This window comes from Asterias amurensis, chromosome 21 (genome assembly GCF_032118995.1).
Source record: "Asterias amurensis chromosome 21, ASM3211899v1".
In the NCBI taxonomy this organism is placed as follows: domain Eukaryota; kingdom Metazoa; phylum Echinodermata; class Asteroidea; order Forcipulatida; family Asteriidae; genus Asterias; species Asterias amurensis.
Window position 1 is genome coordinate 1,023,125 of NC_092668.1, and position 117,652 is coordinate 1,140,776.

The 117,652-nt window shown below is 39.5% G+C and overlaps 2 protein-coding genes and 7 non-coding genes across 9 annotated transcripts; 1 reads left to right on the forward strand and 8 right to left on the reverse strand.

The window, feature by feature from the left end:
- The first annotated feature begins 7,940 nt into the window (after positions 1–7,940).
- Positions 7,941–80,494, forward strand: LOC139953348 (neuronal acetylcholine receptor subunit alpha-10-like). Its single transcript, XM_071952856.1, has 6 exons — positions 7,941–7,953; positions 8,540–8,673; positions 53,737–53,781; positions 54,100–54,209; positions 64,930–65,471; positions 79,866–80,494. Exons 1-6 carry the CDS (start codon positions 7,941–7,943, stop codon positions 80,492–80,494), a joined length of 1,473 nt encoding a protein of 490 aa, XP_071808957.1.
- Trnas-aga (transfer RNA serine (anticodon AGA)) lies at positions 17,388–17,461 on the reverse strand. Its single transcript has one exon. It is a non-coding gene; the product is annotated as a tRNA-Ser (tRNA).
- Positions 70,391–70,462, reverse strand: Trnap-agg (transfer RNA proline (anticodon AGG)). The gene has a single exon. It is a non-coding gene; the product is annotated as a tRNA-Pro (tRNA).
- Positions 70,570–70,641, reverse strand: Trnap-cgg (transfer RNA proline (anticodon CGG)). Its single transcript has one exon. It is a non-coding gene; the product is annotated as a tRNA-Pro (tRNA).
- Positions 70,745–70,816, reverse strand: Trnap-cgg (transfer RNA proline (anticodon CGG)). The gene has a single exon. It is a non-coding gene; the product is annotated as a tRNA-Pro (tRNA).
- On the reverse strand, positions 70,896–70,967 carry Trnap-agg (transfer RNA proline (anticodon AGG)). Its single transcript has one exon. It is a non-coding gene; the product is annotated as a tRNA-Pro (tRNA).
- Trnap-agg (transfer RNA proline (anticodon AGG)) lies at positions 71,073–71,144 on the reverse strand. Its single transcript has one exon. It is a non-coding gene; the product is annotated as a tRNA-Pro (tRNA).
- On the reverse strand, positions 71,567–71,638 carry Trnap-cgg (transfer RNA proline (anticodon CGG)). Its single transcript has one exon. It is a non-coding gene; the product is annotated as a tRNA-Pro (tRNA).
- Positions 80,495–91,992: 11,498 nt separating the features above from the next.
- Positions 91,993–102,591, reverse strand: LOC139953136 (leucine-rich melanocyte differentiation-associated protein-like). Its single transcript, XM_071952556.1, has 7 exons — positions 102,341–102,591; positions 97,690–97,790; positions 96,543–96,671; positions 95,998–96,135; positions 95,220–95,346; positions 94,563–94,650; positions 91,993–94,025 (listed from the first exon to the last, which is right to left on the reverse strand). The coding sequence occupies exons 1-7, from the start codon at positions 102,461–102,463 to the stop codon at positions 93,946–93,948; spliced, it is 786 nt and encodes a 261-aa protein (XP_071808657.1). The 5' UTR covers positions 102,464–102,591; the 3' UTR covers positions 91,993–93,945.
- Positions 102,592–117,652: the final 15,061 nt, after the last annotated feature.

Sequence of the window (117,652 nt, forward strand, 5' to 3'; positions counted from 1 at the left end):
CAATTATGAACATTGGTCCACTTGACTCGACGGGTATATATTGTGTACAGTTCCTACGGGTAAGTTGCTACACTCCATAGCTGTTTTTTTTAAGTGTTTCCTAACGTGCTTTGGGTTCAATGGTCGCCTAGATTAAAGCCATGACTGCTGAGTTGAGTGGGTATTTGATACCACTACGAAGTCATAATCTCATCAGGCGTGTAATACTGATGTTAATCTCTTGAGACTTGGCAGTTTGTAACCATTTAATTTGCACGCTAGTTGAGTATTCGTTCGTCTGCTTAATTTTTTTTTTTTTAATTCAAAAGATTGATTCTTCTGCTGTGCTTGTAACTTTCTTCCAGTTCCTGTCCCAATTAGTCGATGATAGATAACGGTACAGACACAGAGATATCAAAGCCTGCTTGAAATTACTATGGTAATAATAACAGCAAAGATGTGCAAACACGGTAAATAGACCGTTTTGAATATGACGTCACCGTTCAAATGACAAGATGGCGTCTGCGAGCGTGTGCGTGTGCGTGAGGCGTGCATGTGCCGTAGAAATCAAACCTGAAATACTGTGTGCTGTGTGCTTCATTGATGTACCATAGATATAGAATAGAATAACTAGATCGGCCGCGCGTACATACGCAGGTTCTGGCATGGGGGCTGCCATTGCCTATCTCCCGTGTACATTTTCTGTGCGTTGCCGTCAGCACGTGACTTTTTGCCGTCAGCACGTGACATTTAGCGCGTCAAAGGCCTATCTCCCGTGTTCATTTTTGCGCGTCGCCTTTCGAACATGAAATTTTTACCGCGTCCATGGCGAACAATTTTATTATGGCAAAAATTAGGTAATGGCGCGTATGTACGCGCGGCCGATCTAGTTATTTAATTATATATCTATGTGATGTACGCGTTTGGACGCGCATACGGTTTGCCATACAAGATGGCGACTTTCATCATAGCAAAAAGGGGTCATTGAATACGGTTAATTGTGTGAAAAATAAAGGCGCTAGAGGGTGTGAACAATAATTGCATATAAAACTAAAATCTGGTACTAAAAAAAATACGATGACGACTTAGCCTTTGACTCATAGGTTTGGCTTGGGCTTTGTTCCGGCTTAGATTTAGGCTCAGGTCGATGCTCCGGTTCACGTTGGGCTCGTTATGTGTTTGAGCTCAACCTTTCCCCTCCAAGATTATTGAAAAGAAATGAGGAAATGCAGAAATGAGACAAGTTAGTAACTGTAGCCAAGCAGGGCAAGAACATACTCTGCTACAACGTTTTTTCTTTCTTTAACTTTCGTATGGGGTCTAAATAAAAAGACTTGTTTATGTTTTGTGGAGGCAAGAGGAAGACGAAGGGGAAGGTGTTCGCTGCATCGAGAGGGGAGGCAACGAAGTGGAAAGACATTGCTTCGAGTTGTTGATCACCTCAAGTAGAAACTGCAATTCCGAGTCGCATGAGTACAGATAACTGTACGGTTAATGGCCGGCGAGTCGTAGTTGTTAAGGAGAAAGAAATAAAGGAGAGTGAAAGATGAATGTCCCTTCTTCTGCTTCTTCTTCGTCTTTCCTCAGGCGTTTCTATGGTGACAAAATTTATCTAATCATTCTCTAAATAGCCGGTCAACGATTTCTATCTATTCGTATTTTGTTAGCATTTTTTTCTTTCGTCTTTTTTTCCTTTTCATTTAATTTAAAAGTCGTATGTGGCTTGCAGCAGCGTTTGCATTCTAAAAAGTTCTTAGTACGGCGATGGATGGAAATTCTTTCTGAAATAATTGCATGCATTGATTCTACGACTGTTTATTTAATTACACTTGGAAGTATTTGTTTATTTATTTGGCACTGGCAAATCAACAATAAGGACAGTTTTTACACAAAAGAAACGTACTTCTGAGAGAAACAATTGAACCATTGCACTCACATTAATGGATACTTGCATTTCTCTCTTATGTCTCTCTTTCGTTTTGCAACTTTTGTTGACAATCTTTGGGATTGGTTTTGCGTACATCTTGAAACATGGGGACCATCGAACGTTAATATAAGTCGCTTTTTTAATGTGTGAACCTACACACGCACACACGGTCCGAATCAAATGAGTAAGAACCTCGACACATCTTTGACGTCATTGGAACAAGAGATCGTATCTATCAACACGGTTTCAAGATGACCTCCAGGCCCCCTTTCACTACGACACGCTGATACTCTTAGATAGCTATCCAGGCCACGCCCTTATTTCCATTATCACCCACGACCTAAATATGATACACCTTTTCTCCCGGGATAGGAGCAACAACACATTGAGTGTGAAGTTACAAAATGTTTTCACATAGGTCCACAAAATTGAATGTAAAAGAGGTACCTCAAGATTGGAGCGCAAATTTGATTTCGCTCAATCTTTTCGACGCGCCATATCAACATTATGTTCGTCTTGTAAGGTTGTATGAAAGATAGTAAACATGTTGGTTGACTGTAGGATTCTTCTTCTGCGCAACATGATTTATCCACTTCTGCTTGGCCCTTAAGAGCCATTCGTCATCCGTAAGCATGCATCCATCAGCACAGGATGAGTTTCGTGCGTAAGAATTTGTTACAATGATAGAATAGCTGTTGGTTCATACCTACAGTGTCAGGGTATGTGTTTGTCCACAACTTAGCTGATTAAAGGGCGCCCAGCTCATGAGTTTCCAGTTTATGGTGTATCATCAGTGTGTCTTAAATTAACATTCATCCTTAATTAGCTATTGGTTAACCTGTGTCTTCAGTATTAAGTCTTGTTCAAAATTACGTCTTTACTATTATAAGTCTCTAACTAACGTTGATCTTTAAACAGCCGTTTTTGGTTCTGCGGTGAACCGTCATCCTCAGCAAGTCTAAACTGTAATGTCTATCTCAAGTTAAAATAATCTATATTTCCTAATTGAGTGTCAGGACGACATTTTATTCTAATCGAGTATTCGATCAAACTTCACAATATTTTAATGTCGTTGAATTTTATTAATAATAAAACTGTTTAATAGATGTTAATAGATGTTAAATTTGCATCGGGGATAAAGATAATAAAACTGTTTTTCCTCTTCACATTTGAGGCAGTTAATCTGCCATTACTCCTCATAACAGCGAGTAAATTACCTCTGACATTTTTCCCGCTCACATAATGTCAATTCGTAATTTTACATGTAAATAAGAGCGTCTGGTTAGGATATGAAATAATGTTTTGTTTTTGGTTTCTCTAGAATGAGCTATCACATTTTACGGACACCGGAAAACATATTTCATTGGTTTCGTCGGGTGCACAAATACACGTGCGAAAAATTGCCGCTATATTGTATATAAATTACATCAATGAACTTTATCGAATTAAACTAGTGCACGTGTGGTAGAGTGCATAATGCTCATTCGAGGTACATGCACTTTCCCTCTGAATCTATTCAATTTGTTTGATTGTTCTCGAGATGATTAAGTTGCCCTTTTAGAAAGTTGTTTTCTTCCCTGCTTTCTTGAAGCGTCATCGAGGCACTAAAAGGCCTTGAGAGACCCCCAACGGTGAGAATGTAACAGACCCCCGTCGCCACTTATAATCAGACGAGTCCAAGTCCAAACGGTTAATGGAATATGTTTATCGTGACTCTTGGTCTCCGTCAAATAATGCATTGCTGCGCTCAATGTTTCCGTAACCTCCAAGTTAGAATCCCCCCCTCCCCACATCATCCGCCCCTTCTTCCCGGGCGATGTAAACAAAAACAATCCTAACGCTTTCTTTATTGAGGAAATATGCGAAACCACTTTCTGCGTATTATTTGTTGATTAAAGTACACCACTTTAAATAATTATTTACACGTTCACTTTGAATACTCCCAGGTCATAAATTGACCCAGATTCCATTGCCCATGTGGCTTGACCCTAATATGCTGACCCAGAAAATGCCCTTACGTTGGGATTCTAACTCAGATTCAGCGCCAGTTGGATCCTTTTAGGGTTCATTTTGACACTGATTTTTAAAAGGTTAATTGTTATAACTACATTGTGGGTACTACTTATAATTATTCGAAAATAATGATGTAGTTTCCTATTGAATGTTTACAGTACGGTACTTTCTAGGTCAAAAGCGTCAGTTGTTGCCACTCAAAAAGTAAATTAATTATGCACCCCAGTTCCCTATTCAGATGTAGTGCGCGATTATGGGATCTAATGCACCCCCAGGCTCCTAGCTCCTTATTCACAGTGTAGGCTTTTGCACCGAATCTTCCCTGCTAATTATTGATTCAGTACAGTTTCTTGAAGAATAAGAGACTCGGCAGACTCTACATTTGGCGCCTTTTTCTGTAAATGTCAGCGACATCTCGTCTGCCGTATTTCATCTTTGCATTCATGATAATAACCAATTAGAGGCATGTGAAAATAAAAATTACCATCATGTTCCTTTTTCAGTATGTGCCGTTGGGAATCACATACTCGAAACAGTTTTCAAAGTGCATGGTAAACCTGTGTTAAAATAACTGGAGCATCCACAGTTAAGGGAACTTTTCTATTTTATTTCATTTGGCAGTGAAAGGCGCGGAAAAAGGGAAAGGGAAATATTCAATATCAAAAGCACTTTTGATATAAATGAGTACATCGAGTAAGGGTAGTCTCAAGTTCCAACATAACAACCTCGGACCCACGCAGTGTTTCAAAACACAGGGGAACAATCCCTATTCCATATAGCTAACAACCATTTCTGGGTTCGTTTATTAAGATAGTGGGAGTACTTGTTCTCATTTATACAGATTTTGTTGGAAACTAGCTGGAAACAACCCCTTATATGCGATCAGCGTGGGATGGGGCGGGCGGCCCTGATGTGGCACGAAAGGGGATCGTCTGTTCTTCCGAAAGGGTTTCATTTCATTTTAGCTGAGACAAAGATTAGAAGAGATCAGGCAGACCCCTAAAATCGTTCCTCCTTTTCACCTCTTCCTGGATGGGCAGCTGCAGTCCATATCAAAGTAATCGGTCTTCAAATGAGTCGTTTATCGTCCACATTTTATTGTGTCTCGGTTTTGTTTGTTTTTCAGATGATATTGTGGGGATTTAGATTTGACTTTCTCAAGTTCGCAAAACTGCATTTGGGACGCTTTAATAAAACCCTGTCATTTGACTGTCAATGATTATCTCATTATACATGTCATAAACCGAGAGATAAACCAACCGATAGCAATCCAGCCGTCCTCAAGATGGCCATTAGATTGTGTTTCACAACTCCAGGGGGATTCCATGATTCCATGAAACAATATTGATACTACTCGACATGCTCGTTTGCTCACGACTCAATGAGAGTTCCATTGAGACAGCGGACCGGTCTATGTTGTAAAACATCAAGCGGATAAACTACCTTGCCCTGGCCACTCAAACTAAAATGCACCGATCTGATGATTGAAACACAGACACTGTTTGATGAATTAATTTGAACAGAGAAACTAAACTAAATAACAGCACAAAAAATCACTAATCTAGTTTTGCTAAGTCACAATTTTCAAAACGAAGCAACTTCGTTTGATTAACCATGGATCAACAGCTGAATGTTTCATGCTAAGCAGTGTAAGCACTCTGGTTTAAGACACTCGTTTGGAGCGCGTGGCCCAATGAGGCTACAAAAACAAAACGATCAGTTTCTGACCTTAGTTAAAATGACGTTCAATACAGTGTTAAGCCTTCGGACACGATGGTCATTTTGACCCGCCTAACGAAACATTGGCTAACAGGCTGAGACAATACCATGGGTACCCTGCAGGCAGGTATTTTCCTTTAATGAACACACTGAGTATTCTGACCTTACACCGATCTCAGACCCCACTTTACAGAGCTGCTCAACACCCCCTGCAGTGATGGCTGCTGTCAACACATGCTGATCAATTTAATGATTTCATTGTCTTAACCACACCGGTCAGCTCATAAAACCATGATATCCGAAAGCTTGGGAAAACAGTAATAACAAAAAAAACGTTCACGCTATTTTTACAAGAGTAACCCTTCCACGCTTAGCAAGGTATCAACCGCCTGCCCTGAGATATCTGAGAAGCGATTAGCACAAGAACCGTCTCTCAGAGTCAAATGTTTTGGGTGAAAAATTATCCAAACCATTACACTTCGAAGGAATCGTTTTCAAACAATTAATTTTATAGTATTAACAGCTTCACTGCTTCGCACCGAGTAAGTTTTATTTGGGTTAAAGGGAAGGTACACGTTTGGTAATTACTCAAAACAAGTATTAGCTTAAAAACTGACTTGGTAACGAGCATTGGAGAGCTGTTGATAGTTTAAAACACTGTGAGAAACTGTTTCCTCTGAAGTAGCGTAGATTTTGAAATAGAGGTAATTTCTCACTAAAATAATAAAAGACTTCTAGCTAGAAGTCTGATATCCTATCTGAAAGCACACAAATTCGTCCAACAAGGGTGTTTTTTCTTTCATCACTTTCTCACAACTCCGATGAACAATTGAGCTCAAATTTTCACAGGTTTGTTTTTGTATGCATATGTTGAGATACACCAAGTGAAAACACTGGTCTTTGACAATTACCAATAGTGTACTTCCTCTTAATACCTTTGGCAGTATTAACAAATCTCAGAATCTGTGACCCTCCCGTATGGTACTGCACTGACACACAAACAAATTTCAAATTCAAATTACAGTGACATTTAACTCCAGATGTCTTAAGCAAAAAAAAAGGTGGGTGACCACAATTTGCACTTCAACACACAACAGTAAATCCCCAGCACATTTTTAATTTATCAATTTATATGCCAGGCTGCCGGATTGAACATTAATCAAATTGCATCTGATTCTCCGGGTCTTGTTTTTTTCTCCTTCTACAATCACTTCGCCTTGCGGTTGGAATCAATTTTGAGGAACTCAGCTCGGAGCAATTTTTCGTTTTCTTTGAATCCGTAAAGCTAACATTGCCTTTTGGTGGAATATCTGTCGTGGTTACCGCCTAGTAAGCGTGTTTATGCAAGCAAATGTTGTTAAAGGTGTACGTGTCGACTAAACTAGCCACTGTCCTGACGGAGGAACTTCATGCTCAAATTCAAATGTCATCCACTCGTTTACCAACAAATAAATGTCCTTATGAACAAGGTCCTTAAAGATTGAGTCCAAGCTCAATTTCAAATGCCATATAATTACTTTCCATATTCTTCATAGAAGAAATTATCCCAAGTATCTAACCCAACGTTAAAATGTAAGCATTTTGTTTGATACCATTCCAGTGCAATGATTTAGGTTTTTGGACGAATAGGTAAATAAGGCTTTCATTACCAATTATAAAGATCGGGCAATTAGGGACTGTTTCAGCAGCACTATGAAATAATATCTTTCTTTTTATAAATTAAGTAATTGTTTTGTTTGTGGATTGCTATGTTTACCTGAATGTCAATTAATCTTATAAGAAAAACGGTTTCAATTGGGAAAATACAAAGGTACTATAAGGTATCAAAGGTACTAAATTGATAGGTCAGAGGCGCCCCATCCCGCCAGAATGACATTATGTCTTTGTGCCACCCATTCCTCCAAAAATAAGAATACTAAGCTTAATAATTAACTTTATTTTTCCCGCGAGGCGAGGCGAGGCGAGAGTTAATACCAACTCACAGATCGAGACCCTAAAGTCATTTTCCTTGTAACAAAATACACACACTAAGCTTTTTGATAGAAAACCTGTCAGTGTCTGACCGAAGACATAGTTAATATTTCAAACCTGTGGCACTTGCTAAACACGCCTCGAGACGGATATGAATTAAATTTGCATTTTTGACAAAGTATCAAAATGATGGATTTGCTAGAATGAATTACGACACACTCAATAGGGAGGTTTAGCTGCGCGTTACGCGAACAAAAACCTGAACGTAAACGTCAAAAATGGTACTGTTCCTAGATGACGTCACCACTTTGGGCTTATTTCATGCTCACGTATGGCGTGTGCATGTACGTGACTTGACGTAAAAATGGTTACTTCACACATGCCAAAAAAAAAACGTGAGAATTTAACAACACAATTTCTGACGTTTATATTCATGTATTTGCTCGCGAATTTGCAGCTTAACGTGCAGCTAAACCTCCCTAATAACGTTTAACTTTTGTCTAGAACCATTTGTGTTTTTCCTTTTTTTATGTATCGATAAATGATAACGGGGTCATAGGACCCACCTGTATATTCAATAAACTAATTTTAGCTTTTTGATTCTTTCGTAAATATTTATTTTGTATTCGTATGCATTTTCACACAAAGTAAATCGTTAAGTTTATCTTTTGGCTAACTTATCTTTTTCTAGTGCTATTGGAATATTGTAAGAATGGTATTGTAAATTTCTAAGATCATTGTATTTCCAACTTGGTATTTATAACAACTTGGTACATTGTTAACGCAATGAGCACAGGAAATGTGTAGAGCTGTTTAACGTTTATTATAATGACCGTTGAAAACTCGACGTTTCAATCAGTTTGTTCTGATGGTCTTCAACAGACAGTTTGTATTTACGTTTATTACCCTATTCTCTCATTTTGTTCACAGTGTGTTCGGCGGATACCAGACCTCTTATACGTGATTTACTGAATGGTTATAACAAACTAGTGCGTCCAGTTTTCAACGAGTCTGTCTCCGTGACTGTCAACCATGAAATAGTACCAGTAAACGTCATATCATTCGTGAGTACAACTTTTTTTCTCGTTCTGTTTTATTGATTGCATGTGACCCAATGGCTGAGGCGTACATCATTTACATCCATATATAAATGACTCTCGCTGCAGCATGCTGACATCAAACCCATGGCTAGAATTGATAGTGCAGTTAATTATTCCCTTCAGAAGACCTGCTTCATTTCAATGCGCATTAATTTTGCAATCAAAATGGCCGAAGAGCGATGGCAGAAAGTAGCCGCGTGTGTTGTTGTTGTTGTTGTTACAAAGCTTCATTATCTTTAAAATGTTACAGATTAAATCTAAATATCGAGAATATAAGGGGAATGGTAATGTCGTGTTGTTAAAATAAGGGGAACAACTTCACACTTTGCATTGCGCGGATTGCACATTACTTCGCACAGTGCGCGCGTCTACCATTTCCACCATTTGGGAAGTCAATTTCCTTTTGCAACCTCGTTCCCAAGGGGTGATCAATCGCAACGCGCCATTGAAAACTGATTGCTTTGATGGGTATCGCAAATCTGAGTATTTATAAGGAAAAACAACTCCGTGCCGTGTTGCAATGCTCACCCTTGTCATGAAAACGCCCTTATTTAACGAGAACATAGAGTAGCACCTCTTTAAAGATCTCGCTGTGATATTCAGACAGAAATGAGGGCGTCGAGAATTACCCACACTTATCCAAACTAAATTAGGTCTTCCAGCCAGACTTATTTATTGTCCTATCCGCCCTCGCACTAAAACCAGTCGACAATATTTAGATATGAGCGGTAATAGCATTAATAAGCCTGCGTGTGTTATTTTTCCCCGTAACCGAGCTGTTGGGGGACAGCCATCTGTGCATCGGGGCAGAGAAATCTCGCCACAACGTTAAAAAGGAATCGAAGTCGTTTTTTATTTGGGATTTGTTCCCTCACATAGTTGTGACTGCAACCACTAGTCCGTTACTTTGCAGAAAACAAATAACTACTGTGGTACAGTTGTCCTAAAGTGTTGCAAATGTTGAATCACACACCGTACAACGCAAAGAGAGATGGTGAATTGTAGCCTTAAATTTTATTATAAAGCATCAAAATAACGACTAAATTTGTCAAATTTATGTCCCATAAATACATTTATAGTTGAAAGTGCCCATTAACTGAAACAAAAACCTGTTTTCGATGAAACAAGATCATCATACATATGAACTTGAACAAGTTCTTCATTGTCGACCTTATACTATTCATGTACTAATTTGTTGAGTCATGGAATGTCGACTGATTGAATTTAGCGATGTTGTCCAACTAAAATGCCCAAGTTATAACTTTGTCTATAGTATAATATACTGATGACAAACCTTTGTCGTACAGTAATTACAAATTTAATTTGCCGAAAAATACTGCAAAACTAAAACATTTGTTTGAAAGAAAACAATTAAATTTGATTAGCCTCAGGTGATGTTTAAACAGGTGATGTTCATGATAGCGTTCAAACTATAAGGTATTTTAACTTCTATTATCAGAGGTTAAGCAATCGTCATAATTATACCCGGTTCCCCGCGTGAAAATAAAAGAAAGGGGAGAGTGAGATCTATTTATAAAAATTCATCGGACCTTTCCTGTTAAAAAAAAGTATAGATAAAAACAAAACAAAAAACACTCTGCATCCTTTGGTGACAATTTGACGATGGATAATTTAATTTAGGGAAAAGAAATAATATATTAGGGCGTCGACCGTTGAGAGAAAAATAACACAAAATACATATCCCAGCTCCATTCATGTTTAGTTGCCAAACCCTCCAGGCAAGAAAGTCAAATTGTTGACTTGACTCGATCTCTGGAGGAAGACTGGCGAAACATTTGTCATAATTACGATTCAAGGATAAGATTGGCGAAGAAACCTTCAATAAAATTTCAAAACGCCAGAAAGAGCTGGATCTTTTAAATCTGGAAATAAGTAGAAGGTGATAAGGGGGGAGTCCCTCGGCTTTGTAAAATATTGATCTCTATTTTCCATAATTTGATTACAGATTCAGATCAATAAACTCCCTTCTCGGTGGAAATTAAAGATTTAAGGAAAACAACAATTTTCTAAGAAAAGTCTAGGTAAAGTTCAACAATTTATGGATCTCATGAAAGATAACGCATGTAATTGTCTCTTTAAATAGAGTATTAAATCCCTGAAAGTTGAATGAGAAATTTCATTTGTTACATTTTTAAATTTGATGTTTTGTAAAGCATCTTTTTCCCCGAGCCGCTTGCGAGGTAAAGTAATTTTAGATGGTAGTAATTAATAAAATAAAGTTGTTTACATTAATTGAGTAGCGGATAGCAGGTGCAACTATACATTCAAGAAACATGGTATCTCATTCGCCACGGCAGTTCTACAGTAGCAGGTGCTACCACATTAAAGAAATATTGCACTTCATTTGACTCCTGAAGACGAGCAGAGTATCTGTTCGAAACGTCGAAAGGAGACCACACCGGCTCTTTTAAGAGCCAACACTCCCACAAATAAGATTTGTACCCGCAAGTTTACTTTTTATTTATAGTTTCTTACTACCCAATTGCCACATTCATTCTTCAGTAGCAGGTGCAACTACAAACAAGAAACATATTGCACCTCATTTGCCACAGTCATTAGAAACCAAACAGGTTAAAATGTGTTACATTACTTAATTATTTAGCATATTATGTCTCGAGTAACACTGGAGACTATGGGATGTTAAGCGTGTCTCGCTCTCTTGACAACTTCGGCGCGTTGTTAGATCTTCAAGAAAAACGAGGACAGGTTGTTGCTCGCTTAAAGACACTTCACACTATTGGTAATTACTCAAATTAATTGTTAGCATAAAAAAATACCCGATAACAAGCAATGAAGAGCTGTTGATAATGTAAAACATTGTTAGAAACGGCTCCCCTCTGAAGTGACGTTGTCTTTGAGAAAGATGTATTTTCTTTCACTTGCAACTTCGGCCACCAATCGATTCAAAATGTTCACAGATTTGTCGTTTTATGCATAGGCATAGGCTGGGATCACGAAGTGAGAATATTGGTCTTGGACAATACCCAATGTGTTCTGTGCCTGGTAAGTGTCTCCCGGAGGCTCGACAACATCGGCGCGTCGCGAGATCTTTAAGAAAAAAGGAACAGGTGACCAGCACCTCTACAAAGCCGTCCTGCCACAAAGCCATCTTGGGTAGTTTGCTTTCAGCACGCCATGGCTATTTCAAAATATACTGGAATCTGGGAGTACATTCAAACTTATTATTGTGAAGCCGAGGGCCATTTCTTTACGTGTCATTTCAGAGCCAGCCCCTTTTCCAGCACTAATTTTATTTTAAGTCAGTGTCCCCGAAGCACGCAAGCTGTCTCCTTCTACACTTGATAAAATTATGTTAAGAGGGCTGAAGTTTTGCCAGTTGTCATAACACGTTCTTGAATGCACACGGTTGGCAATTGAATTTTCCAAATTAAGAAAATTGTGTTTGGTTTTGGTTTTGTATTCGTTGTTTCAGCTGGGGTTGTTTTTTGGTCAGTCAGGTCAGGGGTCAAGCAGTCAGTGTGCTGTGCACGCCACGTTGATTTGAGAAGGGCCCAATTTCATAAAGCTTCAACTATAATCTGCAGACTGTTTTTCGACGGTTCATCCTTGAATTACTATATTTGGCAATTTCTAAGTTCGTTTCAGCAAGAACGAACATCTATATATATCATCTGAACATAAAATCTTAAGACCTTCAGCGACAGAAACCTCCTCACTCAGATGTAAATGTATGATTATAATAAGAAATATACAAGTCGAAATTCACATTTAAAGACACTGGACACTTTGGGTAGTTGTCAAAGACAAGTCTTCTCACTTGGTATATCTCAGAATATGCATTAAAATAACAAGCCCGTAAAAATTTGAGCCCAATTGGTCATCGAAGTTGCGAGATAATATTGAAAGAAAAAACACCCTTGTCACACGAAGTTGTGTGCTTTCAGATACTTGATTTCGAGACCTCAAAGTCTAAAACTGAGGTCTTGAAATCAAATTCATGGAAAATAACTTCTTTCTTGAAAACTACGTCACGTCATAGGGAGCTGTTTCTAACAATGTTTTTTTAATTTTATTATCAACCTCTCCCATTACTCATTACCAAGTAAGGTTTTATGCTAACAATTATTTTGAGTCATTACCAATAGTGTCAACTGCCTTGAATGAGATAAAGAACACATTATTTGTAAAAAAAGAAATGAAACAATCATTACTGGTTCCAATGTTGCAAAGGCAAGATGTACTAAGCGCGGGTTGAGTGCATTGACGATGGAGACTTCATCTACATGGATATTCAATTGTATTTGTGAGGTCGTAGTAATAGGGAAATGTCTTTCAGTGGCATGCATGGGATTTGTAATTTTATATCTTTATTTTCGAGCACAAATCTTAAGTGCGAACTGTTTATGGCCATTTTATATATTATTTATGTTTTTATATATTTTATTTGTTTTTTACCGCCGGCGTTTTAATGCCTTGTAATCCAAAAGGGTATTAACAATTATCTAGACCCCAACTTTCATATCATCTAATTGGATCAATCATGTACGAACAAAAAACAAAAAAACATTTGCCATCTAATGACATTAATGTGTGTCAACATTAAATAATCAAACCCAAGACATTGTTTGGTCCGCGGCTTGGACAGCATGCTTCACAAAATGCCCCCACAAAATGTGGCTTCGTACAAATGCCACCATCTGCGGACACACAGTCCTCAGACAAATCAACACAGGTACTTGATACTGTCAGTTATTGGGAACTTTAATCAGTAGCCTCGTGTATTTATTTTGCAAATATTGTAATACTACGCAGCGGCCCGGACTGATTTTAACAGGAGGTCGGTGTGCTCGGGTGTTATTAATATGAAAATGATCATTTTTATCTTATTTTTGTGAGATATGGTTCATTAGATAAACCTACACCAGGCATCGGGAGTGGTCTGCTGTCAGCACATTCTGACATATTTTAATAGCTCCATTCTCTTAAACACATTATACACACTGGTCAGCTCATATGCCATGATACCCTAAGGTGGACCATACCATAATTCCAAGAGGGAGTCGCCATCAACAGGGGTTGGTGATTTGGTTTAGGGGGGGGGGGGGCACAAAACAAAATTCTGCCAGCATCCTTTGTGTAAAACCTTGGTAGGCAATTGTCACCTTTAAATAGTTCCATTGTCTTAACCCTACGTAACGGTCAGCTCATATGCCATGATAGCATAATCTGGACCATACCACACGTTCTAGAAGGGGAAGAGGGGGTGGGGGGGGGGGGTGTCGAGCAAGAGCGGTCAGTGACATATTAAAGCAACACAAAACTCTCCCGGCATCCCTTGTGGATAAAGTGTGTTTAATAATTCCAGTTGAAGATCAAAATTATTTAAATTAGTTACTTTTTTAAACATCTGAGCAGGAAACTGCCGTTTGTCCAAACCACATCGCAGCCAGTCATTGTGGCTTGTCCTTAAAACTCAATTCATCAATTCCAAAAGAGAAACCAAGTTATCAACTCCAGTCTGAACCCAAGTTATCAATAAACCCTGACTCCCCGTAACCCGAGTCTGCATCCGTGTTTTTCTTAAAATCCCCTGACACAAAATCAATGCAGCAATTGCCTCCATTCAGAAACAGAACCATTTTCACACTACTCTTATAAAAACAGTTTCTCCTGGATAAAGTGGTCGCCTTCAACAACAGGGACAGGGACGTAGGGTGATTTTCAAGCCCCACCGAGGGTGAAGTCGGATAGTATTTCACCCATGCTTCGTCTGCCACCATTTGTAACTGTTCATTATGTTACAGCCTCAGCCACCGCCCGAACAATGGAACGCAAACTGTTGCGAAGCCTGACACCTTTCAATTTCTGATATCAAATCTTCGCATTTCCCTTTCAAGAAATAACTATTGTTGTATTTTTATAATATGGGATTTGAGGCATGGAATGGTGAGGTATCAATATATGTTTGGTTTGTGGTAACACCATGTGTACATATCCATGCTGTGTAGATTATGTTCTGTTTAGAACTTATATTGCTTTATATTCCACAACAGCGGAGTAGACTATTCGGAATTCTTTGTTCTTCTTCTTTCTCATTGGCTTTTTTTTTACCGGTGTGAATTGATTGCTTGCTATTATCAGATTATTTACCCGACGGTTTCTTCTTTTTCTCCCACGAGTCATTCGACTCTAGAGGGTATTAATTCCAGTCTCTCAGTCGAGCTGTATAAAAGTAAATTAAGGGATAACAGTGTATTACCAAGACTGTAAAATAGTTTCAAGAATAGTTTCAATAATAGTAGAACCTTTTGGACTGAAGTAGGTATCAAAATTACCCTCATATCACAATTAGCTGAAAGTATAACTTTAAAATATTATATAGTAAGATTTGCGATAACACCATGCAATGATACTTTAACTGAAAAGAAACGTTGGTTTCGACTCGACGTTTCGATCAGTATGATCTGATCTATTTCTGGGAAAAGCTGGACTCAGATTTCAAATATTCGCACATGGCAAAGAGTACCATGGAGAAAAGAATGAAAACCCAAACCACATAGTGCCCCTGGTGTGATTCGAACCGGGATCCTAGAGGTGGAAGGCGAGGAAAGATACTACTACACGCCAGTTGTGAAAGCTCATTGCTGAACAATGAAATGGGTGAGGTTTTGGTAAAATTACACACAAACATGTTTGGATATTTTGCAGAAGAAGAGACACTTTTGGGTATGATGTCCTCGGATGTAAATGAAAGAACACCCAAAAGTTCCATACTGTTCTTCCAAACCATTCCACGACATTTAAACATACCTTGTGTATTTTAAAAAAGAGGTGGCGCAGCCAGCAAACACGCACATTGTTGACTCTATGCAAGGCCTCGTGACGGCAGACAATATTAATTGATTTTGGACTGTCTGGCCATTCGTATAAAAAAGAACACCGGGGCGACTCTGATGGTGGTATGGGTTCCTTATGTTCCGGAATGCGCTCCAATGCTAATTGCACAGGATTACTTTGCCGTCCGTTCCATGTATCAATTTCAAATGAAACGCGGGAAAAGACCGTATCGATGTCGTCCAGAGTTTTTTCCCTTCTTTTTCTTCTTCGATTTTCCTGCGGTCTGAGACCCTCCAGATGTCAGTAAGAATCGTTGAAAGTGAAGTTTGACATGTTCAGATTAGTTGCAATAGAGAGACATGGGAGAGGGCTTGGTACTATTTACAAAGTATGGATAAAGTGGACGAAAGTTCTAAATAAATACAGGGTCTTTTAAAGGGAAGCAAAGGGGAATTTGGCATAATTCATGATAAAATGCAAACATATTAAGAAAAATTGATCTGTGTTTTGAATTTTTAGTTTAAATTGTCATTATTCAATTAATTAACTTTCTTTCTTGGCAATTCTTAGTACTCTCGTTCATCGGTTCATCGGTTATCATACTGAATACATTATTTAGAGCAGTGTTTTTCGACGAAATTGGTCTCTGGATTGTAATGACGTACCCATGAAATATCCTTACTGTGTGCAAAATTGATCAAAAAGTATGTCCGTTCACACATTAACAAAATTACCCCGTCGGAAGAAGCTTCAGATTATTAACTTAAACGTGGAAAGGAAAAACTAAGCACAAGATGATCCGTGTAAATTTCAAGTACAGTGGGTTATTAAAAACCGCGGCAACGAAAGGTCGCAGTCTGTGCCCTCCTTGAAATATCAGTGTCTAAAGCACAGCGGCGCGTATGGGGTACTAGACAAAACACAAAATGGCTGCTGGGAAAATTAATTTAAACACGATCATCGTGCCAGTTTCAAGGGTTGTGTTTTTAGAACCCATGCAACACAGGCTGCCGCACTTGTCATGCTTTTTGTGATACCAGCGTGTTAAAGGCACACAAGCGCATAAGGGTACCAGACAAAACACAATAGCGGTTGGGTGTAACCGATGGAGTGTACATAAATGTACCCCGGCAACGTCACCTGTTTTTCACTCTTTCATTTGTCTTTTCCAATGAATATTGCATCTGCGATTGTAAAACAGTGATTTCGACGAGAATGATGGTAATATGCTTTGACTCGAATAACTCAAAACTTTATATTGAGAATAGAACGTTCGGATAAATTCAACCAATGGTGGATCACACAACTGGCTGTTACTGCGCTCTGTGAGTTTACCGTTAAACAGAGAATTCGTTAAATACTGTATTCAAACTGGTGGAATATAAAGTAACAACGAATGAAGTGTATTAATTACAAATATTTCGACCATCCTTGTGATGAACACACAAGGATGTTCGTAATAACGCCATAATGTCACCGACGCTGAACCGACAGGCTGCTGAAATACGTCTCTAAAAGTTACAGAGATTATTGTCCATCATACCAGAATCTCTCAACTAACGAGTTTATAAAAACTCTTGATAATGATAAATATTGATAAACTTCACAGCAGCGTCTCTTAGTTAATAATTTGAGGCTTAATTTGATATTAATGGCTTAATGTACAGCGCTTTGAGGCTAAACGTAAGGCGCTTATTATATCCATTTATTATTAAACGAACAAGTAAGAGGCATTTAATAAATGTTACATTTGCATCGGGGATAAAGAATATTAATTTTTGGTTTTTACCCATACACCGATGTGTGTAGCACTGTATACTCAGTACTTTCCCGAGTCCTGTGAAAAAAATCACAGGCATTTTTACTCGGGTGGGATTCGAACCCACGACCTTTGCAATTCTAGAGCAGTGTCATACCAACTAGACCACCGAGATTGCCCGGTAGCTAGAGGCAGTTCGAATCCTATGTTTTAGCAGCGGGTACTGCAAACGATTTAATAGATGTTAAATTTGCATCGGGGATAAAGAATATTGATTTTTGGTTAAGTAAGAGGCAGTCGTACATCGACCTACATTTGGTGTCACGATACCAATTTTGTTTTGATATTAATCAGTAGAATTTGAAACTTTGCTGAAGAGCATGCTGGTCGAAATGTCGAGTTGAAACCATTGGTTCTTTTCAGACCCGCCCCAACTCATTTAGAGATTATCCTTACACGGTATAACCGCATACCTTACTATAAAATTCAATTACAATCAATTAACATACTTAAATACATATCAATCTTTCTGAAAACAATTACAATTGTATTATTAAAACGAAAAAGATCCGATTAAAACGTTAAACGTACCATTTATCTTGAACGTACACAAAATGCCCAAGGGCATTCAATAGTCTTTTACGATGTTGAAGAATTCATGTGACAGTGCGCTCCATTTGTCGTGTAATTTCCGACGAGGGTTATTTGTTTTGAAATTTGAAATGGCGCCAAGCCGCAGAACTGGCCTTGTCTAAACAATGATAGGCACGTGGAACAGCACGCAAATGAAGCATATACATTCGAAGGCACAGAGTTGTCATTTTAAAGGAGTAATTTGTACAACTAGCAATAATTGTACAGCAAGCACGGCAGGTAAACAATGGAACTGTGCCTTTGATGATGCAAGTATGAAATTGGGATCATTGTCAGAGTACGTCATGAATTACGTCATATTTGGCTACTTGGTCCGCGCGTTCGTCCACGGGGGTGGGGGGGGGGGCTTGGCATCAACAAGATTTTGCAGCCATTTTGAAAAGTTTGAAAATTGCTTGTTTTAAGAAGGTGTACTTTAGGTACATTTTTTTTGTATATAGTTCGTGTATTGTGTATTCTTTTCCTTTCCATATTATAATTTTGGTGTTTTTAACTGCATGTTTTTTAAGTATTTTTTTAATAGTTTTTTGCTTGTTGTTTATTGTTCTCAACCATGATGTTAAAAAGCCTCTCAGCTGATTTCATATCCTGTATAAATATGGTTTTTTTCAAAGAACAAATTTGCGTCTTCTCTCATATGGTCGACCTGCAGTACACTTTACACGCACTTATCCCGTCCACTGTTTCAGCAGACCAAGTACTCAACATTTGAGTACATTTTGACTCATTTAATGATTTGACATCCAGTGGAGGTGCTTTTAGTGGAGATGCATTTTACGTCTGCAAGAGGTGAATGGACAAATATATTTTTGAACTACTCTGGCTGAGCGCCAAGTTTAAAGCTTCACAAATCAAAGGGACAATGCTTCAAAATGTTCACCCTAATCCCCACCCAATGCAACTTTAAAATCGTTCAAAACACATGGCTGTACCCATCAAGTAAACACATACATAGTTTTACCGCAAACCAAATACATATTGATACCTCACCATGAAATGCCTCAAATCCCATATAAATTTAAGCTATACGCTAATATACTAAATAATAATACTAATTAATGACTAGGGGGTCTTTTCTGATTTTAAGTGTGATAATGGGTTTACTTAACATGCAATATTACATCGTCCAGAAAGATTATGGAAGATAATTAACTTTTCTCAAACTTAAAGGCTGTAGAGAAGATTTAATTATTGATAAATAGTTAAGAATGACGTAGAGAATTCCAAATAAATCCAATAAAAGAAACAAATATAAAATAGTTATGTACATTACATTACCTTAATTCATTACCACATCTAGTATGGTCCAGTTATCCACAATTTCATTAACCATCGTTTTGTCCTCACCACTTTACTCGTATTGGTTCTAAAAGGCAGTGGACACTATTGGTAATTACTCAAAATAATTATTAGCATAAAATGTTACTTAGTGACGAGTAATGGGGAAAGGTTGATGATGGTATAAAACATTGTGAGAAACGGCTCCCTCTGAAGTGACATAGTTTTCTAGAAAGAAGTAATTTTCCTCAAATTTGATTTCGAGACCTCAGATTAATTTGAGGTCTCGAAATTAAGCATCTGAAAGCACACAACTTCATGTGACAAGGGTGTTTTTTCTTTCATTATTACCTCGCAACTTCGGCGACCAATTGAGCTGAAATTTTCACAGGTTTGTTATTTTGGGCATATGTTGAGAAGACTGGTATTTGACAATTACCAATAGTGTTCAGTTAATAACTTGTACCACATTTTTTTGGATGCCTCACCATTCTTTGCTCCTCCTTTGTTTTTGTTTATGTTTGTTTTTGCCTCTGACGAAGTTCCTGTTAAATCGAAATTAGCTTTCGATCCAAAACCGGACGTTCGTCAGAGAGGCATTTCCCCTACTATGGTTTAATATGTATCGGTAGTTATTTTACAAATGTATTTCATTTTAAAGCAAATTAAAATTAACTCTTGTTCAATATTACACGTTGCGGCCTTTTGTCACTAACATTCTTCCAGTTGTAATCTCATTTCCTGACAAATTTTCCCCCAACAAATTGGGCCAAAATCCTCACGGTATTTCAACCCTCTACACGCAAGGGCACACCATTACACAGCCCACCGTGACTAAGTTTCACAACTGAATTTGGTTCCAGCCATCCAGCTGTCAATGTTATTGCCACCTTTACGGTACACTGGGTGTTGACGTCCGGGTTAATTCCGTTCTAGTTCAATCCTGACACTATTGGTCGTGATAAGAAATCGATTCACTATATTTCTCCCTCCTGCGATTTTGTTCTCCTTAACGGTCAGTCAGATATCCTCAATCTGTATTGCTGTATTAATTAACACAGCCTGTGGATACATGACGTATGTTGAGAGGAACGGCATTTTTGAACCGTCATTTTTTTTATGTTCACAAAAAAAACAGTACATGGCTATAAAGCATTACTTATGAATTCGTCAGGCAATGATGTTTGGTTTAAATTTCGCCTAAGTGTTGCACAGAACCTATTGGCAAAGCAAAAGAGAAGTATTATGTGGTATGGAAATACAATACAAATGCAATTATGTCAGGCTTAGGAATGCGGCTGAGGCGTTAATGTTCAATACCAAAACAAACTAAGATTTGTACCCCGGCACCGACTCCGGCGAGGTGAAGGGATAGCAAGTCCGACCAAACGACCAAACAACAACATCAAATTTCACAATTTTGAATATTCAACCGTTTACACTATCACCAACTAATCCATGTACCCCCCTCCCACCCCAACAAAAAAATACAATAAAAATAGACAAACCAACAAACCTCTTATTTCGTACTGAATATACAATGCTAACACACAACGGTGTATGGGTAAAGACCAAAATTAATATTCTTTATCCCGATGCAAATTTAACATCTCTTATTAAACATGTTATTGCTTCACTTTTCCATGTTTATTTTGTTGCACAATTATTGTTTTGTCATAACAACACACTTTTATTATTAACGTCCGTGCGAGATAGTGAAATTTTCGACATAAAATTTCCATAAAGGAAAATAAGAGAACTCTGACATCATAATTACATTGTTATGGATTCTTCCGTAGACTCATAGTGATGAAATTAAAATGCCAAGAATCAAGTGCTGGCACGTTGTATGTTTATTATTATCTTTCTACATATAAAACGAACTGACCTATATATAGCACACCCCGGGGAACTATCAAGGACTTCTGATCATGTAGGTCTGCACGAACAGGTACCTTCGTTTATTACTACAAACATTTCCCATCGAAAAAATATTTTGTTTCGAAATTGGCTTCCGAACGCTTCAATTCCAGAGGGGCAGTTATTAAGATCGTGTAATTTATTCATAGTTCGTTTTAGATTATTTCGTTAAAAAGGAGTATTATTCTGTCTAAACAAGTCTTAATCCGTCAAGAATTGAATAATACTCGGTCCAAAAAAGGGTATTGTTCCGTAAATTGTTTTATATATATTTAGTACCGTCATGGTTCTGATCTGGATAAGAAACATTATCGCGCACACGTAAAATCATGGTTGGGATACGCCCTATCCCCTAGACTTGCACAGTCTGTTGATTATAATGTGTCACCAAAAGACACCCATTGTATTGAACGTGTTCTGCATTTCTGCTGCTATAATTAAGGCACATGATTCATGTATGGTTATAGAATGATTGTCTGCATATGGCACCACAGAACCTGTCGCTAAAGTAATTTATTTAATCTTCAATGTTTGCTTTAATTTTCTTTCCATAAGATTTTTCTATTTTAATTGTTTACTTTGTACCAACAATAAAGGCTATGTGGATATTTTTAATTGTGTATTCATGTAATTGGTGGCTCGTTCGCTGTTGGTTTGATCAATAAATATAAGGTAGACTAAAGTAAGTCCGTTTCTTCAAAACGTAGCTTCGCATATCTTGCAGGAAAACATACTTAGCAATTTGATACGTCCATTGCTTGGTATAAGGTGCTGTATAAGAACTCATTAATATCATTTTTATCCTTACAAGAATAATTACAAGAAACATCCAAAACCAACGTATGCCTATTCATTATCCTATGCTTTAAAACCTGATAGACCCCCTCCTCTCTAGCGAGACAAGTCTGTTGAACGCTTCTTACAAATACGATACGCTGAGGGTCCGTAAGTTTCCCAAGTATAACCACGGGTTTCAAAATCCACTGAAACCTAATATTGTTTGGTAAATCACATTCATTGCTGTAGGGTCATCTCCAACATCCAAGTATCATGATTTAATGAATGAGATTTTTAATAACGTGTTTGGCGCTTAGTGTTACCGAGGAGCGAGGAAAAAGTCATTGTGAAGTTAAACAGTATCTTAGATACAGTAGGTTGCTGAATGCGGGCACGGTGGTAAATGGCAGCAATACTTACAGTTGATTTGATTCGTGGCTGAAGTTATATTAAAACCGTTGGCGGATAAAATCCCAGGTGCAAACCAGATGTCATTCTATACACAGTCTTAAATGCCGACTTATTGAGTCAACAGTCGCTACTGGATTAACACCGGTTTAATAGTGGCGTCATTGCACCCCACTTTTTGGCTCCTCCCACCTCAAGGGTAAAGTGAAGAAACGAGTACATTGAAGAATCAACCGATTTAAAGACATTAGACACTATTGGTAATTGTCAAAGATAAGTCTATAAACAGCTTCCCATTGCTCGTTACCAAGCCAGTTTATATGCTAACAACTATTTTGAGTAAATACCAATAATGTCAAGTGCCTTTAAAGCTACCCACTCAACACAACTCTATGTCTATTTTCTGTCATCTGGCATCACATTCGTAAGATAACTAAAATCATTGCCTTTTATTAAAATTACTGGGTCAAAACAAACAAAGTTGGCCTACCTCCTTTCTGCCCAACAGCTTGAGTCCACACTGTCTGTTTGCTCCAATAAACCACACCTCTGTTTAGAAATAATAAATAGCATTTGTGTTATTAAATGCAACATCAGTACAAATAGTAAACCACATGGGAAACTGTCTGGGTATCTAACGGGCACCTCTAAATAAAGATATTGATAAAATAGAGAGACCGCCAACATTTGGATATAGCTCACTTAGTAGCACCGGCACACGTTAAACCTGAGGTCGCTGGTTCATTCCCAGCTCTAGTAAATTTTTGTTTGCCCAGCCCAAAATTGTCGGTCATTTAAAGGACACACACTATTATTTATACTACATTGTACCTTCTTAAAAAACTTCAAGAGGTCCGGAAGTACACTCAGACATGTTGAGATACCGAGAAAATTGAAGAGCAAGTTGATGACATCATATAAAGCGTAAGATGACGTCATCGCTAGTAAACTCATCTCTGGATGAGGACATCAACAATTAAGACGTCATCTTCCTGTTATGTTTTGCTTCTTAGGATTGCATCATCTCGAAAGTAAGATGTCGACTTCCCGAGAAAATTCTGAGCGTATGAAAACGTCCTCAGAATGTCAGGAACCCCATACAAATTATCTTGCGGGACAACATAACACCTTCAAGATGCGGTCATCCGATTTCAAAAGTAATCACATCTTAACCTTTTAAAATTACAGTATGTCATTGGCATGTCTTTTTAATTTTCGTTCTTCTTTCATGAGATAAAAGTCAACCCATTGGTTATGACAGACTGTATTAAGTTTATAAATTAATATTACCTATTTGATGTTTCTTCAGACAATCAATATTAAAAGTTAAAAAAAAAAGGGTATACTATTGTAATTTTTTAGATGTGCAATGCAATATGAAATGGTACAACTGTTTAATCTATTTGTTTGTTCGATTGTTTCTGTTTTTGTTTTGCTTCCTTTTGTTTGTTTGTGTGTTTGCTTGTTGGTTTGTTTGTTTGTTTATTTGTTTTAATGACACCTGGGTAGCCTCTGTAGGGAAGAGATCCAACAATAACAACTGGACAAAACTTGACATTCACATAATAAAAACCAACTTCGCGGATACAGACTCGTGTTTACAAATACGCAACAATACCACGTGCTGTAAAGCTCATGTTTGAAAATAACGGCTCGCAGAAAACCAATATGGGAGGTACTTAAATTGTTTGCGTATGGAACACTCTACTGCAGACATGCTGCGTCGACTCCAATCCTCCTCGCTGCCCGTCATGCACATGGAAATCATTGCCCCGTGTGTATTAATGGTAACTTAATACTCCCCCATAGGTCGGTAGAGACTGCAACAGCTAGGGATGTTTTCCCAGCCTTGGCGACCTCTTATTTCCGTCTTCTTCATCTATAAAAGACACAGCTCTACTCCCCCTTCGGGACCTGCAAAGAGAGCGCGACTGGCAAACTGACATCTCAACTTGCTTTTTTCTCCTCGAGCGTGCTTGTATATTGGTGTATATTTTATGTAATAAGTGCTCGGTTTTGTATACCTTACCTTGAAACATTGGTATTGAGTTTCTGTGTGTTCGTTTGATTTCAATCACTGTTCTAGTTTATATGATCTCGTACTTCTTTTATGAGGCAGGTGTTTTGTAGGAAGCAAACGCTAATTGCGTTCGTGCAACCTACTTGTTGTTTTAATGCTCATCTAGATCAAAAGTCCAAAAGAAATAGGTGGCCTGTGTCCAACCTTGCCATAAAAGTCGACGTTTTTGTGGAAATGTATTTGTAATTCATTTAAAAACAAACCGGAAGATGGTTTGGCAGTTGGGAGCAGGATGGTTCGCTTCCCGCATTGTGCAATTACATGGGGATGTTTGTTTTGCGCAAACGGATCGCACAAAAGTTGCCTTCGTTGTTGTGTTGTGTTGTGTTATTATGAACTAGTTAAAGGTCGAGACAAAACGGGACGACCCAATCAGTTTGCTGCACGAACTAAAGCTTATACTTGAGTAGTTAATACATTAAAACATTATATTGGTCCACTTCTAGATTCGTGGCATCAGAAATCATACATGAATTGTTATAAATTTTGGTGTCCTAATTCCAAGGCTGAAATCGTGTCGACATATACATATTCAATATTGCCTCTAAAATTGAGGCTAAGTATGTTAGTTTCCTAATTCTAAGCCGATGGTCAACTTGTTTTCAGTTCATAATAATTGACAATACACCGTGTAATTGTTATTACCACCCTTTTTAGAGGTGTTCCAATCCAAGACATCGGTCTTTTTTTTCTCTGGATTTACAAAGTCCAATAAATCATCTCTTGACATGTCCAATTCGTCCTCACTCCTATAAATGCACCATTGGCGTGACCGATCATCGAATCACACGCTAAACATTAACCCAAAAGATCGTGGAATTACTCTCGTTATAAAAGCTAGTGGAGACCGGGTGCCATTTATCACTAGCCGTTGCCTCTTTCCTCCCGTTGATAGAACAATTAATTTCACTTTAATGACAGTGCCGGGTGAACCCCTTTTGTTATTAAAGGGACTTGATACCATTTGCACAGTCTGTCAATGGGCATCTGCTCTTGGTGTTGTTGCCCTGCGGGGCCGCTGCCGCAGACCGCTTCTTGTCTTATTAGTTGTTTTTTTGACGTATGAGGTGGATTGTTTGGTTAACAACATTTAAAAGGTATTTTGTTTGTCTTTAACACGAGCCAAAAGAAACTTCTTAATTTTGTTCATTCGCTGCCGTGATGGCTTGCTGGATGTGTCCTATCGGTCTCTACCAGGCAGGGCACCTGGTAACTTATAAATACTGATAATTATCTAGTTCGATAACCACATTATGTTGCTCAAAATACTTTATACTATCGTGAAACTAATAGGCTTCTAAACCAAAAGGGTGTATTGCCCTATATTGTAAGAGTAATTACCCAACATATCTTCGCCCTTTAAACCACTTCAAGAAAGGATGGTTCTTGAAGTTTCCAAATGGCTTTCTAAGTTTATATTACCTCTAATTGTAAGAGTAATTACCAAACGTATACCTTCGCCCTCAAAACCACTTCAAGAAAGGATGATTCTTGAAATCTGCCAAATGGCTTTCTCAGTTCGTATTGCCAGTAATTTTAAGAGTAATTACTAAGCGACCTTCGCCCCCTGTAAGCCACTTCAAGACATGATGATTCTTGAAGCTTGCCAATGGCTTCCCATCCTAAGGTAATAGTTGAAGGAGAGTCACAATGATCAATAGTGTACCATCCCGTCAAGGGTTGTCCCGGTCAACCTGTCCGTAGAGAACGAGGTTGTCCCCGGTCAACCTGTCCGGAGAGTAGAGAGATCGAGGTGCTATAAATCCTCGCCACTCACCTTTCAGCAAGTTTGTTTCACGAGGGGGGGGGGGGGGGGGGGGGGTCTGTGGGTTAAATTATTCAACGTTTTGGACGACGGGTCATGAAGCAACACATCATCGTGGGATCAAATGCTGGTCACGTTCCTTTCGTTTATCCAATTTCCATCTCAAATGGTGTGTAGGATGAGACTGGACATTAGTTTTTGTTGTAACAGTATTTATGAGAGGCCCTCAAATACCGTTGCAGCCTTTACAAGAAAACGTATACACTATTGGTCAGTATTTCCCTGGTCAGAATTCACCGTGATTCCGGGCCCGATGTGACCTGACCAATTTTGGAATGTTGCAAAGATGGGTTTTCACTCTGATTCTGCATCATGTTGCCAGAAACAACAGGCCTAAGTTCAAGTAACCATACAATAAATAACGTGAATATTTTATTTCTGTGTTCAACCATGGAGGAAGGGAAATGTCTTCCTCCATGATTGAACGTTCAGCATGAGCTGCTTAGGGTACCAACTCTCCAACTCAGAATATACAGGACAAGGTTGTTCGCACCTCGTAATTATTAACCAAAACACAAGGCATGAAGTCTACACCTCTAGCTGCGATAGCCTAATGGGGGTAACACTTTTACAAGCCGGTACTCCCACATGCCTCTGACCTACCCATTAAATAAGCATGTAATTGCTTCACACTAATGGTGTTCGGGAGCTTTTACCTTCACCGACAAGGTGATGTTCAGTTTGTGAAGGTCGGGGCGGTGTATTTAGCCACACCTACACCTCATGAGACACACATGGGACGTAGGCCTGCTAAGTTTGCATAATTTTGGCCAGGTTGTTAGAGATTGATGGATTCAAATAACTTATTTTGTGTTTACTTTCTCAAGTAAACAGTGATTTAGCTGAACTTTACAGTTTTGAAATTTGAATGTTCTTTATGTATTTAATTGATTACATGTGTAACAGCACGATTAATGCCAATACCACGACGAATAGGAAACGATCATAAAATTGGAAAATTGGAAAGATGGAAAACCACACAGGGGGAGAACCCGCATGCAATCAGGTAGGGACTGAAAACCCAGTCCACGTAAAGGCGCCAAAACAGCGGTGGGAATCGAACCAGGGTCCACATAGGTGATTGACAGGTGCAGAAACTACTGAGCCAACCTAATACCCCCAAATCTCTTAACAGGAGGCCATGCAAATTGGCTTGAATTTACCAAGAAATACACCCGTCATGATATTATCGATCTAAACCTTTTTACATTTTACCGACACCCCATGCAGAAAACTCCATGAAGTATTGTTCATTCTTTCGCACTATCAACCCTGCTTCAGTTAAAATAACCGCAAGATATTATGCAAACTGCGGGCGATCCTTGCTTTTGGGTTTGAATATAGAACAGTAAACAATCGCCAGTTGTGTGCGAGTAAACAAAATGGCAGACGAAAAGCACAACATCTGGATTTGAATGAAATTAACCCCCTTTTTAACACCAGGGCCACGTGATGAAGTTGTCCGTGTCATTATTTACCCGGTTCGTAAACCCGTTCCCCGGGGGAATATTTACATTCGTCGCCTCAATGTGGTGTCGACGGAAAACACCAATTATTATGTCTATAGAGTCTGTGAACGAAGGTGTAGGGAGGGAGAAAAGAAGGGGGGATTTGGGGACTTGAAGTTAACCTAGAAACGATCGTTTAGAACGTATCCGAGTATAGATACAATCTTGTCGGTGTACACGGATGGGCAGCAGGGAGTGTTTAGTCCCTGAGGGATCAATGGTGATGGTGGCAGGTACGCCAGAGTGATCGGCCTAGAGGGCTTATTTGCCAACTGTTGTGTGTGGTTTGAAACATTATAAGGAGCAACTTGGGATACTCCTAGCAGGACATTAGACGAGGCAACCTCAATGTGGTTATAACATTCCGGTTCCAGCCTTAAGAGGTTTGTAAAAAAAGGTTCAGTGGATCGTAGAAAGAGGTTCAGAGGTGTTCGTAAAAAGACCTTCCGATTGTCATAATAAAGTGATTCAGTGGTTCATTAAAAAAGTACAGACGTTCGTGAAAATCACGTACCCTAGAGGTTCGTAAAAAGAGGTTCAGGGGATCTTCGTAAAAAGCGGTTCAGGAGATGATCGTAAAAAGAAGTTTCGAGGTTCAGAATAAAAGAAGATGGGAGGCTCGTATAAACAGGTTAAGATCGGCTTGTAATAAGAGGTTCAGAGATTCAGAGATTCGTGGTTCAGAGGTGAAGAAAAGAGGTTCAGAGGTTCCTTAAAAGGTAATGAGGTTAGTAAAAAGAGGCTTTGATGAAGAAAAGAGGTTCAGAGGTTCGTTAAAAGGTAATGAGGTTAGTAAAAAGAGGTTTTGATGAAGAAAAGAGGTTAAGAGGTTCCTTAAAAGGTAATGAGGTTAGTAAAAAGAGGCTTTGATGAAGAAAAGAGGTTAAGAGGTTCCTTAAAAGGTAGTGAGGTTAGTAAAAAGAGGCTTTGATGAAGAAAAGAGGTTCAGAGGTTCCTTAAAAGGTAATGAGGTTAGTAAAAAGAGGCTTTGATGAAGAAAAGAGGTTCAGAGGTTCCTTAAAAGGTAATGAGGTTAGTAAAAAGAGGCTTCGATGAAGAAAAGAGGTTCAGAGGTTCCTTAAAAGGTAATGAGGTTAGTAAAAAGAGGCTTTGATGAAGAAAAGAGGTTCAGAGGTTCGAAGTTTTTTTTACTTCGGTTTAAAATGCCAATTTTGATCTTCCCACACTGCCGTCCTTATAGACTTCCTCCAATGCTGGTTTTGGGCAACTTAGAAGGATAATTTAATATTCAGCATTAAGGGGGCTTGTTCACACACACTAACGAACGATCAATCAACTTGTATTGCCGTGTCTGACAGATTGGACACTGTGCGTTCACACCACTCGCTCTCAACAAACAAGTTCTTTAATATTTATTTAAAACACACTACCCAAACACAAGTTTGTCGTGTTAACAGCAGAGTAGTAGAGACTGACCAATTTTGTCGGTGATTTTTTTTCTTTATTTTAGACCAATTTAGTTTCAGCTATTACTCCATAACCTGTTTTTTTTCTCTTCAGGTTACCATTAATATAAAATAATTTAATAAGCTTTGATGTCCTCATCCTTTCTACCATTATTTTCTTTCTTGGATTAGAACAATTTTATTACTTAATTAACCTGCAAGGACTTCTAAATCGAATATTTCTGCAAATATTCATAATATAACAAAAGAATTATCGTAAATAGGTTTGTTTGCGATGAAGCAAACCATTATCACATCTATATCAAACCTTTGCAAATATAATGTGTGGTAATATTAGCGAAATCTCAAATTATTTTCAAAGATATTTGCGATATTTGATGCCACTTTATGGCCACCGTACGCACAGAAGGGTCTGATAGGCTAACTATTGTGGACTTAACTGCAAATCATATACGTCAGTGAGACCTTTGATATTTCAGTGAAAACTGCATCTTGTTATCGAACTACGCGCAATGCTTTTAAAGATTAATAAATTGGGCTTTCTGAAGCTTCCGTTTCAAACCGAGTTGTACAGCCCCCTTGATCCTACAAGTCCAAGATTGATGCATAAAAGCCAAGCACTTCTAACTCAAAAGACACAAACTGACATTCCCCATGAAGTTAGCAATTCATAAATTTTCCTTCTGCCGCGTCGACTTTTTGTTTCCCTATAATTGAAAAATGCACTCCTTTGCTTTCCTAAGTGTTTGATTAATTGTGGTTTTTGTTGTGGTTCGTGTAGCTTCAGCAATTTCTGTGCTGTAACCGGTTATTTGTTTACATATTTAAACGTTTTAGAGAAATCGCTGGTAACTTGCTTTTGGATATGTATCAAGTATGCCTGGTATTCCGATTCTTCGGTTTTACAGCTCTCTTAATACTGAATTAATGATCATTTTTAATTCACGTAAAAATAAAAACATTTAAAAATGGCCAGACGTTTCGACACATAGCAGATTGTTTCTCGAAGGCTAAATGACATCAGAGCAGGTTTGTGACATAAGAACTCAAATGGAAATGCATGAATAGAAAGGGGCAGAAAGAGCAAGAAGGGGGTGGGGTGGGTGGAGAAGAAGCAATAGGCGAATGAACCTGTTGTATCAAACACCCATTGAATTTGATTGAACTTTACCAAAAGTTCCCGAGCCATTATCCCATTCTGTTATAGTGTTAGCATCACGTGCATGCAATATTTAGCAACAATCATCATTTATTAACAACGACTGTCATTTCCTTGTCATCTTTATTGAGCATTATGCTCCATCATGGTCCTGAGATGATGTTTGGCCATCTGGGGGGGAGCAGGTAACAGGGGGACTTGAAATCATTATGATTAGTGATGGGTTAGCAGACGTCTTGGGGCACGACTTGTGTTTGAGATATATTTGGATGAGGTCTTAAAAGGATGAGTCTGGCTTTCAAGATATTCAGATCTTGCCCAATATTCAGAGTTACTGGTAGTTTGTTTATGTCTCTAACACTTCTACCGGATCATTATGCCAAATATTGGTATCTTGTTATATACTGTTTTTTAATATTTATTAAAAGTCTACTTAACAGTTACTCAACAAATCGATTTCATATTTCTGAATTTATTTCAATTTGTCGTTTATTATACATTGACTTTGATTTATTCACATTTTCTTGGAACATGATTCTTAGTGTTTGAGAAATATGAATAAACATAGTTACTTACAAAGCCTTAAACTATCAAAAACGATGAACACACATACTTCATAATGTGGGGGTGGTTTGTTTAAGACTTTACAATGAAAACAACTGTTTTGGCGACTCTTGTTCAATTCTAAAAATGTTCGAGTGTAAAATGCGGGCACGGCACATCTACCACAGAACAAACTATAGCTTAGCGTTCGCTGACCAGCACTTTTAATAATAAATCGCATATAATGATAATATTGACGGCTGTGCACATGACCATTACAAGTATTTACACGCCCTGTGAAAAGTAATCAACGAATTAATTTGCCCCATCCCTATGGTCGGTTTCTCTTTGTTTAAATATTTATCCGGCCATATTTACTCCAAAGTCAAAACTAACATTCGATAAGGCGTTGTACGTAGGCCATACGTAGGAGTTTATCACTTTCGCTTTAAGGGAAATTTTGTGTTCTCCATGAAGGAATACGATTGTCGTCCTTTGCTTTTGAAGCAAGACCACATTCAATCGGTCCGTGGAAACTCAATTATCAAAATAGCAATGTATTATAAATGTTGCAGGGACTGAAAAGTGTATAACTAAAGAACAGTATGATATGCCCGGTTAAAGGACTCCAAGCCCTTTAGTTTACAATAACAAACTAAAACTAGTTGTGTCCAAGCCATGAAGAATCTAACATTAAAATGGTTCATAAATGTCAGAAATCCAATCAAACTTTCACACTCACTTTTCCTGAAATAAATGTTTGCGCATTTAATGCTTCCGGACAGAGGAAGATTTCATTAAAAAAAAAAAAAAAAACTGTTCCTAGATAAGACAGACACGAGTTTCACAGATTTAAACGACGGCAACATCAGAAGCTTTAAGGGGCTTGAAGAACTATGAAACTTCACCATTTTGAAAAGGAATTTAGTCTTCTCGAGTGCGTTTGACACAATAACGAGAGTCTGTTTTTTAACCAAGTACCCCGCTAGTTTTAAGCATCGACGTGTGAAATTGTTAGAAATCCAATTTGTGCACCAAAACCAATCATGCTGCCGCACCTGCTCCGTGTACACGCTAACATAGTTTTCCTTAAAACTGTTTCAAAGTTTTTGAAAATATCAGCAGACGTTCACATATTGTGGTTTGGCGAGTCACACGCCTAAAACATAAAATGGCGCCAGACTGCATGGAATTTCATGACGTCATACTACCTGCACATCTGATGTACGTCTGTTTGTGTATTCGAATAAAAAGAAATCACCTGTTTAATAATTTAAAAGCATTTCATTTATTGTATTCTAAGGGATCCTTGCTGTAACTTTGTAAAACATGGATGGAAACCAAGTCCCCCCCCCCCCCAAAGAGGGCTAGCCCATTTTATATTATTTGCTCATGGCCAAAGTACAAATTACTTAGCGTTTCATGTAGTAACGTGATTATGACGCCCAAAGTTTCAATGGCGACGTCACTAATACCAAAATGACAACCAATCATTGGCTGAAAGTTGTGTAAGGTTTGTACATGGTTGATCTCGTCATGGCAGCCGTCAGCAATGGTTCTAAGCTATTAAGTTTTAGCGGCACAACACATGTCGTGTTCGTTTGAAAGAGATATCTGCAATGCTGTGGTTTGGTATCTCTGACCTGTTTTGCAAGTTGTGTTTTAGCCGAATTTAGTCTCAGTTCAACCTCAATACATCTCCGATCGTCTAAATTCACAAAGCCTCTATTTCCTCCTAATTGTTATAGTTAGTTTTAAGGACACTTCATTAAAAAAAGAAGCGAGACTATAGGCACATCATTCTAAAAACAAAAGTTGTTACCAGAACTTGATAACTGAACAACTGATGACGTATAACAACACGGTATGATATTGTCCCCATTTCCTACTTTAATGTTGTATTTTACCCTAATGTGTTCTGACATGTTTTTATGTGGGCTCATATGGCAGAAATTTAATACTGTCTGCAGGATTGGAAACACGGCACTCTCGAGTTGAACTGCCTCTAGAAAAAAAATGACTGTATCAAACAAATATTAAAGTATCTATCCATTATATCCACTTATGTGTGGGGAAACAAAAACAGTATCATATTTGCTATAATCGAATTCATTTTTATGTTCTTTATTGGATCGTATAAAATATCAGGGAGATTGGTGCATTATGCTTTAAAAGAATCACTATCTACAAAAAGGGTATAATATAACGAGTTGTATAAAGGGCGATACCATTCAAGGAGATTAGAAGTCTGTATACGCTCCTGGATGGATGTCACAATGAGTTAAGACCAGTCTAATCTAGAGTTAGGACGAATATAGGACTTGCCTTAAAGGCAGTGGACACTTTTGGTAATTACTAATAATTTTTAGCCCAACAACTTACTTGGTCACAAGTAATGGAGAGCTGTTGATAGTACAAAACATTGTGAGAAACGCCTCCCTCTGAAGTAACGAAGTTTTTGAGAAAGAAGTATTTTGCCACGACTTTGATTTCGAGACCTCAGATTTTGAATTTGAGGTCTCGAAATCAAGCATCTGAAAGCACACGACTTCATGAAACAAGGGTGTTTTTTCTTTCATTATTATCTCGCAACTTCAACCACCAATTGAGCTCAAATTTTCACAGGTTTGTTTTTTTGTGCATATATTGACATCCACCAAGTGAAAAGACTGGTCTTTGACAATTACCAATAGTAAAGAGTTTTAGGAGTAGTCCTAAGTTAAGTCTATCTTAAAATCGACCCCTAACCACTCAGCCTCTGTGTGGACGAACTTCTTCTTCGACTGCCACAGAGCTGCAAAACGTAATGTGGTGTGTTTTACGTGTGACGCATTTCCATCACTATGTTTGCCCAGCAAATGTCATGCACTTGGTTTTGACCTTTACTTGTTTCGACCTTTCCTTATTTCTATAATAATAAAAACTAGTTTGCTGAAAGTGTTTCACGACCTTGGAGCAGTCGACACAAGTGCTCTCGATGCTGATAAGGATCAGACGTGCGACGCGTCCAAGTCTCAACAAGGCTAGATGGTGGTTTTTTCTTAGTGGCAAACATTTCCCCTGTGATCCATAGAGAGAAATAGGCAGTGTTGAAGTACGCGTGCTCAGAATTCTAAATCCCTCTTAAAACACATGATGCAAAAAAGGATGGATAGGGCAATGGGGGACACTTGAGACGCAAAGGGGCTAGGTGTGTCTTCACATTCATGCCATCTTGTTCTCTTTGGTCCTTAATTGGTACATATACAGCCTACTGGTGAGCAGCTTGAAGAGTGCATGCAACGAGACAACCCATATACAGGGACTGCATTAGGGGCTCTTAGTGGTTTACCTTGCGTGATGTGAATGCGATCTGGACACTTTTGTGAGAGTTTTATTTTTCTTAAATGCGATGAATAATAAACAGGCTTTGAAAAAAAATAGGGTTCTGAAAGACTTTTTCTAAAACGATGATGTAAACACTGAGAAAGGATAAAAATAAAATCACTAAACGTTTCGACATGAATACGTAACTTGTTGGAACGTGCGCATGACTTCCCTTCCGGTGGAAACTTGCACAAGTCATCCTCTAATTTGTCAGTACTGTTATTACAATTATTCACATATATTTATGGTATTGAAACCAGGGATGTCCCAATTTAGCTGGCAAGCATGAGGAAACCTGTTTGCTATGTGAACCAGAAACACTATGGTCAACCCCCTCTTCCGAGAAAGGGTTCTAGGTTCTGTATACACTATACCGATCATGTACGAGGGACATGTTATATACGGCTGTTTATCCAATCTAAGCGTGAGATAAAATACTCGCTTTACTAATTCACAATAATGGTTGTTCGCTGTTTAGTCATAATCTGCATAATTAGCATCCAGTTAATTGTTAAGACAATTCATAAGCCTCGATCATGTCATGTCGTGGTCATTGTCGTAATGTCATTTCAAGTCGTACACGAAAACCATAATGATTCAAAAAGCCTTTTCTCAATTTTGTATGCAGTATAAACATAAGTTCAAAACAGTTGCATCAAAGTGCGATCGCAATGAAACAATACACACCGTCCCCTGAAGATTTTGACCTTTCGCAATATAAGAAGTAGCACTTAACGCTCAAACCTGCCTCACTCTATCGTGGATGCAACACGTATAATGGCTCGGCAAATATTCAACTACAAGTACCTCCAGGTTACTTAGACAAGGTTTCCATCATTGAGCAATTTCTTGTGATCTGCATTTTTGGCAATAGCTGCACTTTGTTTTGAGTGCGTTTTGTGTCTTATGGTTGCGGGTTGTGTTTACAGTTTAAATTAAGTTGACTCCGGGAAAACACCCAGAGAGATAACGACAAGTTATTGTGGTTATGCCCTTCGCTAATGCAATTGTAAATGTTTAATATGATTCTCGTGATGTGGATGGCTACATCAAGCGATTGTCAGTTTCTAGCGTGTCCTGACGCTGGGTGCAGAACTATAGCTTGTCGCTGTATGGTATAGTGATGCATCGATCTGCAGGTATAATGCATGATTTGATTTCTGGTTTTATTTCAAAAGGAACATACCCCATCACCCTGGGGTCGGGACAAATTGCAGTTTACACTGTGACGGAGGAGTTAGCACAAGTCTTATAGGTAAACCAAAAACTTATCAATTTGAACCTTGAATTGTTTCTACTTGAACAGACGTTCCATACTACAGTATGATTTCATGACATTTATCCTGCGTGGTCATTTGTGTGTAAAATTGTAGCATAATTATAAGTTCAAAAAACAATACTTGTTTTATTGTTGATGTTTCATTTAAGGTTTATGCTTTACTCCATCTTGGGAAACTATACGCTTACAAAATACTTCGGAAGGTGTAAACATAATATGTACAAGCTTGGAAGAAGGTTATTTTGACGCAAAGTTTGAATCGTATGTGACTACAGATTAAAAAAAATCCTCATATGCCATTACGATGACTGCTTCGAGTGGTCTGTCTGCACTTTCGGGATCTGCACTAAGAATTGTCAACACCTCATTGGTTTCAGGGGACTGAGTCCTGCATTTATGTTTGGATATTAAGAGGGCAATATAGAGCATTGTCACATCAGGCCAACACATGCGAATATAAATAAACTGCGCCAATAAAGTATCTAAACACTTGCAAATTGTCAGATATATCGGAACCTGAAATAGTATGCCAAAAAATAATTATTCATTTCAAGTCACCGTTAATTTCTGCACATTTTGACACATCTTGTGTTGCGCTACGATGTTGTTTAGTGGATTTATGGACACTTGAGTGGCTTAAGGTCGAATTTCAAAAGTTGTAAAAGCCCCTATTCAAGCTAAATCGTTGTATTGTGACGAGTAAGATCAGCGTTTCTTTTGCCCACCTTTTATAAACGATTTTTTTGGTCGCTTGTTTGATAAATCGGTTGTGATGAACATCAGCAATAATTGTCAGTAACCAAGCAAAGGGGTCAAAGATGGGAGGCTTACAACAATATGGGTTAAGAGCCAGAATCCCTGATTATGATGAGATAGGGAAAGGTGGTTCAAGATAACAGGAAAGATGGCTGAAATGACCAAACAGGAAAGAGGACGGATCGTTGGTTTGATAGAAGCCGGTACGTCGATGCGAGCTGCAGCTCATGGTTACAACGTCACCAGCGCTGGTCAGTAAATGATGAAATGGCTACAGTGTACCAAGCTCAGGGAAATGGGGACGACCTGTCAAGGAGTGGCCGTCCGAGGGTGACTTCTGCAGCAGAAGAAAGTGAACAAGTCCATAAAGCCTGACACCACTCTCGAGGGATTGCGACGCATCCTGATCAGGAAATGGCAGGGGATTGACCAGGTACAGATCAGAGGTCTCATTGGGAGTATGAGAAGACGACTCCTTGGCGTTCAGGACAGTGATAGAGGACACACTAAGAACTGAGGACAGGATATCAGCAGTTTTAAAGTTAAAGATACGGCAATAAATTTCATGGTCAAGTAAACGAAACGAGTTTGTGTCTTTTGATTTTGTCTGTGTGTGGTGCTTGTGCGAGTTCCCTTCTGGAATTGGGGTGAATAGGGGCTTTTGCAACTTTTGAAATTCGACCTTAAGCCACTCAAGTGCCCATAAATCCACCCAACAACATCGTAGCGCAACACAAGATGTGTCAAAATGTGCAGAAGTTAACGGTGAATAGAAATGAATAATTATTTTTTGTATACTATTTCAGGTTCCGATAAATCTGACCATTTGTAAGTGTTTAGATACTTTATTGGCGCAGTTTAGGTTCTGCCATTGAATGATTCGCAAATTTAGGGCCTTTTAGGGCGGCAGTGACTTTGTCGGCCATTTTGAGTGTTGCGAATGCTATAAACCTATGCACGTGACGTCATTAGAGTAAGGCGCCCTCGGCTTGAAATCAAAATAAAGTAGCAACTTTGACCTCGTTTGCGCGCGTACACACCGAACATTTCAAATTGCCACATCATTTTGCCTTAAGATTGCGTTATGGTGACGTCAATGCATAGCACAGCACATGTTTCAAAAAGACGGGCGAATTCAAGGACGCTGACGTCATGGTTTCAGGCAAGGCCCATGTTTGTGCTTCTTATGACATAAACAAACAACAGAGTGTACCTTTTGCATTTACATAGCCACGAGGATTAAAATAGAGTGCAGGATTATCCAAGAACTGTTGCTGTATCACAGGGAATAGTCTTAGTAGAGGTGTCCCCCCCTACCCCCCAACTTACCAAATGGGATTACAAGTGCAGTGAACTGCGTGGTACTCGCAGACAGTTTGTTTTGCTGACCTGTAGAGAGGACATGTTCAACTTGATCTTTATGACCGCGCGAGAACTATTATGGAGAGCTATGGGTGCTCCCGGCCGACACGGTGGTCAACGTGCAAACTGCACGTATAAACGTGCATCTGCATAATGGGTTAGTCAACCGTCAACTATTATTTGTCTTCTAAACAGGAGGGACCGGTGAAGAAAGTGCACTTTTAAATGATCTATTTATCGGTTAATCGTGAGAGCCTGCTAGGGTTGTCACAGAAACTTCGGGGTGAATCTTGACATGCTGTGTTCCTCTATTGTTTTATGGAGGAGAGAACACGTGCCACATCCTCTATTGTTTAATGGCGGGGAGAACACGTGCCCCATTATGCCAATTCTCCCGTAATGTAATCGATAATCAACTTTTGTCAACCCGCCAACATTTGTGTTAATAGTATGTAAACAAGTTGTGCTATTGTCATTCACAGAACTAAAATCCTAAGTCAGTACTTCATTGAAATCGATGTAAGGGTACAAACAATTAACATAACATTATTGTTTGTGTTGTTGTGCACCTTTTGTACAGAGTATCAAGCTGTCATTATATGCACATGAGCAAACCGAGGACCACCTTGCTCGCTTTGCAACAAGTGCTATGATTATTTCTGAACCCTCTTGGGGAGATCCTTGGAATGGGCTGGTAGCTTTAATGTCATGTTTCCATTGAAAGACAACAAGCCCGCACCCGTTTTGCCAACATGTTGTGCCACGTCTTCCCCATGGCCAGCGAGTTTTATCTTCGTGATATATCTCCGCCATCAGGCAGCATGTGACAATACGTGACTTGCCTCAAATAGCTCCGAGCCCCCCCCCCCCCCCCCATCCCGCTCCATGAGTCTTCAATAATGGAAGCCGATGGTTTATGAAAACGTTTCTGAAGAGGCAAGTGCGAGTCCATTAGTGGGTTTGGCTTCGGGCTTAGTGACTTCTCGAATCATTCCCCCCCCCCCTATTCATGTTGTTTCCTTAAGAAAGCTTTATGGTGGCGACGGTTTTCATTATATGATACTGAAATATTTTAGCTCTCACAAATTTAGCATGATATTTCTCGCCTGTAGTAGAGATTTTGTGTATAACCTAATTGTCGCATGATGCATAAGTTGCGGGAAAATGGATTTCACTTAAATATTGTCCACACCATGTGTGTATCTACTTGCCAGGTTGGTTATAGTTTATTTTCTTTTGAAAACCTTGTCTAGCTATATATTCTACTGTACCGCGGAGTACATTTTTCGGAATTTCACTTCTGTGAAATAGTCTTCAATCAACACCACCCGCAACCGAGAGCTGCAATAATATTCTGGGGTTCTGTTTATGAATTGTATTGTTTTCCTTGCACCCTGAGCACGTTCGGAACAAGAACCGGTAAAAAGACTGTTCATGCAACACATTTCGGTATTAGTATACATTTATATGCAGTAAATACTTTCAAATTGGGAATCTGTTGCTGGATTCCTGACCAGCTATCACATCTGAAAGCGGGGACAAATAAAATAAAACACAAGCACGTTGGTGCAAAGTGGAAATGTATTTCATACTTAAAGGCACCGAACACCTTTGGTATTTGTCAAAGACCTCATCGTATTCCAACATTATGCCTAAAATAAATGACAAATCTATGGAATTTGGGACCTAATCGATCGTCAAAGTTGCAAGAGCATAACGAACGAAAAAAAACACAAAAAACACACAATGATTCTACCCAAAGCAGTCATGCCAAGATTTGTTTAGTAAAATGAACCTGCTAAAAATTACCGCCGCTTAGCAATTTTAACTATTGGTTCTCTTACATCGGCACCACATCTTGTGTGAGGTGTCAACGGTGTTTTAGTAGTGTCAAATGGTAATCATCCACCAGAATTTTTTGAATTCGAACTTTAAAATATTCATAAAGGAAAAACTAATTTCACGGGAATGGCTCAAATTAATCATAGTGTGCATGAAAACACGCCTCGCGTTTCTCATTTTACACAGCAGAATGCCCATTGCAGGTGATGGCAATTATATGCGATGAATTGTTTAGTCCTTCGGGAAGGAACTTTATATATATTTTTTTCTGATGAGGAGGGACGAAAATCTCTTGGGAGTTAGAAGCAATTTAAGGAATTGATACCCATTAGTGTATTACATTGGGCCAATTACATGCCCAATCCAAAATGAATTACTCACTCTCGATGCCTCGCCGTGTTGTTTGTGTGTGTGACGGGGCAAGTTCATGACCACTCCCGGTACCTTGTGAGAATAAATGACATGTCTGATCTCCGCCTCCTGGGAGGACAGTCTTGTTTTCATTGCATTTTTCGTGTTTTCTTTCTGGAGTGGTTTAATATTCACTTAATTACATGCGAAGTCGTGGGCTTGATCCCTCAAACATGGCACAGAATGAAAACAAAAAACGTTCATAAGGTTGACGCTTATATCAGATGAAATGTTTGCTGTAATTAGTGTACTCTTACTATTTCTATGAGCACGAATCCTTATAAATATGTAGGAAACAACAATTGAACCATTATTGCTTGATTGTTCTGTAAGCTTGTTCATAAGGTTGCAAGTCTGATCATCTTTTAGTGGGATATCCCAGTTCCTTGTGCCCAGATAATCTTTCAGAAGAAACAAATTCGGCTTGAATTCTAACATTTAGCTTTGGTAGCTTTCACGGTATGACTTTTTGGTCCGGGGTAGGGAGGAGTGGGGGGGGGGGGAGTGATTGGGTATTGTTTGGACAACGGCCGAACAGTTACTAGTATTGTTCGGTTTCGTTTTACCTTTTCTTCCTTAGTAATTTTATATACATTCAGGCACAAACTGCGTCCGTAATCTGGGCATGTGAAATACTAATTTGAACAATATAAATTAAAAAACCCATACCTTGAGTTTTAGAAAGGGCCTACTCAAAATGAATACTCATGACGTCATCTCGTGAATATTCATCAAAAGGCGGCAGAGGCGTAAACAATCGTGAACAAATTCAATATTACGAGACGACCAATAGCCGCGGCCGCCCGTTTTCTATATATCAAAATTCACCACTGTCGTAGTGCTTTTCAATGGGGACTTTTTTCCTAAATCGATTCAAAAAAGGTAATCCTAAAAAATATCAGGATCTCTATACTGCAATTACGAACCGCGATCGGCGCAACCCCTCAGCTTGGGGGCGGGGGAGGTGAGAGATGGCCTTCACATGGCCTTCGAGTGACCTTGGCTGTCGTGCCTTCATTTCCGACATGTGTAAAACAAGAATTTCAAATCGATTCCGTCGCAAGAAATGTCAACATCTCGGAAAGGTACCAAACATAAAATGAAGGGAAACCACATCGGAACAGTACACTTCGTTGGTATTGTCACGGTAATATCTTTTTAATATTTCACACATCTTTCCATTTATATTATATAAGTGGATGCGTTTGTAAGTGCTCGTTTGACGAACAGTTTCACTAACAGGTTTACTCAAGGTAAAACAAAAAATCTTTTATTTAGTATTTTTAGCTCTGATGGATATATATCGCATAAATATTTATTTCTTAGCTTGATCGGCTTCGGCTACATAATTCACAACGTTGTCATCATAATGGTTGTCACTTTAACGTCATACCTTCAAAACTTTAGTTTGCTGCTTTAAGTCACTGCGTATATTATTTCTCATAATGCTTAGCAGAGCCGCAAACAAGCTAATGTCATTCACTGGACGGTTTAGCAGCGTTTAAAAATACTCTTCTAATGTCATCTCCGTTAGCAGGAAACATTTGCTTACAGGCTTTTGCGCAATGTGATCCACACTGCCCAATCACAATAGACCTCCCTCTCCACGACATCTCACTATCATCTTGATCCCTGCGTCCTCGCCCTATTCAATTCTTACCCAAGACTCTATACGCCTTATGAAATAACCGGTCCCGATAATTGCAAGATGGGAAATTAGATTTGAGACTTTAAAATGTCTCTTTTTTCCACCCATGTTGTTTCATTATTATTCATTTTTTGCAGTTTGACATTCAATTGGAATTAGTTCCGCCGGGAAAGCCACTCGAGTATTTCCTCTTTAAATTTCCAAGTCATACGAAAAATACATTGGGTGATGGCTGCATTAATTCCGAGTCAGTTATTATTCTGTGTGCGTTTTCTTATGTATCTATCTTCTTCATCTTTTTATGTTCTCCCTCTCTGCACCATTGTTTCCCTGTCTCAATTGCACAAAGGATGGTGATCATAAAATACGCTAAAATTTATTGGCAGAAACACTTAGGCAAGCACATAATGTCTTTAAAATTGTAAATTTCAATTTGCGATTCCATCGTTGAAATGCAAATGTTTAATTTTTTTTAAACAAGTCACCACAAACTGTACCTTGGGCATGAATAACACACAGCAAGATGGAACTTCACAATTCATGTTTCTCAAGTACATATAATGGGAAAAGGTGATTAAAAGGAGGGAAATAAAACAACCCAAAGCAAGACTGTTTTATATGTCATTATTTTCACTATTGAATGTGTTGATAACATTCTTGTAAAACACATCATTATGCGCATAAGAGATCGCATGATCAGAAAAAGGAACATTTGGGGAACGACATGTACATGTGTTTTGTATGGTTATATAAGAGAAATAATTACCTTTTCATTTTTGATTGTGTTTGTGGGGGCGTTGGAATGTTCGTTTGTTTGCTTCTTTGTTTGGGCGATTGTATGTTTTGGTTTTTTGCGTTTCGAATGTAGTTCTTTGTGACCTTAAGTAAATACATTTTAAAAGTACATTTAATAATTTTATTCGTATGTTTGAATTCTAAATAGTAAAACCTCACGTTTGCCTGCAACCTAGTTAGTCAGAATTGAAACAATTTTTCTGCTGTTATTTTAAGCGCCATGTGCTTAAATTAACTTCTTTGTCAAGCTGTTGGTGTTGTTTTTATAAGACTCACCGTCACACAAAGCCCTCTACCACAATAGTTCAGCGACTCGACTGAATAGGTATTTTCAAATACCATTAATGGTTTATTCAGACGTAAAACTTTTATTTGTTTTGCAATAAAAAAACCAATACAAAATATTATTCACCACATGGCAGTCAATTAACTCAATAACCTACATCCTTCAGTCCAAGCAAGACTTTGTTATGCAAATTTGCATTTGACTTTTTATGCACTGTTTGTTCCTTGTAGTTGTTGTTCGCGTTCTATATTTAAGTTCTCAGAACTATGCCACTCGAAAAGTACAACGACATAAAACACTTTTTCTTCAAACAAAACACACAATTTGGAATTACCACATGCGCCCATTCGGCCGAATAATCATGATTAACGAAATCTCATCACATCTTTTGTAAACAGCCATGTTTTTAATTTCCCCTCACAAATCAGTGTTTATGGTTCCGAATTAATATAATAATTCCGTGCGTGTCAGAATTCAGTTCCACTGGCAGCGCATGCAACCACAGCTGCTACACTCGTTTCACACAGTGACAAAGTTGCAGCTAATTTAATAATAGAAGTATTTCTGTAACTCCTCGAACGCTTCAGCAGTTCCAATCTTAGGCGTCAAGAAGAAAGTAAAACATAAGAAATAGAAGAAGATCCATAAGTTCATTTTAACTTTGCCATTGTGTGTTTGTTTCATGTTTTTTTGTTATTGTAAGTGTTTGGTTTTGTTGTTGTTTGTTTATGTTTTGGTGTTTTCTTGTGCACGTTTTTTTCTTTCTTTTTTTCTTTTTTTCTTTTTTTTCTTCGGCGTTTTGTTTTTTTTTGTGTTTTTTTAGGGGGGGGGGTGGGGGCTGGGCGGTACAGTTTTTGTTTGTTTTGAGCACCACACCATTCGGAGACATGCATCGATGAATAGACGTTCACATGGCTTTAATCAAATATTTAGACTTGAAGTGGGAAAAAAAACGAAAGAAGAAAGCGTTGCGAATCAGTTCATTAATTTTTCTCCTTTTAATTTGTTACATGAATTCTATTCATCTTATTTTGTACAATCGTGAAATGCAATTCTTGTTCATCTTATAAACGGACACTACTGGACCCCCAAACTTATCGTATTGATTCATTTGTGACCACTGGATGCAATTCAATTCATTCCAATGAAGTATTGATGGGTGACACTTCACCACATATTGACCGTTCCTCTAGGCTAAAGACCAAAGCACAGACATATAGTTACGTCTTCACACTCCAAGATTGACCAGTACGTTTTAACATTGATAGTATTTGAACTGCCTCTAGCAACCGGCAAATCATGACACCTATACTCTAGATTACCAAAGGTCGTTGGCTCGAATCCCATCGGAGTAAAACTCTTTCTGTCACATGGCACGAGGAAGTACTGAGCATAACTTTACAAATATCGGTTTGTGGGTAAAACAAGACAATATGACCATAATTATGATTTGGTTTTGCCATACCGAGTTCTTTTATCAGCTGAATGTACGAATAAAATATCGGGCCACGGGGGTGAGGGCCGAACTCACGACCCTGTTATACACTGCTGATGATGCAAATATGTGTGACGGTCATGAACTATTACATATGCCCACAGTCTATTTTCTAAGATCCTTAGACGAAGACCTCATCACATCGTATTTATCTTCGTCAACAGATTCATGTGTAAATAAAATACTGGAAAGCTAGCAACTGAACAGCCGTGCCACGTCAATCTTGAATACAGTTAGAGGGGTCACATATGGATTTCGAAACAAGTTACTGCTACCTAATAGCATCTGCAATAAATCCTTTATCTCGAAAAAAAAGAAGAAAACAAAGTACGTTCACTACCGACCAACATGATCAAACAAGGTCTCATAATCTCGGTTGAACTATTTCTACAACACTTTTCAGTTACAATAACACAAGTTATGGAAACAGTCAAGCACAGTTACCATACTGGGAATTGTTTTATCAATCACACAAATATGTTTAAAATTACAAGTCAACAGAAACAACCAAAGGGGCGGATCACGGATTTGCCAAACGAGGGGGGCGTGATTTATACGTGGCGACTTTGTATAAGGTAGCGACTTTGTAAGGGGGTGACTTTATTATGTCGCCCCTTAGCAAAATCGCATCTTCACAAAGTCGCCCCCAGACTCCCATCAAGTTATCCTTTTCCATCCACCACTCCCACGTTTCCAGTGAAATCGTTTCACCAGGTGTTGTTATTTTTTATGTGACAAAGTAATGTAATGTTGTATTACTGAAGCAATTGTCATCGTTTGCACAAGATCTGTCTGACGGTTTAAAAATCTTCACAATTATTGATCTAGTTTCTCAGCAATCAGAGACGCACATTTTTGAACTGAATGGTGGAACGATCTTTCATTATGAATTCTTTCCCACAAATCAATATTTCTCGAATCGCAGTTTCCGTTATTTCTCTATTAAAATGTACTTCTAATGCAGTTTTCAACGAATCTATAACAGAAATTAAACATGGTGTGTTTATTTAAGATTCGTATCTACAGTGATCGGGAAACATAACTCAATTGTAATGTTTCTATATGGACGAAGTAAAACAAATCCTGATACTTTGGTATCTTGACCTGCAAAAGTGCCCATTTATTATTATCTCAGTGCTTTCCCCGGCGGACCTCACACTACAGAAACACACTGTCAACCAAAACGGGGAGCGTTTTGTAAAAAAAAAACCTAAAATAAAACAGCTTCACCCCTTGGGCGCAGTGTGGTGAATGAGGGGTGGAAAAGTGCGGTAGAATTGCTTTACCGTGCGGAAAATTAAATACATTTTGGCAGCAGCGGTAGAAGGGGTTGGAATCCCAGCACGTAATAACGCAGGCTTCTTGCACTCATTGGTGCTTGGTGCGGTAGAAGCGAGAGGGAGTAAGGGGGGGGGGGGGTGTCGACTGGCAATAACTATAGTTATATATAAACTAGATAACTATTTGCTGAAGAGAGTAATGTCGTTTTTGATGAATCAGGGACAAACGGCTCTTCCCTTCTCTAGTCTTCGATTATTATTTCATTCGCTCGATGCAGCTAGCTTTATTAGAGCAAGGGACGTTTTTTAAAGGGGTGTTATCCAACGTTGGTTTTGTGCTGAGACCACACACACTTAAGATTAATTTGAGTTTTAGTTTTCCCTGTCCTGTAATTGGTGGTTCGTCCGCTATTGGTTTGGACAATAAATAAAACATTCATTACAACTACAAAACAATTTATAATTGCAATTTAATCACAGGGTCAGACAATAACGTAATTAATCGGTTGTTTAATATAGGTTTTTCCAGGTCAACTTAAGCAGAAATTGATTAAGTTTTAATAACATGCGTTCAATGCACGCACGTTTCCCTAAACTCATTTCAAACTAAGTTTTTTTTTTTTTGTATAGCTACTACTGCATTTATTTCCGTGTTCATGCACACATTATTGAGTTCTCGTTCAATCTCCTTTCAGTCATCTAAAGGTATTCAAGAATACACAGTTTCACTTATTTCGAATGTCCTTGCAATTTCACGATTGTCATATTCTGCAGGCTCCACGGTGTTTTAGCCATTAATATAACAGATTTATTTCCACGCATTGTTTCAGTTGAATTTATATTGTACCTAAGTGATGAATTTGGATGGTTGGCCAGACTAATGCTGCTGGCTATTACGAAATTGAATGATCTTTGCAACCTAATGAAGATTTAATGATCTGACCAGAAAATGCTTATTTTGAATTCTGAAAGGCTAATTCATTGGACTGTTGAATGCTGATGCATAAGGAGAAGTCATTCTCAAACGAAAATAATTGATTTGGTGTTAAAGTGAATGAATGTTTTGTTAGAATAGGCTGGGAAAACCTGTACTTAAATTGCATACGCTTTTGAATCCTCTCTTTTTTGTAGCAATTTTGACAACATAAATTTTAATTTCGAAGACATCTCGCCGTTTCACCTAGCGCTAAGACCGCTTGCGTACAGATATCGGTTGGACATTTTTCTGTTAAGGCATCGTTCGCGTGATCTTCCCCCTTTGACAAAAGCCGATGGATTACAGTGACACAAAGAACCGACCGTTGGTTGATAATTAAATTTGACGGGCTCACCTTGGACTTGGCTGAAATTGTTTTCTCGTATGGTGGTTTCGTGTGGGAGACAGTGGGGAGGAGCGATAAGTTTCCGCATGGTCGCACATTATCTGCAAATGAAGGAGGTGGTACATCATTGTATTTTTGTTGGGGGGTAAATTCGTGGCTATAATGTGAATCCAATTAATGTGTGAACATATTGGATAATTATGCGCTCACATTTTACAGGAAAGTGCATGTAACAATCAAGTCGTGTTTAGTGTCACAAGTAGCTCATAGAGTGCACGGTGCCTGTGTCCCTTCTGTTGAAACATAAGCTACTTGTTTTACTTGTGAGAATAAATTTATTCTTCTCTAATTTATTCCTCTCTTAATGTGGAGTTTACTACTTCATTAATACTTTTATGTATTTTAACATCGAGAACACAAATAAAGTAATCAAAGAGTCCGCATCAATAAAGTTCCGTAATAAATACTGTTACACCTCACAGCACATTACAAAGACTCACGTGAATCAATGCAATACATTCGAAGGGTTCTTTATATAATGTCGTATATATCGATGTATTTACTTTGCTATAGTGTTCATGCACATTTATTTATTAATCAATTGATTTATAATATTGTGTGTTTTGGGGGGAGGGGGTGGCAACATTTATTGTCATGATGTATACTTTAAAATTATTTAATAATAGCATTGTATAATGAATTGTTATTCAGAATCATGACTATGACTACGGTGGTCGTGGGTTTGCACATATCCAGAAGTATTTCCCAACCTTGCGTCCTTCACCCTTAGAGTACTCTAAAGCCCCAACCTCGCACCCAGTGTATTCTAGACATTAAGAAAAATCCATACGACTCACAGGGGCAGTTGATTGGCCCCGTGTTACCCTAAGGCACGCACGTCGTCTTAGGTACCATACGGGGGTCTAAAACGGGAGGGAGAAAACCATGAAGAGCTGCCAACGGCAAAGCTTGTCACGGAGAGAGGGGGGCACAGTTATTTAAGATCTGGTTAAACCAGAATGATTGATTTTTCAAATCGTATTGGTATTAATTTATTTGCCCTTGGCCTAGCGGTTAGACCAGACCGACTGAAGGAGAGACTATGGGGAGAAATATTCGGAATGGATTCGGACACTTTGATTATTTTAGGAGCTGATTTATGAAATGACAGGGGGAAAGCGATGGTCGGATTAAGCGCGATTTATAAGGATTGTGGTGGTATATTAAAATCTCAAACTATGCACACACAAGTACGTCTCTTCACTTGAAACACTATTCGAATTCACTTTGACCCATGCGAATAGGAATATCAATATAACAATCAATTTATAACGCGAAATCGGCATTCAGTTTTGGCAGAGCAGGCGCAACTAGTTTTAATGTGAAAAGTTCAATGTCTGAAAACAATATTTCCTTGTCTTTGTTTTTACTAACGCCATTATTATCTTATAATTGAGAAACTTTAAAGGAAACTATAGTTTTGATTGGCCAGAAGTGCTCCCTAAGTAAAAACAAAAATGGGTGCACTCTTTGTGCCCAAGTTTCGGCACTGATGTTCTCGCAGTTGGTTTGTCATTAACAGTCGTTCAAAGTATAATATGTAGGTACCAGTGTAGCAAGAGATTTTGCCCCTGGAGTTTCTGTACCCCATACGGTGAACTGTGCACAAACTTCTTCAAAAATCACCCTCTTTTGAATCAGCCTTATCCAGCCCATGTTAATTTCCCATGTGGGGGACTGAGTCTCCAGGAGACAGTTTTCCCACATTAAGACACCAGCATCAACCCCTACATAGTGTACGCACACTCTTCAAACGTACCTAAGAAAACCAAGGACCAATTTGTTGGAACATCGTCGACAAACCAATGATACAATCACGGGCAGTCTCATACAAAATAAAGTGTATAAGATTCTTCCATGTTTTCCCTCCACTCCGCAATCGGTCTAGATTGGCCGAACTATTTCCGCTCCTCCGGCCCTAGCTTGACTCATCGGATACACATCGGCAGACGCAATTATCTCGTGCCGACCACTTCTACAGTCGGACCCACTACTGCAGTGTCCAACCAATCGCCAACAGAATGGTCATTAAACAGCCGTCGGTGTGTAATGAAAACAGGTACCGCAGCCGCTCGAAGCCTTCTTTCAAGTGTCCGATAGAGCTGGACTAATTCGCCCTCACGACAAGGAGATTGAGTGAGAAAAAAAAGTTCCATCTATAAAAAAAAATGTACTGTTTCTTTAGCCATTGACAGCGCCGATTTCGACCACCTAAGAATACAACCAAGCCGTCGAAAAATGTACGAACTTCGTTTAAATGAAGCACTCTCCTATTAAAATTCCGCAGCCATCCGAATATTCAATCAAATTCACATCTGAGTTTCTTCCTTCCGACGCCTTTTCTTATAAGTAATATATGTTTTTTGGAGCTGCAAGCCACTTAATCAAAGCTTAAGTGCCGGCATTTAAGACGAAGGTAAGAAGAAAAATGCTCACTGTCTAATTAGACCTTAGTTCAGTCGTTGATCAAATATTGAAAACTAATTACTACGTACCTTAAGGGTTTAGAACGCTTCGGTTCCAAATGAACACACACGCGAGGAACGTATAACTATCGCACTGATGGAACGTGCTTCAGAAATATCTCATTTGAAATTTTGAAAGCTTCACGTTGGAAGCCATTACACCTCAAGCTGTTTTCATGGGTTTTAGATCTCCATACAGTTACATGTTCACCGCATAGGATCGTTGGTGTTGGGGTTTTTAGGTGTTTGTTTTCAAGATGTCATCCAACTTAATTAGAGCTAAATCATGCTCTATTGGGGACGATGGGACGCGTGAAAAAAAACCTCTTGCTTGGTGAATGTACTCGGTGTTTTTCCTGTAATGGGAGAAGGAATAGAGGTTAATGAACCTGGTCTGGGTACTGTGGATTATTATGCTAGGTTTGGTGTCCGGAAAAGATAAACTTGAAGGGTGTTTGAGAAGACAAGCTCACACCACTCCTTCGGTTCTCATAACATCAGCAAAGGGGCCACATTTCATTCATGTCACTGCTTTAGTGAAATCTGTGCTTAAAAAGCACCTATTCGCCTCTCTTTGGTTTGTCATACCTATACCAAAAGCTTTCACTGTACCTTTTTGGATTGTGCCAACAAATCAGCATTATTTTGACAAAAATAAACCCCAAGTTTTTGACTAAACACAAATGGCAGTAAAATATTTTCTTCATTATGCTCATTTTACATCCCTACGTTTCGAAAAGACAGCTTCAGCTTCCAGTAGCCATAATATCTTTAACACGAGAATTCAGAATCGCCCTCGACGCACAAGCCCAAAAATCATGTTTTCGAAAAGACTCACACCTCATTGAACCCTCAGCCTTGATTCTAACGGCCCTTCACCCTCCCATAGTTCTGCTGATTGTCTGGGTAATTTCTTCTTCTTCCTTCAAGACCCTCCTGGCGATCGTGGTTGATATTTTTGTTCACCCCTCTCCCTATCAGAATGACGTCACCTCCCGAATCTAAAGTCATGGAACTACAGTAATAACATCAGCCTGAAGTGTAAAATGCGCATGATAACCTTCCACCACAAGTTCACATGAGGACGCCCTCAGACAAAAAAACAACGTACAATTTGCAACGAAGCTTGAGATAGGATGGGGTGGAGTGGTTTGAAAAAAAAAATTCCTGCTCGCGGGGTTGAAAGCCCCCGTGTTTCTAAAGAGACGTATTAAAGGCATTGGACACGTTTGGTAATTGTCAAAGACTAGTGTTCTCACTCGGTGTATCCATACATAAAGGAACAAACCTGTAAAAATTGGGGCTCAATTGGTCATTGAATGTGCAAAAGAAAACACTATTGTTGTATTACTTTGTGTGCTCTTTTAGATTTATTATACACTAACAATTATTTTGAGTAATTACCAATAGTAACCAGTGTCTTTAAGTATTAAACCGAGGCGAGAAGCTTCCATGAGCGTATTGCACAACCCCTGTCTGAGAATATATTGAAGAAGAAAAAAACATATTCCCGGCGGATGGCTACATTTTCCTATTATTAAGAACGTGTAGTTGGTGTTAGACTACGACACGCCGATCGTTGTGTTGACACGCACGGGATGATTACCGCCTAGGATTGCAAATCGATCTGTACGTTCAACCCAATAACAATGGATGATGTATAAATATTGTTGGACTGGACTAGATAAATCAAGAGATAGACGCACGTCTAATTTATCCCCCACCTCTCTCTCGTTCTCCTCCGTCTCTTGCGATTTTTTCCCCTCAAAATAATCACCAGCGACCCATCTGAATCTAGTTCCTCAATAGGTTTAAGTCAACATTGGTTTTGCGTTCACACGTAAGGTAAATTATCAGAGGTTTGATTAAGTTCCAATTCAATTCGTGGTCATCAGGTCGTGCTCACTGCTGCGTGGGGTGATGATATAGGACGTTAGTCATTAAAAGGGCTGTCAGAATGGTCAGACACTTATTACTGGTCAAAAGAAGGTGTCCAGGGTACGAAGTGTCTTGTAAGAAGGTACGAAGTGTCTTGAAAAAAGGTCCAAACATAAAGCAAGGAACTGTTCGGCTTGCTCTATGGTCTGAAGTGTCAAGGGTATACGAAGTGTCTTGTAATAAGGTACGAAGTGCCTTGTAAGAAGGTATGGTGTGTCTTGTAAGAAGGTACGACGTGTCAAAAGAAGGTATGAAATGTCTTGTAAGAAAGTACGAAGTGCCTTAAATGAAGGTCCGAACATAAAGCAATGAACTGTTCCTTGCTCTATGGCCGGAAGTGTCCAGTGTACGGAGTGTCTTGTAAAGAACGAAGTGTCCAGGGTACCTTCGTAAGGTATGAAGTGTATTGTATTCAGAATGATAGAAGTGTCCAAAGTCACTTCGAACCTTGCAAAAGGTAAGAAGCGGTAAGGGCACGAAGTGGTAAGGGTATATATGAGAGACACCAATTACAGCGGCCAGACTTTAACTTCCACCTCACTGGCTTATATTTGCACAGTATGGTAACAAAATACATTATTGTTGTTTACATTCGATAAAGATTTACATTTGTTTTGTTAGTGGGAAGCTACGAAATGGGACCCATCTAATGAGAAGGGACATCGCGGGAAAACACATACACACCAGTTCTAACCGGTTTTGAAATAAAAATTTCTTAATGCCCTTAAAGTGTCAATTATGGGGCTCTGCTCAGACGCTGTTATACCTATCTGATGTCACATTTATTGCATTCTATCTTGACATTCAATATCACATTTTAGAGATGTCACCATTAATAAAGGATAAGACAGGTATTTATTAGATTTTTCGGTACAGGTTTGTCTCTATTTAGACTTTGCAAGTCTCTCGCGTATTCGAACCCTTATTTTGAACACTTTGGTCACACGTACAATTACATTAATACGGGAGATATACAGTTATTTATACTAGATTTTAACATTACAGTTTTATCTTTACAGACTGTGTAAATCTCGCACAATTTGAACAATTTTGGAACCACTTTGGTCCCACACAAACAATAGCTTTGGGTGGATAACTCTAAATTGCAACTCAATTAGTACGCTACTCCAAAGTTATAATTGAACCGGATCCAAAGGAACATGCAGCCGTCGATTTTACCAAACCCTTCTTAACTTAGGATTAATTTTAGGACTTAGGATGAGTTAAGTTCCATATCCAAAGGCGTAGGACGCAATGAACCCATTCGAAGTTAGAACGGGTTACTCGTCCTAACTCGAGATAGGATTAATCCTAGCGTTTCTTGAAATCGGCTGTAGACCCATTTTTTAGTCGGAGATTCCATCGCATTAACCACGGAATTCACTATTGCTTTCCAATCTTGCAATTCATTCATTAGTTTTTACCACACGCAACAGTCGTTGATTAAGGAGGATGCCCCATCGTCCATGATCATCGATACAATCTACGCGGCACCTGGCGCTTAGAGACCCCATCATCGATGTTTAGGGCGTCCGACTCTTGATCTTTCATGTAACCTTAACACAAGCCGTTCGTTATTTCTTTTTCCTCTTTCCTCTTTTCTCTTCTTTACGTCCATGTCTCGCCAACAAACAAAACAAAATGTATCTTCGTCCCCTCTTCCTTTTCTCATGTGGCGACAAATGGCTTCGTCAATAAATGACGATGGATGTCGAGAAGTACATGGCGTACTCAGTCTTACGTCTCGTCTCTTTCGTATGTATTCTTGAAAATGTGGCGAGGATTGTTTCCCTTTGGATGAAAAAAGGGCTGTGAAGATTGGATCTAAAGAACGTAACACACTGTTCAAACCGTTGATATGGTTTGCGTATGTCCCTACAGTGGAGTAAAACATAATATCCTTACACTGCACTAGTCTGTCTTGTGTGTGGTATCTTTGTTTCTTCACATACGATTGTTATTATTATTATCAATAATTATCATCAATAATATAAAAAAGTTTCATTATAATTCGCCTCTTCCAGCTTTTAGTTTGCATTTTATTATTACTGTCTACATCTGGCCTTTCAAGAAACCATCTCAACTCCCATTGCGGCACCGGCAGCCGAATGGTACATGTTCTCAACTACTATGCCCGTTCATTAACTATATGATATAAAGCTGAATATATTGTGGGGGTGTAATGTGCAGGGAGGCGGTACCGTGACACAACCTCAGACATTCTGAACGGTGTTGTAAAGATCTTATAAACAGTTATTGTTTTAGGAATGCTCGAGTCCTGATAAGGTTGGCAAAGTGGTGTCCCCCGACTTTCTCCTTTGTGGACCCTTGTTCGTATCCCACCTCAGACCGAAGCCTTACGTGTGGATTGGGTTCTTTTACGATGTTTCTTTCCCCATTGAGGATTTAAATAAAATCTCAAATCTAAAACTGAACATTTATTCTCACTTCCTACTCTTCTTGTTATCGGCGCTAGTTGAGCTGGATGTGTAGACATAAAAACAATTCCTCATCAAACAATTTTTCAACATCGATAAACATTATGTCCTCTTTCTTTTCTTACAGGATGAAGTGAAGCAACAACTAGCGGTAAACGTATGGTTAAGAATGGTAAGAAAACATACTCATTGTATTCATTTTGGTTTTAATTTATATGAGCTTGGTTTAATAATGATCTCTCATTTTAAACAACAAAATATGTGTTTACTAATTTGAATTATATGCACTGCACTTAAGGAAAATCCTTTTCTTCACAGTAAAAAAAAAAACGGTGTGGATGTCTGTAAGTCCGAATAGTGTTTCAAGTCCCTACATTAAGTTAATATTCCTTTGTTCTCAGGTACCCACTTCGTACGTCACCCAATCTAAACATTGTCTCAAAGTTCAAACCTCATATGAATTATCGTCACATGTTTTTAAACCATTTAGAGGTGGCCAGATGAGTTTCTGACGTGGAATCCTGCGAACTACAACGGAACAGCAGTTATTAGAATACCGGTCAACATGCTGTGGAAACCAGATATAGTACTCTATCAAAGGTAAGGTCCAATGGTTAATGGCAGTGGACACTAAGGTGAATTACTCAAAAATAGTTATTAGCATAAAACCTTACTTGGTTACTAGTATTAGTATGAAGTGATGCAGTTTTCGAGAAAGAAGTAATTTTCTGCAAACTTGATTTCGAGACCTCAGATTTTAGGTCTCAAAATCAAGCATCTGAAAGCACACAACTTCGTGTGACAAGATTTTTTTTTCTTTCTTTATTATCTCGCAACTTCGACAACCAAATGAGCTCAAATTTTCACAGGTTTATTATTTTATGCATAATGTTGAGATACACCAAGTGAGAAGACTGGTCTTTGACATTTACCAATAGTGTCCAGTGTCTTTATAGTAGTAATGCATTGAATTATTTCCTCGCTTGTCACCCACCTCTAGGACCCTGGTTTGAATCCAACTGGGTGTACAGCATGGATTAGCTTCTCATTCGCTTCCTGGTTGAATGGGTTTACCCTTTACTAAATACTTGAGATTCCCCCTCCACATCTGGGATAAAAACTGAAACCTCGGTCCATGATTTCTCTTTGTTTGGTTATCGGCTAGTTTGCTTTTACTGAAAGTACTGTGATTCACAAGCAAAATAAATCAAACTAAATTCTTCATCTGAGATTTGAGTTAACATTGCTTCGGGTATTAGAGAAGAATTCAATTCATACCCAATTGATTTGACACGATGAATATTACTTCCCAGCACCGAGGCGGCACATTTCTGCTTTTAAAGTATGTTTGCCAATTTGAAAACTGTATGTAGAAAGTGCAATTTTTAAGTCTTCGATTATGTTTGTTCTCGCATGTTTGTTGGTCTGTATTTCCCCCTCTTCTTTTGTGCTGTCATTTTTTTTCGGAATCAGTCAACCTCGCAAGCAGCAACAGCTTCTTCAAAATAAACATCCTATTAAATTTTTTAATTTGTTATATCTTAAGCCAAACACGTCATGTATCATTTTGCCAATTATTTCATTCACGGGAGTATGTTGTAACAAATATACATTTTAATGTGCACAAACCTTATAATAAACGTAGAATTCGATCAGTAAAGAGCAAGTCTATTTTTAGGCCTTTTCTGTTGTCTGATTACGTAGCAACCACAAAGAAAACACGATACACATCTTTCAGCATGTAGCACAAAGTGAAAACCAACCTACCCCTCCCGTAACCCCACCCACAGTGCACACTGTATCGACAGTTTTACCGCACCTGGGCTGATTTAACAAAGAGCTTAAGTTGACCTCAACTAACTGCAAAAAGTTCTAGTTGCTAGGTACAGTGTGATGTTACAATACAATACAAATCACCAATGGTAATTGTGACAACTTGTCTTTACGATGAAGTGTATTGCTTTGTGACATTAGCCTCTGGTTTCCTATTGGTAAATTTCATTCTCACAAATATATAGTCACGATCAAAGGTGGTAGTCCTATAGGTGTAGCAGTGCCATTAGTATAGCATTTGAACGCAAAATCGCTAACAACATAATTGAATAAACACACTGCATAAAATCAATGAAGTTTGTTTCAAGATGAAAATGTGAAGAGATTTCCCATTGTTTGCCTGACAGCCTGTGAAATTTATCATAGTTTGCATTCCGTGGTGCGGATAAACTCTGACATCAATCGATTTTGATTCCATGTTATTTTCCAAACTATACGGATGTCCTTTGTTTCGTATCTATTCGAAAAATCTTCAGTTGTCCCCTTGGTTGTATTTTTTTATTTATTTATTTATTTATTTTTTTGGGGGAGAGTATGTTTCCTATAACTCTTGTCATTTGGTTTGCATCGACTGATCCATTCAGTGAAAAATGAAAAAGGTGGAATTAAGAGAGGATTCCAAAGTCCGTATGACATAATCAAGTTACATCATGTCAGGCGATCATGTCGAAATCAAATTACGTTGTATTTGTGTTTGCGTGTGAATCGTTGCTACTGATAGACCGGCAGGAGATATCGTCGCTGCCGTTATCTCCCCGACAATCTGCGAATTCTTTTTAGAATCAAGACCATAATTTCTTTCCCCGGAAGTCCATAATCTGAAGGTAATTTTATCAGGAGGATTTTTCTGAATCACAAAGGTTGTGGAAACTTGGAGATATTTTCATTTATTTGTGAACTGTTATTTTCCTTTCGCTTGTTATGTTATTATTACGAAATGCAATCGGGGACCCCATGTAATGTCCATCTTGGTTCGTGTTGTTTATCCCAATTGACCATGACCAAACCGGGACCGTATTGCCATCTTCTGTCTACATGTACCCAGTTTGAATATGCATAACCTTCGACAACCACAAACCTGGCGTGAAGATAAAATGTACTTAAAGTGATCACGTTTTCGGCAAAACAGCTATATAATATTTGAATACTGAGCAATCTCGGTTGCCTATGTATAGTTAGAATGAAAAATGTAATAGGTCCGAATCCCAACGGAGTAATCATATTCTTGAGGGGGTTGGAGGGTTGTGTATGATTCTCTCTTTATTAACATGACTCGCGTGCAGTGTTTTTTTTCTTTCTTCACCCACCGTGTAAAACTTCACCACTGCGTAAAACAACAAATCAAAACAACAAATTAAAACTTCGGAATAAAATCTCAGCAACTTAATTTAGTCACTTTTCTGAGAAGTGACAAGTTTCGTCTGGAATGTTTGACGTCCATGTTGTTTCCAACGCAGTGTGAGTGAAGGTTATATGATGCTGTAATGCTTGAGCCGTAAACACAAGATGGGGACAACAAGACAAACATAGTTTACTACATGACATCCGTAATTCAGTTATAGAATTCAGTCAGAATAAACTACCGCGCTGCCATGAGGGGTACGTCAATTACTCACAGTGTGAGCTCAGTCACTTTGTTGAGGGCGACGTAATTTTACCCCCTATCTATAAAGCTTCAAAGTGCTTAAGTACTTTATAGCTAAGACAGCGACCCATCCCTATGCATTTATTTTAAATAGATTCATCACAAATGTCCCCCCTCCCCAACCTGTCTGACACCCTGATACGAACCCATTACCATCGCTTCGGGACCTTGTCAGAGTTTTTGAAGCGGGGACCGGGTAAGTTATTCGGTCACCAATACGCAACGCAAGACAATACAATCCGTCACTGTAGTGTGGGTTGTCGAGAAAACACTGGAAATCGGGAAATTTACTGGGTTTAATACAAGGTTGTCGGACTCTGAAGGGTGGATCTAAATCAGAATCCCCCGATGTTGATGTTGCCTGACCTGATTTAAAGGGACTTGGCACCTTTTGGTCTTGGTCAATCCTGTGTATCCTACCTCTGGCGGACTTTTACTTCCGTATTACAGAGACGAAGAGTCATATATATAGGGCTATAGGTGTATCCCAACCTATAAATGCATCAAATAACATTTCTTAAAACTGCGGCCCCATTTTTTTAAGACAAAATTACCGTCCCTTTTATGTTTACATTTAGAAAAAAATGAACTCCGAATTCATTTTTTATTTCATTAGTGAAAAACAAAACAATGCCTGAACGAACATTTTAAAAAGCAATTTCTCTCTCAAAAAAGGTACAGGTCTATTTTGAGATTGACAATACTAAACACGTACGTCAAGTGTTGTGTTTATTAGTCTGATTGAAGGCCAACCATTACATAAAACTAAATAAGTTTGCTGTGCTCTTGTTGTATGTTTGTATGAATTGGACCATATTATTTTATTTCTTTTAAGCATGTGTGGATGCGTACAATCCTTCGCCACAGGCTGGCTTGGTTCAATGCAAATATTGTCCAATCACGGGCCAACATCTTTCTCATTAGGCGCAAAATGTAATATGTAAAAACACGTAGCGACAGCAATACCGATACAAGACCCATGCTACATTGCCGTCAGCACTCATTTTCTTAACACGGTTAAAAGTCTATATTTAACCCCAAAATTGTCTCCAACAAAACGGAAAGGTTTTATAATTTTGTGGAAATTTAGCGTAAATTTCTAATTGAGTTCACTTTAAAAAAGACCTTGGAATTGTCATCGAGATTTCTGTATGCTATGTATAATTATAGTTCCAGACCTAAAAGCACTACATGCATGCCAACAAAGGGAGTCCGCACACTATACTTGACTGTATATTGATTTGCCTGTTAAAGACAGTGGACACTCTAGGTAATTGTCAAAGGGCAGTATTCTCCCTTGGTGTATCCCAACATATGCATAACCTGTGAAAATGTTAGCTTATTGGTTTAGAAGTTATGAGAAAAAACACCCTTGCACTATTGTTTGCTTTCAGATGCATGAGAAAGACCTCTGTCCACACTGACACAGGTGCAAGGAAGTTATAATACTTAAAGCTAGCATTTCTTTGAGGAGGGTATAAAAATAATCGTCAATTATTTAAGATTTTATTGGCCAGATTTCTGATAACATGATTGTCAAAAAGATGAGCACATCTGGGTTGACATTCCAGCGAGTCATGTGGTGTCCCATACCGCATGTTTCCCCTAAGGGCCGACACGTATCACATGCACACTCTGTCACCAAAAACAAACATTGGGAAAGCCATCCTCCTTTCTTCATGAAAACCTACTCTTAATATTGCAGTCATTCTGGAGAAAATGTTGACAAATCGGCAACGCCTGGGGAGTTGTTTAAATAGCTTCTTTCCCTTATTTCCGTGTTGCCTTATAACTCACTTGGGTTTGTTTCAGTGTGGACATGGGCTGGATGGCAAATACACTGAATGTATTTTGTCATGATTGTATTATTCTAGGACACTGTTTGTCAAACATCTGTAGTTATCTGATAACAACTATTGGCGAATACTTATTCAAGAACTTAAATTGGACAAGAAGTCCGTCTACAGTAAAACAACATTATTTTGTTTTAAATTTTCTCATATAAATGCACTGAACACCTTTGGTTATTGTCAAAGACCAGTATTCTAGCTTGGGTTATTGTCAAAGACCAGTATTCTAGCATGGTGCTGCAGCATTGCACACAAAAAACAAATCCATGAAAGCTCATGACTCAAAAGGTCGTTGGTCGTTTCACAAGAATAATTAGAAATGCGAGAAGACAAAAAAACATTAATACAAAAGTGATGTGTGCTTACAGATGCATAGAAAGGGCTTCAGACCTGAAGTATTTAAATATTAGAGTGAGAATTTACCTCTTTCTCAAAAACCGACGTAACTCAGGAAGCCGTTTCTTACAAAGTGTTATTCTACTAGCTCTTCATTTCTCGTAACCAAGTACGGTCTTATGCTAATAATTATTTTGAGTAGTTGCCAATAGTGTCCAGTGACTTTAATAGCCCTAACTCTAAAGGTAACTACATAGTCAAGCCCTTAACGAAGTGCAATTGAATACATAATATCAGACCTAATACCGTATCACATATTTTGTTATTCTTTCACTTCGCGATTAAGTTTTTTGTGAAAATAACCGGCGGCCATTTGCTTTTTTTTCTTCCTCATCGCATATCACATTTTACGGATGGCCCAGATAGAAACTGAAAAGGTGTCCATACACTTGGATGGCGTGTATACACAACGCTACGACTGCTGTTCACCAACTTAAAATCTCATAAATTAATGATGAGCTAGTGTTAAATAACAGCTCGCCTAGAGTGTAGCCCTATGAACCTTTCGGGATTGGAATAAAAATGTTTCCACGATTCTGGCACGTGCAGTACATTGTGTAACACTCCAAGTTGAGTGTTGCGTGAACATTTCATTGTCTGAGTTTAAATCGAAGGAAGTGTGTATGAGCCAATGGCCTCTTCTGTGTTAATTTTTAGCGAAAAGGAGAGAGCTCGGAAGCTCAAGTTTCAGGAAATCTTAACCCATCTTGGTTGAGTCGGGGAAAGTACGTGATCGATTTGTGGGGGCATCGATCTATGCCGAATGACCTCCTTTTTTATTTTATGATCAACTAAGATAACATACTCTCATTATATTTGGCAAAATTCGAATAAGGCAACTGAAAGTAAAGTAAAGTCTGTCCCGACCCAATATGGCTCATCAGGCCAGTGTTTATATCCAGTTTCCTTGGCATTAAACGACTGAGAATATTTATATACCACGGACAGTATGCCAGTCCATCGCATGTTACTCCCCTGCTCTCCCCGGTACCCACCTGTACTCTTGTGTGGAGAGAAGCAATTATGATAAATTGCCTTGCTCAAGGACACAAGTGTCGCAACTGACCAGGCCAGGATTCGAACCCTTATTATGTAAACTACACATCCCAATTCCACCGCTCTAAGCCGCTCGGCCACGAGACACCTTCAATTGAAATACGTAGTATTGATTTATGGGATATTTGAAAATGGTATATCTTCGTCCTTTCATGAAGTATGTCTCTGAAGGATTTGGACCAGTGTGAACTACAATATAATAAATCAGTTATCATATATATTCTTCAAATTGACCAATCTAGTATACATGCCTGTTCCTCGTGTCTTTCTGATTTGGTATTTGCTTTCCATCTACAGTCCTCCTCTTAATTGTATTACCTACCTTTTAACAACCAAAACTTCCTGCTTTCTGCTCTGGGTTTGTATGCTCACTGGTGTTTGTACAAGTTGTACGTCAAACAGAATGACTAATTTACAAAATCAGTAACGACTTATTCTCAGAACTGAAGTGGCTCTCAAACTCTGTACTGTTTTTCAGAGGGGTGCCAGCATGTTTTGATGATTATTTTCTTCTCATTTTTTTTTCAGTATAAACCAAAAAGGGGTAGTTGATAGTTAAAAACGTTTGACACAAAAGCACATAGTACTTCTGGTCAATTAAAACTGTAGATTTCGATTGAATTTATCTTAAACCAGTCCCTTTTCAGTGCTCGTGTTACGGTAGTTACTTTTTATTGTTATAACCTAACATGAAGTTAGTGTGAAAACAAAACACTGGATGCAGCAGACGAATAAGTGTAAACACGTTACCAGGCAAACACAGTAGAGTACCAAAGACATTGTTGCAAACACGTCATCAAGACCGTTTAAAAATACGAAATGGTATAGGGCGCCCTCTGTCGACTCTCTTCTCATGGTATCCCCAAGGAGGCGTGCCTACGAAATGAACGTCTAAAATGCAATTCCATGATGCCAATTACTGTAGTCGTCTGCAACCGTAAATTAATTATCTTCTGAAACTGAGAAGACCTGTTAGCATTGAGAGGGGCGAACTGCTGCACTCCCTTGATATTGCAACCCAGTGTGAACAATTGTAACCGAAAGCGTGAACGCATACTTGGGTGTTTCTTTACAGTGAACATATTATGTCGGTTTTGACCATTGTTCGTACGTATTATTTTTTTGCATATAACTATCTGCTGGAAATGAGAATAGCGTTCTTAGAATTGAGACAAGCGAATGGCTGAACTCCCCTGATATTGCAACCCCGTGTGAACAAGTAACCAAACGCGGGAACTCATCTTGGGGTGTTTCTTTACAGTGGACAAATTATGTCGGTTTTGACCATTGTTCGTACGTATTATTTGTTTGCAATTAATTATCTACTAAAATTTAGAAGACCTCTTATCGTTGATACGAGAGAATGGTTGAACTCCCTGATGTTACAGCCCTGTGTGAGCAAGTAACCAGGAGCGTGAACCACTCTTGAAGTGTTTCTGCTTAATGAACATATACATATATAATTATTCTTTATTGTTTGCACGCATTAATTTCTTAGACATATTTTCAGCTGCAGAGATTAAGCGGTGACACTTTGGCAAAACAAAAATTTGTAACAAAAATGACCGCTGTATTTCTTTCAAACGAATCAATGGTAGATTTTTGCCAACAAAAACAACGTTTCAACACTGGTGCTGACAACCTTAATTTTTATTTAGTATAACACAGTGAAAACCAGACACCTCTTTCCAAGATGGTCACCAGTCGGTTTTGGTCACTCATGACGTACATCAAAGGCTATCATCAATCGGTTGAACAACCTGCCATGCCTGAATATTGTACTACCCACTTATTTTGTAATAGATCCCAATGAGTTTTCGTTGTAATTCCTTTACATGCACGCGATGGTATTGTTGGTACAGTGTCACTGTAAACTTTTTTACTCAGTGCCAAAGGCATATGCGGTCATTCAAAAAAAATGCCGTCCGACAAAGATGCTTCTTAAAAAAAGAAAAAGAAATCTCAATTTTAATCATTCCGATTTACCCTTATTGGTTTCGCACAAGACACAATTACTGAAATTGGCCGGAAAGCCCTTCTCCCGCGTAATCTCGTGTGGCATTTTAAAAGGCGGGAAGAGCCTTCTCTTTTTCCCGCGCTTTGTTGTTTGAAATCGGCCGGCCTGAGCTAACCGTTGGCGACGGGTGTTTTAATGGGTTTGTCTTGTGTGTAGGATTGTTTGATGCCACCCTTAACCTTCGGGGTACAATTTGGAACGGATTTGGGGCCGCTAGGGGGACGCTTCTTAATTGAAGATATCCCTTTGAATGGTTAAGATGATGGAAGAGGGGAATAAGGCGTCATAAATAAAGAAAAATTATGATTATTTAAAGTTGATACCAAAAGTGTATTGACAAATTTACTTTCGTACAACCATCACTCATGTTACTTGCATTTTTTGGGGATACAAAATACTTACATTTCATCACATTTAATCACTGAAAACTCTTCACTTAATTGTTCCACGACATAAGTTAGACTAGCTAAAGGAATAATGATTGGTTTAGAAATTGTATTCGGGGATAGGAGGAGTGGGTGACCAACCCAAACCTTGGGGTAGGAGGGTGAGTCATCAACTTTCTCAAATCTATGAAAGTGGCTGTTTAAACCTAAAAGTTCGGGTAAAATCATCTATAGGACCTGTCTTCTTTAAAAACTGTCATTAAGAAAATGATCTGCACTGTCGATTTTGCTTAACAACTCGCTTTTGCCTTGTGGCATGATGGCATATTGGATTCAAGTTGTTTGGGGAGGGAGGTGGCTATACAATTCATGTGATTTTAAACATTGCTAAGATACGTGTGTCCTACAGCATAACACCATAATTGGTTCTCTTCACAGAGGAGTGCCCAAATGCCTGTGAGGGTACCTAGGTTATCGTTGATGGATGTGCTTCAAATGTTCCCACTTTCATTGTCACAACTCCTTACTTCTCAAGCTTTTTTTGATGGATCGGTTTTAGTTTTTACTCCGCATTATTTTAACCAGACAGCCTTAAGAGTGGATTTCCATTATTGAAACATTTTTCTTACAAACACAAATATGCTAATACTTTTGTACACGCAAAGAAACGAATCTTGTTATAATATCAGTTTAATTTATCTGAAATGTTCACGTTTTTACAGAGTAAATTTAGCAGATGCGATTGTAGCTCTCGTCCTGGATACGTGCGCAAACCGTCACAGCAATGCGTTTTGGCTATCCGTATGTTATAACGTCCAGCTTTCCACCCAAACTGTTGGTTTAAGTCATTTATCATCGGCTTTAACATTTAAAGGACTATTCCCACAATATTAGAGTGCAAAACAAACTTTTGACCGTTTAACCTAAACTTCATGCGGGATTCTTCGTTTATCAACTCTTAAGTGTGTAGGTTTCATATGTTCCCAAATTCACGACCAGTTGTTTTATTCCCAATAATAGACCCCTCGCATTGACCGCCAATTTTGATGAAACATCAAATTAATGGTTACCATTGGCTGAGAGCTGTGCGCAGCGCGTACACGCGTTTAATTTTCAGTTGTTTTACATCCAAGATGGTGGTCAATTACGTCATGTGCAATCCATCTATACTGTTTGAGTGCAATAAACTGTTACACTGTATATACACAAAGAAAAAATTTTCTTTGAGCCATAATACGACCGTCGCACCTTTATACCATGTCGTGTACACGCAAACCTCGCCTCTGAGACCACCTTATCGAATCAAACCGAAGGTCTCTATAATACGACACCTTGATTATCAGGTAAAAAAAATGTTTATGTTGCCGTTGGGTTTAAGATTTATTAACCAACACTCTGAGCTAGCACGAAGAAGCTCTAATACGGGCACTCATCGCCTTCAGCAAGGTCCGGGCCCTCCGTTCCTGGTGTTATTACTGCCGGTTTAACAAGAGCGGGCGAGGGTATGGTGCCAAAAAGACACTTTGAGGGATCGAACAACGAAAGGGGGAACTCGGAACAAACTCGATAAGAGTGAGGTTACCCGAAGTGGTTTTGGTATCGATTTTTGTTTTCTGTCCGGATGCATTTCGTCTGGGAATGTTTATTTACTTCTTTTCTTCTATTTCCCAATCACTATATTGGTGCAACGTTTTTCCTTCTTTGTTAGTGGTGTCATTTTTTTTTTTTTTTTTTTTTTGAATTTTGAGAAACGCAGGTTGTGTTTCAAAAGCTCGTTTGTAACAAAAGAACAATACAAATACTAAAAATGGAATGATATCAAACTATAGAGAGCTTTGAACGAGGACATTAATTAAACCACACAAAATTCATTTATTTAACTGTTTTTGTATTTATTTATTTACTTATTTTATTTTCCAGGTTGACTTTGATACTGTTTTTGTTTTGCTGTTCACTGGTTTCTTTTTGGAAATATACACTGTATTTTTTACTTCGGGTGAGGGCTACTGGGGTGTCAACCCAATCAACTGCCACAAGGGGCGTGCCCCTCCCCCCTGGATGCCATGCAAAATATTACTGATGTCTTTTTTTATACTAAAATTGTTTCATTTCTCTTTGAATTTCTTGACTATTTTAGTGTTGATCCCAACCCCCTCAGTGGAGACCTTGGACTATCCTGCGTGGTCTCCTCCGACGGTATTGTTCAGTTCAACACACCCTACATCTTTATCAGCTACTGTAAAGTGGACCTAACCTACTACCCGTTCGACACCCAGCGCTGCCCACTCAAGTTCGGCTCCTGGTCGTTCGACGAGACGGGGGTGGATATCAATGCCTCTCGGCCCGTCCCGGAGCTAGACAAGTACCAGCCGAACGGGGAATGGGACCTCTTGGATATGTTCGTAACAAACCATAAGATAAAGTACAGCTGTTGCCCGCATAAGTTCCCGGACGTGGAGTACACGCTTGTGATTGAGAGAAAACCGGAATTCTACGTGGCCAACATTATCCTTCCGTACGTACTCATATCCATTCTATCCATATTTGTCTTCTATCTGCCACCGGAGTCCGGGGAGAAGATGAATCTCTCTATAACGACGATGTTGTCGCTGATAGTCTTCAACGAGCTGGTTATAACGACGATTCCACCAGCCTCGGACGGAACTTTTCCAATAATGGGTAAGTTTTACGGCGAGCGCAGCACTGTACTGTGTATGCTACGTGTTGTTTTATAGTAAGTTGGGGTATATGCTTAGGGACCTCTCACACGAGAATGGGACTTGAATCAAGTCTAGCCCACACGTGGCAATAGTGTCATTAGTTGGTCAATCAAAATGCTTATAAGTTCCACCTATGAGGACCGAAGGCAAATAAGGCCGGTGCCTAATGTGTATTTCATGAGTCTCCAATTGGATACAAGGATACTTGCCAACTAGCTTCAAAATTGACATCTGCTTTTCCTTAACTGCTGACTAAATAAACGCGCAGTGAACGTCACGAACCTTGCGCAAGGTGCAGTAAGACAACCTTTCGGAATAATTTGGTTATTTCTCCGTACCGTTTTAGCAAGACAATGAATCTTTAAATTGCATTTAGGGTGTGATTAACATACAAGATTTTTATTTTTTTATTTTTTTTTTTTTTGACTAAAAGTACGTCTTTATAGTCTGGTCTTTAAAGGCAGTGGACACTATTGGTAATTACTCAAAATAATTATTAGCATAAAACCTTTCTTGGTAACGAGTAATAGGGAGAGGTTGATGGTATAAAACATTGTGAGAAACGGCACCCTCTGAAGTGCCATAGTTTTCGAAAAAGAAGTAATTTTCTACGAATTTGGTTTCGAGACCTCAGATTTAGAGCTTGAGGTCTCGAAATCAACCATCTGAACGCACACACCTTCGTGTGACAAGGGTGTTTTTTTCTTTCATTCATATCTCGCAAGTTCGATGACCGATTGAGCTCAAATTTGCACAGGTTCATCATTTTATGCATATGTTGAGATACACCAACTGTGGAGGCTAGTCTTTGACAATTACCAATAGTGTCCACGGCCTTTAAGGAAAACACTACCACCCGTGGTTCGAATTTCGTAATAATTGTATTTTGTTCTGAAGGTAATTCAATCCCAGTAAATATTGATACCCTATACTCCGTATGCTGCCTCGAACCGCGTGCACGCTACATTTAACAGTCACAATTAAATGTATACTCACGTTTGTCACATTACTCTATACTCAGTGTTAGGCGTCAGACTTATGGGGCATTTTGTGATTTGGAACTCAAGGGTGTTTCTCTTCTTCGTCTTCTTTGCTTTCTTACACTTCTTTTCTGCGCATTGTGCAATGGAGTGACTCAACAACCTGCCTAGCACTGTGTGATCCACAGGCACACAATTGCCAGTTTTGCTATACAAATATTAAATGCATATTGAGTTAATGGATGCATTGTCGAATAATATTATCACAGTGCACAACTCACGAAACCAATTCTTACAAAAACTTAGTTCTTGTAAGCACGTCTGTAAACGTCAAAAATTCCTGAAATAGACATGAACCTGTTTGCGGTGTTTTCCCTGAAAAGTGAGCACTTTATTTTGCAAATGTTCGACAGTTGTTTGTATAGTGTGTTCTTTGGAAGCTAAAGGTTAAACAAATTTGATCCTCTCGAAACCAACGCTACGTTAAGCCTTTTATATATCCAACGAAGACCAATTTAAAAACAGATAAATTTTGTTTACCGGACGACCTTCCTGCTTTTTGTATAAATCCTTTTCTCCAAGCATCACTCGGAACAGTTGTGTTCAACGGACACGATACAAATTATGAGGAAACGTAGGAATTTCCCCAAACACTTAACGGCACCAACAATAGAGCTCCGGGTTTCATAGCGACCGAAGCCTAAATCAAATTAGCTATTCGCCGTATGATTTATTCATATATGGTGTTTTCTTTGATTGTTGTGTTGTTGTTGAATTGAGTGTATGGACCTACCATTCAAAGTTTATAAAACGGTCGATTTACGGAGAAAATCTATGAATGCAGTATGTAAAAAAGAAAAAGAAAAAAAAAACGAGAAAAAAAACGAAAGAAAAACCTACTTAGATGGTCGGGTGTTAAGTGCGTTGATAAAAACAAAATTGCGGGCTAATTAAATTTGGCTGAGTAAAGAAACGAACTTTTACCTTCCTATTTACAAAAAAAAAGTCTTAATTTCTGAAGGAGTGTAAAGAATGCCTCTTGGATGTGTAGGCGTGGTCGGGCTAATTACCGTTTGTTAGGTCTTTGCTCTTTGAGCGATCTCACTTTACACTGCTTGCACTTTAAATGCACTGGACACTATTAGTATTTATTCAAAATAACTGTTCGCATAAAAACTAAATTGATAACTAGCAATAGAGAGTTGCTGATAGTATGAAACATTGTGAGAATTGGCTCCATCTAAAGTGAGGTAGTTTTTGAGAAAGAGATAATATTTCTCACTCAATTAATAAAAAGGACTTGAGGCCTGAAGCTTATTTTGGCATTACCAAATTTGAGAAACATGGGTAGTGTTTTTCTTTCAGTATTCTTTTGGAACTTGGATGGGCTACCTTGGTCAATTTTGATAATACATCCCACTGTGGCTTCCTCATCTTATACTAAAAGAATAATGTTATTAAATTAAGCCTAATGCAAATAGAATCACACAAAATACCAAACAAAGTCCATTACAGCCTTTCTCTGCGGATTAAGAGGTATTCCTTTGTATAAACTTACCCCATTCTGTTGCTAATAATATGCCACCATAACACTGGATGAACAAAAGATGGGTCTGGGTTGACATTCCTATCTTCAACCAATCAGCATTCCAGAAGTCAATTGTTGTGTACCACGTGATAGTCAAGTGCATTTTCACCAATACTAGCCGGGGTCAGACCGAGAGAGCAATGACACCTCCCCAACCCCCAGGTGTTTTAAAGTAATACGATCATGTCCATCAGAGTCCACGCCCTGGGGATGAAAACACAAATTGCCTTTCATTTTAATAGTATAAAACTAACTCCTAAAAGAAAATACTGGAAAACCTCGGATCATCAATCCCTACTGAAACCGAATACCGATGTGCTTTACCCCGGTAGTGATACTAGAGTTGTTTCTGTAATTTGTCTCACTCTCCCTTATACTGAACCCACTCCGGCCAACCTGTTTCCCTGACCGCTAGGCAAGCGCCGAGAAACAAAGGTACAACTGCCGAGTTACGTTTTTTAATAATTCGCATCATCTCACTCAGTTACCCCTTTATAGTTGCGAATGGATTTGGGGTATTTTTGTGTGGAGAGGGCGACTTTGTGTCAACTCGACCCCAATGGTGATGACGGAAGGAATCTAGACAAGGCTGGAGTTGCATTATACTCTTTTATTTCCTTTTTTAAAATATACACATTACATGGCAGTCAACTCCTACCAGGGCTACAACTATGAAGGAATCGTCAGTTTGTGTATAATGCTTTGAAACGTTCTCCATGTCAACCCCTTTGAACCCTGAGTTATTTATGCAAAAGGTTACCGCGGTAAAACTTTCCGTATCCTGTCACCACTTTTTCACTCATTGTACAAGTCAAGGAATATCTCATTTAAGATTGGTTAATTAAATACTATTTTTATTTCATAACGAATGAAAAAGAGGTGGCAGGATACGGAAACTGTCCTCCCCACGACCCAGAGTTATTTGCAAATAATATTTTTGCAAATGTTTAAGTATAATTTGTGTTTTCAACTTTACCTCAATAATCGACATGCATCCATCGCAGAATCTCGCCGTCAAGCTCGTCATGTCGTCCTCGAAAATATCGTCGCCATGTTCACGAAAACAGAGGTATCCAGATTTTCATTATCATCTTGAAGGACCTGGGCAAAATGTCGTTTCAACAAACATGCCTTTTGCCTCCAGTTTGACGTGGTTTTCTTTCACAAACGGTCAAGAAATTTGCTCCATTGAAGAACACGAAAAATGTGCACATGGACTCGGAGCACATGTATTTATTTTGCCAAACATGCTGTAACAACTTCTTTGATTGGAGCAAACATTCTCCGTTTAAAAGTTTGAATAACAAATAGAGGATAGCTTTAATTTTGAATTTCTTTTCATAGAAACTTTCAGTAAAACTGTACCACAATTCTGGCGTTTTTTTTCCACAAAAATTGGTCAACCCTGTCACGTTTATCGTAAAAAATGTCGCATTGTGAGTATCCAACCAAACGCTGCCGTAACAGCGATTTTGATTGGCTTATAAGACCCGCTTTTGTTACATGGCAACAAAGACGTCAGGCAACAGTCACAATCGTGTTTTTGTTTTGTTCGCGGGAAAGTCTCACGACCATTCAAAATGAACTGTTAGAAGTCATAATTACGAATTCTAAACATTGGAAATATGAGATGTAACATAACATATTACTGTTTGTCAACAAACACAATAACGAATTTACTTAGTCTAAAACTATATATAGGGCCTATCCGTGTAAATCTTTATCAACACTAGAATATTTCAACTTTGAATACACTCAGCAAAACAAAACCGTACACTAAGTGAATACTTAGTAATGTTGTGAAGGGCCTGTCCGGGAGTCGAACCAGGGACCCCCTCGCACCCGAAGTAAGAATCATACCTCTAGACCATCAAGCCGAAAACTTGACTGTTCTCATTTCTCTGCCCGGGAGTCGAAACAGTGTGCGTTTACGCATGACTATTTACTTTAATCGCTCCACTTCACCTCGGAGGATAGTCGGTAGTCGTTGACGGTAGAAACCCTTTATCAGATTAACTACATGCTTGCAAACTCATTTCCGGTTTTGCATTTCCTTGAAGGGGCAAGGTGCTTTTATATTCAGCTCATGGGCATTATATAAATGTCGCCAAGAGTTTGTTACGGTTGGATGACCGAAACTATAATATGCTTAATCATGCAATTTTACATTTTGTTTGATTTCTATGTTTTGTTAAGTGTTGTTCAGTTTTGGTTCAATGCTCTACAGTTGCGTTAGAAATAAATGATGTACAGGCAAAAACAATGAACTTCAAATACAAGTTTAAAGAGCATAAAACAATTGTACTCAAAGGGCTTGTCCGGGAATTGAACCCAGGACCTCTCTCACCCTAAGCGAGAATCATGCCACTAGACCAACAAGCCGATGCTGTTGATGGACTCAAAAATTGATTTAACTACAATTTTCTGGGCGGTAATATTGCAAATAAAAACATACAGGGGGTATGATCCGAATGCTGGAAAACTTCCCAGGGCTTGTCCGGGAGTCGAACCCGGGACCTCTCGCACCCGAAGCGAGAATCATACCACTAGACCAACAAGCCGATGTTGTTGAAGGTCTCAAAAGCAGTTAAAATTGAAAAATTATGGTCGGTATACAAACAAAAATAAAGGTGGAAGATTATCCGAACACTGGAAAACTTCACAGGGCTTGTCCGGGAGTTGAACCCGGGACCTCTCGCACCCGAAGCGAGAATCATACCACTAGACCAACAAGCCGATGCATTTCTTTTATAAAACCTCATTTCTTTGCCCTAATGTGATGGGTGCAAAGTGAGTTCAAAACGATTTCTAAAAAGGGCTTGTCCGTGAATTGAACCCGGGACCTCTCGCACCCTAAGCGAGAATCATACCACTAGCCCAACAAGCCGATGCTGTGGATGGTCTCAAAGCCTTTTTAATTGAAATTGTCTGATCGGTAAAAAAATAAATAATAGTAAGTGAGAAGATTATCCGAAAGCTGGAAAACTTCACAGGGCTTGTCCGGGAATTGAACCCGGGACCTCTCGCACCCTAAGCGAGAATCATACCACTAGACCAACAAGCCGATGCATTTGTCCTTTAAATTCTCATTTCTTTGCTCTTAGGTGGGTGCAAAGTGAGTACAAAACTATTTCTAAAAAGGGCTTGCCTAAGCGAGAATCATACCACTAGACCAACAAGCCGATATTGTTAAATGTTTTAAAAGCAGCTAAAATTGAAAATTCTGATCGGTATAAAAGAAAAAATAAAGTGGGAAGATTATCCGAAAGCTGGAAACCTTCACAGGGCTTGTCCGGGAGTCGCACCTGAAGCGAGAATCATACCACTAGACAACCAACAAGCCGATGCATTTGTCCATTAAATTCTCATTTCTCTGCCCTAAGGTGAGTGCAAAGTGAGTACAAAACTAGTTCTAAAAAGTACTTGTCCGGGAAATGAACCCGGGAATTGAGGGGTTGCGAATGGAGTATAAAATAAATTCACTCAGGGCTTGTCCGGGAATTGAACCCGGGACCTCTCGCACCCGAAGCGAGAATCATACCACTAGAGCAACAAGCCGATGAATAATGCTCTTGACTGTTCCCATTTCTCTGTCCTGATGGGGGTTGGATAGTGAGTATAAAATAACTTCACTAAGGGCTTGTAAATTTCAACAGGAAAAAGAAGGTAAAAGTTTCCAACGAAGTTGGTTTGGAATTCATAATATTAATAAGTGTCAGCAACATTGCTTTGCTTCAAATGTAAACTAATCATTTCGTGAGAAAAAAAACAATGGCGTAAAAAAATACGGACTTGGTCGTGTACCGAACTCCGGCCCTCGCTTGCTGAAGGCGAGAACTTTGCCACTACACCAACAAGTCAATACACCATATCAACGTTATTATTTATTGATAAATAATTTATGATAATGGTTGCTGAGGTTGACGCAATAAATAGGAAGTCCAGACTCTGTGACTCTATTGAAAACGCAATGTCACAGGTGGTCACACAGGTACTGTACTAGTCTTGGCCCAAGACGATGGTGCTTGATTCTGGATAGTGTACTACGCGCGGTTGAATCGCCAAAGCGCGCCCGCCACGGTATGATTTAGTTACGTGGACGGCTTGAAATCTAGACTACACTCTGCAAGCTACCATCGTCTTGGCAATCCTGCAGCGCTGTGTTAACTGTTTCATTGTTTTCTGCTTCAGCTTTGTAACGGACCAATCACCGTGCGATCGTTGTAATAAATTAACATAATGTATTAGTTGACCCCGGGGTCATTCATGTTATGATTACACGGCATTGGCAGCTCCATGTTTGTCGTGGAGGAAAAATCGTAAGAAAATAGGAAATATTCACGATTATGAATGCTAAAGATGAACAAGTGAGCCGAAGCTATATTGATCTGCTATCTAGATAGCAATTAATGAACGACTTTGTCAAAATACACCAGCTAGTGCCCTCTCTGCGGACGGTCTGGTTTTGCGATAAACTCCGTCAGTTCTCGTGTGCTTCGTCTGCTGCATGCAGGCAGCAGTTGGACCATGGAGGTAGGATGTCCGGGTGTGAATAAACTAGGGGAAACTAGAGCATGATACATACGACCAACGTTTGCAACTGAGCAAGTCATGGATCCCAAGTCACTATGTAACTGTCAGTGTCACAAAGTGGTGAGTGGAGAGAATCTTGTTTATATTGATCGAATCTGTATAGAATAAGAAAACGTAAAGTCATAAGTAGTCATTGTTTGTCATGTTTGAATACTTCAAAACTTGTTATTTATGTAGGTAGACCTCCTTCCTGCTAAATAGCAGTGCTATTTCGTCATGCGAAGCACAATTTTCTTGTGTCTCACTTATGGAAGGGCAGCTCGTAAAAGTATTGCCTCACCAAAATCCACTTCGCATTCGCATTCGAAGGAAGTATGAGCCTACTCCTTGGTTTTGTTTCGGTTTGGAACGAACATAGCCCAGCTTTATGTGAGATTGGATTTGTCTGACTCGAGTCACCAACACTTCAATGCACACAGATACATATCCCTCGATTTGAAAATGGCTCATTGGCTGACATTTTTTGTTTTTAACTTACATAATTTTTCTTCTGTGCACAAGCAATTAACACTTGTTTGCAATTGCTATAGTTGGGTCGATTGATGATCGTAACCCTCGCTGGTCAACGGTTTTATATTAATAATCAAAACAGATATACATTTTACATTAAGCTTGATGCAGACAAAGTTTAGCACAATGAGACCCAATGAACTTATTTTATGATTTATATTTGTTTCATTCTTCTGATAGGGCACATTTCCAGGAAAGGAGTCTGCTTTTAGAGAACTGCTGCATGCCCACCTTGGAGTACTGATACTTTTTAGGCCTCGTCTTGTCAGATGAATGGGTAGTCGACTGCTCTGCAATTAAGAAATGGAGTTCTTGATTCAAGAGAGACAAATCTGTGACAGAATCAAGATTCAAGCGTATATAATTGTGGAAGAGATATTTTGCTGTTTTGCAGAGGAAGTCTCAAGAGAAAAGGAAAAGATGGAACATCATATTGACTGTCAATCAAGAAAGACATATGTGAAGAACTGTACTCTACATTTTGCTGCAAAGTTCCACCACTGTATCACAATTTATTGTTGACATGTATCATACCATACCAATACAGAGATTGACTTTCAAGATGAGTTTACATAGCTTTTTCAACCCTGAGGGAACTGTGTGCATACTCTTAGCAACCGATGCTTTTGGACTGGGGTTGATGTTTGTCATTATTTTGAACACCAAGATGAAAGTGTACAACTAAGTGGAAGAGTTGGGCGAGATGAGCAACATGGTCTTTCAACTGCCATAAACTATCTAAGACACAGAGAATCAGATGAAAACTGCATTGCACCCCACAATGTAGAAGAGTGGCCGTAGGCTCAGCCACTCACACAAGTACATAGTACAAACAGTATTGTGTATATTACTGCTGTGATACCTGTGCACTTTAAATGCTGCTGTGGGAAAGCCTGTGATTTGCGACTAGTGGTACGCACTATGATTGAAGTCGAAATCGCAACTAGTTATTGCTTAGTCGAGTTGCGACTGCCATTATTCACCTACTCCGTAAATCGAGCCACCACAACAACTAAAATAGTTGCGACTATTCCTGCTTGCTGAAAAAATAGTGTCGCTCACAGTCACGACTTTTAATGACAACATAATTTACCTATGAAACACAACCAGACATCAGTAAGCCTGGGCCACTAGTGTAAGTTACTACTCGACTAGTCACACCTCAAAAAGTCATGACTACGACACTAGTCACGACTTGTTTGCTTAGAGGATTGAAGGATTGTCACTGGTGTCGCTGACTGTGTTTCGTAAGTAAATTATGTTGCCATGAATAGTCGTGAGCGATACAATAGACAGTTCACCAAACAGGAAGTTGTTACTATTTTTGTAGTACACGATTATTCAATTAGGAATTAAAAAAAGTAGTCGCAACACGACTAGTGATTTTAATAATCTCGCCTGTGCGACAAGTTTGACAGTGTGTCGCACTAGTCGCCCAGCCCTAGACATAAAGTGACACAATCCTTAAATCCTTTCAGCGTGAGTTTTACTCTATGTCACCTGCAGCAAATAATACGCTGCAATGCATTTTGGGGCATAAAAATGACTAGTGTTTTGAAGTTGAGACTATTTGAGGCACGAATAGTTGAGAAGCAAATTTCACTAGTCGCTCAGGCTTTAATTGTGGGGTATTCTTGTTAGCCTGTTTACAAACCAGATCATTTTAATAGCCACTGTTCTGTGAAGAATTTGTGTTTGGCAATAAAGAAATCAATTTTATGAACAAGTAATTTGTGTTGGCCTTTTTATTATTTAGAAATAATTTTAAGTAAACTGTATCAATTGTTTTTAGACACAATACATCATTGTTAATTATAACATACTGACTATTTAGGTAATCATGTGATTGTGACACAGTTAGTAGCCCTAAAGTTTAATACATGTGCAAAGTCGATGAGTCGATGCCTGAACGACAATTAAATTGTACATGTACAGTGAATAGTGTTTGCTGTAGTAAAACTACTATTACGGTAGTATCATGGAGGTTTCTACCTCCATGTGAGTATAATAATGCACTGCGGGTAGTTCGTCTGTCTGTGGTTCATGTGATCTGCCCACGACAAATCATTCGGGGAAGTATAAAACCATAAAACAAACACGACACGTAACGAAGATGCAAGCATTTTGTTTCTTAATTCCTCCTTAGTCAGTTTTCTCTCAGACATTCTGTTATAGTCAGCTATTCTTCAGAATAACGACAATAGTTATTATTTGGTTTTCTGGGAAAGAGGGATGTAGAATTTAAATCCCTGCATTTCGTTCGTTTAGTATGGCTTAGACTTGATGACAAGTCGTTAGGCGCTGCCTATTTGTCTGCCTTTCATGCAACAGTCACAGTGCGATGTTACACATGCAACAGTCGTAGGTAGCGCGAGGCAGCTCTAACGCACACATACTGGGATCGAGGGTGTGTGTATCGTCCCCGCAGCTACACCGCGCTGTAACTACACACCGCGCTTAACAATTACCGTCTTGACTTCAAGACTAAGTATGGCTAGGCAAACCATACTATAGTATCACTCGTTCCTCCCGTACGTACGACCGTGGCCCGACTTCATTTCATGCTGCTGGGCGCTGCCATGTTGTTCACATATTGAATATGCATTACACAACCTTGACAACGGCCTTATTTACATAATACGGCAACGCCCACAGTGCACGCAGAGCTGCAGGATTGCCAAGACGATGGTAGCTTGCAGAGTGTAGTCTAGATTTCAAGCCGTCCACGTAACCAAATCATACCGTGGCGGGCGCGCTTTGGCGATTCAACCGCGCTTAGCACACTATCCAGAATCAAGCACCACCGTCTTGGGCCAAGACTTGTACTGTACAAGCAAGCCTTCAGTGACCACATAATGATGGACAACTTTCTAAAGCTCAAGCTCTCATCAACATCTCAACTTATGCTAACTTTAAGATGCTTAAAAGCACTGGACACTATTGGTAAATTACTTAAAAAAATTGTTTAGCATAAAAGTACTTGGTAATGAGCAATGGAGAGCTGTTTTTGAGTTGAGACCTCAGAATTAGATTGAGGTCCCCAAGTCAAGCATCTGAAAGCACACAACTTCGTATGACAATGGTGTTTTATTCCATCATCTCGCAACTTCGACGACCAATTAAATTCACAAATTTTCACAGGTTTGTTATTTTATGCATATTTCGGTGAGAAGGCTGATCTTTGACAATTACCAAAGGTGTCCGGTTTTCTTAAAGCCCGCGAGCGTGATTCCGCACTTCAGGTCAGCATTAAGTTGAGATATTTTAAAGTAACGTCTAGAATACACCGTAGTCCATTAGAGTGATTGCCGTATTTCATGCCTTAAAGGAACACGTTGCCTTGGATCGGACGAGTTGGTCTATAAAAAGCGTTTGTAACCGTTTTTTATAAAATGCATATGGTTAGAAAGATGTTGTAAAAGTAGAATACCATGATCTACACAAATATGCCTCGAAGTTGCGTGGTTTTCCTTTTACCTCGCCGACTAACACGGTCGGCCATTTGTGGGAGTCAAATTTTTGACTCCCATAAATGGCCGACCGTGTTTCTTCGTGACGTAAAAGGAAAATCGTGAAATTCCGAGGCATGTTTGTATGGATCATTATATTCTACTTTTGGGTTATCTTTCTAACCATATGCATTTTGTAACAAACGGTTTCAAGCGCTTTTCAAATACCAATGAACTCGACCGATCCAAGGCAACGTGTTCCTTTAATGCTAGTTGTTGCAATCCTGAGCACCACTCAGCACACACGCCGTAAATGCAATGTACACACTTTATAAAACAACAGAGCAGCGGGTACGGTTACAATCTACGACCTCGTACAAGTTCACAATGATGACACTCCTAAATGGGATCGAACACCGCCAGGGCGCCATATAAACCTTGGGTGTTAGCACGTGGCGACTGCTAGTTTGGAGTGCTGACGCCCCTTTGTGTTTTATCACGTACCTTCAATATCGCTCAGTCCTCTTTGTCAATTAAGACCTGACTGCAGTATCGATTTTTAGAGATGTACATGTTGTATTTGTATAGGCAGAAGTGCTTCCAGACTAGGTCATAAAATGTCACAATGTTTTACGCTAGAAGCAGCAGGCACTTTTTCGACTGTACCTTTATAGCCCTCTCTGTAATCAGGACATATCTGAGGGCAATGAATTAACCTAATAATTATATCTACCACCCAAACTCCCAGCGCCACCCATCGTCTCTCATTGACTTAGACAGCAGCTGATACGCTATCACTGCTTGTGTCTATTCTTTATTGCTTATCGCAGCCGATCAACAAAAAGCCGCAGCCACAGTCGCTCAATGTGTGTAAGCCAGACTCCCAGAACAAAATAGAGATGATTGTCATCTCTTTTTGTTTTCTCAACATACATTGAGCACCATTAAAATGTTTGGGGACTTATTTGTAAGCGTAATAATACAAGTATATTTAAGCACAATATCCGTTTTACATTTTGGTCTTGTGTTTTAAAAATGAGAAAAAAGAAGAATATAACTCATAGCAAGATATTGTGTACTTAATGATTAAATTTGTAGTAAAGACGTGAGGTAAGTGCTTGCAATTTATGTTAAATTGTGCCACAGCCTTTAAGTTGCCGTGACATCGCGAACGAAATGACCGATGCTCAACTGACACACCCCGTCCGTCCATACACAACGGGGACGCGAGAAGTCGGGGTGCTACACTGGTGTCGTAAAATCCAGCCCTTAATTCGGCCCCTCGCCCTTACATTTCCCTCGTGGCAGCAATAATGTTACCCTCTACACACATTGTTTGGAGAATCAACACGTACAGCTCCGTGCATGCAACAAATTTCCCACATGAAAACGATCGGTATGGCATCATATCATAACCCGAAAAACACTGCAGGGTGATACTTTCAGGAAGCCTCTCAGAAAACCAATCGCAAGCGTTTTGAGAAAAGACTATGCAAGCATCGACGACAAACCTGTCTGGAACATTCCGCATCCGGAGGCCCCGTTTGGAAACCGGATTACAGAAGTGTCACCTTTTTGCACATACGACTAGTGTCATCAACCTTTATTTGGGGTGCGAATTCCCTAAGCATAACCATGTTCCCAATTGAAGATGGTGGCTACCAGGGTCCTTAAGTGAAGTGTAATGATTTGCTTTTACGCATCGCAACCCTCATTCTCCCAGTCTGCTATGTTCACTGTCGTCTCGGGAAATCACACCGATATTAGTTTACACATTGGGCTACAGCAAACCTTACCTGATAACTCTCCCACCACTGATAGTTTCAAATCCTACTGATGTTAATTTCGGATTCGTGTGTAGAAATGTACAGTGCTCGCTCCCAAAGGGCTGGTTGACTTGGGGGAGCTCGATCTGCCAACACCCCTATCCCCATGCCTCTTAGGCGTCTGTGTATCTTTTTGTACAGAATGTACTAACACCTTTGTTTAGAATCGTGGACAATGCGTCTTCTTGTGGGCAAGTAACACAAAGACAATGGGATACTTTTGGACCGTCACGGTCCTTTTTCGCAGTTCTCGCCGGTAGTGCGCGTGCTCAAACCTACGTGTGCATACTAAGGACCGTTATGTCTGCTGCCACCAGCGTCTCAAAAGTCTCCCATACCCACGAATCCTTCGTTCTCTTTTCACAGACCTATCTGGTGTACATACCTACATTATATACGTGCAGCTTTCCGCGCAATCCATGCAAATAACGAAGACAGATTGTCCAGACGGACGCCGCCACGCTGTGCACACAACCAAACTGCCGACACCCGTGATAAAACATGTAAAGAGCAATTTTATAACATCATCTTGACAAGTGCTAGTTCAGAAGCAATCTTTCACCATTGACAATCACATTATATGTACTTCCTACCCTGGAGTTCCTCCCCCCCCCCCTCCCCCTTTCATCTCACCCCTCATCACAGTGGATGGATATTGATCTCCATGCTTCATAAAACCCCACCTCACGGCGAGTGCCTTTTCCTGCAATGTTATTAAACATAGCACTTAAACATTGTATAAAGCCCCTAATGTATAATCTCAGAGGAGTTAATGTATCTTTCTTACGACATTGACGTGGGGGTAAAAAAATATATCATCTCCCCGTAGGACTATACTTACCTTCCACGCTGTGTTGTTGTCTTTAGAGTCAGGAGGGAGTTGAAGGTTATAATGTGGGTAACTGACACGCAGTTTGTCGTCATTAAGACAGCAATTAATAGTTGACTTGTAGTATTGAGGTTGGTTGCTTTTGTTTCTTGAGTTTTCTTGCGGTTATTATTAAGAGACACAGTTCGTGTTTCGTCTATTTTATTGACATGAAAAGTATGTTGATAACCAAGGACGCGCGCGAATCATTGTTTTTGCTGATTAAATTCACCACAAAGTCAATACAAAACTACAATGTGACGTGCGTGGATGGAACATAGGTGGTAGCAGACATTGTTTACAGCGTTTTAAGCATGCGCACAAACATGACGTTTCTTGGCCCTTTTCGAAAACAAGCTTGGCTTCGGCTCCAGATTCGGCCCAGGCTTGACAATTGCGTGTGCTTTGCATACGCACTCAGACGAAAGAACGGAGCCTGAAGCCGAATCCAAAGCCGAAGCCGTGGATTCGAGAGGAGCCGTTAGTGTACCCATTAGACTTTATCATAATATTTGTTTTCTTTCTTGTGCCTCCACCAGGGAAATACTTCGTGGTGATGATAGCAGTGGTTGCAATGTCGGTGCTCATGTCCGTCTGGGTGCTTCATCTTTACCACAAGGAACACAACAGCGTGCCCATGCCTCCCTTCCTTCGACAGCTCATCTTTGGTTGGCTGGCCCGAGCTGTTGGTAAGTGCAAATACCGCACCCACCTCAACAAGAACAAGGTTAAGGACAAGTACCACGGCCGGAACGGTATGAAACGGAAATACCGCGGCCAGGACAATGGTCTACTCACCAAAGTCCGTTGCTTCCCACACTTCATGACCAACGACAGCACCACCTCGGTGAAAGAGAGCCTCAGTGAAGACTTCACAAACGGCAGCGACGAGCTGATTCTGGAAGGGACGGTTGAGATGATCGAGCTGGGCAGCGACGCCAAGCCGAGCCGGGTGACGGTCCGCCTGGAGCGGGAGGTCAACGAATTGGCACGGTGTGTGGACTACCTGGCCGAGAGGAAACGGACCAAGGACTCCGTTGAGGATTTCGCCCGTGAATGGCGAGACGCGGCCGCCGTGGTGGACCGGGCGCTCCTCATCATCTTCACGCTGGTCAACATAAGTCTGCCTCTTTTTTTCCTTCTCTCGGCCACGGGAAGATTTCTATGAGAACAAAATGTACAAAATACTTTTGATACCCATAAGTGGTTGCATTTTTAAATTCCACCGTTTGAGCTTAATTCTAGTGGTCCACGGAATAGAGGTGTCCATCGGAAAATGCATTGCAACTCGAGAAGGAACTTTCGTGCGGAAACTGAGCACCTCTCAAGGAAGGTGCGAGAAGTCAGGTTGAACAGTTTACTGTTTTCCCGAAGCCTTCCCCCTTAGACTACAAGTTAAGGCAAAATACGCTCGCTACGGTCATTGGGCCTCCATTGTGACGTACAAAAAGTGTGAACCACCTGAAGGTACACTTGCATTCTATGGTTTCTTGCGGTTGCACCGGGTACTCAACTTATTCTGGCTTTGTCGAGAAGAAGGTTGATAAAAATGAAAAGGTTATTAGTCAAGTAGCTTTATTTGAGACCAAACGTCTTAAATATTTGAATATTCCTCTCTTTAACATTGCCGCCTTTTATGAAACCCTCAAGGGACAAAATCGTTCCCTCGAACTTTCGTTCCCCAAAGCTATATTTTTTAGGGAACGAAATAGTGCTCACCGAGTGAACAAAATTTGTCGAGGGAACAGAAATATTTCGAACAAAATGATTTCGATAGAACGAAAACAATATTCATTTTGCGGGAACGAAGCAACTATATTTCTTTACTTTTCAGGTTTTTTTTTACAGCCCTGTTCGAAATTTGAACTGGTTTTGGGCGTATCCTTGCTTTCAACTTGAAAGTCCTGATGAACAATGACAAAATGGTTACCTTATGGGTAAACATGTATTTAGAGAAACCGAAAAAAAATCACAAAAATCAAATTCTGCTGAAAAGATTTTCCTTTATGCAAAAAAAGGCTTCCTCTCATTAATGTGCCGAAACCGAGGCTGGATGGTTTAATTAGTTTGATCCCATTATGATTCTGTATTGGTTTATAAAGCTGTGAAAAGGGAACGTGACACGGGGGTGAAGTCACTATAAAGGGTGTCAGGTCTAAAGAGTAAAGCGTCTTTACAACAATGGTAATAAGACTCGATATTGCGAAAGTCAGAGAATAATTATTCAACCGCTTGAACATTGACACTTTGTGTCACATGAAACTCGCCTTGTCCAGCTTGTCATTTCTGCAGAGAGATTGATTTGACATCCGCTGAGCAACTTGAGCCGTCACGTACGCATGTAAGACAAAGGATTCGGCATGGATCTCTCGAACTAAGACGTGAAGGCCATCATAAGACGGTTCTATGGACTCTCCTACTCGTTGTTTATCTGCAGATGGAATCTTTTAAGACTCCGAGAGGTTGTGAGGCATTTTCTAGATGTGCGTACGGAGGAAATCGGCAGGTACAAAGTAAAATAAAAATGGATTTAGCTGTTCCTCTGATGAAGGGTAACAGTGTATAACAAATGTATTTTTGATCTTTCATTGTACATAACATGAGATTGTAGTAGGTAGGTGCACTATGTTTGTTGACTTTTGAACGGTAATCTACAAAAAATGCACAAGTTCAGAACATGAGGGAAATATTATAATGGGTAGAGGGAGCAAGTAATGCTGTGACTTGAGGGCAATAAAAATTGAGAGGGGGCATTAGTTGACGAACGGGGTGATACTGGACCGTATGCGTCGAGGGTATAAAAGCAGCATGGAGGTGCAAAATGCAAACTGCATTATTTAGTCTTGTATCCTGACTAAAGTAGACCATCATCTTGCAAGAGAAGGGGGAGGGAAACGATTTGCAAATCGCCAGACTATTCCGCTCTTCGTATTATTAAAGGCAATTTCGAGAGGAAATTGTTTATCACCGCCGAATTTTTGTAACATTTTGATCATCATGCCGTAAATTAAGGTTTAAACGTGATATGTCATAGGTCATAAGTTGTGGAAAAACAAACCATGATTTTCCCTCTTTTTAAACAAAAGTAATTTAGCTTATTCTCAGCAACATTTTAAAACCAAATTACTACGATTTCTAAAGTAATGTAGGCTTACTATAGAAGAAACTTCATCCATAATGTCAAATTTCCTCTCATGAGAGTCTTAGGCCGGCCGGCATGCAGAACAAAATGAATTTGGCAAAGATTAAAGAAGAAAAACCTGAATGACAGAGTACATAGGAGAAATGTATCAAGATTGCAAAGACTGTCCTCCTACGCGCTATTCTCCACCCTATACAAGAAGACTTTACAAAAGAGCTCTGGAGGAAAAATCATCCATGTTTAAATTAAAAAGAAGGAAAGGTCAAATGAATGTCATGGGTAGGGGTAGATAATGTACTAATGTATCTACCTCGGAACAAACCCACCGTCAGTACGGGCTGACAAAGAAGTAATAAGGCGAAATGACAGCAATGCCTATTTGCCAGAAATTAAAAGAAAGAAAAAAATGAACATGACCTGGCGTTGGTCATCAGAGACCACTCATCAGGCCAGTCACGTGCCGTCCATCGATGAAGGTCTGTGTAAGAGTATCGTAGAGGGAGCGAAGGACGGATATCACCTTTTACCGCATGGGATTTGGGTGTTATGAGTGACACTTTTTTAATACTTGTTGTAGGGGTCCCACGGTGCATCCCTTTTACACTCATTCAATCAGTTCAACTAGTATTATGTGCTCGGGGTGTCGAGTGAGAGACACTGTCAAGTTTGTTGCCACTCACTGCGGGTAATGTCAAGAATTTGCAGGTTTGGTTATCTTTAAAAGTCAGCGCTAACAAAATTGAAACCATGACAGACTCATTGAGGATACTTAAATTGAATAGCAAGAAAACGAAACGAGCATTAGTTTTCAGTACATTTTTCAAAACTGTGGTACCTTTTCAATGGACTGTTTGCACTGACGTCATAACGCCGCCATTTTTAATAACAATGATGACGCAGTGGAATATTTGTAACGCGTGGACAACAGGACGGTTCAACAAGCAGCCTTCTTCGGCCGAGGGCACCCAATTCATAAGACGACATGTACGTATGTACGATATTGGTGGACACGATAATATTGTTTGTAGACTGTGCAAGTCTCGCGTGTATTTGAACTTCCAGGACCACGTAGGAAAAACATTCAGCCATAAAATACATGAAACAAAATAAAAGCAAGGAAAACCTGCGCATAAGACTTGACTTCGATTTGAAGAAGATAATCCGTAACACAATTGAAAACTTGTTCAGATTGGCTCGGTTTGAGGCTTAATTTTACGGATAACAATCTGTCCCTGAAATGGCTACATCATCGTCACTGCTTTTTGTTCGGTAGGCTCTTAGTTATAATTAATTCAATTTCAATTTTCAAAAAGGATCCACCAAAAGAAAACGAACCCACAGCTCACGGTGAAATAGATCCGGCATTTAAGGAAAGAAAAAGCAGGAGAGAAAAAAAGGGATAAAAATATGGTTGCCTCTTGAACTTATTTACACTGAAATTTATCCGACAGCCACGACAGTGAGAAACCTGACCCGTGAATGAGGACAATCCAGAAGATCTCTCTGTGGGTTTGAAATCTACACAGTCCTCGATTATTGCTTTTCATCAATATTATTTGCAGCGTGGCTTTGCCAACAAGTCTTAATAAAAATGATAAGAGGGTCGAGTTGAATTAGGTTTTCATCGCGAGGGGGAAAAAAACAGGATCACTGGGCCCATCCGCACTCTCTGTGATTGTGGAAGGCTTATCCATTAAAGTCGTGCATGAAAAATTTGGAATAGTAAACTTGCGGGTACAGTACTCATTTGAGGGGAATGTTGGCTCTGAAAAAGAGCCGATTTTGGTCTCGACGTTTCGAGCCGTATAATATTATTCGCTCGTCCTCAGGACATACACACCCCAAATCACTTATTCTCCTCCTTTTTTGGTTTGTTAAAAACGCATTGTCGGACCACCCTGGCTAGCATGGACGGCAGAGTTTCTGCAAACTTTCTGCAAACTTTCATTTAAAGAAATTCACGCCATGATTGGTTGCTTTGTTCCCAACAAAGTAAGCACTATTTTTGATTTGTTTTTAAAGTAAAATTTGTTACAAACTGTGGCTGTCTGTTTTTGCTTTGCATTATGGCTTTCAATACTTTTCCTACCTCGGCTGGCAAAATCTCGGGTTGTGACGTTGCAATAAAAGGTCTTCAGTCAATCATTGTTCCGCTAATGTCGCGCCTTGTTGCTTTTTGCGCGCAAACCCACTTTAAGCCTGGCATAAAAAGTGGGATCCACGTTCATGCAATATCACTTTATTTGGTGCCTATTCGATTGTAAGTAACGAAAACGAGGCAGCCAGGGAAAAAGGTTTGTCCCGCTATAGTACCAATACTACAATCTATAGCATAGCGATTGCCACACTTTTATTAAGGTCATCGGCACAATACGCATGCGCCAACCAACGTAAAGACTGATACCCCTTGGGATACCAGACTTTTAATAACGTTACAGGTAGGACACGTCTTCAGGGAACGCGACGAAAGATGGCTGAAGGCCGAGTCTCTAACACCTGACATAGAAATGAACCCTAACAAAGCCTTGTACGACTTCATTAAGTTAGATTTCTATCCCGGTCTTCACAAGTAATTGCATATGGTTTGAGGACGTTTCCTTTTCTGGAAATGTCAACTACACTGTGTGTAATGTAATGGAAAACTAGTACTAGTTTGATGGCATGGTTTACGTTTAATTAAATAATATATCGCATGGCAAATCCCTGTTGTAGTATTGAAGAGATTGTTCGCGACTCTGACATTGTATCGAGGAAGTTTCATAGCACATTAAGGGTGAACGAGCTGCATGCTTTTATCTCAAGCCGCGAGGCGTTCAATTTGACTAAGGTTTGGATGGAGAGTTAAACAGGTGCGAGACTAACTAGATAATAACGCATGCGGGCGCTGTTTCCAGTTTAACGGACCTTTCTTTGCAACGTCACAGCAGCGAGTTCTGCGGGCAGTACGGGCAGCCTTCACTGAAACAGAAATACAACAGTTTATTTTGACTAATACTGATTTGAAATTACTAGCCATGTTACCGATGAATAAAAATTACAAGTCCAAAACTAAAATAAAACCCGAACTTCATTAAAAACAAGTTGTAAACGTGGAAGGTTTGGGTGGCCAATTCAGTTTATACAATGCATGCTGCACAAGGCTTCCCATATAAAAAATTAAATATAATATTTGTAAACAACACAAAATGTCAAAAGAGACGTGGTTTATTTCATGGCTGTTTGGAGGCCTTCTTGGTTCTAATCGATTTGCTCTTCCTATCTTATTACTTTTGAGAATAATTAAACCGCCAGACTGCGGCTTGAAGTGACAGTAGTCTGGTCCCCTTTTATTACGCACCAGTACAATGCGTTAGTGCATACAGGGGATCAGACATTACAGATGCATTAGGGCTGCCGACTGTTATTTTGACTTTTATTTTCATAACGAGGAATCAAGCCTTCTATCTTGAATGATATTTGGGCAGATAAGAAAAGAAACAAAGACCAACTAAAACAATAGCTACTGCAAAGTGAAATAAAGCCTATTTAAGGTATTGCTATGTTTGTTGGCCATTTTTAAGTGTTGGTTGTGTTGAGTGTTGAAATGTGAGAATGATGATTGCTTGTTATTGGTTTGCCTGTGATCAGTTTCATTAAACTGTTACCGGTTACCGAATTATGTTGTGCTTCAAAGCAGAAATATATTCGTTACCAAATTAGTAAAGACCTTATGCATGACGTCACTGCAGTGGGGCGCCCTCTGGTAGGGGTCATCAGAAGGTTGCTCATTGGCATATCCTGTGCGCAGCGTACATAGGTGCGTTTTCCATTGTTTCATCATCGTTTGACCTCTAAGATGGCAGCGGGATGACGTCATTGCATACAGGTTGGCAGCACGGCCCGATTTCATGGCACAGATTGGGCCCGTTCGGATTATTTAAAATGTAAATAGTTGTAGAAAAAAAAAAAAAAAAAAAAAAGAGAAGGGAAAAAAAGAAGTGTTTTGTCAATCATGCTTAACTAGGCACCGTTGTTTGCATCGTTGAGAGGTGTGTGGAGTGCATGGCTTGTAATACAGCTTCAGTTTAGCCAATGGTGATAGTGGTGGTTAGATTGTGACGATTATGTGGCAGGCAATGTGATTCATGTGAGACGGAGATTGTACTCAAGGTTGTGGTGAGGAGGAGGTCGAGAAGGTGATGGTGATGTTGGGGCGATGTAGGTGTTAAACGGTGGCGATGGTGGTTAGTGTGGTGTTTGTGCAGTTAATGGTGACGGGTTGGTCATGGTGTGGTGATAATAATACCAAAACTAATCATGTAAACATGCTCTAGGGCGCTGAACATGGAAAAATAGACAAACTAAAAAATAAGAAAATACGGAATTATAAACAACGGGAGATGATAACGATGGTGGTAGTAATGTTGATTGTTGATTGTGAGATGGTGAAGTGTTGTATAGACAGAATGAATTGGTGGTCATTTTTAAGATTGCACGGTGACTGGTTGGTGATTAGTGTGTGCAACAAAACCCCGATAAGTACAACATTTGGAAATGAATATTCCAGTTAACGGCCCTTATCTTGTTATTTCGAGCTGTTTTAGAGACAACTTCTGACGTAGTGATGTTGATGTGCTGATGACTGGTGTATTCTTAGACTTACCTTTAACGTATAGTCATTTTGGTTACAGTCAATGTGAGAGCTATGAAAGTATAACCGTGCCCATTATGTGGCAGCGGGAGTCGCCACTCCCCCACCCTAACCCTTACACAATTCCTATAAAGAAATTCCTGAGATTTCAAGAACACAAAATGAAGACACTTCGTGAAGAGGGAGTACACCATGCCACATAACGAGCACCATGAAGTGATTGACGGTGTGAATAATGTTTCTGTATACAGTGATGGTATGTGAATGGGAGGTCTATAGAAAAGGAATCCGTGTGTTGACAGAGGGCAGGAATTTTCCCGCTTCGCTTTCGTGCACAAAACCACTGGGGACGTCACTAAAATTAAAGGGGACGTCACTAAATTAAAGGGGACGTCACTAAATTAAAGGGGACATCACTAAATTAAAGGGTCCAAACTATGGAGAGCAGAAAGAACAAAAAGAAGAACTTACAAGATGAACAAACATGAATGTGCGCATTATGTGTTTATGTGTGTGTGGTGTGCACAAAACTGTAGGTAATTTAAACGGTGGTGCGCAGAGAGAAGCCAAGTGGTGCGATAATCAGAACGGTGTGATCATGATGGAGATGAAGTCGGCGTGGCTTAAAGTGGAGTTACGTCACAGTTAGGAACAACACAGAGATCTGGAGCGAAACGAGGAGAAAGAACCATTAGCCTAAATTTCACTGAAGAGTTGAAGAAAGATGCTGATAGTGATAATGTAGACAATTTGTTATAATGGGAGTATGACATGAATGATGACGTTAGTGATATAACAATAATAGCAGCAACACCATTATTGATATGAATGGAGAAACATAACTATCCCCATATGAAATCGAATGTCGATGGTGCATTGTGCTGATATCAATTCTGAGTGGAATAAGATGACGTAGAGGTGACATATTATGATGTTAGTTTGGTGAACATAACTGCGGTAATGGTGGCAATAGAAAAGTTAAATATTACGCTTTGCTGTGTGTGTTGTTCTCTCACGTGCAATCGGTATGGTATTGTTGCATGATGACGTCAATGATAGGCGTTAGGAGAAAAAACGTCACCGGCAAAGTCGATATCGGTGTACTATGTAAATATGTTGAAAGATATGCCTAAGTCATAGACCTTAATGTACCATGACGTCATCTCGCCGCCATCTTAGAGGTAAATTGCGGATGAAACAATGGAAGCGCACGGCTGTACGCGCGCACAGCGGTCAGGATTAGCCAATGAGCATCCTTCTTTTGACCTCTATTATAAGGGCGCCCTACTGCAATGACGTATAATGGTTAAGGTCTATGGAGGCGGTAAAGACTGACGATTTGGTTTATCAACCTAACGCACAGCTAAGTTGACACACGGCTAGCACAGAACTTACTCTGTAACTAAGCGTAGAACTACATGAAGTGGTGGTAAAGTCAATGAAGATGACAATGGATGCTCTAGCAGTGGTAGTCGATGCAGTGATGCCAACAACGCAAATGATGGAAAAGAAGGATGATTTGATTGAGTTAAAAGTTGTTCCTGATGATAATAATATGTGAAGTATGCAGCGATTATGTTAAGTGTACTGCTAGTCAGTGGCGAATGCAGAGCAGCTTCTGCACACTCCCTCCCGCCAAGCCAAAATGAAATGTTAAAATTGCACAAACAAAATTGGTTCGATATACCCCCTCCTCCCATTATGTCTTTTCCTCACTTACCCCCCCCCCCCCCCCAATGAAAGTTTCTGTTGACTCCACTGCATAGTAGAGAGTGGTCAAAGTGATGGTGGCGTGTTTTTGTTTGATGGGGTGGTTTAGTGTGTGAAATGACATTAAAGATCTTGGTAAAAAGGTGAAGGTAAAAGATGGATTCCTGTTTGTTATAGAACTACCAGCGAAAACAGTTTGGTGCCTTTGCAGTCTTAATAAGCGTAATAAAGAGTGAGGGTGGGTACAAGACTGAAAATGGCAGTGGAGACAGTGATAGTGAGGATGAAGTGCAAGTGGAGTACGTGGTATTCAACACAACGCGTTTCTTTTGGGCCAGTAAAATTGTACATTATTTTAGAGTTGTTAAGCAACACATGAAGGGAACAATTTTGTTTCTTTTCTTTCTGCTCAGCATTAGCCGGCAACCAGTCCCAAAAAGTAAATCTATGTTTAAAACAAAGCAAGCTTTCTCTCTCTCTTGCGATGTTTTTTTGAAAATTCAATCTTGTTTGTGGTGATTGTTGTTTCTAAAGATGAAGGTACAGTAAGATGGAGTAATAAAAGGTAACGTTGATGGTCATAATCTCACAAAGGTGATACTTTATGTTGTGATTAACTTTTGTTGACAATACAAAATGTAGAGGAGTACTAGCAGGGGGTTAACGGTTTAGAGTGAACGGTTTATAAGTATTAACAGAAGGCATAATTATAGGCAAAGGTGAAGGTAATTTTTCTTAAAAGGTAACAATAAACTTCAAGCTAAGACTTTGGTCCTAATGTTGGTAATTTAAGTCATCATTCATATTGATGATAATTGAAAATGTATATTATTAAATTTCCATGCAAACTAAGAGTTGTTACACGTCATCATTCGTTGATGATGGCAACCAACTTTTATTTTAACTTCAATAGTCAAGTAAATAACTCACTGCGGGTCAGTTTATAAAACAATTAAACGTTAACATTTTAACCGGCGTAAGAAATGTCTAGTGTGTGTGTGCGCCGGTGCAGAGCTCCTTTAGGAACAGGGGAGGATTTCACAAAGAGTTAGGACTAGCATTATCTCGAGTTAGGACCACATACTCGTCCTACTTAGGACTATCCATGCAATTTGTATATCTCGTAGGACTTAAGTCCTAAGTTCGGACTAGTCCCAACTCGTTGTGAAATCGCATCCAGGTAAACAAAATTGAAAAGGTAAACCAAATAGCGAAACAAGTTTTCTCGAAATGCTATTACCTCTAGATACAACTTCAAAATATGTTTTCGTTCAACAACAAAAAATGTTTTACCTTTTCAATTTGTTTTTACCTGTTATATATAGGGGCTCCGTACGCCGGGGCTAACATAAAGAGCTGAGTTTTCTATGATAATGTTAAATGGCGATAACCATTTACTGAATTTTGTATATAATTGTATGTCCATGATTATTTGAAAGTCCTCGTAGATGATATTGCAGTATGAAAAGTATGCGGGAAATATCAGGTGGTTGCTGTAATTTATTTTTTGTGGGATATAGTAATAGACCCCTTGCAATGGCCGCCATCTTTGATGAAACATACACGCGTGAAAAGGCTACCATTGGCCGAGAGTTGCACAGCGCGTACACGCGTGCACTTTTCCATTGATTTACATCAAAGATGGCGGTCAATGACGTCATGGGCAATCCTTCTATTGTCTATTGTATATTACCGAGTGTACGGGCTATGTGTATGTGTTTGTTCAGTGTAAGGAAGTAAAGGTCCAAACTGGTAACCTGGGTCTGGCTTCCTACCCCCTTCCAACAAGGGCGTCAGTGCAGACTAGCCCTTACTCCCGTTTCCTTTTTGTTAGAAAGGTATTCTTGAATATACGGAAGCTCACCATCCTCATACCACACTACTTTTTAAGTATTGTGGTATATAGGATGGTCATTTAAGATTTACCAAATATATTTAAAAGTAACATATTTTAAAAGGCAGGATAAACTTTTGGTAATTGTGAAAGCCCATCCTCACTTGGTGTACCCCAACGTTAACATGCATACAAAACAAACTGTAAATATCTGAGCTCAATATAGGTCATCGTAGTTGCAAGAAAATAAAGGGGAAAAACCCACTCTTGTTTCACAAAATTGTTTTCTTTCAGATGCCTGAGAAAGGCCGGGTGAAAATTACCTCTTTCTCTAAAACTAAAATACTTTAAAATGTTTTATACTATCAACAGCTCTCAAGTGTTTACTGCCAATTCAGTTTTTATGTCCTTAACTTTTTGAGTCATTACAAAAGTACACCCTGCCTTTCAGTTAGATACTGCTCTCGGTGAAATAGCACCCATCATTTTGTTATAGGTGCAAAATAACTTTAACCCCTCTTCTAGTCTTAGTTAAAACATTATGAATGCTCATATATGAGGTTTGCGTGGTATGTACATGTATACAGAAGGAACAGATGTTAAATTTGACAGTAATTATTTCGGATTGTTCAATTTTTTTAATATCATGATTTGAAATTATATAGTTTATTGAATGTAAGACAAGTTTTTTTCAATAAAATTATGAATCGTTTTCCTCTCAAAAACTACTGAGTTCTTATTATTGTCGGCAATGTTTGGAAGCGGCCACCAGTGTTTTTTGGGTTGAGAGGAACACTCGCTTACACTACCATGCTTACACTGCATGGGTATTGTCACACAAAGATACCGACAAATATACATCCAAATTTACACTATATGATGCTAAACAACCACTACTTCTGCTAACCAAATTAGTGTTATTTTAACACCCTATGATACAACCGCTGACCCAAGATGGGCGTAAGTCCCTATGGACGAATATTGTATACCAATGTGCTCTTGGAAACTTGTTTCGCTGTTATAAACCCCTCTCCTTGCGTATTTCTTAGGACACCATGTGACCCCAATCATTACACAATATTATATCATCTGTAAAGTTTTAACTTAGCCAGTCATCAGCTAATTTCAAACACCATATCTTGGACTCGCTAGAAAAAAAATGGCTTACTCATTTAAAAAAAAAGAAAAAAGTAGCATATCAGGCAAAAAACTTCCAAGATAATTTTTGCACATTGACCATCTTTATAGAAATGTAAGTTATGTGCTTATCTGTGAACACACAATGTTTTGCATAACCTAAAAACAACCTACTCGTCTGTAAAAAATAACACATCCATAGACCTATAAATCAACAGTTCTGCTTGAAGTGTTATTCAACTTAAACTATAATTAATTTGACATTATATGTTGTTCAATTAATTGAATGGCAACTGAACTAAGAAAAACAAGAAACGATAAACACACACAGTATACCTTTTAAGCACTGACGCCACTGGGTCATGCTTCCTGCAGAGAAGTTGTTACAATTGTTGATGGGGGCACTTAATTTGCACAAAACGTTTTTAAAACACGATTTTCCCATTAATTTGTGTACTAAATCTTGCGCTGCCAGCAACCCCAGCAATGGTGGAACAGTTTTAAGAGAATGTGAAAAAAGAGTTACTGTGACTTTGTATGATTGCAATATATACAGATTTCCACTTACTTTACAATTTGTTGAATTCATCCGACTACAATCTCAGCATAAACTACAAAGATTAATAGCGCAATAAAATAAGTTACATAAAATGAACCAAGTTTCTAAACTTCAAGCCTGATACTTCACGGAGGCAACGAAGGCGATTGCCTTGGTGCCCTTGAATGCTTCATTAGAAACTTACAGTTTACTCATAGGGTGCCCTTTACCAAGGAGAAATGCCTTGGCACCATTGCCCTTTCAAAAATTAAGCAGACAGACATTATTCATATCAAAATTAGTATCAAAATAACACGATTATAAATTACTCATATTATCAATTGCATTCTCTTCTTACATAATCATATTACATAAACAGTTACTTTTACTATAAGTAATTTTTGTTGTTTCCCTGTGTCTGTGTGTGCAAACTTTGCACTTGACATATTTAATTTATAAATGCCAGCAATTCGTTTACAAATTGATTGAACTTTCAAAAACTAACCGGCATCATTACTTGATTAAATAAGACATTTTGTATTATTAATTAACAAAATATCGGTGCCCTCTGCTGGCTTTATTAGCACCATCTCATTCGCCTTTTTAAATGTGTATTTTAATTATTTTTCTGTGAACCGAATTCACGTGATGCAAAACAAGTAAACAGACCTTTTTTGTTCATTGTTGTTACTTTTGTGTATATCCTAACTGATGCCAGAATACAACATACACACAGTTAAAATAAGATGAGCCTGAAATTGTGATGCAAGAAAATTCCATGAATTCAATTCAATTACAAAACCATAAAACACTCACGAAATGTATGGTCAATTGTGAAAGTCAAATAGGGAACCGCGTTTAAGCTCTAAAGTTGTTAAACATTAGGAGGTTCAAGTCGGCAAGATGTAAATTAAAATAATTGAATCAGATGATTATAAATTGTCAAGACTTCTGATCTGACACAGCATTAAATACATTAACCTCTGTCTTCTACAGGGAATATTGTGACACTCCAAGCCCAAACCAAGCACTTCATACCTCGAATTCGGTGTGAGGGGATGTAAACACCAAGCTGGCAACAGCCAATCTCTCTCAACTCATACAATATTGGTTTAACGTCAATGGCTATGAATTGCACAAATCAAGAAATTGTGATTTAGGTACTAGACAACAACACTTATTCTAGTCATTGTGAAATCAGTGGTTAGCTTGGGGGATTCGCACTCACAACCATGTGATTGCAAGTCATGCAGTCTTAACACACTACCACAGTGACATACCATTTCACTGTATCTGCGAAGTGCCTGGTCTTGCCATGGCATGGGGCGTCACGTTGGAAAAAATAGGCAGTGAACCATTTACACACAATGAATCTGACATGGTATCCCGTTAGAAGAAAACTCCTGCGAGCCAAGGTGCTTTCAAAGCAGCTATACATCTCTAGATTAAATGAACTAGGAACAAATAGTACTCCACTCCACTATTGGAATACTTCAAATAAACTAAAAAGTAAACGACAGAAACCAGTAAATACCAAGACTGGAAAAAAAGAAAAAGAAGATGATATCGAAGTTTGAAGGGAAGGTAGAGCTTCTGTCTGCAGCAGAATTAATCCTTATAAGTTCCTCTCACAGGTCAGTATTGCGAATAAACCTGTTACCTTCTGAATGGCGACCGTAGTACACATAGCGACACTTTCCAAAAGTGCCTGAAAATTTCAAGAGGGAAAAAAATAAGACATGTATTTATTATGTCTGGTTGTGAAGCAATAAGGAGTCTCAGAAAAGCAAATATAATTCGAATTTGCAGCTACAGACAGCAATGGCTACAACTACAACTGTTGCTAAGGACTTCCTATAATGCAGCTGTTGCCGCCAATTAGGACTTCGCCCAAGTCAACAATTTTACACTTCACGGAACGAGATTTCAAGCCAGTGAGTAATTTTGGTTCAAAAAAGAACCAGTGGTTGACAACTCAACATTTCAATCAGTATGTTCTGATGGTCTTCAGAAGAATGATGATCAGAGCATACTGACTGAAACATTGAGTTATCAACAACCAGTTTTTATCAGAAACAACACTATTCAGAAGAGGTGTTAACATGGTGTTAAATCAGCCAACCTCACCTAACCCTTGGGATCTAAGGAAATGCGACAATAATAATTATACTTCCACCATGCAATGTAGCAAATCCTACTTTAGAACCCAATTGGTGGGACACTAATCTTGTATCTGGTACCATACCTTGATGCTGTTCTGTTTCTCTAGCAATTTCAGGGAGGGGGTTATACGGTGGACGTCCATCAGGCGAGTCAGCTTGTTTTGCTTGGTCCTGTGGCGAGAGATCAAATAGTTCAAACAAATTTGAAATTTTGTTTGTAAATTTGATTTGCAATAACACAAAGTGTATATCTACTTTACTGTGTAGATTAAGTTCTTTTGAGAACTAGTAGTGCTATTTATTCTAATGCGCAGAGTAGATTTGTTTGGAATTCCGGAGACTTCTCAGTTCGGCAAAGAACTGTCCTGCTAAACTTGAAGCAAAAGTAGAAGCCCTGAATAATTACCAACACTCTTTCAGATCTATGTACACCGCACACTGTACAATTGTAATGAATAAACATAGAGGGCGCTTTGTTATTCTTTTCCTCGATGTCGGTGGGGAAAATAATACCAGTCACAGCACCCTCTATGTTTGCTCATTGCAATCGTGTGCAGTTTACCGTGTACATATTATTATTATTATTATTATTTATTCGGCCATTTCACAAAGTACAATAACAATACATGGATCTGAATTTTGATTGTGTGTTCACACACCCACGCAAACACCATGGTCTTTAAACCAAGACTAACCCCAACCCCGCGCCGCCCCCAACAACCCTTCCTTCATGTTCTTACCGGTTCCGCAGTGACTTTAACAACCCTCATGTAGGAGCCAACTCTAGCTGCCTCTTTCTTCTCCTTCTGGGAAACTTGCCTCGAGTCCAGGAAGCGTAACCCTGGCAATTTGTAGATAACGTAGTATCTGAAGGTGAAAGGTAAAAAGATGGTTTAGGTTTCCAAGAGCAGGGCAGAAAAAAAAAAAACTTAACCAGGGGCAGGATTTCCTAGGGCTGCTTTAGCAGAAAATGTGGCTGAACAATTTCCTGCCAAGTAAAAATGATCAGCCGTTGATTTCACCTAACTCCTCCTAACTTAGGATTATTCTATCCAAATATCCAAAGTCGCATTAAAAGCTTCCGAAAAGTTAGAATGGGTTACTGGGCTTCACTCGAGTTGGAATTATTCCTAGGGTTTCGTAAGGCTGCAGGTTACCGGTCACAAATGGTGACATAGCACAAGCAAAGTTGTTTTGTGGTTAGCTACTTGTGCTTATCCAGCTCTGGGTAACAGCCATGACAATTGGTTCAAAAGAGTATATTTTATCAAGGGCTGACCTACGTGTACATGTTCACATAGTGTGTTTATGTTTAAACAGACTTTCAGGCTATTTATATTTATATTTAAGGGCAAAAATAAAAAATACAACAAACTGCTTACTCGCAATAAAACACCATAAAAGCAGACTCCTTTTTTCGGCAAATAGTTGCAAATTGTCACAGTTGCTCTCCTGCAACAAGCACAATTATGTAGCATGAAAGTGGGCCTAATTTAATTGTTTTGTTGTTGTTCTGACCTGTATCTTTGGTAGTCGTCTTCATCTTTCTCCAGGTCTGTCAGTTCGTTCGGACACGCTTCGTTACCGAGGAGGCTCAGGTAGGTCAGCTTAGGGCACTGGAACTTCAGCTGGTCGATCAAACTGTCTAAATCTTTGATGTGATGACGGGAACCAGTTAAGGATTCTGAATAGGAAACTGAAATATAGAGTCTGAAAAGCATCTGACAGCAGACATCAAAGCAACTTTTTGTAACAAAGACAAGGGAGAAAGTTCAGTTTGAAGCCTGGTTCATACTTCCTGCGAATGCGAACGCGATACGAATTTTGACGACACAATTTCGCAATATATAACTTGCGTCGGTTGACTCGAGCTCAACTCCTGCGAAACATTTGCAGTGAAAACAGCCTTGTGACGTCAAATTCATATCACATTCACAAGAAGTATGAACCGAGCTTATGACTTGGGAGGAAAATCTCCGTAGGAAAACCCCACAGCAGGTGGGGACCTGTCACCGTTGCTTATCATTGTATTCAGATCAATGGTACTTATTATTGAAAAGGATATTCTGTTTTTGTTGAGTACCAGTGTGTGTAATGTTGGCATATGAGGTATCCGCAGGGCATCATCCAGCTCGTTTTGATCTAACACTAACTCCTCTAGCTTGACAAATCTATCAAGGCCCTGTAACGAGCTGAAAGAAGAAAAAAAGAAGAACACAAATGTTGTTATTGCAATTATTACAAAAGTTTTTACGGTTTAAATCAAAGAATGGTGTTTGATTTCAGCTTGGGCTTAAAGGCAGTGGATACTATGGTAATTGTCAAAGACCAGTCTTCTTACATGGTGTATCTCAACATTAAAACAACAAACCTGAGAAAATTTGAGCTCAATCAACTTAAATCTGGGCTCAATCGGTCATCGAATTTGCAAGATAATAATGAAACAAAAAAACCCTTGTCACATGTATTGCGTGCTTTCAGATGCTTGATTTTGAGACCTTAAATTCTAAATTTGAGGTCTCAAAATCAAATTCATGGAAAATTTCTTGTTTCTCAAAAACTACGTCACTTCAGAGGGAGCCGTTTCTCACTATGTTTTATACTATCACTGCTCCCCATTACTCGTCACCAAGAAAGGTTTTATGCCAATAAATATTTTGAGTAATTACCAATAGTGTCCGCTGCCTTTAATTAGCTCCTGCTTGGGAAGGATGAGTGTTACTTTGCAGTGTTTTAATGTAACTTTAACCTTTGAACTGGTTGACCATTGAGCTCAGTACAGAAAGATGCAATTATGACAATGCAGGTTAAAATATCTGGGCTTCCAAAACTTCTTGGATGCAAGTAAAGTGCTTAGTTTCACAAGCCTTGTAGGTTAATTCACAGAAAGCTCAAAACACAAGGCCAGTATTGCATTACTAGCGAGGGCAACCAGGGATAATGTTTTTGCCCATTGTCCTGACCTACAATCCCAGCCAAAATGCTTGGGCCACCCTTTCGCAGTTTTACAATAACCATTCCCTGTCCACTTCCCGCTGACAAAAAAACATTTTCTCCCCCGTTCCCCCATTCGCTGTTGATTGGAACGCAGAAGACCGCGGTGTGAGAGGCAACAATAAAAGGGGGCACAGGGCTATGGTTCTTGGGCCAAACGAGATGGTCGGGATTGTAGTTACTGGGATATTCACTATACATCTACGGCGCAATTACCTGATGTGATTGAAGCTAAGGTCAAGCCTCGTGACCTGTTTGCCATACCACTGGCCAAGTTGATCTGGTATCTGTGTAGCACTGTGTTCAAGATACGACAACTGCAGAGAAAAAATAAATTAAAGAAGAGAATGATAAGTTTTTAGACCACAAAAGTTCTTTTAAAATAATTCATCTGTGTGGACATACATGTTACCGCTCTGGATTTTTGGCAATATTTAAAGCAACACTACCAACTTTTGAAATTAAATTTTCACAAATTAGTGAACAATTGAATATTCCAAAAACTTTACTTAGCCTTTTTAAAATAATAAAAATAATAATGACGAAAACTTATATAGCGCCAAAGTCTGCCTAAAAGACGCTCAAGAAGCTTCACAGAGAAACAATTAAAAAAAAACACTAATTTATGTGGATGCGGTCTTATACTACACTAACTTGCTCTGTGAAGCAGGACGGTATGTTACGTTTTTGAAAGGGCAAGGGCACCAAGGTTTTTTCTTTCCGATATTAAGGACATTAAGTTTCTACTGTAAGCATTTCAAGGGCACCAAGGCAATGAGCAGAAGGGCATGGAGGCAATTTTGTGAAGTATCAGGCTTGGTGATGTTATAATATATACAGTATAATCAATTGGACAAGCAGACCAAGTTAATTTTTTTTACAGGAAATGCCTAGTTTGTGTGTAATGTCCCATAATGTCTGGTTGCATAATTGTGCCTACATGTAGTTCACAAAATGTAGAGCAAGTACGGTCACAGACAAATCTGTATCAATCAATGTGAATAAAGGGGGCCTTACTGTTTTTCTTCTCGTACTGCCATCCATAGAGGATTTAAGCCACTCCTTCATGTTTCATGGCGTTATTCTATGGTTTCCTATACAACACGTCCTTAACATCATACATAACATGCATTCATTGAATTCAGCACACTAAACACATAGCAAGCCTGAACCCTGCTGGCTGGAGATAACATTGTACACTCCACTAAATGCAATCTTAATCAGTAAACTAGAAATGGATAACGATTGTAAGTCTGTCTAAAGTTCAGCCCAAGAAAACATACGGGAAATTTCCCACAGTCAGTACACGTACGACATGTAGGACTCAAAATTTGTTTGACCGTTTGTTTGTTTGTTTGTTTGTTTGTTTGTTTTATTTCCATTCATACAACAAATAATATCAATGCTGGATATGCTGGATTAATTAGGCCTCATCCATTAATAAATCAATGTTGGAAATGTATGCCTAAGACTGGTGATTTGAGCATTGGGCCAGTAAATTCAAGATCGGACAAGCCTATTGGCCTAACATATGTTTCTCCTTTGAATAAATCGGGCTACCTCATTGTGTGTCACTGTAGGCCTTTGTGAAAAGAAATCTGATGGGCCCAATACCTTTTAAATGTCTTGAGTTCTGGTAATACAAGTCTTTACATCTAGATCATCTGTCACAGTGCTTGTTCAACTCATTTTAATTGTGATCTTGTAAAGACAAATTTTGTAATCATTGTATCGGGAATATAGGCCTAAAGATTAAGTTTAGTTTAATTACACAACACCGATGTGGTATATAAGGGGGGATTCCGGCCCACGGGTACTACAGGAAAAACTTACAACCTAAACTTTTCATTGTGATCAGGTTACACCATGTCTCCACCACAATCAGAGTCCAACAGTTCACAAGTGTGTTGAGTTACCAACAATGATTGACTTGGTTCATGTTGTTCTTAAAAGAGGGTCGTCACACTTTGGCAAACTTCCCCCCCCCCCCTAAAAATACATTGTTACTGAGAAAAGTAATTTCCCATAAAAATACTTCCTGATCAGCTTTGTTTACAATTAGGCCTATGGTGTCATCATCACGTGGCAGTGAATCAGATTTATAGTATTCTCTCATACACTACCTGTTCCAAGTGGTGTATGTACGATTTTGCTGCGCCATTTTTTCCCAGACTACCTTGCTCTAAAATCATTTAAATAATCACCCCTGAAACTTGAAAGTGTGACTTTCAGATATAACCAAATATATTGGATATTAATTTGGTTAATAGTCATGTTGTTAAACAATTCCTTGTTAAAAGAGTTCGCTGTCAAAAGATGCATCAATAAGTTTTTTTTTTAACTGGTAGTACAGTCATGGAGGTAGGAATACACGCATGTAAACCTTGGGATTTTCGTATGGCGCCACCACTTTTTCACTCATTTTTACAAAAAGGGATATCTCATTAAGGCAAATTAGATACTAGATTAAATTGTATCGAATGAATTAGTGGTGGTGCCATACAGAAACTTTTCCAAACAATGGTTTCGGGAACCATTCGATTGTTTTTGGAATCATACAAAAAAACTAACGTACATGTAAATTTAATTTCAAAATGTGGTAGTCAGAAAGGAACGTAAGCCTAACATACATGAAAATAAGAAAGTACATAGTAATGGAAATTGAACTCATTCAGATTTCACCTTTCTTGTTTCTATTCCGCTATTCAATTTAGGCCTACAATTTCTACTAAAATAGGTGCGACTCACTGCAAAGGTTGTATGGCATTCATTTCTCTATGAAAAGCTAAAAACGGGGGGTCATTAAAGAATCAATTGTGACATTTTACTTCGGCTGGATGACCACAGTGGGAGTAGGCCTAAAAAAACATTGAACAGAGCGTACCAATCAAGCATACAGTTCAGTTGTCAATAACTTCCTGTACGGTCAATAATGAAAACACAAAAGCGAATCTGCAGTTTGACAAAAGATTTTAGGTAAGATCTAAAGACTTTATGCTGTGATTTTCAATGCCAGTTGAGTACCTGAAGGACGGTTGAGGAACCTTAAAGGAACACGTTGCCTTGGATCGGTCGAGTTGGTCTTTGAAAAGCGTTCTGTAACCGTTTGTTATAAAATATATATAATAATAATGGAAATTAATAATATATGGGTAGAAAGATGTTGTAAAAGTAGAATACAATGATCTACACAAATATGCCTCGAAATTGCGTGGTTTTCTTTTTATCTTGTCGACTAACACGGTCGGCCTTTTATGGGAGTCCCATAAATGGCCGACCGTGTTAGTTCGCGATGTAAAAGGAAAACCGTACAATTTTGAGTGATACTTGTGTGGATCATTGTATTTTACTTTTAAAACATCTTTCCAACCATGCATTTCATAACAAACGATTTCAAACGCTTTTTATAGACCAACTCGTCCGATCTAAGGCAACATGTTCCTTTAAAACGAGGTAAACTAGCTGAAAAAGCTGTGCGACTAAACACAGCAGGTGTGCCCCCCCCTAAAAAAAAAACAAAAAAACAACAAAAAACAACAAAAAAACCACCCTATCATTATATTCTACTTTTAAAACATCTTTCCAACCATGCATTTCATAACAAACGATTTCAAACGCTTTGTATAGACCAACTCGTCCAATCTAAGGCAACATGTTCCTTTAAAACGAGGTAAACTAGCTGAAAAAGGTGTGCGATTAAACACAGCAGGTGTGCCCCCCCCCCCCAAAAAAAAACAAAACAACAACAACAACAAAAAACAAAAACAACCTTATACATACTGCCTTTAAGCCATTGGACCCTTTCGGTAAACAGTGTTGTCCAAGGCCCACACTTTGTGTACCACAACTTCTAAATCAAATAACAAACCTGTGAAAATTTAGGCTCAATCGATCATCGGAGTCGGGAGAAAACAACGGAAAAAACCCACCCTTGTTTCCGCGCGTTTCGCCGTGTCATGACATGTGTTTAAAATAAATGGAGAACTTTCCGTATGGCGCCACCACTTTTTCACTCATTTTTACAAAAAGGGATATCTCATTTGAGGTAAATTAGATACTATATTATTTCATATCTAATGAAAAAGTGGTGGCGCCATACGGAAACATTTCCAAATAAATTCGTAATTCTCGTTAACGAGAATTTATATTGTTTTGCTGTTTTCTCAAAAAGTAAAGCATTTCATGGAATAATATTTCAAGAGAAGTCTTTCACCATTGCCTTCTGTAAACCCTGTAAGTTATTTGTAAATCTGTGAACTTTTTTTTTTTTCTGAACCGAAAGGGTCCAATGGCTTTAAAGGGAAGGTATACATGTAGGTTTAGTAAAAAACATTGCACTTTTGATAACAAGCATTTTTGAGAATCATTTCACTTGAGTAATGTCACTGAAGTGACACTTGGTTGCGGATGAAGAAATATAAGTTTTTTTTCTGTCAAAATTTCTCTTAAAAATGATTGTAATTTTTAGTTGCAGATTTTTGTTTCAAAGCATCTGACAAGTTTACTTTGTAAATGGATCGGGCAAGTTCAGTTGTACTTGTAAGTTGTAATTCAATTTCATTCAGTCATATTGTACGGTGAAGAACTGAAGGGAGTGAAGGTGACCATGTGTGTTTTTTTTAATATTTTTTTATTACCACCAAATTATATTTATTGTCAACCAAAACATCTTCTTAATCTATGGATCTTCCCTTCCCTTGACGTGTTGGAAGTGAAGTTCTAACCACACAAACGCCAATCAGATCCGGTAGTTTGGAGGCCGACCGGCGACCACAACGAGCCCCTCTCATACAGCCCAACACCCACACTAAAAAAAAAAACAGGTGGGAAAACAAATTCACGAGACTGAGCGAGTTGTGTACCGTACCTGTGTCCCTTCGAGGATGGGTCCGAGACTCTCACTCGCCCCGTTCTCCCCCACTCCAACGCTCGCCATACTCTTCCGGTTTGCTCGTAGTTGATCTAACCAATACGTTTTGTCAAAATCCATTCATATCAGACCGAAATGCTTTGATGAGTTGCCATTATGAAACTAGACAGTTGATAAATTTATTTGTTGCACAGCTAGTTTTTAGTTGTCTGTGTGTGTGTGTTGTTGTGATTGATCGTGTGTTCGTGTTCGTGACTCGTGTGATTGTCCATTCGTGAGCGTCTGGGTGTTGTTGGGTCACATGATTGATCTTAAAAGGACACCAGTCTAAATCCCTTAAAAGGAAAAACTTACTATCGCCGCTTGGTGGCGACATTCTACGAACATGTGCTGTGTGCATGTGTGGTGTTTTGTGGACTCGTTCAAAAGTTGTATAAATAACACAACAACGAAACAGAAGGGAGACTCTAACGATCAGGTATAAGGAAATTGAGGTCCAAAAGTGTTTACCCGAGACAACGGAGACGATAAAAAGGTATGTGCGAACCTACGTTAGAGCTTAGCCCTAATCAGATGAATATTACAATTATTTCCAGCAGTAGTAAAACTCCGTATCCTGCCACCACTTTTTCATGCGTCGTAGACTCGTATGCTGGTATGAAGTAAAAAATAAGATAGTGTCTAATGCCGCAGCTGCCTTTTTGTAAAAATGAGTGAAAAATGGGTGAGGGATACGTAATTTATTTCTCATATCCGTACAGATTTATAATTCGGCTTTACGACAAGCTGACATGCACTCGAAAACAACGGGCGGCATCGTTGCCGAAGACTTTTGCCACATTTATTTAATTAATAAAATTGCATTTTAATCTTGTTTTAAATTCAAAATGAATTCAAAGTTATTTTGTAAATTATCAAGTCATTTCCCCCATGACAAGTCAAGTCGAAAGTCAGTGAAATTGGCGACTCGAGTCTGACCCAAGTAGGGTGAACCAAACGCTGGCAATTTCTCCACTCATTCAGTCTCATTCCTACCATGGAGGTAGAACCCTACTCACTCACAGACCTTCTCTCTCATTCATAATAGTAGTTTGCAAAGCAAATACTTGTAACCACACGCGAACCGAACGGTCAATGTGTCATACTGCCACCATCGTCTTTCCTTGTCCAGCCGATCATGCATGCAACGCCCACTTCTCTATTTTATCAAATTACATTTTAATCTGAGCAACGTTTCTCAGAGAGTATTCCAGTTACGAATTATTCTTCTGCTTGGACATTACCGCCGCGCTCCAGATCGGCAATTTTTATTATCTTTAACATTTTCACAAGTTAGTTTTACTTACTCAACCCCAAACAATTGAACGTTTAAAATTTCAGATTGTCAAAAAATGTTGTATACACGGTAATTATTATCCACCCAGCCAGTCACGCACAGCGCCACCACCGAAAGGAAAGGATCAGTGCTGGTTGCCTCGAGACCCTTTTTATAAGTCGAAAACTGTATAAAGACCTAAACATTATTTCATTGTTTATGCTGAACGTTCTATGCGTGAAAAGTATAAATGAGATATTGCATGCTACTTTCAGATTTACGGCGAGAGTATTACCTTACCACCTGCTCGTTTTAAATCTCATTAATAATACAGTCCCCAAAACAAGTCTCTTTTGCCATCTCATTTTTATGTTCGTATTGCAGTAGTTTGCGTAACTTATTAACGTCATCTTACCCGTTTCAAATCGACTCCCAGGTTTCTAAATAAGTTTAAAGATACATAAACGAGAGAGTGTTATGATGTGGAGGGTAAGACGTGTCAAAACGCCTCGCCGACCACTTACCCGCCTTTTTTCACTGCTGGTCGATATTTTGGCGGGAACGAGGTGACACGATCGTCTGCTTGTCACGCGCGTGTGAGATGTCGCTCTGTTTGCTCAGACGAAAACCTGCTGCAGCGTCTGCTTGCATAATGTGAACAAACTATGAAGGGGGGGGGGTGTATATTCCTACCTGGTTTTGTTGATCAGTAGTTTGTTTGGCAACACCATGGGTAGTTTGTTTTATCACGTAATTCCCAAAATACCTGATGAATGCGTCTTACAGGTTTGAGGAAATCGTGACTTCAAAACAGGAGAATCGAAGAAATAAAAATACGTAACTGCTATCAAAACACTGTCAACTGATCACGACGTTTGTCTCGTACGCGGGTATTATTTTAAACCAAATTAAACGTGTGGCCCAACTCCCGCGCATTATTCCCAAAGGCTCGGTTATCTTTGTTTGTATAGGATCAACTTGTTGTAATATCCAAAAGCTTTCTCAATGATCCACAGTGGTGAACCTTCTACACGGGTTGCAATGACGTAACGGTTATCCAGCGTCCGTCACTGGCAATTTGTCAGTCGTCGTTGTAGAAGTGTGACGTCAGTGAGACGTGTGAAATTGTTTTGCGTGTTTTTAAAGTCCCTTAATTTATGTATTTTCCCCGCTTGCCCCCCCCCCCCACTTACCAAACAAAGTCCCTCAGTGTATGTATTTTCCCCGCTTGCCCCCCCCCCCCCCACTTACCAAAATAATAACCAACCCTGTAGTTTAGTTTGTTTAAAATAATAATTGACTCGGAGCATTTGAGTTGTAGAGGGCGGTCTGCAGCTCGCACTGTCTGCCATCAACACGAGACTCACCCAAAGAATATTAAATCCCTGGGCTCCGCACGTGCGTCCGCATCTTTCTACCTCAAACCACGGAGCAATCCTCAAACCACCTGATCTGGTAACCCGGGTGGAACAAAATTATCTGTTTGAGCAGAAACCGAGGCGCCAGAAACGTCCGGAGGGTAAGACTTGACTGCCACGGTCCGGCGCGGTTGTGCCGTGCTCTGCGTGCTCCGCTCGCCGTGCTTCGGTGTGTATATAAGGGCAGGAATGACACCATCAAACCCATCGCAGTTATGTAGGCTTTAATGGTCACTTTCACAGACTTAGATGAAATAATACATAGCTGTCACGATGATGGAACGAAGGCTTATTCTTTTTTGCTAAATTATTGTACAGGAGATTTATTGTGTTTTTTTTCTCTTCATATGAGTTACTAATAGGCCTCCTACCTAGTGACGGTTTGTCTGTTATCGCAAGAACGTGTATCCAATTTCAGGTTCTCAAGACAATGCACGATATTCTATCTGTGTTTTGATTAAAATTTTCAGTTTCCAAACAAGTTTGGACAGAAAATTGTGATTCGTTTAACATTTTTTTGACCCAAATAATGATAAAAATACTGGACTTACCCCTTGTGATTTTTTCAATCTTTGTCAAAAATTAGATAAAAACGCTGGACTTACCCCCTCGTGATTTTTCAATTATTTGCTTTATTTCGTTTTGCTGGACTTACCAGCAAATTTGGGCCAGTTAAATCACAAGGGGATAATGTCCAGCATTGTCCGCTCATCTGGCCAATTTATATGAAGGGCGCCCTCACAATGGTGTTTCGTTTAACTCTTCCACCCACATGCCACGATTGTTTCTATTGGGGGAGGGGGGGCGTGTCGGAATCAAGCTGCCTCGGCTACGGATATGTCCGTTATACTTTTTCAGTGATCCGGCTCATGCGAGGAAAGGGGACGCGTATAGCAGCCAGTAAGAAAAATGTAGTTTTTATTTTTTGCCAACGGTTATGGGTGATGTCTTCTATAATAAATAATATTCCTTTTTAACTCCGACCATACCAAACCGAAAGGGGAAAGTAGCCACGCCATTTTTTTTTAACACTTATCATAATACTGTTAAACAGTGGGACAAAATAACACAATTATTACGCTATATGATAATAATCTAGACAATTATACCATGAAACAGCCGCCGTTTTATTTTGTATATTATATATATGTATATTTTACTCCCCGGCAATCAAGACCGAGCAGCCGTCGGGTTCAGTGACGTAAGACAATGGGGTGGCTGCATTGAATATAGACGAGCACCGAGAGGAAAAAAACATCGTCGTTGAATTCCTTTTTGCTCCTCCGGTAAACAGATCGAAAAGTGTTTGTAGCACTAGGGGTTTAGAAACGACCCGGGAGACCTCTAGATCGATCGGACGGGGTAGCGCAGTTTTTAAAAAGGCACTAGATACCTTTGGTGATTATATGAAAGACCAATATTCTCACTTGGTGTATCCCATATATGCATAATAAAAACAAGTCTGTGACAATTTGGGCTGGATTGGTCATCGAATTTGCAAGAGAATAATGAAAGAAAAAAACACCTTTGTTGCATTACTTTGTGTGCTTTCAGATGCATATTAAAAAATAGTAGAAGGCTTCAGCTGACAGAAATCTTTTATTAATTAAGTTAGAATACCTCTTTCTCAAAAACTACGTCAGAGGGAGTCGTTTCTCACATTGTTTATAACATCAACAGCTCTCCAATGCTCGTTATTAGCAAGTAAGTCTTTATGCAATTATTTTGAGTAAATTACCAAAAGTATCCAGTGCCTTCAAAGAAACGGGATATGTGAAGATATAGACGGTGGGGGAGAGAAGGGAGAGAGAGCGAAAGCATAGTTGCGATTGGACTCGGTGATATAGGGCGTTCACCCGAGATTTACTGCCCGAAGGACGGCCTTCCCGGTGGAGTGTGCTCGGTGCTCACGTCTTGTGTTTTTGTCCTACTTTTCGAGTCGTCGACTTCTCGACCAGTAGTTCGTATGCAATTGGAGAAGCAAAACATTTGACGCGATTTTTAACTTTTCTTCAGTCATTCAAGCCGCCTTGCACTCGTAAAACTACCTGGGTAAGAATTGGCCAGGATCCTGGATAAATTGACCGGGATTCCGAGGTCATATTTTAACTGGAATCCGGGGTCAGATTTGATCGGGATCCACTGGACCACTGTGACCAATAAGTTCTGTGGAATCAAAAATGCCGTTCAGATTTCCCTTTGAAGAAAAACAAGTCAGTATCAAACTGCAACGCAGATTCCGAGCCGAAATCATATTTCTCAACAAATTTTCGGGTCAATAAATGGACCTAGAAGTCCGGGTCACATCTCCTAGTGTGAACCGTTATGAACTAAATGGACGACATATATGTTTAATATTATTTCATGGAGAATTTAAAAGAAAAAGAATCAGACAAAATGAATAAGCGCAACAGATAAAGTTTATCATCCAAAGTAGTAAACCAAAAAAAGGTAGAAGCCTCTTAATTGAGACGTAAAAAGCCGAATACTTAACCTTTAAAAGTGGCATTATTAAAAGTGGCATTCTTAACTATTTTTTAAAAGTGAAAGACTAACTACTATACCGTTAGCTTCGTGTTACCCACTAGTAGGCACTCGTGGCTTCAACAGCGGGTTTACGGTTCTTTTGACTTCCGTCTGGAGAGAGGTCTTTACTTACGGTCCTCGAGACCGTACGTAATATCGCCGATATGCCCCGAGCAAGTTGTGTTTATGCCGTACTTGAGGCTAGTTCGGTAATGGGCTAGTAAGTTCCGATTAGATGCACTCTCGGTCAGGGGCCAATTTCATAGAGCCGCTGTAGCAAACAATTTGCTTAAGCACGAAAATAGCTCGCTTATTTTACACATGTTTACTGGCCAAAATGTCATGCTATATACATTGCTTGGGACTAGTATTTAGCTGTTGTTTACTTAGCATAACAATTGAGTGGAGTCTTGGCCGGTAATCTGGTTTTACTAAGCAATGAATTTTTTGCTTAAGCAAAAATGTTTGCATGTAAGCAGAAATTGGGCCCATGTCATGCACCCCCTTCACCTTGTCCCCGCCTCCACCAAGAAGGGATGCCTTGAAATCTTTCTCTCTGGTCATTCTACCTGGACAGACTTCCATATGAAGTAGGAGGTGCGTCGTCCTCCATTTCTTTCAAAAGAAATGGCCGAGCGGTTAAGAGCACAGGATTCATTCTATGGTGTTTGATCAATCCCTGGTGTTTGGTTCGAGTCCCGGTCGTGACACTTGCTACGTATAATTGGGGAGGTAGTGCTTTCTGTTCTACCAGCCAGGCTTCGGATTGATGATACATCCATATGGACTGTAAAGGAGGTAACCCTGTTTCAGCCCTAGGAGTAGGTGGCAACGGCCTCTGGAATAAAATAATTGTAGCCCACACCTTGAAGTGGCCTTCAGGCCTTGTGCGTCTGGCGACTTGCATACAAAAAATAATAGGTGCTCCCTCATTAACCAGTTACAGGCCAGACACTTCACAGGAGCAACAGATGCTGACCAGGGCCCTTTTTCTACATTGCCCCAGGCCTGCTGGTCATTGCCTTGTTGCCCCCCCCCCCCCCCCACACACACACACACACTTGAAACGTTCCTCATAGAGGTGTCAGAGGAGAAAACCGCCAACCCACCTCCCTCTGTTGTACGTACGTCATTATTGACGTCAATAAAACCTAGTGCAGTTAACCTTTATCTGTAGTGATGGCACTATCTTTGCCGTGGCCCCTGTAAAGTGTATACCTAAGCGATCATGACTACTGATTTGCATCATCCTTTTAATGGGAACTGACTCTATTACTTTCCGCCTCGGTTTGATGATCTCGGTTCGAATTGGACAAATAAACATGGCTGGCCGATGATAAAGGTCTATCATGAAAAATATATCCACACTAGTTTTAAGTAAATCGTGTCGGCAAGCCCCGCAAAAAAAGAACACACCATAATGAATAAATCAAGAGGTTCGCTGAATCAGTCCAAAAACAAGAAACCACAAAATTCACACGCACAAATAAAACATGAAATCATAATATGCTTTTCCATCACGACGAACCCATCATGCCTCGCAGTCATAATTCCAAGCAAACCAAGAGTGAAGCCAGCGCGGGAATATGTGTGCTCTTCCAAAACCCTACCCCGGTCTATAAACCAAAACATAAAATGCACTACACACGCTGGACACGATCGATGGCGCGGTCTTTGTTTTTGTTGACAGAGAAAGGAGCGAGTGTGCCAGACGACTTAAAAGTCGGGTAATTCTACGAAGAAATTTAGAGAGTAAAAAACCCTATCGAGCCACGATTCGTAAACCCTATATGTTTAAGAAGATTCCAACCATGTGTTTGGCATTAGTTATCTTGTTTTCGTCTTTTTTTCGTCGTCTATATCAGCCACGCGAGGCTCGTGCTGCCGTTAAATTTGATGCAATTCCACCCTGGTTTTGCGCTCTTGTTTTGTTATCTCGCCAACCACGCGAACCGTCTTCAAGTCGTGCCGCCGCCGCCCCGTTATTCGATTAAGCAGGCCGTCGTGATTTGTTCAGGAGCCCGGCCGATCACACATTAACCCTTTGGGGCACGTTGGATCGAGAGAGAGGGACCCTACCGTACAATCGTCGCGCAGTCCCGGGTTTTTCTCCTCTCCCGCAAGCTATGACTCCGACCGCCGTATACAGAGATAACGTTATTTGCGTTTTGGTAAATCAGGCACGTCGAGTTCCAGGCATTGGATTATGTAATTATACGCGTATCCCGCGGACAGAAAAAAAAAAAACCGGTGGCGGCTGTGAGTTTTTAAAATCTATTTAAGCGCGGAGCTAGCTGGGGAACGGGAAACAACCACTGGATATTATATCAAGCTGCAAAATAAAATATAAATCATGCCAAAAACAACCCTCGAAAACTGCACGACCAAAATCTTTAAACAATGTATAGGACAAAGAATAAAAGGTGTCCAGTCGTATTTGTAGGCAAAATACTGTAGGTCGGTTTCAACCTCGTATTATTATAATTCACAAGAAATTTGATGTTTTTAAAGAGTGACGTACTATACGTTCAATTATTAAGTAGAGCCCGCCCTCATTTGTTCGGATTGTGAAAGCAGGCTTACGTCATGACCACCAAGTCCACTAATTAATAGTAAACATTTTGTGCATAATAATATTAAAACTTGAAATGAATTAAATACATTGGCAAGTTATCTTTTGTTAAGTTTTTTGTTTTGTTTGTTTTAATCTACATACAAGTATTATTTTAACTTTGCACTTTAATCACCTTTAAAATATCGCGCCGGTGTCCCAGCGAGTTTGTCCCCCTTCTGGAATTTAACGTGGTCTAATGGAGGATGTTTCAATAGAGGGCGCTATCAGAAGTGGTTTGTACACAGTTCGCCATAATGAGGTGACAGAATCGCAGGGGAACAGAATCTTCTGCCGCGACGGCTTTAAAATGACGAGAAATATTGCGCCAACTCACGTGCGTTGTGTAACACGCCGGTCGGCTTAAATTCACACGAACACCGCGTTTTCCAAACCTCTTGCCGTCGTCGGGCGGCAAAAAGACTGAGTGTACATTTACCGGGGAAAGGATATAAAAACGTAGAAGGAGGGGAAAGAAGAAAAAGAAAAGAAAAAAAATGTGATCAAGGAGAAACAACTTTAGGGAGGCGGCGTCTGCCTGCACCGTGGTGCGATCAATATGCGGCATTTGGTTCGATATTTACCGCGGGTGAGTAGGAGCTATAGACGGGGGGAAAAGGCTCGTTGGAGTCCGGAGTCCATAGCTCGTTGTTGAAACCATCGGGTCGACTTGGGGGTCGAGCTAGATTTTTTTTCTTTTTTATTCCCGCGTTTTAAATCCACTTCAACTCTTGAACACTTTGTCGTAGTATTTTTTCGGGATGTATAGATCCATTGGGGGAATTGCCTCCTATTTCTATCTTTCTTTTTAGTGTTACTTGTAAAGTTGTTTTGTCGTAAAGAACTTTGTGGGATTTTCAGAGACGATAAAATAACAAAAAACTGTGCGAATGTTTGGACGTGGTTAGCCGGTAATGTGTCAGGTCCATGAATGAGGTCGATCGTTTAAACGATGTAGGGCATATACGACAAGGCGCCATCTAGGGAAAATTACAATAACCTGACTGGGCTTTATTTCAGTGTTTAAAGTGAGGTGTTTTTTATTTTTCAATCAGTGCCCAATTTCATAGAGCTGATTAAGCACAAAAAGTAGCCAAGCACAATCAAATTATGCTTATAAGAATAAGGTTACCAGTCAAACTATCATTGTCACATGAACAATTTGTAACAGGTATTCTGCTCATATCTGCTTAGCAGAATGCAATATTTCCATTGGGCCCTGATTTGAAGATGGGGATGGTTTTAAAATTGTAAAGTCAGCGATTGAACGTAGTTCGAGTTTGGTTCGAGCCCGGTACCTGTCCCGTGGGTTTTAAATAAGTAGTTCGGTTCTATATGTGTTTCTTCTTCTCCATTAGCTTGTCGTCCTAGTTTTAATTCATCTTGCACCCCCATCGGCAAATCCGCCCGTTAAATGAATGCGTAGATGTACTTTTGATTGGGTTCGAACGTTTGGCTTTGGAACCTCAGCCGAGGTATTGAATTGAAGCATCTGAAAGCACACAAACTGTGTGACTTGTGGTATTTTTTTCATTATTCTCTCACAACGTCGACGACCAATCTTAAGTTCAAATGTTCACAGGTTTGTTATTTTATGCATGTTATGTTGACATAAACTAAGTGACACGACTGGTCTTTGACAATTACCAAAGGTGTCCTTAAGCAAATCTTTTATTAATATTTTTTATAGTTTTTTTTAAGTTTTATTTTATTTTATTAGTACAGTTTTGAGATACCAATGTGTATAATAAATAAAACAACACACCTCGAGTCTGCCATCTTGGTTGTATTCCCTGTATCCCAACACGATCATACTGTTGATAATGAACGAACATTGGGGACCAGACTAAATCACTGCCAACCTCGTCCCTGGACACACGTACTTAAAGTAGGTCTCTACGCCGCGAAGACAAAACAACAACCTCAAAACGAAACCTTGAACTCTTTCTTCACCGGGTGAGGATACATGTAAATTCTTCACGATTGGCAATTTCCCCTCATCCCCACGTTCAAAAACTCTACAAGAAGCAAACCGGATTCTGAAGTTGGTGTCAATGTTTCTAAATATCCATCAACATTATTTTGTGAGGGGCCCTAAAGCTGTTCCTGTTTTAGGAAAACAAAAATTAGACTCTGGGATGTGAAACTCAATTTCCAGTTCCGATATCGCTGAGGATGAGCAACAGAACAGCAAGAACTAGATTAAACTTTTGATTGCTGTCATGTCGACGATGTGTCATCGAAACTTGCTCTAATTTATTACACATCGTATTGGAAGATATTATAGAAACCTTGGGCTCATCACTCTAATTTATCTCGTATTTATTCACTAATCATATAGTTTGGACTGTTTTTTGCTAACTGCGGTTTGACCCCATTCTAAACCCTTTTTACAAATTCACTTTAAAGTAATGTGTGGTTACAAACAAAGATATCAATTTGTGTACCCTGAAATGTGAATCAGTTTCACAAATTGTGATGATTCCTATCACAGATTCTTCTTCCTGCGAGGACATAACCGCTCCAGATTTCGGCGATATCTCAAAACGCGACCATCTTTTGAAATGAAACTTTAACAGGGTAAAGACCCGGTGCCACTGCAGCGATAACGAGAACGATAACGATAACTATACGCAAAGACAACGCATTCAATTGGTTGAAAGAGCGTGTGCGTTTTCTGCAAGGAGCAATTCGACCAATATAATGCGTTCTCTTTGCGTCGTGGTCGTTATCGTTTTAGTTATCGCTGCAGTGGGACCGGGCCTTAATTGTATAGTATACAAATGCAAATAGGACTAAAACAATCGAACTGTTCTAAAAAACTAAAGGTAACCTTTGCCTTTAATAGAGAAGACCCTTTTAAATACATGTCCGGCTTTACCCACTTTCTCATTCCACTGTAGTCGGATTAGTCATTCATTATTCCCGATTGCGGCACATCCCACCTTGGGAGAGAAGTAGTTGGAATCGTAGAATGACAAAGAATCCAAGTAAATCCATAGCACCATCGATCTTTAAATCGGCCCGGCGCTCTCTTTCGTTCGGATACAAATGTAAGCCGCAGACGCAAAGCGGTGAAAGTCTCTCCTCCCACTTTGGTGTGTAGCTTCAGCGTTAAAACTTAAAGTGTTGCTCTAGAAAAGGTCGTACTTTGGCATTAACATTCAAAGGAACATTTTTGCAGGTTTAGGACCATCTATAAAGTCATTCCAATTTCTTAATGTCAGTTCAAATTTGATCAATTGGAAAAAGTGATCGCAAAAAGAGCATTATGCAAAAACTGGGGTGTATTTACACCTTGGGTGTAGCGTATGGTGTTAAAATAACACTAAAACCCAGTTTTTGCAGAGTAGGTCTGCTGTTTCCCAAAGTGTGCCTTTGAAAACAACACTCTATTGCACTTTAACTTAATATTATGGAATACTCTAATGGAAAGCGGGAACCTGTGCTGCGGTGTGAGTACCAGTGAAACTCATCCGGCCGTTAGCCCTAGAGGCAAGCTCACGTTCAGGATGCACTCCCAACAATAAAAACCATCGAATCGTTCACATCCCTTTCAGAGATCGGTGATGGGCCGCGATCAGCCACCTCCATTCCCCCCCCCCCCCCGTAAGCGACCCAGTCGAACCCTTAGGGTTGATTCCAACCTCCTGCTCGCCTCGAAACCCGAAGCGTAAAAACGCAAACGTGTGAATTCGTATATTCTTCTTCTTTTATGGTGGCTGTTTTTTCAACTCGCACGCGGAAAAAATGAATAAGAACCATGGAGAAAGAGAGAAATATAAAAGAGAAGGAAAAAAGCACGGAGTTGTTTTTTAACTCACTCGTGCTGTTGTATACGGATGCGTGAATGTTGAAGTCTGTCTCATGTTTTCAATCCTTGATTTCTTTTACGTTTTTTTTTTTTTTTTTTTTTTTTTCAGCTACCCCCCCCCCTCTCTCCTTTGCCTCAGCTTAACATTGTTAATAGGTGGCGTTTTTCATCGGCGTTGTAGGGGGAGCTCAAGGACACGTTTTTGCGAGTTGTATTAAATTAATACAGGAGTAAATTGGCGTGGCAGTTTCTCTGCGTTCTTGGCTTGAACTGTTGGGAAAGGTTGAGTCTATGTTAAAGGTAGGTCATAGATTGGTTTGGGTCAACGGTATTCATTTGGTTTGTAGCCAAAATTATAAAGAAAGATTCCTTAAAAATACATTGTTTACGTCACACATTTGAAACGAGTCATTTTCATCAGTTGACTTGTGCTCTCACCTCCTGCGAAACATTCACTGCTAGGGCAGCCCTGTGACGTCAACATTCGCTTTGTATTCGTAGCATTCCCAGGAAGTATGAACCGGGCTAAAGCCTACCAAGAAATCCGAACAAAAATGGCGGCAAAGGTCTACGTTCAACCAGTCAGAAACCCACCTTTATCCCACCCCTCTCTCTCATACACCGCATAAACAAAACCGCACATAAAAAACAAGAACTAGGTGAGCCATTCGGAGAAGGAATATGATCGTGGCTGGCAATCATCCCGTAGACCTTTACACATCAACGTATTTTAATTCCCGTTTTACTCGTCCCTGGCTCTTCTTCCCCCTCCTGCGTGACCGGGTACTTGCTTAGCCGCACTGTGTAACGTGGATTCTAATTCGTTAGTCGGCGTGCGAGTCACGTAGGATAGCAACCCCCCCCCCCGTGTCCTCTGGCGTTATACAGCCCCCTCTTTTTCTCTTCGCGTTCCTACTGCCTCCGTAGGGTTTTATGTTTTCATCCACAGCGCTGTGAGATTGCGCGAATGGTGTCAGTTAAAAATGTCCGTAGCACTCAGCAATTCAGAGTTGAATATACGATCAGTTAAACGCCATGTTGTGACGTCACCGCTTGGTATTCGGCGAAGACCGCGATAGTTGCATGCTTTAACAGTCGCCCTGGCTACGTCTTCCTATACGGCATTCCATTGTGCGACCTTTATTCAAACTTTGCTTCCTTTTTTTGCGTCGCAATTTTATATCCGTCGCAATGTTTTTCCCGTCGCATTGTTTTTTCCGTTGCGTTGTTTGCCCGTTTGTTTTTACACGAGACTGCGATACTGTTTCTATGCTATTATATTACATGCAGTCCATATGTCTAAAATACAGTATAGTTATTATATGCTGATGTGGCAGGGTTGCAGAAACAGGAATGGAAGAAATCTTGTTGTTATTTGAGATTTGTTAATGACGTGATTTTTTGCATGTTTGATTCGTTTTTAAATTCTTGTTTTCTTGCTGACTATCCTTTCTGTTCGATTTGTTCGTTAATTGAAAACCTCTTGTGTTTCTAAAGTGACTTGCCTCCAGAACGCCGTGTGAAAACATGGCATATTCATTGTGTGTCCTGCCATCCAACTGTCATCTCATGATCTCACTGCAACACAAACTTGGGGTAGGTAGTTACAATTATCAAAATTGATACGTGATCTCTACTCCTCACCTAGTCAAGCGGCTTTCTCGCACATGGCGGCAAGACTGTGTACCTCAAATCATGAAAATTTGATGACACGTACGCGCGGGCTTTATCACTTTCTTGCCACCCTTCTTTTTTTCTCTTCGATCGGCCCGTCGCATGTTCCACTCCCGTGCATTTTTCATAAATCTATATACCGCGAAAGAGAGCTTTTTTATTTGGACTCACGAAAAATATCCCAAGGCACACATAACATGATGTGTGTCGTGGGGGGGGGGGGCTAGGGGTAGTGTAGAGCAGATACTCTCGTAATATTTTATGGTGTATATTTCAAGCTACTGTAGCAGTCGCTCCAGCCCTTTTTGTACGGTCGATACGAGTGTATTTGTTTTGGGTCGAGTGGCGAGGCCCGAGTATTTGGGGCTTAAGATCGTCCGAGCATGGAGCAATAAACTAGGTGCTCCAATGGTCCGAGCACAACTGTTTCGGGCTGTACGCGGTGTGACGCGATGTCATGGGGGACCAATAGTTGCTGGTTGACTGAGGAAAATGGCAAATCAGTATTCGGTTTGTTGATGGCGTGCACTTAAAGTCCTGTTGGTAAAGTGTTGGTATCAACCTAACAACCTCTTTCCCACCGTCGGCAAATTGGGGCGCAACTTTTGTAGCATGAAGTGAGCCCTCTGCGGTGGTCGAAGTTGATGCAGCTGAATGACATTTTTTTTAGCGTGCCCCCCCCCCCCCACAAATCCAGCCAGGCTCATAGATACTCATTCATAATATGGGCCATTTGAACTGTGAAGGGATTAACACTATTTCAGCACCAAAAGTAGGTGGCATCGTACCGATGGTGACAGTTGATTTGGGTCCAAATATTAAATCGGGTATAAGTGAAGCCCTGACGTTAAAGTGGCCGTCCGGCCTTGCGATCTCGCTTGAAAACAATATATAAACAAACAAGTGTACACAAAATCAAATCGAGGACGTACTTATAGTTTGTGCAAACACGCTGATGCTGATACCAACACCCCTCCATAGATACTTGCACAAAACATATTTCGAAGCATAGTCTGGCAGAAAGATGGCATGTCGAACCATGGACCCTCTCTGGTAGACTTCATTCGTATAACCGTTCGTTCGTCAATATAAAGAAGACAATCCACCATAGACCTTTACCACGGTGTGACCAAACTGAGGCTGGACGAAATAATAGTCTGGTGCCATGTTTGCGCAATGAATGTTAGCAATCATTACTGTCATGGAAACAGGGAACATGACCAAGATGGTGACAGCGTGGTATTAGAAAGAGTGTCGCCGATTTTTTTTTTCTTCCAAATAGCCACCTACCCGCTACTATCCGATTCCTATAGCCGTACCGTTTAACGAGACCTCTTCACTGCCCTCGTAGTTAAAATAAAATAAAATGGTTTATGTCTAGGGGCTTCATTGTTTTTAGTATTTTTACGATCACGTTCAAGTTAATAAAGAATCTACTGCGTTAAAAATTCTTGAAAAGTTGCTGGTTCATCCCGGTTAACCCAGTTCATAAAAATTACTGTCGACCTTCGAAATATACATAAAAAAGGTCTTTGACTGTTTTATTCTTTATAGTCTCGCTTCGCAGAGCAGATAGTGAAAGGACTTTGGGGAATTCAGCCTTTGATAACACAAGCCCGTACTTTGGCACACAGTCAGAGTTTGCCATGAAAAACACACTTGCCTTAGGGCCCGCGGCAGATTTATTCATTGGAAAAAATATATGTAGATAGAACAACAAGCAATATTTTCCGAATTTTCAAAATGGCTGCCATTGCTTGTTAATCTACCTATTTTTTTTTTCTTCAAAGGAATGCGATACCGATACATGATGGAGTAATTCTTTTGCAGCCGGTGACAGCTAAATGGGCTGTGCATGACGCCTTTTTCATTCAACATTTTCATTCCATGAAGGAATAAGAACACATTCCTCCTTGCTGTTCGCCAGAATTCCATGCTTACATAATCAAAG

Coding starts and splice junctions, on each gene's coding strand:
- LOC139953348 (XM_071952856.1), top strand. Junction 8,674..53,736: donor CAGTAAACGTCATATCATTC/GTGAGTACAACT, acceptor CTTTTCTTACAG/GATGAAGTGAAGCAACAACT. Junction 53,782..54,099: donor TAAACGTATGGTTAAGAATG/GTAAGAAAACAT, acceptor TAAACCATTTAG/AGGTGGCCAGATGAGTTTCT.
- LOC139953136 (XM_071952556.1), bottom strand. CDS start 102,463: ATGGATTTTGACAAAACGTATTGGTTAGATCAACTACGAGCAAACCGG. Junction 94,651..95,219: donor TTAAAGTCACTGCGGAACCG/GTAAGAACATGA, acceptor CTCTCGCCACAG/GACCAAGCAAAACAAGCTGA. Junction 94,026..94,562: donor AGAAACAGAACAGCATCAAG/GTATGGTACCAG, acceptor TGAAATTTTCAG/GCACTTTTGGAAAGTGTCGC.